Below are 144,179 nucleotides of genomic sequence, written 5' to 3' on the forward strand. Positions count from 1 at the left end.
CCATCTCCTACCTGCCAAAAGACAGAAGAAATGAGACAACAGGTTCCTTAGTGTGGGAGTGTCAGCTCTGCGCAGGCCCGGAGAAGGAGCAAGGCTTGGAGGAGAAACAGGCCTTGGAAGAAAGATAAGAAGCTGCCAGACTGTGCTAAGGTGTATGGAACTGTTTGTGAGAGAGAGGGTTCAGGACTGTCTAGTTGCTGATTTGCTTATTATGAAGTAAGAGTTTGAATGAGAGCATAAGTATGTATTATTGTATAAGTATGTATTATTGTAAGAAGAAAAAGAGAGAGTTAAAGAAAATAAATGGCCCCTGTCCTGCAGAAAGAAAGAAGAACACTGTGACTCGAATTATTTTGGCCGCTACAACTTACTACAACTGATTATAACTTATTACAACCTAATACAACTGGTGACCCCGACATGCGAATCCCAACTCGATTTGGGACAGAGCGAGGACCGTGGAAGCCGAGCAGTGGTAGTGGAGCCCAGCTGAACTTTACGATCGGCAGAGGTGAGCCAACTAGTCCGGACAGTAACTGAAGGCACCTGGATAGAAGGTGAGCAGCTGGGGACTAAAGATGGGGGCGAAAATTTCTGTAGAGAAAAAGTCCATTTTACATATTTTGATAAGAACTCTGGAGAAGATGGGAATTAAATATGAGGAAAAGGTGATATGTACTTTGTTTATTTGGTGCAAAAGGAATGGGATCCCTGCTGCATCATCTTTAACTACATGGCAACTGGTAAATGATTCCCTGAAAGAGTTAAAAAGTGATTGGACTGCTGCGGCAGCTGCAGCCGAGGCCAGGTCACCTAGTGGATCCGAGTCTTGGACGGATCCTGTAGAGCTGTGGTTGAGACACCCCCAGAAGTTGCTGTTGTAATTTATGAACTAGGACGTCAGCCACATTGGGAAGAACTTTATTTTTCTGTTAGAGAACTACAGAGGAGCACTGATGAGGATGGACTTGGGGATTCATCTCCCCCCACCTGCAAGCGCGGAGTAGGCCGCGGCAGCCCCGGGCCTCCCCGAGCCCCCGCCGCAGCATGACTGCCTGCGGCCGAGGCACGCGCTCCTCCGTCCCGGCTTCCCCTGAACACTAAAGGTGACAGTTGTCACAGAAGGTGCTGACGCTGTGATGGGGTGTCCCTTGTCTATTCTAAATGGGCTAACTTGTACACTAAGGTCTTGATTTAAAACCATAGAAGGGGGAATTTTCTGGATACACCACATAATCAACAAGCAATGGTTTTATATATTCTTAATGGTGTTTTGATGTTTAAAAGTCTTGAAGCTTATAATGCAGATTGTAGTATTTGTCATTTTATGTTGTGTGGGTAATAAGTGTAAGGGGCTTCTTTGTGTGGTTGTGTGATTGTTTTGCATGTGTGAGACGCAGCCCAGCTGCAGCTGCGGAGTGTGAAGTTCTCTATATCTGTGGTAAATGATAACCTGTGTGGTGGAGAAAATGGCAGCCCTGAGACTGCCTGTGCGGTGAAGAAAATGGCAGCCCTGAGACTGCCTGTGTGGTGGAGACGTGTGCTGAATCTGATTTTGTGTGTATTAGTGGTCAGTGTGTTGGAGGTGTAATGCAGCTCAGGTGAATGTATCCACAAACAGTGGTGATGGCAGTGATGATGGTGTGAGAGACTGGCTGAATGGCTCGGATGAAGCAAGCTGTAACAGTGTTATTCAGTGCTTTGGACCTGGCAAATTCAAGTACAGAAGTGGAGAATGCATAGATATCAATAAAGTGTGTAACCAGCAGGGAGACTACTTGTGTGACTGGAGTGATGAGCCCCTCAAGGAGTTATTTTCCTTATTTTGTAATTATTTTATGTATATTGTGTTTTCTGAAGTTTGTCTATGTATATTGTGTTTTCTGAAGTTTCTCTAAGCCGTAATTGACAAAGCCTTTGCAGGTGCAGTTGTAAAACAAAGAAGGGGGAGATGTGGGAGTGTCAGCTCTGCGCAGCTGTGGGAGATTCAATGTGTCACTGGTAAATAAATGTCACTGGTAAAAGAGGCAAGTCGGCATTGGCCTGTTAGCCCTGCACAGCTGTGGGAGATTCAATATAATAAGAGGTAAATGGATAGCAGCCGGTGGAGCTTTGTGCAGGCTCAGAGAAGTGCTGGTCAGTCCTGTGCTGGCTCAGAGAAGCATCAGCTCTGTTCTGTGCTGCACAGGCCTGGAGAAGGAGCAAGGCTTGGAGGAGAAACAGGCCTTGGAAGAAAGATAAGAAGCTGTCAGGCTGTGCTAAGGTGTATGGAACTGTTTGTGAGAGAGAGGGTTCAGGACTGTCTAGTTGCTGATTTGCTTATTATGAAGTAAGAGTTTGAATGAGAGCATAAGTATGTATTATTGTATAAGTATGTATTATTGTAAGAAGAAAAAGAGAGAGTTAAAGAAAATAAATGGTCCCTGTCCTGCAGAAAGAAAGAAGAACACTGTGACTCGAATTATTTTGGCCGCTACAGCTTACTACAACTGATTATAACTTATTACAACTTAATACACCTTAGTCTTCTCTGATTAATTTAAAATATTTAGGGTGAGGAACTGTATCCCCAGGCATATGTCCAATTCTTTTAACTCCTAGAGCACCTTTAACTTCCAAATGCAACAGCACCATGTCTCCCAGGGACCACAGAAACACTGTTTTGAACAGATTCTATCTGTACAGTGTTGCTTTATTTATATTTGTATCGAAACATCTCCACGGGCTTTCAGGTCTTTTTGAAGGCTTGCTATGAAGCCAAAGGCAGATGTCATGGACACCTGCAGTGCCGGTCTGGCTGTCACTGCTGTGGATGTGCCCATGGGTGCAGGCTTACAAGTGCCTTCAGGACCTGAGGACCAGAGGCAGCTGTGTAGAAATCCTAAAAAAAAAAACCAAACAAACAAACAAAAAAAAACCCAAACCACCAAAAAAACCCAAACAACAACAAAAAAACACAACCAAAAAAAAACCCAAAACCCAACCCACTGGTTTGGAGGTTTTCCTCTCATAATCAAAAGCAAGAAGTACATTTTTGTCAGAAATAAATCCTTTTTCTCAAGAGATTTCCAGACTATTTTGGCAGACTCAGGTGTTTGATAATTCAAATAATCTTTGATAAACAACAAGGAGGCATTTTCCAGAAGAGACTATAACCAGGCTGACTTTGCTCTGCCGAAGTCAATGAGAGCATCTGCCATTGGTTTTCAGGACATCCCTGCTAGGCTGAACATACACGTTTAAAAACACTTTTCCTTGCGTTTCTGTTGACTGTCAAAATCCTACCTGCCTATTCCACATTCCTGACAGTTGTTGATATCTAAGAAAAGGAGCTGCAAAAAAACCCTACTTTAAATTATATCTGGGAGCTTTACATGTGAATAAAAGGCAACTGATATTTACTACTGTAAAGTGAAATATGTGCATTTTAATGGCTTGAGAACTAGCTGAAGACCTCTGATTTGGTTTAGGACATGCTTACTGAAAAAGCTAATTTTATTTCACCTTTATGAATTCCCATTCCCCTTCACACCCAAATCAGTAATTTAACTTAAATGTTCTAGATTAACTTCATAAAATGCTTCTGAATATGCATAACTTTCCTGCACTTTGAATATTTTTATTGCCAACTGTAATGCAGCCTCAAGTATTTAACCACTTGAGGAGTAACTTTTGACAGTCAGCAATAGCAGTACATTTATTAACATTTATATTTTAATAAAATTGGATGCATTAATATTGCATTTACTGAGAACAATGTAGCCAAGAATAATAACATTTTTATTCCTTCTATGTGGCTCGGGAGTGTATATTTAACAGCACTCTGTTTTCTGATGTTTTTTGAAAGCCAAGCTTGCAAAACCATAAGTAATTTTTTCATACTATGGTAAAAAATATTATGTCATTTAATCTCACTGAAAATAACTCAATAATAGCAATTGATTATTTCTGCTGATACTGCATCTTGTGACACTGACTGTGGTTAAGTAGAGGGTTACAATTTCACAGAATACCACAGCAGAAACCCAGCTCACCCCAGCCAAAGATATTCACCTGCTACTCTTACAGACCTGGTGAAGACATAGGAGGGTTTTCTAGATTTCCAGGCAACACCCACAAAACAAATTTCACACCCTAAAATACTCTTTCTTTATGTCAACAATATGGATATTTAGTCTAAAATAAAGGAGATCTATATAAAGCTGCAGAGTGATAATCATATTCAAACAATTTTTACATGCCCATCCCTCCATCCCTCCATCATCTGTTAACTCATTTTCTTCTCTACCGTACATCTGTTACCAGTGGCTAAGAGAAATAAAATTCCCAGCTATTGACAAGTTTTTCAGGAAGGATGATCAGCACATCTGAAACACGTTTACTATTTGGTGACTTTTTTCATGTTAAAAAGACAACAGATGAGGTAATCTGGAATGACTCTAATGTTTGAAATTAAGAAAAAGCTATGAAAATTATTTTTTGCTGCAGGAGTTAAAGTAAAAGCATTGACTTGGAAATAAAGCACTACTGTGAGCCTTGTTATGGGGCATTTTATAGTTTACACTGAGGGCTGATGCTGAAAAGCACAGGTTTGGTGATTCATGTCTACCTGCAAGGTGTAAAACAATGAACATGGAAAAATGATAATGAAAGCAAATGTTGTTTTATGGTCAATCTCCTGCCAGATGCCTGAGGTTGATATTAGCAATGAAATGTAGCACTAGATCTCGACTCCAGTCTCCCAGACACATGCATGTCACCTACTCTTTGTTCTTACCCAAATCCATGGTCACTCTGCCCACCACTGAGTGATGAAAACAACCAATCAAAACCCCCTCAATATTTAGCCATGTATAATGTTAGGTTGAAACAAGATTTTTTAAAAAAGGGCTTTCCCAACTGCTTGCACCAAAAACAGGAGCTCCATGTGCATCAGTCTAGGACAAAAACACAAACTCTAGTTCCAGGTCTTTGGGGTTTTAATGGGTCTGTTTAAGAAATGCAGAATCCCTTCTTTCCTTCTCCTGCTCAGACTTTCTTTCTCGTTTGAGAGAAGGAGGGCTGGCTGTTTGGGGAAAGTATTTCCTGTATTAGGTGGCCTCAAGTCCCCTACCTTCAGCCCTCAGGCCCTGAGAGCCAGACAGCTGGGTACTCCCCGTGCTCAGCATCCCATCACTCGTTCCCATGCCTGCTCTCCATCTGCGTTCATCCACTTTGTTTTATAATACATAAAAGAGACCAAGTCTTTCTCATCCTTATAATGCAATACTGCATTTCTCATTTTGAAAGCTTTTCCCTTAAACCCAGGATTTACAGGCTTTTGTAAATTAGCAAGAAGGAGGCAGCTGTTTCTGCACATTTTCTCTGAAGCTGAAATTTTTAAGAATCTTTTTCTATATGTCAAAAAGGTTCCAGAAAAGTCTAACTTAATGCAAGCAATTTCTAATTAAAGTGCAGTGGGTTAACTTCAAGTAATTCCTGGTCTAATAGTGCCTATGAGCACTGCTGAGAAATTACAGTGGGTTTTTTTCAGTAGAAATGTGAAATAATAGCTGCTCTATAAAACCCCCTCATATCAACATCTTCCCACCTCATTTGTTTAAAACCTGGTAGTTTTATGGCTTGTCTGCATCTCTCCTGAAATGGGACTAATAAGAGGAAATGATATGACTTGTCCACTGTTTCAACATAAAAAAATCTCTTATCTCTGCTACAGCCATCTACAACCAGCACATGCCTTTAAAAGATACAGCAGCAAATTAATCAAGAGCAAACACATGTCTCTTCTGCCTAAAGGTTCTGTGTAAAAGGGTAAATAATCAAAAGGAATGCTACAGCTGATTTATATTTCTTTATGATGATCAAAGGCAAATGGACTCCAATTCAGCAAGAAATATAAATGTTATGTGAAAACTCACTTTTTCTGCTGCAGATAGAATTGAAAAGCCTTCTCCACTGAGCTATATCTAGTTTATGTATCCTCCAAATTTTATATATCCTTCCTGTCTCCTAGCTGGAGACGAATAGATTTGGAGATATCTGACTTTTTTAAATAATTGTTGTTGTTGCAAAGTTTCTCATAAATGATCAGCTAATGAAGTGTGTCTCTCTATTATAAATAAAAAAAAAATCAAAAAAAAACCCCAATCACCAACCAACCCTACCCTGAAATGTGTGATTGCTTTGGTCTCATGGTGGGAGAGAAGACAGGAGCCCTTCGGCTCTGTGGGGCCCCAGCTGAGCCCCCAGTTGCAGCAGCTCTGGGATGGATCCACGGGCAGAGTGATGGGGTCCTACTCATGTACCCCCCTGTGGCACGCATGGGTTGTTCACTGTGGTGGGGGTTTGGATTGCGGATTAAGCAGGCTAGAAAACAGAAAGCAAATAATCAGGCAGCATAGCTCCAGAGAAGCTGCAGAGCTTCTTTTTTAGAACTCAGTGATTTTTATGATTTTTACATTTCGGGGGCAGTGGAAGGATGCTACTAAACCTGATGATTAGAGGAAAATAAAACTGGTGAAATGGAAAGGTACATACTCCTCCAGTGCTGTGTGTTGAGTAGTTTTAAAACTTTTATTACCAGGAAAACAAAGCCAAAATATTCCACAAAATTTTCTACAAGTCTCAAAACTGTTTCAAAACGTAAAACAGTATACTAAATCTTTCACTATCTTAATATCTTAAACTTCGACGCCATGTGCTATTAAATTTATTTATACTTTCTGTATTCTTTTCTGCTCTATTTAATCTTAAGTATCCAGAACCCAAAATTTTGTATCAACATTTTCTTCTAAGATCTCAAAGTCGGCTCTTCCTCGCAAGCTTTACATCCTGCAGTACCCTGCAGCATCTTGCAAGGCAATGTTCTACTCTAAAATCTTTCCACAGGTTTTGAATAATATTATTTTTAAATAGTAAAAAACTATTTGAAGGAGGATAGAAATCATAGAAATACTTTTATTTAGTTTTTAAGCTCTTTGGCAAAGGAATTGCTTTTCTCTGATTTTGTATCACCACTAGAAAAGGGACTACTTTAGTTTAGAAAGGGTGGGTTGTGAGGTTGTATGAACCCACCTGGCTGATATGGATTCAAATCTTGATGGTTTTCAGCTACACACTGAAAATAGTGTATTTTATAATTAATAGTGTTGTCTTATTTTGCCAGGAAGGAAAAATATTGTCATTCTGGAAAAAGAAAATCTTTCCTTGATTTCCAGATGAGCACAAACAGGGAACTTTACTAAAAATTAATGGATGTTCACATCAGATCAAGGGAAAGAATTACACTGATGACAATGATGGAGAAAAATAAAGCTATATGTTCTGTGTAAAAAAATTACAGAAGGGTCTCCATGTTCCCTCAATCTCCATTATCAAGCTAGGTGTTCATCTACATAAAAAGCTCAATTAGTTGTTTTATGACTAAAATCCCAGTATCTTCACAGGACAAGAAATGATCATGAATAAGGTCAAGTGACCTTCAAAATTAGGGCTTCATATTCTGACATGTAATTTTTTTTGTCATAAAACAGTCCTCACCACAAGGCTTGACTGTCCACTCACCCTTTTTTAAGATGGTGACATTTTCAGAAGTCACTGCACTGCCCTAATTCTACTCCCATCTGAATCAATAGGCGATTCATTTGAGATGGAATGACACCAAGGCAAATGCTGGGTGGATTTCTGAAAAATCTCATCTGCAATGTGTATGGAGGTTACCACGAATTTATCAGTGGATCAGAGACTTAATTTGGTTTGAAACCTTCAAGCAAAGCATTATGCAAGTGAAATTTATGTGCATATATGTATTACATGTTTATAATTCCTGCATGCACAGGAAAGTATGGAAGCTGTCTGGGTTGGACTACCGTGGACTACCATGGACTACCACAGTGTTCAACTGCCAGTTTCTCTGTACATATTTCATCAAGTGCACTATTGTTTAAAGTGCTTCATTTAAATTCTTCAATTAATTAAAAAGAAAAATCATAAAAAATTCTTGTAGAATTATTCTGTCTTTGTCAAGAATAATTAAAACAATTTAGCAGAAAGAGCCTACTAATTCTCCATATTCAGCATTCTTAATTCACCATAAAGCTGTATGTTCCTATATGAAGCAAATCACTGATATATCTATTTTATTTTTTGATGGATGAAATCAGAACACTTTATTCACATCATCTCTGGCCTTTTTGAATTTTTCTCACATGCTTACTCTTTCTCTCCTTCTTAAGTAGAACACCATCAAAGACCTCATTTTGCTCAGTATGTATTTTTTAACAGATCAATTTCTCCATCAGATGTTAGTTGATTCATCTTTTCTCTCTTTCATTTTTGCTGTTTTAAGAATAATGAAAATGGGAAGAGTGACTGGACGTGGAAGAATACACTCTTTTAGGCAATGTGTTACCTTAGCAGATACAAATATACAACAAATGTAGATATTACATATTGATGGTCTCACTTTCAAACTGCAAAATGTATTCTAATTTCCCGTGGGAGCTCTGAAATGCAGATCTGTGTCTGCCTGGGATACGCTAAGGGTCGAAGATGGTATCTGCTAATCCCTTGAAGGAGCAATACCTGCAGAAATGGTGACCAGTATTCAGGAGAGAATTTCCCATAAGAGAGGAGTTACTTTAGCTTGCTTTTAGTCTGTGCCTTCTCAAATGATTCCTGACATGTTTGCAACTATATCTTTAAATAATACATAAACTACCTAAAATCAATATGAAGACTCCTATTGATTGCAAGGACCTTGTGTCTAATCTGCATCCTGCTTTCTTTCAAGCCCCTTTCCAAAAATGTCTCATGCCACAAATCTCAGGATCATGAACTGCAATCAGCAAAGGGATGCCACGTCATTCACTAAAAAAGAAAAGTGCTATAGAACTAATCATCCTCTGAGACTTTTGGACATATTGCCACCGTGTTTACCTACCCAGGGCAAAACTGTCTTCATCGACAATAATTCCGCAATTATAAAATAAAATCAAACTTTTAAAAATAACAAGCATCTAAAACACATTTCGAAAGAACATAGGACCTCATTCATGTAAAAACTTGTGTTGCTTATAGACAACTATTTATTGGATACCTAAGATTTAATTTTTTTTTTTATTTCTGACCTATTATATCTTCTTTTAGTCGGACATCTTAGCAGGTTTTATCAGTCCAATCTTTCAACAATTTACAGATAGTTCAATAGAGTCCCTTAGCAAAATTATAAGAAAAAACCCCAACTCTTTATTTTATATCTAGTCAAACTCTTAAAAACCAGTTTTTCTTGGGTTTAACTTTTTAGTTCCCAGTTCTTTTTGAAGAGAGTGGACATTTCTGCCAACAAACCTTTCAGCTTCCTTGAGGTAATTTGGCATCACATACTAGAACTGGAAGATAGAAAAAAGAAACTGAGTTCATGGGTATCATTTAAGAATGATCTAGTCCATGTCTCTTCCCTAAGACCTGATCAACTACACATCCTTCCTTGTTTACCTAGCTTTTTCGTATCATGTGGAAGACCTACAGCCTCCTCCTACTTCAGAAAAATTCTGTAATGCCTGAGCAGAACCACCCTCCCTACAATTTAAGCTCATTGCTTCTTGTCCTACTCTCCATGGATAGAGCAAACAGGGTTTTCCCTTCTTTTCATGAGCATTAAAAAGTAGTAATTCAGCACGGTTGTGCAATTTTTTAAAGTATTTTTTTGACCACTTTAGGAAAGGGTAATGCATATGATGAATAGGAACAGTCAGTGGTAGAAAATAAATTATTTACACTTAGTGCTTTAAATGTCCAAGTCCTAGCACTGTATAAACACACACAAAAATGTAGCTGATATATAAAACACTGAGCCAGTGTTGCTGCCTTAACGTTTGTCAAACATCCTCTATATTTTGTACTACTTATGAAACTTTGCAAGCAAGTTTTCTGTACCTGCTAAACAAGCAGGTTTAGACCACCTTTGTCTTAAACCCTATATTAAGAATTAATTAATTTAGGGAAAAAAACAACCTTTTGACTTGTATGTGTCATCTCATGTTGAGAATATCAGTGTTTGAGGAGCTTTAAATTACTTGCTTATTTTTTAATTCTGAAGTCAATCCTAAAGGTTAAACAAACCTTTAACTTTGACCTGATTGTTCTATACCAGGCTTCAGCTCAGGAATGAGGATGTAAATATGCTGCACACTCAACAAAATGGAAATGCCGTGTGTCTTTTTCTAGAGACACTACCTACCAAACAGCAATTACAGCAAAGTAACCTAAGGCAGATTTTATGGAGGTATGTTATGAGTGAGAAACATCTCCAGAGACTGAATGCACGTGCTTTATCATTGTGCTTGGGAAAATATAACGATCCTGGAGCCTATTTCCTCTGGCTGCAGACAAACACTTTTAGCCCTTGCCACAATACCCCGGGCATTAATCCTTTAATTTATTCGCTGCTAAAATATAACTGGCTTGTCCCCTTCTATCACAAATCCCTCCCTGTCTTAGTATATTTTGAGGCGCCATGAAATTTCTTGTGGTGTTTATTTTTTTATTTATGTAGCTTTTGGTAATATCATTTATTGCATGTTTGTGAGAAACAGCCACCTGCTCCCACTGGGGAATAGACTGATGCATGGATGACAGATCCTAGAGAAAATCTTGCAGAAGATAAAAGTAGCAATAGCTTCCAATGTATTGCCTGCTACTTGTTCATAATAAGATGCTGTGACTCTGGGGCCAGGACTCAGAAATTCACAGAGAGGAGGTGTAATCTTTTAGCATACAAAACATCAAGTTGTTAAACAGAAAAATTCTGCTTACAAATATTTACATGTTGGGAAAAATGAGTTTGCGGTTAATGTATTGAGGCTAGGGGACTGGGATTTAATTCTCCATGCCATAGACTTGCAGTATAGTTTTAAGTAAATCATTTATGTCCCTATACATAAATTTTACACCTTCAGCATAGGTGATAGTAGCCATTCCATAACCACACCCTCCCTGCCCCTATTTCTGGACATTTTGTAGATGCTTTTTTCCTATGTGTTTGCATACTGTCAGCCCAAATATTAATCTCTAGGTGCTGTGATGAGCAACATGCAGAAATTTGTTTTGAGATGAAACACAGCAATGATAGAGGCCCATTCTCTTTAAAGCCATTATATGGTAAAAATGAATAAAGCCAAATAACATTAAAAATTACCAGAGGGAGGGGAAGATTGTTGAGTATATTCACATCAAGTATCTTAAGACGAGTAGTTTACGTGTCGGAGGAGACTGCAATGTCGTCTGGAGGTCTTGCTGGAGGACATTCAGATACTCTTGAGTAGGGCAGTGCCTGGCTCTCGCAATGTGACCCTAAGTGCTTAAAACAAGTTAGAAAGTGGTGTGTTCAGTTCAGCCAAGGCATTCTGTAATCTACATAACAATAAATACAATATACCAGAATTGCAAAATTTTAGCCCCTGTCAGCATCTACTGCAAAAATTGAACTGTAATATGATGACTGAGATTTCTCTTTAGACAAGCTAACAATTCACAGTGCGGATGCTTTCCCCGCATGGGACCTTGAAGCGTGCCACCCTCACCGATCAGCGTTGAGAGCAGCCTCCTTTCAGAAAGGCGGTGTCAAACTAATTTGTGGGATACAAAGGTATATCATGACATGGCAACGCGGCCAAGGCTGACTGAAGCTCTTGTATGGCAGGAAACATTGGCAAAGGCAGCTTGTGTAAGAGGGGGAGTGAGAGCCTGTTCAGGAGGGGAATTTCATCCCCGGGGACTCGGGTCGCTCTGCAGAGCCAAATAGTTTGAATCCAGTGGGTCGCTGAGGGCTGTCAAACCACCGAGCAGCCATCACAGCAGAGTGGGTGATCTCCAATCAGTTTCCGCTGCTCTGTGGCTGGAGATGTCCCCACAGCAGCCTTCCTACGAGCTCCAGAGAGAGCTGAGTCCTGGCCAGCTTGGCAAAACAACAGTATCCAGCTGGGATAAAAATAGAGGGAGAAGGGGCAGCACAAAAGGTTACAGCAGACTGATGCGGTCACAAGTCTCAAAGGAAACAGCCGTGCCTATTTACAGTCAGATCAGGGAGTGCTGTGGCACAGCAGTGTTTTTCTGGGTTGTTGTGGTTTGAGCTCAGAAGGAAACTGAGCACCATGCAGCCGTTCATGTCCCTCTATCCCCCCAGTGCTGGCAAGGAGAGTGTAAAGCAAAAGGCTTGGGAATGGAGTTAAGGATAGGGAGGGATGATTCACCCATTACAGTCATGGGCAAAAGATGGACTCATTAGGGGAAGGAAAAAAGAACATAAATTTAATACACATACTAACAACAACAACACGTAACAGACAGAGTAGGGCCATGAGAAGCATTACCGCATCTTGAAAACACCTTCCCCACCCCTCCCTTCCTCCCAGGCTCAGCTTTGCTCCCAATATCTCTACCTCCTTCCTCCCAACGGCATGGCAGGTAGGGAATGGGGGATGCAGTCAGTCCTGCTGCTTCTTCCACCTCAGAGGTGGAACGTCTTGGCATTCCTCCCCTGCCCCAGTGCGGTCCACCTCTCACAGGAGACAGTCCTCCACAAACCAACTCCAACATGAGTCTCTCCCACGGGCATGTGGGTCACCCCTGTGTGTTGCAATCCTCCCAGTGCCGAACTACCACCGTGGGGCCTTCCTCCCACAGAGTCCTGGCCTTCTTCGGGTGCAGCCACCTGCTCCTGTGTGGGGTCCTCCACAGGCCTCAGGCAAATCTCTGCTTCACTGGTGACCTCCATGGGTGACAAGGAGGCTCACCACGGGATACAGGGGGGCTCTGCTCTGGTACTCCTCCCCCTCCTCTCCTCCTTCCTTCCACTGACCTTAGTGTTGGCACAGGTGTTCTCCTTGCAACTTCCCCTCACAAAGCTCCCAACTCCTCCCAGGTTCCCATTCTTAAAAACATTATTGCAGGGGTGCAGCTAATTGGCCCGGCCTTGGTTCAAAGGCAGGTCCAACTTGGAGCTGGGGGAGCTTCGAGAAGCTTCTCACAGGGGCCACCACTGCAGCCCCCTCCCCTGCTACCAAAACCCCTGGACATTCACTCAAACCCAGGACCTCACACTCTGCATGCTGGCAGTCACGGGGGACCTGCAAGCACCCATGGCCATGGGCTACCAACACCTTGAATTTGGAGGAAGGCTGAGGCATCAACACATTACACATTCCCCCAGATGCAGCCCCGTTTGGCAGATTTTTCTCCATATCCATAATCTGGATTTGCTCGAAGGCTTTAGCAGAATAGATCTGCCTGGGGAAACGTTGTAGGGGGAGGATTTAATCACTTAGCCTTCAAACGAGGCTGCTTTTGTGTTTGGAGAGGGAGATGCATATCTGCACACAGATATAGTTCGGGTTTTGCAGAGAGACGTAATCATTATTCTTAACAGGAGAACTGGTAATATATCTAACAAAACAGTTTTGTCTGTGGATCAGCTTTACTATCAATGAGCTGAATATTTGTTAACTGTACGTGTTATGTTAAATTCCCGAAATGCTTAAAAGGGTTTTTTTTCCACCTTCTTTTTTTTTATTTTATTTGAAAATGGGCCTCTAATACTTGCAAATTCTTAAACATTTATGGATAAATTTATGAATCTGCAAGCACTTGCAGATTTCCCATGACAGCTAGAATCCCTATATTAAACCTCATCTGGTAACTGCAAGTGTCAAAATTATTTCTACTCTGCTGAATCAGCCTAAGCTTGTCATTGCATCCAAGAAAAGTGGAAAATTAAAGTGAATTTCATTGCTTCATAGCTTGCTACATGAAAAAGCATGTAGAAATGAACAGCACATACAAAATTAAAATTTTAAATTAGATTAATATATGTTCTCTGGAGAGTTTCCTGTGCCACCAGGCAGGCAGATACAGTCTGCCTCAGTAACTACTATTATTTATTGATAATTCTTTTTTAAATACTTTGGAAAGCAAAGAAAATAAATATTTTCTCAGGTTGTGATGGCATTTCCAGTACTCCAGTTGAATGTCTTCTTAATGTTTCTAATGAGAAACTATCACATTTAACATGGATGGGAAGGAGGCAATGGTACACCCAATGCCATAGTGAAAAGAGAATCTTAATCCCTGCAGGTATGATGAGATCCAGCACTGAAACTCTCATCCCACAAAAATTATTTGTTAGGTGAATTAGACCTTTTGTCTGTGCACTGCTATTTTCCAGAGAGTGTTGTGAGAAATAGTGACATGTCAGAAAAGAGTGAAAGATTGGGAAGTTCTTTTTCATGCTACCTTGTAATTGGTGATTCCTCTCTCCCAAGTTGGTAAAATGCCTTAAGATCTTATGTGAGTGAAAGGAAAGATATTAATGTAAATTTAATTCATTCATTCAAAAATACATGCACCTAGAAGTGCTTTTGGGGAATCACAAAGCTTGAAAGAGTCAAAATATCAAATATTCAATTATTTGTGCTTATGACATTTTGTGTGTATGTTAATATTTTATTCCTCATACCATATTCTCTTCTCATCTCTTTTTTCCAGTCTCTCAGATGAATGTGGGTGAAACAAAATGCATTTTAAAGTGTTGTGAAGTTTCCACAATGATTTCTTTCTCTGACCATCCCTTGGGAGGTTTTTTTTTTTTGGTATGTTCAGTAGTAAAGATAGGAATGGAAAAAACATTTTTCAGTGTTGTTTTGGAGCTTCTTTTCCCCTCTCTGCTCCCTGGAGCCAGCTTGTACTTTGCCCTCTCTTTTCTTTCTCACTTGGCCTGATTCTCCTGACATTTATGTTGGGTTTGCAACAGTGCAAGGAGTCTGATTTTAGTGTGCTTACTCTGATTTCAGCGTATTTGCCTTATATCCATGGGTGTGTGAAAAGCTCTGCACTATAAATCAGAGCTTGATTAGATTTAAGTAGATTATTTATGTCAGTCCACATTCTTCTGTTGTAGAAAAGGTATTAGTCTCTCATGCTAAGAGTATTCTTGTACTTTCAGGGGAAAAAAGAGTCTTCAGTGCTCCTTTTTTATCTTTTGTTGCCTGGATATTTGTATGAAAAATGGTTTGGGAAAGACGCTGATCATTCCATCTTTTCTCTTTTTGACTCATATAATAATCTCTGTTCTTTCTGTGTTGAGCCCTGGTCTGAGAGAGACCCTGAAGGCCTGACTGAAGGATCCCAGGTTCCCCCTGGGGCAGGTTCCTTCCTCACAGCATTTCCAACAAGGAATATGGCTGAAACACCAAACAGCACTGAGGCACTTGCTTACCTAACGTAAACCATTCTGCACTAGCTCCTGCTAGAAATGAATTGTGGTTTGGGTTCCCTGTCAAAATGACATTGTTAACTTTGACTCGATCATATGCTCTTATGTATTGTTCCTACAGCTCTAATAATGAGTAAACTTTACAGAGAGGTCTGGTTCCACTAAGCAATCAAAGCTTTTGAACAAACTTTTCGAAAAATGATTGCCTTAATTTATACTCCTTAGTTGCACTGAGGCATCTCATTCAATGGTCTCATTAAGGCCAAAAGAGGACACTGGTTACTCAGCATGACACTAAATTAGACCTTTTATTTAGGTGTTTGAATGTAGACGTGAAGGTCTGACTGAATGAATCACTTTTCCAAACCCTGGTTTCACTGGTCCTGGGGATGATTTGGTTCTGGCAATTTGAAGACAAAATTTCTCAAGAATACCTTTTACACTCCTGCTGCACTCTCAATTCCCAGGACTCACCAGCTGAGGTTGGAGGGAGGCTTGATTTCCAGCCTGACTTTTTACTCAAGAAAAAAACATTTTTCAAGTATTAAAAGAAAAAGGGCAGTAAAGAGACAACATTAACATGTTTTAGAAGACCAATTCATCCTGCTTTATACTTCTCTCATTTTAATGCAGGCACACAGAGAACATATTTCTACCCATCTGGCTGATAGCCTCCTTTCTTTAAATTGGTCTTTTTTTTTTGCTTGTCTTGACTGGAAGTTTAGAAGAGAAGACTACATTCACTTGAAAATGCCATTTAAATATGTAAGAGTTTTATCAGCAGAAAGCCTTCATTATTGGAAACACATGAATATGAGCTACTGAAGACACTCAGAGAAAATGCAGGAGACAGAAGGTGAGGATTACTGTTACACTGCCTATCAGTGATGCTTAAAGGATGGGGAGGCTAGAGGAAATTTAAATAATGTTCTATCTTTGGCAGCATGCATGCTGTGTAGGGATTGAGCAAAGGTATGCAACTTAAAAGCTCTACAAATTGGTGCAGAAATGAAACCACCTTTCCTACTTAGTGTTTTATGGCTGCTTCTTTCCACTTCATTTTATAGCCTGGCAAGGTAGATAATTCCTTGGATCTTCTCTGTCATCTCATATGAACATTTTCTTGTTTAAACCCACTCATATAATACTTCTTACTCCCACTTTTGCCTTAGGGTTTTAGAGGTGTTTAGCTTTTATTGTCATCCTTTTGTAACCAAAAGCACAACCACTTCTTATATCATGGTATGTGTTGTGTTGGACATACCTGCACGTATATATTAATTAGTTTACAGCATAGCAAAGAGAAAGGTGAGATTTAGGGCAAAGGGACAGGCGGTGACTTTCTGACTCCTCACTCTGCAAGAGGTAGGATTGCTAACCTCAAACAATTCTTTTAAAATCTGCAACTGATTTTCCCCTTATGTGAACTAAGGCAATGTGAAGGCAAAACAATGATGCCTGCAGATTATGAAGGGTCTATATTCTGTTATTATCAATATTTATATATGGTGTGGAATTAAATTTACAAATATCAAATGGGATTTTTTCATAAAGTATAAATAATTAGCATGCTTTATTTCAACTACAACATCTGTTACTTCTCTTTTGCTAGTATTTTCTTCCTACTTTTTATGCTACAGAGTCAGGGAAGAGAGCAATTAAGTGACATAAGATGCTTAATTTCATAACCTGGGGTAATTTAATGAAAAGTAAGAAAAAGAAAAATGAAGATTGAACATCAGGGCAGCAGGTAAAGATGTATCATAAAAAAATCCCCCAGGGTATCTCATCACTTGGGAGTCTTAAAACTAGTCTGGAAAATTGACTTCAGTGTCTATTCTAGGAAACAACCCTGCTAGCTTACACAGGATGGGCTGGAAAAACCTCATCACTTTGTTTTCCCGTTGTTTGCTGTGTTGTTCTCTGAGACATGACCATGCAAGTTCTTTCTGTTTGCAACTGAGGTCCAGATAAGCAACATGGAAAATAGCTTTCCTTTTTTACAAGCATTATTTCCAGCTGCCATCAAGCCTGTTACAGCTTCTGTGAAGACCCCAAAGCATGAACAAGCTCAAGGGGTGGCTTAGAGCCAGCAGAGAGCAGAGAAATCCCTCCCTGTCTCTGTACCAGGGAGAATATATTTCCTGATGCTCTCTCACTAGAGCTTGCTGACTTCCAAAGTTATCAGAATTTGTCTTGAGAGCATTTATCACAAAAAGCTTTGTAACCACGTCTCTGTCTTGGTCATAGTAAATGATACAGCAACAGCTGTTTCCTCCCAATTAGTTGCATTTAATGGTGCCCAGAATGGAATGCAGAGAGAGTTCCTTAAAATTAAGATGTCAGAACTAATGGAGTGAACTATAGCAAGGTGTGATTAATTCTTTGGCAAACATTTTTCTTTATTAGGGTGCTAATTAGATTACGTTTTGAATTCTCGGTTAATAAAAATATTAATATTTGATATTTATCTACTGCCAGATACTAATAGCTGGCATGTTAAATAGAAGTTTTCTAGAACTGTATTTTATCTGTTTTTATTAGCTCTGAGCTTTGCCAGTCAGAGGGGGCTCAGACAGGCTTTATGCTGATTTCAGCATTGCACTGTATAGTAGTCATAACACTACATATTAGTACACCAGGGTGCCAAGAAAATCAGAGAACTATTATGCTAGGTATGCTTTTACAGAGAAGTGTAGAGCCCTAAAGAGCTAGTATCTAAATTGAAGCCAGAAAAAAAAAAAAAAAAAAGAGAGATAATGTATAAAAGTCCACCCTTTGTAGAGTTAAAGCAACAAAGAAAGTAAGGCAGCAATAAAGGCAGGCGTCAAAATACAGGTAGCAAGGTTTTGAGTTCAGGTCAACTGTCCTGTGTCCTAAACTTATACCGTGAGGAAAATTATAACATAGCAGTTTACTCAGGGGTTTTATTTACAATGAACTTTCTAATACTATTTGATGGTGGAGAATTGCCTGGGTGCAAATAGAAACACGTAGACAAACTCCAACCAGTGAGGCATCAGCTGGACATCGGTATCTCCACTGAGATGCCTGAAGTGGGCTTGCATAAGTAAGGGCAGAGTCAGGTTCTTAAATCCGTTTTTAGTAGTAATACTAATAAAAACTGTTAATTATTGATGAAAAAGAAAGAAAAATAAAAAAATGGATTTATGGCACTTGCTTCTTTTACTTGTAAAATGCTATCGCAGAATTCTTAAATCTTTAGATGAAAAGCTTCTGCCCTTTATGCCTGAAAGCTGCAATATAATAGTTTCTTGTCATCTGTGTCACAAGTTATATCAATAAAACGTTTTCAAAAAAATCCTTATTCCAGTGTTGTCACATCTGAGGAGCCTGTAAGTCCACAGAGATGTCAGCAGAAAGTGCATGCTTGTATCTGATCTCCTGCAGGCTTACTACAAGCAAACACAATATTGGAATAATCTGTTCCATTGCTCCCATAATATACTTTTTTTCTGAATGTGGCACATGTGCCATACACCTTATATCACATTGGTAATGCATTTAGAAGAACTATTACCACAGAGAAATAGCTCGAGTTTGACATTTACACTGCAACTGTTGTAAAAGCTCGTGCAGGTATGATTGATTTATTATTTTTTTTTTAAAGGCAAGTATTTAGACATGGTTTGGAAACTGCTAGGAATCCTGAACAAGACCTTTTGATACGTTGCTCATGAACAAGACAAAAAAAGTTTGATATTTCCCATACTTCCTGGGACTACCTTCATTAAGTAGACACACATCAGAGCTGAACAGCAAAAGTGAAATAGAGGAGAACAGCAACATTGGGAGATTACAAGTGCTAACAGTGTTTTATAATTATCACTGTCCTATTCAAATTTTGTCTGGTAAAACTTTAACCTAAAAAAATGGTTCTCTGAACTGTCACTAGAGTCAATTTTTTTGTATTGCTTACAAATTTCAGAAGTAGCAATGCATTCTCCAGTGTCAGCAGCTAATAAATGCTGAATTACAGATACTGTTATTCATCTCTGCATATTGTTTATGTTGGGTTTTTCTGAGAAAAGTCTATTTTGGATGGAAACTTCTTCTCCTACCTATCTAGTACTCTCCTGGTCACATGGATCTTTTTCACAAAGACATCAATTTTTGTCTAATCCACAGCTTGTGTAGGTCACTATATTTTAATTTTCTTTTATTTATTGATGATCTGATTTATCTGTGAACTTCCAATACAATACATGCCATTATAGTTCATTATTCACATTGCTAATAATGTTGAGGAGATGTTAATTCTTTAGTAATTATTGTTATAGTACTAATTAATGTAATACCACCAGCTGTATCTGAGCACATTTATTTTTATCTAGAAAGAAGAGAATCTGGGTGAGAATTTTCCTGTTATAAGGAGTGGGGATATAAATATTTTCACAAAAATAGTTTTTTCACAAAGATTTGCCATGTTTGATCTAAACCAGGCTGTCCTCATTGCCTTGTCTGGTGTCAGTGGAGGTATGCAAATATATCCCGGGCAAAGAAAGAGCTCATTATTTCTGAAAGCGAGAAAAGGAAAGGGATTTACTAATTTCAGGTCAAGCCAAGCCAAGGCTGAGAATGCGTGTAGGTTTTCCTAGGTCATCTGATGGCCCTGTGGGACATATTAAAGTGCCACTTTGTGAGAAATTGAAAAGCCATATATATATATATATCTTGTGTTATTGATTCCCAAAATGGAGTGAGCCATTTCAAAAGAGACTGTGAAGCTGCAGCAATGATGGAAAATGCTAGTTGAATCTCCCATCATGGCTGGGAGTTAAATGCCATTATTACAGTGTTACTAAATGGAAGAGGGCTGAAGTGCAAAAAATCCAAAGTACGTGTCAGTCCAGAATAATTAGGAGGATGAAAGCTGATGCCTTGATGTAGGAAGCTGTGGTGAAACTAAAATCAGATTTTACTTGTCAGATGACAGACAATGAAAATAGTTCGGAGAACAATTTAATGATAAACATTTGGGCCAGAAAAAATGTGGTTGATTGATGGCTCTACAACCAACTCTGCTCACAGACCGCTGAAAACTTCAAGTAATTACAGCAGGGTGTAAGGAGCTAGTCTATCTCCATTCTTGTGTCAGAGCGCAGAAACTGTGGGCCAGCGTCTGTAGTGTAAATATAATCTGTTATGTGATGTATGATACACACATGGTGAAACAGATGTTAAATATGATAACCTTAAATGGCTACAGACAGGACTCATAAACCCATAAACCTTGCCTTAGACCTCAAATCTGTAAAAGCTGCGTTCGCTGAGCAGTGAAACTCAAGCCCGGCAAGATCTACTGTAAAGGACCAGGGATTGGAGAGCCAGAAGCCCACGAGTGGCTTAGAAGTGATCAGGACTGGTCTGAAACAGGAGAAAATTAAATAAAGTTGAAATCTGGAGAGGAGTTAGCAATGGAGTGGGACAGGGAAGTCCTGATACAGAAACTCCAAGAAGGAGGAAAGCAAAAACTTTTGGGGGGTGAAGGAAATTAAGGTCTTTCTCAAGGGTTTCAGGTAGTTTATTTTTGTTGAGGAGAGAGAGAATAACTAAGGCAGAATATTCACAGGCAAATGTGTTGTTTCAGCTATAAAAATTACAGATCCTCAAAAAGCTCACTTTGCTTATACAGTACCTAATGCGAGGAGATACTGTTCCAGCCATGCGTCCAGTTGATGCTGTCACTGTGTAATGAAAGGAATAAGTAACAGTAACAAAAAGATCAGCTATGCTCTTGAATATAAAGCTTTATTAATTTTTGTTATTAAATAATACCAAGATAAAATGGTGTTACAAAATTCCGATGAATTTTGAAACTCCTCTTTGGAAGAAAATTTCAGCTGCTATTTTCTTTTTGAATCCAAGCAAAACATTGATAATTTCAACAAAATCAGACCATAATATTAAAATATAAAAAATCAAGATCAATTTCTTTTAGGAACATACTTCATCTTTTATTCTCTCATGACATTTGTACCAGGTTACACAATATAGTGTCCACTACCATGGGCCATCCTTTTATTTGTTATAAAACATGATAACCTTTGTTCTGTTATTAAATTCATTAAAATGTCCAGCTTAGCATTTTTAAACATTGTGTTTTCTATATCAAATTATTTTCTGGCTGTTGTAATGAAACTGTGACACTCTGATTATGGAAAAAAAAAAACTTTCAGTGTACTAATTAAAGGAACAGCTGCATTACTATGAAATTATTTTTTCCTCGATATTGAAAGCAGCTGCTGCTGCTCAGCTCTCACATTATGTCATAACGTGGCATGTTATGTCATACTGTACCCATCACTGAGGTTTTAACTAACGCTTTTCATATCACATTTACGGCAGACAACTGCACACAGTCATTTACAGTGGTTCTGTTGTTAAACTTTGGTAACCTGCTGACATTTGAGCCCTGATTTATACAGCTGAGGACTTGGCCTTTTCTATTCATATGCAATAACCTCATTATTACTCTCTTAAATCACCCAGAGAAAAAGGTAATTCAAGGAACACATTTGCCGATATAGCAGCATTCTTTATGCTGAGTTTTTAAATGATTCGATTTTGCACAAAGCTATATCCTCTTTGCACATATTCATAATTAATGACAGTCAATTGCTCTTTTTTTTATGCCAAGGTTATTTTGAACAGCACATCGGTTCAAAAAGTTTCAGCAGAGAACTTTTATAAACACTCTTGGGTCACCGATGACAAGATCGCTATATAATTCTAATACATTATCTTACAAGCAGTCCCTTGATGTCTCCACTATAGTCTAAACACTGTCTGCTTTGATTGCTTCTATTTACAAATGGTCTCCACTGTTCCAAAGTTTAAATACGTTCTACATGTCTGGATTTAATTTATTCCAATAAATGAAACTTTTCAATAAAAGCTGCCCTTTGAGTTATAAACATACCAGGATAATCCAAAGTCAAATGAAGTTTTATGTGCGTGTTTCTGAGCACGGAACATCATCCATCAAACACAGCGTAAGCTTTTAGCCCATGGGATGGTGGATCACCATCCCTGGGAGATATCAAGACCTGGCAGAGTAATTAGCCTCCCTTAGCAGGAGGGCTCAGAGGCCCTTTCTGCACAAGATTTGCAGCCGTCCTGTAAAAGGGAGAAGCGTGCAGACACCCAGGAGAGTTCGGAGTGGTTTGATGGCTCAGCAGCTGCCGGGTGACTGATAGCCAACCCTTGAGTTCTCAGCAGCACCACCAACCCCGCTCCTGCTCCACCTCCCCTGCCCAAGTGCCTTTTCCCTCAGCTTTTATTATTCCCATGCTGCAGGAGCCCTAATTCCTCAGCCCAAACCTGGGTGGTATTTTCTTTGTTGCTTGGTGATGGTAGAAATTTGAATGACTGAGCATTTTTTTATCTACTGCATGCCCAGTGTGTTGGATACAGCCATGCCCTTTGCAGGGTGGGGCTGGAGAAATTGCATTAGGAATAAAATGGTTTGAGGCTAATTTTTTGAGCAAAGTGTTTTGTGTTGCCTGGATAAAATAATCCCAAAGGGATCTCATTAGGACAATCTTTCAGTTTTCTAGCAGTAAGGATGGCTAAAAGGTTGAGTAGATTGCAGAAAATATAGATTTTCTGTGAAGTAAAGGCTTCCAAATACGATTAAATAAATATCTACCAGTAATGTTTTTGGGTCAGGTGACCCTGGCTTGTGTTAGTGATGGACTGAATAGACGTGTTACATCTTTTCTTCCTTTTCCTTTGACAGTATTTTCTATTTTTCTAACACCATTTTTGACACTTAAATTAATTTCAGTGGGTTATATTTTGAGACTTTTTGGTAAGATAAAAAAAATACACCTGAGTTTCCCAAAGTCTGTTGAAGTTGACTTGCAGGACATAAGCTCAAGGGTACCTTTACAATAGAAGCAGAAAAATTTTCTGAGTCTTCAACACTTTTAAAAAGTAAGTCAACAAATGTAGCAAGTATTATTAGATTTTCAGTAGGACCAATTAAGAACTTGTCCATGCAATAGAAAAAGTGCAACAGCCAAACTTACTTGATGGTTTGGAAGGTAGTTATGAGCTTTTGGTTAAAACACCTTTGTGCAGTAAAGACCTATTTGCTATGACATAACTTCAAATGTTATTGACTTCGAGGGTTAAAATTTATGGACTTTGCCTTTTCTTGAGTGACCCATACCATGATGTAACTATGGAGATTTAATGGTCAACTTCTTGCAACTGCTGTCATGGTAATGTGGCACCTTATTGCAAGCTGCAGTGCTGTTGGCATCTACATGGTTTCTTAGGGGACAGATATGGTTATACAAAAGACAAATTTTTAAAATATTATCATTTTGCCTGATGCACTTGCACAGTGAATCATTGCAGATGGCTTCACCTGGATTGTATTTCTAGGTGACTGTTTTACTCCTGTTTTCTTGGGCTGCAATATCACATAGTATATCACATAACCTTTACATTACAAATCATATGTAAATAGAGATGAATGAGTTCAGGGGATTTTGAACTCACTACTTTTCTACTTGCATGTTTCAGTAACTGAGCTCTAGGTCATAACAAAAACAACATTAGAAATATTTTTTTGGCCTGGGTGAAGTGAAAGAATTGTCCTTTCCATAGTTTTCATAAAAACAACATTGAAAATTTTTTTTTGGCCAGGTGAAGTGAAAGACTTGTCCTTTCCACAGTTTTCATAAAAACGGTCCCTTTGAATGGCAGATGCCAGTTGCTGCATCACTGTCCATCACACCGAGCACTGCAGTACACGATGTAAGGGGGATGGCACACAAAGCCAGCCGTGCACCAAGCCAGAGGTGTTCAAAAGAGACAGGGTGTGCTAGGAATTGCCTCTTCAGCATTTGTCCAACACTCTTTTCTTCTCCAAGTAAAAAATTATTTTACCTTTATGAAATCATTACAATTAATTCCTATGCTAACTGCTTCATCTGAGGGAATTGTGTTCTCTGTTCCTTAGTGCATCCCAACAAAGAGAAGTGGATATGCACAGTCCTGTACCAACCCTTTCAGCTAAAGAAAAAATTGTTTCTCTTCTGTTTCACAGTCCACACATACATGATTTTCAGGGACAACATTATTAAACATATGTCGCTTATTGTTATCTGTGGGCAAGGGAGAGGCCTAATAGCTCCTAATGAAAAACAATGAGGTTTTTTTTCACTTGCACATACTGTCATTGCTTTTCTGGTCTGTCAATCAGACTCATCCTTAGGAAAATCTTTTGCCTATAGTTTTTCTAAAAATAGAGAGACAATTCATATTGCTAATATAAGACTTTGTCAGTTCCATTAAGTTTTTTAATCAGAAAAAGGATGATAAAATTTGGGGAAAAAATCCCAAGCTAATAATTTCAAAGTTTTACTAATGAAATGCATTTATCTTTTTAAAAATTTAATTTAAAAGAATCTCAAACTTTTTAACAGCCCAGAACAAGTGGAGGTTTAATTTCACAAGAAAACCTTTAGTTTTACTTTTTAGTTCAAAAGGTTTTAAAATGCTTTTGTTAAAGCCAATCAAAAATTATTTCCCCTGATTTTTCAGAACTGGTAGCTAAACAAAAAATCAGTTCATACTATTCCTAGGTTATTTAGGGAGCTCTTTGTTGCTACTCTTACGCTTCCAGTTTCATTCTCCTGTTTTGAGTAACAGTTAATTATTTTATCAAAAATCGAAACAGACCTTAGCAACATGAATGTAATAAAGAAATTCAATGGATTGTATTCACTCAACAGGGTAAAATTTCTGAAGCCTGAAAAGTTCCTGCACTGGAGAGTGAAAGGCCACTAATAACCTATTGTCCTTGAGAGCAACACTGAAAAAAAGAGAAAAAAACCACTTTCTTTGCTTCAAAGTGGTGTTTCATTTTCCCTCTCTCATATATACTGCAGCAGACACATGCAAAAAAAAAAAAAACACCAAGAAGTGCTCCATAACAAGTTAACAAGATCTTTGAAGAAGAAAGCATACATCTTTCATTATGATCCTGTTGTGATAAACCTTTAGTACTATTCTTCTTCAAGGGCTTGCAAGTGATACTTGAAGTCCAATAAAAGTGAAGACTTGCTGATGTGGTTGGAGTTTAAAAGGAAAAGAAAGAGCTGGTGTCAGTTGTATTGCCTCATTGTCAAGGTTTACATCCTTTTCTGTAAATATTGAAATATTTAGCTAAAGTCTAGTCATGTGGGGTTTTTTCCCATATATCTAGTGAGCAAAAGATTATCTTTATTTTGAAAAATTTTTAATTCATTCTTAAGGAAGGTACTGCTTTCCTTGGCACACATCCTAGGACGAGGACTAGGAAATGATTTTGAGAGTGTGTAAGTCACATTCAACATTTCACAAACTTATAACATCCTTCTTGATCTGTTGCCTTTTGTCATCTGGGGTCTCATCCTGAAGCCCTTACTAAGGCAAAAGTCTCTCTGACCTAAAAGCTAAGCAGAGCCTTTATGAATAAATCACCAGAGCTTTTGGTGTCATTGGTCGCTGAACTAAACTTTCCACTCATTGCAGACTGTTTGGTAACGGGAGTGTGTCACCAAGCTTTGCCGCTTGGCATCACTACTGCAATATATTCCAAGCCCTACTCCTGTTTGCTGTGTCTTTAGTAATTCCCTTTCTCATTTCACTGCTTGGCTTTTCCACATTAAGTAAGTTTATAGCAACTGGTTTAATCTCTATATTTAAATATTTAAACCATTTGTCCTACCCAGGATTTTCCTCTTATTATAAAAATTACAATCAGAAAGAAAGAATGTTGGAAGCTAAAGAGAAAATAAAATAATTTAAGGGGTATTTGACTTTTATTGAAGCAGCTTTAACAAATGCAGCATCTTGCTGTTACTGACTTAAATGGTTTGTATTGTTTAAAGTAGGAGCGAGATTCTCGTGGGGGTAATCAAGGGGCTGTGAGCCCAGGCAGCTTTCCCATTCACAGCAGCTGAGGAAGTTGTCCTCAATTTTTAAGTAATGTGAAATACTATTAGTGTCTGATGAAAATAACAAAGGAGATAATCAGATGGATTGTATAAATGGGTAGAAAAGTCCAATAAGCTTTTATGAAAGCTATGCTGAGATTTCTTCAAATGTATTAATAGCAAAACCAAATAATTTCATTATAAGCAGTATTATTGCAGGAATTATCACACATCCTTCTTTAGCTGTTACAATTATTTGAAGGCAAAAGAGCTGCAAAATAACAATCTTCAATTATTGTTTTTAAACCTCAAGACTTTTTCCTTTCTTGTCAGAGAGACATAGCAAATTTTAGAGAAGCTGACAGATAATTTTGTCTACCCTCTAAAATCAAAGCCGCTTTCATTTAAAATATTTAGAAAATGTGATATACAGCAATGTTTGTGATGTTACTCCTAATGACAGTAACTTTCAAATTTAGAGTTTAACAGAGTATTGTTTTCTCTCCTTGATTCATTCTAACTTCTCCCAAAAGATTTGTCATTATTTCTTTGAAAATGTAAGTCTGAGGACGGATGTGTGTGTACCTGGGGTTGAGATGAAGAACCCGACATCAAAGTTCAGGACCTGACCATGCCACAGCCTATTTTACATGAACTTGAACAAGTCTTCCCACTTTTCAGTTCTGTGTCTGTGAAAGAGGCTTGTGCTAATTTTTCTTCCACATGTTTTATCTCTTTCATTCAGTCCATGAGATCGAGTGTCAGTATATGTCCCATTAAGAAGCAGGGCACTTAGCACAGGAGAGCCTAAATTGCCATTCACTCTTTCAAAAGCAGTAATACAAAGAGATTCAGCATTAGATTAATAAATATAATGTGTCCCAAAATGAGGGAAGTAATTTCTAGAGTAAGCATCTTTATTTTCCTTGGAAAACTTTACAGGGACATTCAGAGTCACTGATGAGCAATAGAAGCAACGTTAAAAGACCAATAAAATACATGAAAGTCAACGTAGACAGATGCCAGCAGGTCTCTTTAGATGGTTTTGTTTAAAATAAAAAGAAAGATGAAACAATTTAAAACTGCCCTTTCTGCTAGATAATTCTTTAGAAAATTGATTAGTGATCTCACAGGCTACCCTTTTCTTTGTCTTAGTAATTTACAACTCGTATTATCCATCTACCACCAAAACATATAAGATCAGCAGCTACCACAAATCAGTAGCTAGATAAGATCACAGTGTACTTGCTTATTTTTTAAAAAATGCACAAAAGTTGACAAATTCGAGGTTCTGGGATAGTGCTGGGGTCGAGGACAGACTGCACAAGGACTGAGATGCTTTTCAGAGGTACAACATTCTTACGCAGTGATGTTCAAAGTTCTGAGAACTCAATACAGATAACTTATATTTTAAAAATTACCCAGTTCCAGTTCCAAGAAAAAAATAAAATGTAATAGAGGCAATTTCCACTGTGAAATGTGAGTGAGCGGGTGTAAGCAGTTATAGAAGTGCAGGCTTTGGTTTCTCTGAAATGAGATTCTTGAGGGCTTAGTCCTGACCTTTCCTGTTTAAACATATACTATCCTGACCATATTTATAAATATATTTATGGCATATATATTCATACTGCTTATGTACTCAGAGAATTATCTTCCAGTCTCAAAGACTGATCATCTGGCAGTGTTATCATTCTTCTTCCTAGCCAAAAAAAAACCAACTGAGCTGTCAGAGTACAGAAGTTAGCAGTTACAAAACATCAATACCTTCTTTTAAAACTAATTGCTAATTAAAAAAAAAAAAAAAAGTATCCATGGCCTGGCATATACTTTAAATGCTCTTAATGCCTGAGTATGCAGAGTGACAGACTTTGCAGCTTGTTGTAATATTAAGCCGTGTTCTGCAGCACTGCCTACCCAGAATTTGCACACGATGAGGCTGAGATGTAGCTGCATGCTGCCATGTTCGCAGTTAAATCCTAATCTTAAATTTTGCTGAACAACCTCCTGCAGCCTTCAATTACCACTGCAGAACTTTGAAATTGGATCGGCGATGGCTTTTCTGATGAGGAGAACATGATGTGATTTTTATTGTACACAGCCAGCTAGAGTGTCAGGTTATACTGTAACCAGTTTTAATACTGATTTTTAATTATAACTTTGCAGTAAGGAGTAGTGATCAATAAAGTAGTCTGTTTTCTCTGAGTTCCACAAGAGACAATTACTATCATTCCTCTAGGGAGCACTTCACTAAAAAAAAAAAAAAAAAAAAGTGGAAACCTATGATTCCCCCTTGAAAAGAGGATGCAATGTATTTTCTCACTGCTCAGCAAATTCACCTAATTTTTTAGGTAACAGAAGTCCTATCATCATCTTTTATTTTCTGTCATGAGCAACATGGTTTACCTAGTCTCTTCAAAACAGCCCTTTTCTTGTTTGCTTGTGATGTGTCTGTGGGTAGGTCTTGATTTGTATCGCCATTTGCCATTTGTCACGTTCATTCAATGAAAATCCCTTGGTGCCACAATTCAGGCCATTGTAGCAACTAATCTTCATTCCACATAGACTCCTTGGAGTTTCCTTTTTTCATTTGATTGGACATTTTCTACATTATTGTCAGTGTTTTATGAATCCAGCCAGTTATAAACGTTAGAAGAAGGTGGGCAGCAGAGTCACGAAGTGGAGGGGTGGTGGGAGATGCTCCTTCCCCAGCTGTGCCCCCTTTCTCAAGGGTCTGAAAATGCACTTGAAATTACCCAGTAATTATACATACCTGCTTCTTTCACAGAAAAAGCAGGTGCTGCTACCAATCTGTGGAGAAAAATCCCTTTACTTCTGAGAGCTCTTAAATGGTTTGCTGAATTGCAACTTCTAATGCTATAGATCTGTGAGGGGGGCAAGGTAGCCCAGACCCACGTGGGTCACACTTCACAGTACTGACTACTTACCTAAAACAGGAAACACTCCTGGAAAATTAGTAGTGGCTATTTTTTTTTCTAATTATTAATCACCTGATTTATATTTTAAGGAACTGAAGTGAATTACTGGAATATATGAAGGAAAAATGCTGTTTTGGATGTGCAGGTGAACTTCATTTAAAAGACAGAAGAAAAATAAAATCCTTTGTACTGCATCATCATCATACAGTGGTATTTGTCCACTGTGTCATTAATCTTTTGTGATAAATATTAACGTACTACAGAAAGTACTTTAAGCCAAACACTGTATTTTCCCTTAAAGCTCTGCTTAGACTTGTGAGTTTAGAGGACTTTGCTCAGGGGACATTACCTGATAGTCAGCTTTTCCTCACCCTTCTAGCTTAAGCCAAAACTCTGCATGGATTTCAGCTTCCTTTTTGCTTGTCTCCTCTTTGGATGGCCATTGCTGATCTTTAGGACTTAATGTCATATTAAGCATGAGGCACGGTTTACCTGAGAAATATTTTATAAGAAATATGCCTAAAGAACAATTATAAAGGTATCATAATACTATATACAGTTACCAAACTTGGAAATACCTCTTTCAGAATGAATTTTAGAATGCTTCATATACTAATGTTGTATATGAATGTTTTAATTTCTATATTAATTTTTTAAGGATTCCCAGGCATTTTTCTTATTCTTTTCTACATGAGTTGTGCTAAATGCATAATATGCTTTTCATTAAAAGAGTAAACTTTTATTCTCCAAAACAAAGTCATAATGTTCAGCTTATCAGGATTTTCACCTGCATTTCTGGAACAGGAAAATCTATATTCTAAATGCTGTATGCCCCATAGGGACAACCAAAAGAGCCTAAATAGGCAGTGATTTCTTAGTTTATGCCAGCAGCTATGTTTGTTATCGTCCCTTGAAGTGACAGCTGTTCATCATGCATTCTTTGTCTCTGTTTCACAGATTTAACCAAAACTGTCTTTTGCCTCGGTTAAATGGATTGTTAGAAAATTGATGTTATAAAAAATCCATCTCTGATAAGATTATCTCAAGAATATGGCACCCAAATGAACAGGTCCTTTGTCAGTAAACCAGCAGAACCGTAGGCAGTGTAGACATCTCCAGCAAAACTACTTCAGATTTATATTGCCATCAGTCTTGCACAAAAAGACTAAGGCATAATTACAGTTTAAAAAAAACCCCACCACACTTAATCTTTCAAATTAGTGTATAATTGGAATAAAAATGTTGATTAAGATTGCTAAAGAAAGATATATTGTCCAAAGAAAAGAGCATTTCTTTTGCAATATTCCAGGTTCGGGGATTTTGAGTTTTTTATAGTGAACATAACTCATTGCATTCAAAAGACTGTTTTCTTAGGCCAAGGTAATACTGGAAGATGCAGCTCAACAGCACAAGGATGAAAAAAATATGCTTTTTCTGGGATAAGCAAGGTTTCTCTCTTTTCTTTTTCCTTCTTCCTTTTTCAGATGAGAGAGACTAGAAAATTGATCCAAATGATCCAAATGAAAGTTTCATGTTTCATGTAAGACTACAGCAGACATTAGTTTTTCCAAAGGTTAATAAATCAAGGGCTACCGAAAATAAAAGGAGGCAAACAAACAAACAAAAGCTCTGTTGGACAAGCTCACTTCACAGGAAATATAATAAACATGCGAAATCTGATATACCACAAGCAAAATAAAGACTCATATTTTATTCATGGATTCATCAACGGTTTCAAGAGACTACCAGCACACGCAGATTTCTTATGCCACATTAATATATTTTTTTTTTTTTATGGAAGGAAAAAAAAGGAACAGTGAGGATAAAATGGTACAAATAACATTTAAAAGACAAAGGAAGAGGATTTTAGAATTAATAAGACTAAACAGAAATGAGAGGGAAATGGTCAAAATATACTGGGCGGGTCTGTGTGTCACACACACCCAGGGTCTTCACACAGAGCTCACAAGGCTTCGCTTTCCTTGTTTCCATGTGTAAGAAACTCATCAGACTCGGCTCTCACAGTGGCCAAATTTGTATTCAGAGAAGTGGCTTTCTCCTTGCTTGGGAAAAATGAATGGTCAGAGAGAAAAAAAAAAAAAAAGTGTATCTGAACCTAATTAAACTTTTTTCAAGAGAAATAGCAAGTGAGCAAATGGATGGGCATGCCAAAGCCCAAGAAAGTGCCTGCCCCGGTGCCTTCCCTCTCCCTGCACCATTTCAAACTGTATTTTTACTGAAAAGGGGGAATTTTCCCTCAAAACATACTCCAGTGCATGGAGCTCAAGGATCCCTATCTCATTAAGGCAGTATCTGTCCTGCTCTCACTGCCTCACAGCTGCTGCACTTTCAGCTCATCTGTTGAGAGCGGTGTAGCCAGAGCAGCGCAAATTTTTCCAAAGTGGAAGATACCTTTCCTCCTTACCACAGCCTCTTCCAACTTTGAACCAACTTTTGTTGTTTGGTTAGTTTTTTTTTCTATGGCAGAGCTATTACAGCTGAAAAATGATAGAATGTTATTTCTTATTTGTTATTGGAAAGTCCATGCCACAGCCAAAACTCGCTGGAGAAATAAGTAATTTCTTCTAAGTGGCAGAAAGTATATTGTTAAAGTGATAAGAATATGAGGAGACAAAATTAAAGTGCTTTGTCCAAGCTCATATAGCTGTTCTACCAGCGGCCGGAGAGCTGAGCTGGGATGTGAGACGCGGCGTGCGCTGTGCAGAGGCAGAGGCATCGCTGGCTTCACTGCCTATGCATGGACTGCCTGCGAGATGCTCTGCTCCCACCCGGCACCATCTCTGGCTGGAAACTAGGAAAATCCTGAGAAATGGAGGTTTGACAGACTTAACTTCAGCTTTAGTCCTCATTTCTAGAGGCTGGATTTGTTCCCGATATATACTCACATAAAGATGGCTGCACAGAAGATTTTTCCAGACTTCTGAGTTCATTATCCCCCAAGCACAAAGCCAGGTAAGATGGTTTGCACACAACATTTGTGTTCAGCATCCTGCATCCTTCATCCTTTACATCACAAAATGATTAAGAAGGTTACAATGTACTCTGTTATATACTCTATCAAATTACAGTTTTTAAAAATATTATCTCTGGCTGTGCATAACATGTCCTGTATAGAAAGAAAATATATTCCTGAGAATGTTTGATCTACAAAACTTCACTGCATGGGTGAATAAGCCCCACCTGCAATACAGAAATGTCCTATACTCTGCCCTTACATCTCAGGCTCTCAGACTATATTTCTGCAAAAAGATATTGTACAAGCACAGTCTACCATTGTGGAGTGAGAAAACAATTTGGAGGTATTCATGGACATTGTCCATTTAAATTTATTTCTCTAAATATATAAAGAAAATTGATCCTGGAAGAATGACATAGTAGTGTAATTAGCCAAATAATTACATCATAGCACTTGATGATTCTGTTTCTTTAAAAGGGCTCTCCCAAAGCTACTTGAGTCAAAACCTATCCAGTGTGAACAGAAATAAGATTAATCTAAACTCCGTTTGTGTTTAAATTGGTTTTATCTGGCAGTCTGTTGATACAGCTACTCCAAACTTACACTGAGGCAACTGTTGGCACAATTTCTCCCACAGTTAAAGCATTTTAAACATTTTCCATAAATGATTTAAATGTTTTCATTTCCATAAACATAAATCCACCAGCAGAATTTTAAAATTTTTCATATTTTTAATGAAATGTTCAAGACTTAATTTATATTTAAAAAATGTAAAACCCTCTAAAAAAATTGAAAATGCCAGCTGTTTCTCCATAATTTTACAGGAGAATAACAAGATAAACTGAGATCAAGAAAAGCTAAGAAAACATATTATATTTTAAATAATTTAAGGATTGTGGCACCCAATTTAACTATAAAAGCATCTTGTTAATCTAATAACATGATAACTATACAGTGTTCTGTAACAGTATCTTTGCAATGAAAAGAACATTTCATTCTGAATGTAAAATTTAAAAAATATACCTGTCATTTATCATCTATTCTTTGGTGGTAATTGTTAGTATCTATTATTTGTGCTACAGCCCTAATTGCCTCTGGGAATGTGAGTTTAGCATTATAAAAACACATAGGAAGATAGAAATCTTCCCCTGAGGAGTTTACAACCTACTTTTTTACCATAAGGTCTGGGAAATAGACTGTATTTCTCCTTAGAAACTTGTTTTGGGTTTATTTTGGTTTGGTTTATTAGCCCCTAGTTTAACAGCACTGACTTTAATGAAGTTTGAGAGGATGACTATGAGCCTGGGTGTCCTACAGGCAGGAGGCTGTATGTGTTTTACGTGGACACCAGAAGCCTTGTTCCATGTTAGAAAACAAGCCACGTTTGACAACACCATTCTTCCCCATGCACATTTTCTTTTAAGCCATCCTTACATGCACTTTGGCTCTACTGGGAACCACTTCAGTCCCAGGATTTTCATATCACATGCACCTTACACAAGCACCATATATTGCTCGTTGAGCATGGTTCATTGTCCAAGGAGAAAAGGCAGCCAGTCTATTTCCGATGATGGATCAAACATAGACTAACTCCTAGATTGGACGTGGGGCCCAGATACACCATGCCCAGTTCCCTCGCAACTGAAAGGGAGAGTCTGAGAGTGCCTCTGTGGAGTGGAGACAGGAAAAGGGTGCCTCATTCCATTAAAGATGTGATTTTCCTTCTGAAGACTGTTATTTCTGCTATTTCTGTGCCACTCTAAAGTCATACGGGATTCATCCAGGCTTAGGGAGACGAGGGTAACTGCATTAATTTTGAAAAGAAGATGGGTTTGTTTTCTATTTTGGGAAACTTAATGTAAGCCGGTTTGGACAGAAGCCATTTTTGTCATGCGTTTGTAAAGCACTTTAATTGTGTGCCTCGTCCATGACCAGGCACTACAGCAACAAGATAAGAAAAACTGATGTGTGAATTCTCCTTTTCTTCCATCTACTCTATCTAGTCCCCTGTTGTTTCCTCTGCCACCATACCCTACTTGACACAAAGGATTAATGCCAGTACTGTGAGATCCTCTGACATTATGATACTATCTCAGAGACTGACCTCCAGGGTTGCTCAAGAAATAATATGAATAGTACCAACAAATGTGGCTGTTGTCTGTACTGCAGTCATAAGGTGCTCAGTATAGTTCAATACCTAAACATAAAGGTTCTTGTTCTTTTATATAGTTTTGTATAGTCTGCATATACAGTCTGTGTATATAATTGTATAATTCTAATGTTAGGAATGGAACACATCCTTTTATTTGAAGATCTTGGAATGGATAGTGATTTTATCAGTGTTGGTTCCTGATGTTTTCAGCTCACTGCACCAGAACTTCTCTCTCCAGTGGGTTCACAGATCTCATCATGTCTCAGATGAGTTTTCTGTCCTACCTAGTCCTGGATAACCATCATATTTTCTGACTGCAGTTATTGTTCCTTGCTCCTAGCATTTTTTTGAAAATGGGAACCAAAAATCTGATCGATTTCAATATGGAATCCACTTTAAAAAAAAAAACAGTGTTGACGAATGCCCAAAGCTGAGCACTTTGGGATTCAGATTCCACATTTTTTCCTTTTTTTTTTTTTAAATTTCATTTTTGTTTTTCCTTTTTCCTTCTTTTCACAGAATCATATCATAGTAGAAGTATTGACTGGAAGGGACCTCTGGAGAACACCTAACACAATCTCCTGCCTGATGCAGAACTGTCACCAGCATAAGATCAGGTCAGCAGTGGCTTTCTGGGTGGGCCTTGAAATCCCCAAGTCTGGAGATATCACAATTACTCTGGGTGACCTGATCCAGTCCTGCCTAGTCAGGAAGTCTTTATAATGTCCAGCCACTTCCCAGCTGCCAACATCAACACAAATTTGGCTCCACAGTTTTATAATTTCCTTTCCAGAGAACCTCTCAGGAGAGGTTGGGCCACACTAAGGGGCTGATCATCTGACCCAACCTGTTTGGCCTACAGAGGAGGAGGCTGGGGAAATTCCATATAGGCTCTCATCTCACCACAGAGACAAGTCAGGTTACCCAGGCATGGGTTGCTCTTGGTAGACCCTTGCTGTCTGAAGGACTTCTCATCCTGCTCACATTAGGCAACGAATTCAAGGAGAATGTGTTCTAGGACCTTTTCAGGGACTGCAAGGAAGCAGACCAGCCTCCATCAGCTCTGCTACAACTGGATATTACCACTGAATACCAAGCACATCAGCCGACCTACCCCTACAGAAAAGACACCAAGACAAATGGAGCTCAATTTCTTTGGGTTCTCTGAGATATCATAACCATCTCATATATTGCTGCGCTACTTTACTAATTATAACAGCAGCTATATATCTCTTCCTTCTTTCGGGAGTTTCTAAACGAGTTCTTAGCTTCCCAGCCAAAGCTTTACAGTTCAATCTCTCCTGGAGCACTAGGGAAAAAAAAAAAAAAAAAAAAAAAGAGCAGTCATTTGCTGGAATCATGAGCAACTAATTTGCTGAGTTTAGTGGCAGGAAGCCTGAAGATAATCAATCCAGCTCTTCTCTACATATATGAATGCAATACAGCATGCTGACTATGGTAAATTATGCTGTTCAAAACAAGATGAAAAATCTTATCAGGTGAAACTGTAGATAAATCTTCACTGGCAGAATGTTATGCTTCAGAATATCTCCAGGCTCTTAAAAGACTTTCCCAGTGTCTCGCATAGTCAAAATCCAGGAACAATTGGATAATTACACTGGATTAGGATACATTTATGTTTTTATCTAGAATAGCAGTTTCATTTGCAGCACAACCTTCCAGATTGCTGCGGTTTTTCCTCCTCCAAGTTATCCAAGTTCAAGGAGGAATTTGGACATAACTAAGTTCACATAGAAGTGTTTAACTTTTTAAAAAAAAAATCCTCACTCTTTACCGATTCTTTGGTTTTTTCCATGTACAATTTTTTTTTTGAGCATTATCTAGTTCTTTCTTACATGAAATATATTATAGCAAAGTTTGTCTTCTGTGCAGCTAGCAACCCTCTTCTGTGTTTCATCCAGCCATATCGAAGCCAGATTTTTTAGATACATCAGTCAGTAGAGGTATTTTTCTCTATCAAGCACCTAGCTTAGTTCATTTCAGGCACTGAGACAGATGATATAAATGTGAACTGAGCTGGGCAATATAAAACTGCCTAAAATCCTTCTGAGGCTGTATAACTTCATAATTCTCCTGAGGTTCACCGAACAGTCATTTTTCTCTTTCTTTCTCCTTCTTTTAGGTGGGTTTAACTGACGTGACCAAAACTTATTGCTGGAAGTAAAAAGGAAAAAAACCTACTGTATATTTTACAGCTAGGTTGTAATTGGAGAACTGCACTTTACTAGACCTGCCGTAAAACCCCTTCATTGACTTCCGAGCAGTGAAATATATACAGACTTCAGATAAAAAAAAAAACCTCAAAACAAACAAATAGAGGAACCATTTCCACATAGTTGACATTTAGGGCTGTACTGGGTCTTTAAAGTAAAATCCTGAGTAGGGAATTGATTCACAACATCCCTCAAAATGCCAAAGAGTTATGACTCTTCAAGGTCTGGAAAAGGAAGATTTGGGGCAGTTTGTACCTCTCTGGTATTAATAGCTTGCTGCATGATGAGACTTCTTCATAGTTGTCCAGAAACTTTTTGGGAACCCAGAAATGTTCCATATTTTGTTCTTATCAAGTTCAGGTTTTATACTCTGCTATGAATAGCATTTCTTTTGAAAACAGACAAAGCAACAAGCAATATCTTTTCCAAAGTTAAATTCCCTTGGTCACGTTTTAGGCACCTACAAAGCAATGGCTTCATTCTTCAGTCCCCTGTGGTAGTTCCATGTTAGCATACAAAGCCAGGTTACCTACAGGAGACCACAAAAGGGTGAGGTAAGTTCCTGAATTCAGGTACTTGAGTTTGAACATTTTTGCATGCATTGATATTTGTTGCTTTTTTCACTTAATGGGTGTGTATACTTTTAGGAATAAAACCTGAAATAAGCTTTCGTTGCAAAGTTTCAGATAAGCTCTTTTACACAGAAAAACAAATGAACAGATTGTTCAGTCTCACCATTTCTTTCCAAGTGCATATGTAAGGTCACAGGATTAGAGCAGACTCATATTAAAACATCGTGGCCCACTGGCCTCTGTACAGAAAAACCGAAAAGGAAAAGGAGTATTATTCAACCTTATTGCACTAATACACCTTCTCATGGCATTTGTAATGACTGTGTGCATCCGAATCGAAGAGTAAAAACTAGCGTAACAGTGTTGTGCTCTCTAATTAGAGAATTGTGAATAATGCTGGTAATAAAAATAGAGTCATAAAAGAGTAAGAAAATTGCTTCCCCATAATAAAAAATGTCTCCACTGGGGTCACATTTAGTTTTTATGTACTGACAAGGAAATCAGTCTCAGTAATATATTGTTAACTGACTTTTCCTCTGATCCTGAAATGTCTTCTCCACTCACATACATATTTCTAGCTTGTTAGGGTGGCAGCATGACAGTACAAAGAACTGGGATGTATGTCTGTGCATTGTAAGCATAACTTTTCGATGCTCTGAGTCAGGATTTTATAATCAGATAGCAAAGCTAAGTAAATGGTTATGTTCTACATCTTCCCAAAAAATAATAAAAGGAATGTCTGAAGCAGCTCTGGATACAGGGAGAGCCTGCAAAGCTCTTTTGAGTTTTTAAAATGTATGATTGGAAATATCTGCTGCTTTTTTGTCTCACGTTCCTCAAAATCTGATCAAATGTTAAAGATGATCTGAATTTACATGGGGAAAAAAAGCACATACTTCCGCCATTATCTCCTTTTCTGCTTCCTTATAAATCCAAACTGGATAGCATCCAATTTCTCATCGCAACTGCCTCTGGAAATGAAAGAGAGACTGAATAGAGGAGGAGATGAGCTGCTCTAAATGCTTTTTCATAGTTCTTCTCACTGCTATGAAAGCTTCATTAAAGGCTGCAGCTTGCTTGTTTTCTAACTCTTCCAAAGTAATAAGCATATAATTGTGCTGAAAACTTGGGAGGAGTGTATCACTGAAAGCCATTATGGCATCATTTTATTTCAAGGTCCTTTTGCATTTTCTTGGGAATCAGAGACCTCTGTCATTCACATCTGAAAAAAATTCAGAACAGTGTCTTTTTAAAGAGGACATTGAAAATTTGCAATGTCAATATGTCTACATAAATTACTTCTTCATGGACTATTGACTGTGAGTTCATGTTGTTTAGCATAACAATTATTTTGCTTTTTTTGTCTTAAACTACATTCAAAATATGTCAGATACAGTGCTCACTGCTAACATACTAGGAGTCCTTTTGCATTTATTTCAATTTGTTGAGATGGAGAACATGAATAACGATGAAGAAGATTTGTGATCCCAGAATTTATTACAGCCTATTCTAAAAAATTCAGCTACAGTGCTAAGATCCACACGTGCTGTAAATGATTACATAGGCTTCCTTCTAATATCTGCTGTGGTGCAAAACAATCTTGCCTGAAGATGATAATAACTGCTCTTTTGAAACAGCTGGAAGGGATCTCAGGCAGCACGGCTAGATGCATACTTTTCATAACACTGAGGATGACAACAATATTCAAAGCTCTTAAATCACCTTTCAAAATGATAGTCCTTCAGTATCGAAAATCCACTTCATGGACTCACCAAATTCAATCCAATCTCGTATTTACTTATGAAATTCCACTGTTGAAGTCCTGGGACATAGTCTGTATGAATGACAGAAGAAAACAGAGACTTTTGCATTGTTCAAGGCTGAAGCTCTGTGTTATTTCTTTTCTGATTTGCCCCACAAATGACAGCCCCAAGCATCCCTGTGTGCAAGGCAGTGTGGAAGGAACGTAGTATTTACAAGATTTTAGATAGCTCCCACCTAAGTTGTAAGGGTAATTTTGGGGGTGAACTTATATTAGCTAAGTAAGCCTAATGGGAACTCTGACAAAGATATTTAGAAAGTCAGATGTGGGTTCTGCTAAAGTGAATGTACATTTCTGCAGAATATATTTTCTGTGGAATATGTTTCCTAGCCATGTTTCCTTGTCTTCTTTCAGTCTGCAGCATTAATTAACCTATGTAAAGATCACAGCCCCCAAATAGTCATGCTGAATCTCGGTTCCATCTTCTCATTTCTAGTTTACTTCTGGGATCCCAATGAAAAATCCCTTCTAGTTTATAATGAAACAGAATGGATTCATGTATCATAAAAAACTGAAACTGTGAATTTTAAATGTTTTTTTTCCACAGAATCTTGATAGCATCAGTTTGCAAGCTTTCCCCAAGCTAACTCCACACCAGCATTCAGAAATAAGAAAGTATATTTACATGTGTTAATTTTCTTTCACCAGTTGAGAAAAATAAATGGGTATTCCAGAATAATAACGGTAAAACCCATAGTGAGGCCAAATATATCTCCTGCTCCCATGGAACCAGAGGAAATTTCCTGGCACATTAAATAAAGATGGGCAAAGCTGGTGGAAAGTCATTGCTTTACTTTATTCTTCTCCTTTTTATCAATAAAAATTTTGCCACACAAAAACTGGCTTTAGGATTTTATTCTTTGATTGAGGGGCTTTCCTGATAGAAAGAATATTCACAGCAAGTGAAACAATGACTTCTACACTACAAGCTTTACCTTAACTCAGAGAAAAATGTCCGCAGAAGCCAAATCTCATTGCAGAATTGAGGATAGAGGGTGTTCCTAGAAGAAACTATTGAGCTACTTTCCCTTCCTCCTTTTTTTTTTTTTTCCTGAATTCCTGATTTTCAAACAAGAAATGCCCCAAGAGGTATAAGCACTTGAGGTTCTAGAAGTAAACCCCAAATTTATGACCTACTCTATTCAATCAAAAGACTGTCCAGCCATGAAAGACAACACAGTTGGACAGGGAGTTTTGAAATGGACTCCTGAACACAGATGTGGCTCTTTTTTTTTTTTTTTTTTTTTAAATACAGGTTGCATTTTTCTTCCCTTTGTGCTTAATTTCAAAAGCCAGAGAGGAAATGAGTGAAATGTTTGCTTTGCTGTCTGTGTGCCACAATATATGAGTTTTCATCAAAAACCTCAAATATTTTCAGGTAGAGTAATCTCTAGACACTCCTGGAAGCAATTAACATTGTCTGGTTTTGTAAATGCATTCTGCCCATGCCTGTTTGTCATGTGAACTATACAAATATTATTTTCAGGGTTTCTGGTAAAGTTGTGATTGCTTATCCCAGAGTCATGGAACTGCCTAGGCAAGGTGAGCTTGTGAAATGGTTTGGCATTACCATTTGGAGCCAGGACATTTTTCTGATGAGCATCACTGGGGTCTGAGATAGGTAAGTCTCTCACTTGACACTCAATGGGGGAAGAGGGGAGAAGGATGCTCCAACCCTGAATGGCTGACATGCTTTTCTTCCCCTTCCTAGACAAAACTGCATGAAGAAAAGAACCTTGAAGTGTGGTGGGTGGGCAATTTTTTCACCATACTCTCATGGTTGACCTATACGTAGAGGGACAGAGTTGGCTATTAGAAATTATAAATAAAATAAAATGTTTGTGGAGTTTTACTGAGAAACAAAAATCAATTTAAAAAAATATGACCCATTATCATAAGCTGATCAACATCCTTTTTCTGTATTTTCTGTTATGGATTGCAATTTGCAAGTTCTTTTTTGCCAGTTGCAACAGAGAAGGATCTGATGCTGAAGAAGAAGTACTTAGGCTTTATCCTTAAATATTTATTAGTACAAGAAGCAATGTACCGCAATGTTCTGGCTTTGTGTCACATTCGATTCGCTTGTGTAGGTACAACCTGTAGGCAGCTGTTACACCTAAGAAACAAATCAGTCAAAGGACTGAGAGGCACTAATGTAAACCAGCCTTTGCCAATGATATGCACAGCTTTCTAAAGAGGCTGGCACATTTTCTCTTCGTGCTTTGCATTTTTACTGTGTTTCATAGGCTTAGCAGCTTGCAGTGCAGGAATTGAATGTGGCTACATGTCACTTTAGGTGTTTGAGACGCTTATTTGATTTATATGTATTTTTATGTAATGTCAGTGTTTCCAAGGTATGTGAGCAGAAGCTTCTTTGTTCCATTTCTTGCCTTGCAAATGTCTATGAATTAGGCAATTATATAAGTTAGTATTTCAACAAGAAAGAAAAAGAAATCTGATAGGATAGAGCAGTACAGAAAACCAGAGCTTATAAGTGTCCTCAGGCCCAGCTAAAGTCTTAACCTTTTAGATGTTCTCATAACCCTTCCTGCAATGACAGTAGCATCCACTATTTCAATATAAAATACTCTGAAAAAAAGAAAACCAAGTGCTCCAAATCTCTCTGCCTCAGACCTGTCAGTTGTGGCCCATTTTCAGAATTATTTAATGAAAAAAGAAATTATTCTGTCCAGTATTTTTTTCTTGTAAAGCTGCCGCATTCTGGGAGTTGTAGGAGTGCATAAGGCAGCGCTGAAGTCTGACGTTAAGACTGATATGATGAAATCATTGTCTATAGGCAAGGAAGGCCTTGTGGTACCTCCATCACTGAGGCTTTCATTCTCAGCAACTTAAAACCCTTAAATAAATGGAGCTGAATGAGGTGACCCAGCGGCAATTCAGCCACCGCTCCTCTAGAGCCAAGCAAGAAGAGGATATAGCTCAGTGGAAGGAGGGCGATGCTCCTTCATTAGCAGCAAACTCCTCCAAGCTCAGAAACAGTTGCCACGGTGGTAATGAGGAGACCCGTAACTACAAGGCACTTTCTGAGCAGCTGCCTTGTCCACAGGTCCAGCTTCCAGATGGTGTGTCTCAGCCCCAGGACCTAAAAGCATACATTGGAGAGGAGGGAAAGTCAGACAGTCCTACTAGCTGTCAAGTAGAGAAAGTGTCCCCAGGAGATGACTGGCAGTTTTGCAGAGCAGACGAGACAGTATAAACGTAAAAATGGAGACAAACAGAGCAGATGCAGGGAAGCCAGCTCATCATTTTCCTCTTGTGAAATATCTCTGCTCTAGTTCCAATTAGCTAGAAGAGGAGCAAATTGTCATTTCAAATCAGACTTCCAGGACTGGGGAGAGAACTGCGCCGAAGATTAAGGAAAATATCTTACAAGCATATGAAAAAAGAAAAGAGCATCTTTACGACACACCTGCAGGTGATACATATTATCCTCTTAATTCCTACCAACACTTTAATTCAAAGATAACAAATTACCAGTTGTGTCTGCATAGTCTCCACAGTTTCGCATTAGCCTTTAGCATTGCCTCTGGGCCCAGGCCTTCGCCTCACTGCAAGTGGTCTGAGCAACAGCATGGGGTGTGTTGTGAGACCTACACAGCCAGCTCTCTTGCCCAAGTCTGGGGAGGTTTTGCTCTGGGCCTGCTTGCACTTGGCTCGATGGCCAACCTACCTGGCACTGACAATGCCAAAGTACGGGTTTCCATCGAGTGTGCAAGCAAAAAGTAGTGCTAACTGTCCTCTAGTACTTATCCAGAATTTCACCATGAATGCTGAAAGAAAGAAATACCTGCTCATGGGCATGCAGGTATATGAAAATGCTTGGCCAGTGATATAATTTTTAGAGGTTACTTCTCTGAGAGAAGTAATGCCACTGGTTACCCTTACACAACATGTGCTGAATACCTGCTAACACGTTCACGGGCTTCAGAACTCCAGCTCTGGTCACCTAGAAATGTCCAAAGCCAATCTTAACAACCGAGCTCCAAATTACTCCTATTTGCAAACACACAATTCTTGGGGAACGTCTTTGGATGCTTGTAACCAGCAAAGCAGCACTGTCAGGCTGCCTCTTCACTAATCCTTCATGTCTCAGTCCAATATAATCCAATCTAATGGCTTCTTTTCTGGCCACAGGAAGCCTTTTTTATCTGTAGTTAGCTTCACATTACCAGATAATATTAGCTGAGCACCTCTTTTCTTCCCATCTTGAGGCTAGAGCCTGCATCCAAGATTTTGTCACTAAATGTAGGGGGGTTGATTCCAGTGTGTGACTCCCAATCTCCCTTGTGTGCCTTGTCTGGGACAATTTCCAAGCTGCAGCGATTCCAGGATTTACCATGTGCAATGGCAAAAGGAATCTGTGTACAGAAAGCAGGCGCTTCCAGGGTCTCTCTGCTGCAGTGGTGACGGCATCTGCTGGAATTTGTGTATGCAACCACATACCCCATCATGGTAAAAGTAGCTAAAACAAAGTACAGAGTAAAACAAGCTGTAATTTAATGATTTTATGGTGACTGTTTCGTACCCAGACACAGGTCGTTGCACAGAGGTTGGTGACAATTATAAATGCAGGGAAATGGAAGTGTGTGGAAAACACCAGAAGAAACAGCAAAACAGGGGTTAAAGGAATGACATTTTTAATTGCTGCAGAAGATGGAGACAAAATGATGTAAAGATAAGGTGACAGGACAATTAAGAACAGAACTGGAACCATAAAATAATGAGGCAAAATATCCTGGCCAACATCAATTTCCAAAAGCACATCCAGAATTAGTTCACTGCCTTCACTCAAGAAGAACCCAGAAGATGAAGTGAGGATATCAGCAATGTTCCTGTCCTCTGTCACACACAACTGATCCTGATCAGACAACTTGGGCTCACACATCTCAGTTCTTAGGAGCAAGCAAGGGTAAGACTGAGCAGGTCAAACCAATTGTTTGAGAGATTTGGCCAAATCTTTCCCTTTCTTAAGATTTTGCATTTTTGTATTAAGTTTGTTTCACTGATTCCCTACAGCTGTGCTACTTCTATCTGGGTCTTCTTATATCATATTTCAGCTTAGTTAGGAAGCATGCTCTGTTTTTTAATTGGTTCATCTGAGACATTTCCATCAAAACCAGCTCTTTAAAAGAAAGAATGCCTTTGCACATTCGAACCTCTTCACCAGGGAGAGCAGGAGACATAAAGCTCAGAGCAGTGCTGGTCACAATCCTCCCCAAAGAAAGCAGAGTACAAGCCACAGAAATGACTGTAACAGAGATTGCAAAATCAGTTTTAATTTAATAAGGTAGGATATTTTTAGTATCACAGATATTTGCTATCATTGGCAACCTATGATTTAAATGAATTGTCGATATTTTTATATGCTTTTAGAGAATTACAAAAGCAGTTTATGGTTTAGTGTAAAATAAAAAAATTTATGCCATATGAGTTCAGATGTTCATCATCTTCATACAGTTGATTATGATGCCCACTGTGAGTTCTGTTTTATAATTTCACTAATACATCAGAATTGTTTTATTTCCCTTAGTTTTCAGTGTTAATTTTGAAGCAAAGCTTGAACCTTTACTGGATTATTGCAAAAATCAGAGCACCTAAACCGCACTATATATGAAGTGATTTTTATACCTCTATGAAGAATTTAACATTGGGTGGAAAGCCTGCATCTATGCTTCAACACTCAATGCTTTTAAAAGAAAAGTCTGATAAAAAGTGTGTCACTGACAACTGCATTACCCAATGTATCTATTTAGTAAAAAAAATCTGTGCATGCTTTTCAACAAGAAAAGTTTGCTTTTCCCCTACTTTCTAATTTTTGGGTTAAATCTGTACAGGGGATTGAGAGGAGGAGGCTCATGTGATTTGGATTTAGTAGGTGTTGTAAATTGGAAATCAGCTTTTTGTTGATGAGCCACACACAATAAAAGACAGGTTTGTAGGGGGGAAGAAGTCGTCTTTGCAAATTGTTGTGTCAGCTGGGTAGAAATCTTGCAAGGAACCTTTCTTTACTGCTGGATGATTTTTTGGGGTGCTGAAAAGAAAATGAATAGGAGGTTATTTGCCCCAACTGAGAATATTTTACAATAGTTTCTAGTATAACAATGGGTAGAAAAATAGACTGATCAGGGAACAAGGGATATATAATTGGCAAAAATTGCTCTGTGGTGACCCAGCTGGGGCAACTGATAGCTTTAGGTAGCTGGTATTCAAGACTTTTGGAGTTTTATAGCTATTTGCATATCAAAAGCTTTAATTTTCCTTGAAAATGAATGGCAGTTTCTCTGTCTGAGCCCACCTGTTTTTTATTTTCTCTAGTTACACTCTGCAACCATTGGCATTTTGTATTAACTCCTCTTTGGTGTGGGCTTTTTCCCTAATTAGAGCCACTGTTTTGAAAAAAAAGGCAAACCTGTTGCTCTGTTCTCCACTTCAGGCTTAAAGCTTTGGCTGCTTACTGTCTTATATACCTCCCTGACTTTTAAAAATTGTGTTCTGTTGTATGATGACAGTTCAGCAAGCATTTCTGTGCAAGATCAGGAGAAGGTATGTTAAACAGCTCTTTTACTCATTCTAGAGTAAGAGCCCCAGTAGCAGAAGTTTCCCAAAGAAGAGTCTCTGATAAGCTTGGCTTTTAAGTAGGTTTTCTGTTAAACAGCCCTTAATCTTCTTTATCCAGCCCTTTTTAGAACAGAGAGCACATGAATTATATGCCTAGCATGAAGACTTCTTTTCTAATTCAAATACAGTTTGAATCTTTGTAGATCCAGTGGGAACTAACTAAAGGGACCATGTCCAGCTAAGTACTTCCTCAGAAGGAACAATGTGGTCACCAGAGGGTCAAAGCTTGCCCTAGTAAATAGGTAGATGTGATTGCATGATGCAAGATAGAACTTTTATCAATGCTAGAAAGCTGATGTCTTTAGGACGTATGAAGTATGTCCAGATGAAGGCTGTCTCAGATCATGGAAGACCTTGAAACAGTAGCTATTATTAATCAGTAGCTACAGATTCTAAGGGAGAAAATTATTTTCCTTTACTTTGCTGGCTTCATAGAATCATACAATAGTTTAGATTGGAAGGGACCTTCAAAGGTCATCTAGTTCAACCCTCCTGCAATGAGCAGGATCATCTTCAGCTAGATCAGGTTGCTCACAGCCCCATCCAACCTGGCCATGAATGTTCCCAGGGATGGGACATCTACCACCTCTCTGAGCAACCTGCTCCAGGGTTTCACCACCCTCATCTTCCTGAATCTACCTTCTTTTACTTTAAAACCATTACCCCTTGTCCTATTGCAAGAGGCCCTACAGGCTTCTTGTGTAGAAGTTTAGAGGATGGTTCACTGTTTTAAAAAATGATAATTACATCCAAATTCCATTAGTTGAGTCTGTAAGTATGCTGTTTTGTGGCTCTGTCTTTCTACCTCTGTAAAATTAATCTCTCTAGAAAGTGGAAAAAGTAGTCATGCAACCTTTCAGATGCTGATGATCTATCTCTTTTTTTACTACCTTGATGAAGCAACTAGGATACCAGAGCCTCTGATAAATGTCTTGCTCATCTTGCAGTGCCTTAATGTTTTTTTCCCCAGCTGCACACATATTTTTCCATTGAGGTTATTAAATGATTTTTCGGGAAACTGCAATATTCTTTACGGTTGTCATGTTCATACATATGGATAAACTGACTAGCTAATCCACTCTTTGTCAATTAAACTGAGTGGAAGGGGTGGGGATGAGGAGAGGATCAGCAGTAACCAGAAAACAGAAATTAAGTAAGAGTAGGTCATTTTTGATAGAGCAGCCTTTATGGGAGCTTGGCTGCCCAAGAGTTTTCCTACAGAGCTGCATTTGAAATGAAAGTGTCCTCTTTGGTTGAATACAAATTATCTACTGAGCAAGGGGAGGACTCAGTCCCTTGAGTGTGTTTGATTACATATATCAGGTGATGTATGCACGTGTATCAGCAGTAGGTGGTCTAAAACTTATAGAACATCCTAATTAGATATCCCTTTTCCTGTTGTCTTTGGCAAATAAATTGCTATCATCATTTTCACAGATTATTAAAAAAACCCTACAAATAGAACATCTGCTTTTGATTAAACACACGCAGAGATATTTCAACACATACCGATTAATCAAACTTAAACTTTGCTTTTCACATCTTTTAGTTAGTCAAACAATTGTTATAAAGATCTACTTTTTCTTCTATATAGCAGTGGTTAAAAATTTACAGGGACCTGGAAACATTAAAGACTTTTTTCCCTATATATTCCCTCACTTGTACAATTCACTTTGGTCTAATTTTCAAACTGGGTGACCAGCTACTGGAGATAATGCAGCTAGGGCTGAATGCCTCTAAAACCAACACTTCTAGAGGTTCATCACTGCCAGCATTACTAAGCTCATTGCCAAGGAAAGAATGATTTGCTGCCTGCAGAAGCAACTGCAAAGCTGATTTGGGAGCCTTGGGAAGAGTCATATGAGGGAAGGGCTGAAGGAACTTTTTCTGTCTCCAGCTCTTCTGAGTTTTGTCAGAATTAGCTGAAGAGTCAAAGTGGACAATGCCTTAAATATGAATGTAGAATGTCCTAAAATGTAGGGTCAAAATCTGCTAATTAGGTAACAATTAATTTTGAGTGACCTCTAGTGGTGCTTTCCCACAGTTTACCTTCAAACAGTTAACTGAGATCCCTAATAGTAACCGAAGTTCAGGCTCTATATTTAATAGCGCTCCCACAGCAACAGGGTGGTCTGTGGCTAAATGGGGAGGCCACATCACAGGTTTGTTTTTCTAAGAAAAGTTCTGATAACTTGATAAAGAATATCAAAGTATTCTTTATGTATACCTTTATGCTAAAATCATTTGTTAGTACACCAAGTAGAGCAGTACACTGGAACCCAGCCCGTGATACAAGATTTCACTGCATGAACAAGGACGACTATGCCTGTGCAGCAAGAGGAAGACATGATATTTTCCAGATGCAGGCACACTGTTATTAGCTTTAACCAGACCTGTATGAGCAATAAGATCTGTGATGATGGTTAAATCCATCTCCCATGGTATTCCTACCTGCAGCTGCTATAGCAAAGCCAGAGTGGGACTGCTGTCAGGGCTGTGCATTATGACTTGTAGACATGCACACAACAAAGCTGTGCAGGTTGCAAGTTGGACACCAGAAGAGAGCTTTGCATAGCAAAAAATGAGGGATTTGCCATCTTCGAAGGAGGCATTTAACTCTAACAGTTATTTGGCGATATAAAACGATTTTTTTATTACCCTGACATTTGAGAATGCATCATCTATCAGTGGGTCAGCTGTGAGTGCTTTGCAGAGATTGCATTTACCACATTCCCTATCCCATGGGAAGGCAGGAGAGTTAGCTAGTTGGCCATCATGTACTCAGAGATCTGTATGATTATCAGTGGCTTTGCTTCTTTTCTGAGTCTCTGTCTCAGCACTCCCACACACCTGGGATTCTTCCTTTGACATGTGTGCAATCCAGATATCTCATTCCAAAAACATAGCCAATACCAAGAGAAGTGCCAAAAGGTCACCTGGAGGTGACCTCTTCTGATGAGACATAAGACCAGGTTCCTGACTACTTATGATTGCAAAAAAATCCTTTGAGGTGGTTTATAAACGTGGCAGAATGAGCCCAGGTGTCCAGATTAAAAGGGTCAAGTCTCCCTCTCCAAGTGAGATGTGCATATGCATATTAATAGTTATACATCTCAAAGTGTGTTGGGAGAGGCTGCAGACAGACAGACTGCTCCTGGGGCCACCCTTGCTCTCCCAGGAGATTGCCTTATAGGCCAGCAGCTTCCCTGCAGACAAACCTGCTCCCCAAAGAAGAGATAAAAAGATATTACATCACAGGAAAGTCAAAGTATTTGCTCGGGATAATACTGTGCAACGATGGAGATGATGGGAGCGATCTGACGCTCAGGCTCCCTGTGTGGCAGTATCTAATTGCAGGAGGCAAGGCTTTATGCTAAGTGCAAGTTTCAGTTAAATGAGGCAAATCTTATTTTTCCAAATGCTGCAGAACACCAGTCGGGTAATAAATTAATCCCCTTAACTTCTCCTAAATTCTTACCTTGGGGTGAATTTTGAAGCACATCCCAAGCAGAAATGTTCAGTGCTTGCTCTGTAAAAGTAAGGGGCAGTAAAGTATGTCTCATGTGGGCCGAGGACTACAAAATCAACAAGCAAGTAATCATAGACCGTGAAGATTTACTGTCTTCACAATTACAATCCCACAACGCCATGAAAAGTCACAGCAAAATATATGAGTTAGTTCTGATGTACAGATTTGCAGACTTTAGATTTGCACAGGTACTGATGCTGGCTTCAAAATAGAGAAATAAATATTCAAATGCCTTCCTCAAAATGCAACAGACCTGAACAATGACATGTGACCTGACATTTCGACGTTAATTTTTATGAATGGTCTTGAATTATTGTGGTACATAGAAAAGTCACTTTTTATTTACATTCCCTATATGCAGCGGCTTTTGATCAAGATTTTTGATCAGATTGTAGCTGACTGACAGTTTCCTTCACTAAAAAGATTTAAGTCCAAAGACACTGTTAGAATATATGACATAATTATTTTGCCTAATGGAAAAACATTCATTTTGATAGCAGTCTTAAATTACTGCTGCCTTAAAGGCAAATGCTTTAGTATATTAAGGATTTGAAAATTGGCTGATTAGTGGTGTAAATCTTGAGCAGGAAGGGCAAGGAAAGCTTGTATTTGGTCCATTATTTAATTCATCATTGAACGACTTGCAAGTGTTTAATCCTCTCTTCATTTATTGGGGTTTTTTTCATGTATATATGTCCTGCTTGTCTTATGGGTTGAATTTATTTATTTTGCACTTAATTAAAAATCTTTTAGATCTTTTATTCCATGAATAGCAGAGATATGCCGATAGTACTCTGTGGACGATGCAGTAAGTTTTACTAAATACTAAAAAATTGGTATTTTGAATCTTCTTAAGGTGAAAGTGTGTCTATAATTAAACCTGGTTCTAAAAAGTAAAAGGTCACAGTAATTTATTTTAAAAATACATTTATTAATTCTCAATTATTTCCTAATAATAGTCAAGTTTGGTTTTAATAACAGTGGGAGATTGCTATTAACTGATTTGGCCCTGCGACAAAGATGTGATCCTTTCAAAACGCACAGAGAAAAAAATGTCTCTGTTGCTTTATGGCAACATAAAAGTAAATAATTTGATCTCTTCCTCTAGAATCTTACCACTCTGAAAAGACTTTTAAATCTATTTTACTTATAGTCAATGGTTAACTTTGGTGTGACACATGAGTTAGCACTTAATCAGTTTTGTGACAATCTGCTCCTTTTTTTTGCTCTCTATGGCAGAGTGGGAGAAACACAGTTAAACACAGGAGCTGATGGAAACTCTTCAAATGGAATTTCATTTTTCAGAGCAAGGCAGGGCAGCTCTGAGAGCCAGATTTGCCTGTCAAAGGAAACTAAGTTGTTATCTGGTGGTACTGACTACAGGCAGAAATAGGCAGGAGAAACTTAGGCAATGGTTTAGCTTTAAAAAAAAAAAAAGACCTAAAATAAGCAAGAAAGAACAATTCATATTTCTGGGCTGTAGGAAACTTCTACAAAACCATGGAAATACAGAAAATGTATTTGTACATCTCCTGCTGGCTAGCACAGCCTTTGTAGTGTGATGGACTTGCATTTTGGGGAACAAATGAGACCTTCTAGAAGAAGATTGTGTCCAGAAGCAAAAATCCCATGGACTTCCATAAAAATTACACGCCATTACTGACCATAGTCCTCAGTCCACCAGGTGCTGGGGGACAAGCTCTGTGAGCAGGCTGTCAGGCCTCCCTGCCTGCAAAACCTATCCTCTGGGCATAAAGCCAATTAAGAGTAGTTATGATTTTTGTGCATCCCTTAAAACAAGTCTTCCTTATCAGCGTAAATCAGAAGTGACCGCACAGGAGTCATATTAGAGGTTATATTAGAGCACAATGAAAATGTAGGAATTTTCAGTGATTCTGCACTAATCTGCTACTTGGGTAATGTAGAGGTGAAGAAGGAAATCCAGCAAATACATTGAGGGGATGAAAAGCTGTTCTCACTCATAAGTGTGTTTATTTACTCTTTTTAGGGGAATTACATAATCTGAATTTCTTGCGTTAAGTTTGCAAGGGTATGGCAGGCTCAGCTGAAACTCTGTTTTGTATTAGGATCCAGGATGATAGCTTTCCAGTAAACAAAGTGCAGCTTTGAAGCTGCTTCTTCACAACAATTGCCACTGTCTTCTGTATCTGTTTTGTTAGGATTTGGGGTTTTTTAATTCATCAGAAAAATAGCAATGAAAGGATTTTAAAAAATTTCATAGATAAAAAAGCCATATATGACAAACTTTTCATATAAATGAAAAGAGGGAAAGAGTTCAAAACCTCCTTCTTCTTAAATAGTACTTTATGCAACTGCTGTCAAAAACAGAACTATGCAAAGGAATTTTTGCTTACCAGTAAACCTACAGTTTAAAGATTTATGCTGCAGTTGCAATGCTCAAAGTCTCAGGCTTTCCGCAAGGCAGCGAGATGGATTCTGAAGTCCTTATAAAGCCTCTGCAAAACATTGTGTGTCTACCACAAATTCCTGAATAGAACAATTTAAGTCACATCTCAGAAACCAGCTAGAAACTCTGAATGTTTGGCATGCTTTAAATGACTGTGCTTGTTGTTATGGTAATTCTATGAAAAAGACTCTCAGAAATCAATTTGTTGTTTGCGTATAATTCCCTGAACTGAGAGAGAAGCTACTGGATGTTGGGTAGATGAAGGAACTGTCACTAGAGAAGCTGTTGAGCTCAGTTTAAGCCTACAAAATGTGCCAGCATTTAAAAATCGATAGGCTTGATTGCACCATGTTCGGAGGGTGGGATGGAGCGAAGGTGCTAATAGCACAGCTTGGATGATCTCAAAGGTTGTCTCACAGCACTTTTTTTCATAAACTGGGATGCCCTAAGTCCAGTAAGGGCAGGACCACTGCCTGCATTTATTGTAGGATATATAGAGAGGAGGCTCCCTGTGCCTACAGATGTGAGCTGTTAAACTATAAAAACTAGACAAAACTTTGAGCTAGGTTGGAAAGTAGCATTATAATGCCAATGGGAAATGAAAGAGTCAAAGTTGAATTTACCAAGCCAAAAGCTGTGCTGAAGGAAAAGTGGTAAGAACATTTATATTTGTTAAAGGCATAATTGTACTGAATACAGGCAAAGAAACCGTGGAAAAGCAATAGCAAGGGTTGGAAGAGTGGGAATGATTTTACATGTGGAAGTCAGGGTGTGAGCTGCATTCGGTGTGCCCATTAAAAATCCCCAAACCACAGGATTTACTTATAAAACTGGCAGAAGGAATAGAGTTTTCCAAACTGCTCTTGTCCAAAGCCTGGCAGCAACATAGGAATCAGAATTTTTTAAAAACACTAATTCTCACTGAACTCACACATACGTGCCTATTGAAGTATGAAAGATTACCCTGGGGGGGAGCCAGTTACCTGCAGGATTTCAAAGAAGAATGGATTGAGTCCTGCAGAGAATAAATAGTATTTTCTGGGTTTTGGATGACATACTAATACCTGGGAGGAATTCAGACGAGTATTTACAAAACCTTGAGGAAATTTCAACATGTTATAAAGCTATGCTTTAAAGCGAACAAAAATAAGATAGCAGGTGTAGGATTTTTTTTTTCATCTTTCTAAAACCAAGTTCCTTGCCTAAATTTCAGGAATCAAGGCTTTAAAAGAGGAGATAAAAACTATGGAATATGCATAAATACCTCAGTGTTCCACAATTTCTGTTGTTTTTATCCATGTTAAATATTTCTTATGGAAGTTCCAAATTATCATTGCTAATTAGGTTGACTTCTTTCCTGATATAGGAAACATAAAATATATGTGGATGGAACGTTAAAATAAGTTTTCTGGAGGAAGACAACAAGAAAATCCAATAGCCCTAGCATATTGTCACCCTTTAGTTTGAGGTCATCCAGGACAACCTTAAAATGTAATTTTCTGAAGGAAAAAGGACTGTTGCTTCATAAGATTGTAGGAGCAGTAAGTTCCCAGTCATTTGTCTTTTAGATCATTATCAAAATATGAAACTAGATTTAAATTTTTAAAAGAGACTTACTGTCTCATTTAGGAATTAATAAATTCTATGAGCACCTATTTTAAAAACTACTCTTGATGCAGATAGTAAACTATTGATAAAAAAGAGGGGTGGTTAATTGACATATTTTGGGAGGCAGCCAGTTTTTGGGGCTCAATCTCTTTATTGGTGGCTTACTATTGTAAAATTCCTTGTAGACCATCAGAAACGTGTCAGTCACATCCCTCTTTCCAGTCACCAATAAATTCAGCTGGAGACAGAAGTAACATGGTTTTCTGAAAAGAAGTCTGACTTTCTGTGTGGTTTTGGAACAGCCACATCACGGGAGCCATTCAAGCTCCAGAGCTTCACAGGGCAGCCTTGCCTGGGCAGGAGAGGCTGTTCTCCAGAAGGGACTTTTAGTAGTAGCACCAAGGAGCTTATGAAATTTTTTACTACCAGAACTATACAAGTAGCACTGGGGACAAATAAAAAAGGATAGTAAGGAGTTCTTCTTGGTGGCAAGCTTTGACCGAGGCATCTGAGCCCTCTGTGGCCTGCAGGAACAGGGGGAGGAGGTGTTTCTGCCAGTGCCTTGTTGCCTGGACGTGCAGCAGCCTCCTCTGCCAGCAGTGTTTGTTACAGAGGACTTTCCCAAAAATCTCTGCAAGACTCTCCTGGGGAACATGATGCCCTCAGGGACACTTGTGTGCACTTCTGCCTTGGCCTCATCCAAGTCTTGGTTATGTCCATTCGTTCCCCAGACTCAAGAGAAAGAGGGTTCTGCATATTTTAGTACAATCTTGTGGCCTGTGCGTTCAGCTTAGTAACAGGGAGAAAAAAAACAAAAAAACAAACCACATTATTGTCCTCGGTTAATTGCTTCTTTGTGACAGAACGCACTTCAAAGACACTTAAGTCTCAAGTGCATCTTAGCAGAAAAAAACCCATATTACTGATATTAAACCCCCCTATTTCCAGCAACACAGATGAGTGAATTCCATATAATAGAATATTCTCCACCCGGCATCTTCACATGCAAAAGTGGAATGTGAAATTAGTTTGGGGTTTGGTTGGGGGGGTTTTGTTTTGTTTTTTAAAAGAACTGTTTTAATGAGGTGTTTAGTTTAGCACATTTGGCTCCTCCAAATTACCTCAAGGGGATTCATATGTTAACGAACTACACAGCTGTTGTTTGTGAAACCAGCCTAGCACTAGCAGAGCATGTTGTGCAAAGATTTAAATGCTCTGTTGGAGAGGTCACTGTATTCTTTTGTCTGCTGTCAGTTATTAATAATGAGCCTACTACTTAATTTTATACATTAAGTTAATATTTTCAGTGTCAAATACATTCCAGATTGGTCCAGTTTGGTATTGAATGCCTGGGTTGAGATAGGAAAGTTGCAATCAAAGGATGACCTGATTTTATGCAAGTGATGAAACATTTCGGGGTGGGGAAGATTGGCAATGAAGTTTCAGGCTTTGGTGGTGGCCTGAAGAGGCTGTATTGAGCAGAGATAATGTTTGCAATGATAATTGTTTTATAAACATGCCCTGATATTCTTCAAAAGCTTTAATTCTGAATTTCTTAAATTTGCAGGCTTTGCTCCTGGCAAGCAATAAACTGTTTTCATTTTAGAGATGTCACTTTACATTTAAGAAAATTAATAACTGGGAAAGGAAAAAAAAAATCCTGTTTGGTAAATAAGGGGAAAAAGTCTGTTTCTTTTATTTCAATTCAAGTATCCAATTCAAATTACAGAACTCCTCATTGAACAAAACCTTGATTTTTAAAGGCAAGAGTGACAGAATTTATATACTAAAACAGGAATCCCAGTTCTCACCATCTCATGGGAAGCAGGACTGGCCAAGTGATGTGCTGGCAATGCCCTACTGTCCCTGGAGCCTGCCTGGCCACCGTGGCTGCAGCATGGCATTGGAAAACCCCACAGGCAGCAGGTTGTCCAGAAGACGTAGGCTAGGGACTGCTGCTTCACAAGCTACTCACACATAGCACATTTCAGATCATTCTGGCTCGTAGATCATTTAATCATTTAAATATTTGTGTTTGATTTCTTTCATGTGCTTTATTACTGGAAATAAGTTCCATGATTAATCATTAACATCAGAGCAACCTCTGCTGGCTGGTGGAGACAGAGCTCTTTTCTTTAGTGGCATAGCACGTTACAGGATTTGATTTCGATATATCTGCTGCTCAATCCAGGTTTTTTTTTCTCCCTCAGAGGCATTAGTATTTAAGTCAAAGAAATTATATTTTGCCTAGAATTTAGGTAGAATGTAAAATAGATGTACAACTGGAGCTGCACCAACTTTAAGCTCTCCATATTGGCACTGTAGTACTGAGAACAGTGGTTTCTGTCAAAGCAAATGAAAAAGTGGAGTGGCTTTCTTGAACACGAAGCAGGAATTTCATCTAGGCCTCCATGATATAGTTCCAGAAACATAATTAAGCTCAGACTGGAGAATAAAGACTTTGCCTTGCTGAAGACAGAGAGGTTACCAACTATTGTCAAGGTTTTTTTGTAAATCAAGTTTTTGGAAAGATTTGATGTTCCTAAAAGAGTCCTTCTAAAAAAGAAAACAATCCATGTTAGGGGAAAATACAATAATGTTTTACCAATGTCCTTGTATTGCTGTTTTACAGATGGGGAACTGAGGCACAGAGTGTCCCTGAGACCTGGCTCTCCCACGTTAATTAGCTGGGAAATAACATTGGGGATCAGCGCAAGTTTCACAGCCGTTCAGAGCACAGTTAGTTTTTAAGATTGTGGGACACCTTCCATCCTATGCCAATGCAAACTACTGAGAAGGCTGGTAGGGATGACAGTTAATGTCACCTACACTGTCTGTGCATCAAATGGTCATCTGTCCCCAAGGAAGTGGGCTAAAATCAGCCACTCATTTAACACAGGCTATTGAAAACCATCCATGCACAAGCTTTTTACTTAAGCAGATGAGCTGGATGCAAACTGATAGACTGGATTGCTAAAATTATATCAGCCTTTCCAGTTTGCAAGACCCTCTTCTGAATGTTCACTGAATGGGGGTATATGGAAAGTGGTGGGGGATTTTTGCTTTATTTTTTGTTGCTAACTCTGTATAATGGATGTATACCAAATGCAGCATGCAGGCTGTTATTTGGACATTACAAGTACTCAGAGCAAAGATATTTGTAATATAGTGAATAATAGGCTGTTCCCTTGCTCAGCATGGAACTAGAATGCCTGCCAATTGGGAGTGAAGTCACCTTCCATTTCAGGCTATTTTATCGAAAAAGGATGAGTTTTCCTGTGGATCTGGATCTGCCATGTATGTTGCCTAGGAAATGGTTGAGAAACCCAACATTTGTGGAAGGTGGGGAGCTCAGCCCAGCCACTTGTGTTCAGCTGATGAGCAACCCTCTCCTCCAGAGGACAGCTCTTGTCCCCACCGTGACTTTGCAGCTCTGATAGATTTATGGCTATCTCCTAGGACATGACAGGCTTTTCCAGAGAGAGCTAGGATTGGTGATGGGTAAGCAGAAACCACTCATGATTTCAGGACCTCCAAATACTTCACTTTGTTCATTTATGGATTCCCCAAAATATATATGTTAACAGAGATTAGAGGTTCTGGAGGAGATGGATGACTGGGGGGGTTCACTAATATTCCTAAAAGTAGAAACCCCTTGCCAAGAGGCAATTTCCTATAAATATTCAAGTAAAAAATTAGAGGTTCTTTCAATAAGTAATTACAATTTTCTAGATATTTCTACTGACAAATGTAGCAAAAAGCTAATGACATCTGAAGGCGTAAGAAATCCTGTAGAAAGGAACTTTATCAAGTCCTTCAGAAGAGAACATATCTAGTGATGAAGGTGCAGAGTCATCTTACTTGTGGCCATTCTACATAGCAGCTAACATACACAAACATTTTTCCATTTATATGAACAAGCACTGACTTTCTGAGATGCTTGTTAGACCCTTGTATTTAAATGCTAATAGCTCACTGATGCATCACCACTGATGCAGGGTGTCATTTCTGATAAAAACCCAACTCTTTTCCTGTACCAAAATGCACTTATTGTGCAGTAATTCAATGACATAGCTCTTCCTTTTTATGAGCTCTGAAAATATCTCATTAAGAGTTTCACAAATTACCACAATAACTTATGCTGACACGCTCATTTGTTCTCATCTCTGAATAAATCTGGTTGACAACTTTAATAGAATAAAGCAGGGATTTCCCAGACTGTGATTCAGCATTGAGCTTCACTCAAACACCTTGATGTTATCTTGAGCTCGAACGTTTGATTAAGCCAAGGTGTGAGATGCCACTTCAGACAAGCTCAGCTGAGACCTGTGCGTGCTGTATGGCGCTAGCGTGAGAAAACTGTTGAAATGTTTTTCCTTCTCTCTCAGATCTACTATTTCAGCACTCTTCACCATCTGGTGAAACACTTCAGAGAAGAAAACAGTCTTGCAATGTCTAATTTTGCCATGTTTTTGGAACATTATTTTAATGATCTTTGTGTCATTTAAGTATGATTACTTGTCCTCCAAGGCTTTTCCTGTTTACACTTAAATAGTATTGGAGCATAGCCAGATTCACTTTAAATGAAATGGTACAAAATACTACATTTTTATCATAAAAGCTTAAAAGCAACATTTACAATTAGGGGACATAGCTGGCACTTTGCATTCTGGTAGGTTTTTTTGTTTTGATCTTATTGTAGTAGTAGATAAATAAAATTAATTAAGCAAGCATAATTACCAGTTAAATTTTACAAAATACTGAAGAAATGGAGGGCCTAATTCAAAGGGGTGGTAATGGTGTAAATAATTAAGTCAAATTGTTTTCATTTTCATGCTGCATATTGTTTCCTTCAGCCTGTAATGGTACAAGGCAAAGTATACACAGTGCTAAAACTAGAGAAATAATAGATAAATTTATTCATAAACACTTTGTGGATTGTAATTAGAAGTTCACTGCAGCAGATTTCACTAGTCTTTATTTTTTTTCTCTAGTTTCTGTAAATATTTGCCTGAGTAAATTTTTGCTCTGAAGAATGTAGACAGAAGCAGAATACACCACAAAAGTGTTGTGAAACCATCTTTGCTTCTCAGCTCGAATGGCAACCAGGTCCCCAGCAGTCTCCACGCCGAGGTCGGTGTCCTCAGCAGAGGCCGGGCAAGCAGGGCCCTCTGCCCTGCCTTATGCCTACTGGAGGCTGTGGGTTGGAGGGGTTTTTTGTGGCGGTGTGAGTGGAGTTTCCTTTCTTTCATTGCTTAATTCCCTAAATAGAGCTTTTCCAACCAGGAGATACAAATTACCTGGCAGATACTGCCAATAAACCCACTGAACCTCAGGGCTTTTAACAGTGATCGCTGCTAGAAAATGGAGCCTGGCAAATGAAATGATTGTGCAGGGTAAATACAGCGCTGAATACAAGAGGAGAATGCGATCGCTTCAGTTCAGTGCCGGTGTACTTTTCTTCAAGGAGCTCATTTTAGTGCAGAGCTGTGATAACACCGGGAGGATGCAAGCTCGGGAGATCCTTTGGGGGCCGGCGCTTACCACGGCAAGGCTTTGAACGCTGGGTACTGATCCTGAAAGGAGCATTCAGAGCAAATACCACCTATGCAGATCCTGGGCTGGAACCTGTTTGTGTAACTACCTCTCGGCTTATTTTGAGCATAGAACAGATTTATTCAAATTATAGTTTTGAAAACTCAGGGACACGGAAGCAGGTGAAACCTACTGAATAAAATCTGCCATTCAGCATGCTCTAAACGCATTCACATTTAATGAAATCAGAGATAACATTGGGATTACCTGTACTTCCTCAGGTTAGGGGGACCTTATTCTGCCCCAGTGCGTCCACCTAGATCCTATTAGTGTTGTTAAGCCATAATGTGAGCGGCAGAGAAGACTGTAGTACTGCTTGCAGCTCTGGCCCACAGGTAGCCCGCACGTGTCGATACCTCGATCATCTCATGAGCATCGGCGCGCAGCACTAGGCAACGCAAACCACTCCCTAAAAACCTCTGGGTGAGGGTCAAAACGACAGACTCCTCGGGTCTGCTAATTCGTCGCATGTTCTTCCAGCAGCCCGAGGGAGAGCCGCAAAATAACGTGGTGCTTTCGTTCACCCCTCGCTGCAGTGGAGCACAGCTTCTGCATAGCACTACTGGCCTCTGCTGCCAGCATGGGAGAGGAGGCGAGGAGAGAGACTGCACGGGGACTTACCACATTTCTGCTTCTCCAGAGGGCCTCCTGATCCCTGCATATGAGCTGGAGGAAAAGCAATCTTTCATCTTTACCTTATTTTCATGCTTACAAATAAAGGTCAAGGCTCCTGTGCTGTAGTCAGCGCTGTATGAGCTTTAAACAACCACCCTGAAATGTGATTGTAATTAGTTTCCTTTCAATCTTGATGTGAACAGTGATCTTAAAATGCCAGGACTGTAGCAGTGCATATGATTAACAAGCACACAGAAACGCAGTCTATGGAAAAATATGGATAGAAATGAACAAAATGCAAATGTTGCACTGCTGTAAATTTTATTATCCTCCCAGCTCTTCATAAAATACTGTAGACATCGTTTGATTATATTTTTAGTCTAGGGAATTAATTTTTAACTAGGGAACTCGTTTCTGTCTTATGATTACTCTTCTCTGCAATGGCCTGTAGGTCTGAACTAAAAAATCACAGTTTTAATTGAGCTAATGATGCCCAGAACTCAAATTAATCTCACTTATGTGTGTGTCATGCCATGCAATATGTGCTATAGCTGCAGGCAACGTGTGCATCTTTTCATATCAATGATTTCTCCAGGAGACCAAGGGTGTAAATCCTGGTCAGGGGTAAGTCTGCGTCCTGCTATTGTCACTGCCTGGGAGACTCCTTGGAGGTAGCTAATGTCTGTGCAACCAGCGGAGGGGAAGGAAAAACAACAAGACCAGTGATATTTCATGATCAGTTCTCTGATTTCACCCCAGTTCTTTCAAGGGCATGACTGTAACTCACAGCAGAGCCAAGAAGGGGGTGAAGACAAGCACTGAGTGGTGTGCTCTAGCCACATCTGCTCGCAGCCCCTGGTCCTGCTCCCCTCTGCACCCACGGATCGGTGGGAACCGCTCCGAGAGGCAGCGATTCCCTTACCCAGCTGAGGAAGGACAGCAGGGCTGCTCCTCCACTTGTAGCTGAAGAAATGGGAAGGGGAGAGAAAAAGAAGACATTGCATGGGGACTATTTGCTTGTGCAGCATCAGGCTGTATTTTCTGTCCAGGAAAACAGTATTTTTTCCCCAACTGCCAAGAAAATTCACTTTATCAAGATAGAGGTCTTTAAAAAAAATTTCAGAGAAAGACTAGAACTAGAAGACCGAGGTAGAGGCACAGAAGGTTTGTTTCTATCCTGAGATAAAACACAGGAGGAACATGGTTTAACAGTCTGCAGGTAGCTGTTGCTTGCATGCCCAGCAGGCTAGCTCACCCTACAGCACCCTGACCCAGACCGGTATCTTAACCCTGATGTCATTGACTGAGCCAAAACTGCACACCAATACCTACCCAAACATTATTTATTCTCTTCTCCAAATAATTTGAACTTAGATACCACTGTTTTAGGATAGCATCACATCCTGATACAGCTGAGACAGCCTTCTTACTCAGAGTATGTGGTACCCAACATCTAGAGAGCACGGCTCTGCTTGTTTATCTAATCCCACTACCTTGGGCTTTCACTCTCCACACTGAAATCCCGTTTAAACAGAACGGTGAAATTCCAATTGTTTGTAGTCAAAAAGTTTCAGTGTTGTGATGAAAGATGTGACCTTTCTTGCCAGCAAGAGTCTTTTTTGATTGATTAGTAAACATGAGGTAAAATGCAGGAACACACCAGTGTTAACTTGATACTGCCACAGGCTCTGTGCATCAAATATTTTTGCTTTATTTTGAACATCCTGTTAATGAGAAAAATATTCTAATCAAAGAAATGTGTTTCCTTCGATTCTCTTCGGAGTGTTATTTGCAGCTTCAGAATAGCATGCTCAATTATATCTGGTTTATTCCTAAATTAGGTAAAAAAACTTCAGAAAATTATTAAGCCTCTTAGCAACTGTTAAGCAACATCCAACATTAATTATTTAATCACTTTTTTACTATTTTTCATCAGGTAAGAAGAGAATAGCACACTTTCCCAAATGATTTCTTTTCACAAAACACCTTCAAACACCAGACCAAGCTCAACGCAAGTGCAAGGTACGACGACTTTGCCTAGGCAGATAGGCAGAAACATTTTCTTAAAAGCCACTGGAGAGGCTGGTGTGACCGAGAGCAAAAAGCAGTGATTCTTTATGCTTTCTGGCACTTCCATAAATGGCTGGTAAAGGATCACATCCAAAAGGAGCATAAGAGGGATGTGCAAATGCTGCAGAGACAGCAGCTGGTGGGGGCTCCTTGGTGCTTAGCAGCTTCTCTGGGTAGACGCGGGCTCTTTGGGTATTGGTTTTGTTTCACCGAGAGCAGTTACCTACCCTTTGGATGAGGTTTCATTCATCTCAGCTCTCCTCAGCTGTTGGAAGATGCCTCCCACCCCGCTATCTCATTGCATTTTGGGGAAACCCAACCATGCCGGGGCTTCCCCCCCCATGCTCCCCGCTCTGCGTCCCCACGGAGGCACCAGCCCACGCTCAGCTTACGGACAAGGCAGCAGAAACTGCTGATCACTGATGCAAGAGCCCAGCCCATCACCACATCTTCAGGAGACTGCCCGAGGCAAGAAGGCTCCTGAGGTTTCCTGAGAAGAGTGAACAACGTCAGCACAAAATACAGCGGTATCGGCTGCTCGCAGAGCAAGCATCGGCAGGGGATCCACCCAGCATTTTGGGGGCTCACGCAAAATGCTTCTGTTTCCCAAATTTCCTATGAGCCAGGCTGAATTAATTTCTCAAATATAATATATTCTATCAATATTGGCTAAGATGGCACAGACCAAAGTAAACTTACAGTTAGTGCTTTTCCTTTTTTCTTCTTCTTTTGCAATTATACCTGTTTTCCTCAGCTCCTTTTTGGTTGTGTGCTGATATCTGCATGAATATGCAGGGAGGTTGTGCGCATTTCAGCCACGAAATGGGCACACGTATTTCTTAGGTACACCTTCCAATCATTAGCATTGTTGCTAGCATTTATGGCTATTTTTATAAAATGCATCTGGACAAATGTTGTGAGGTGCTGACTGAGACTGAACAGCAAATGGCTGAATGAGAAGAGTCTTGAAAATTCCCTCGCAAGGGCTGAGAAGGCAAAGGACTGTGGATCCTATGAATTACCGTCATAATACAAACTTGTAGCTTTCTTTTCAGAATCCTGCAAATTGTGGACTGTCTTGTTCTTTTCTCTAGAGTTGCATCTATGCACTTACCACTACAATTCCGTATTGGTGGGATACAGAAATCCCTTGGCAGCTTGCTCTATCTCTCTGGCTCCATCACCAGAGAAAGGATAGTCTTTAAGTCCACTTGCAAATGTTTTCACAATTCAGCAGCCAGGCCTTGTGCCATTAAGTCACCTTCACCAGCATCACTGAAACCCTCTTTGATACCTGGAACGAGGTTCCCTCATCCTACTTTCTGCTAGGACAGATTGTACCAAAGCATGTCATGGTTCTGTAGCTGTCCAAGACCTGCCCCATGGGTTGCAAGTCATCATCTAAGTCAGGACTGATGTTTATAAAAATCCTTGTATGGCAAAGCCTGCACCACAGTTGCCTGGCTTATATTTGATTACTTGATTTACTTACTTATCTTCACAAACATGCACTTCTTTCCTAAATATTTTTGAGAAGTATTACCATGAAACAGTTTCTCCAAGAGCAGTAAAGAAGTCTCAATATTTTTAAGTCCATCAAAAAGACTTTGCCACACTATAAAATATAGGTGCATTCAGGGATAAGCTCCTTGCTACCTAAAATAGTCTCTCTATATACATAAACAGAGTCCCGACACTCTTTTTTGCGTAGTTCACAATTTCACTCATATAAAAACTGTTTATAGCAATTCCATCAACTCTAATTTAACAGCACTTCTATACCATGTATACCAAGATGTGATCAGGCCCTCATGTAAAAGTCATGAGTTACGTCAAAATAAATGACAACCAACTAGTCGAACTTCTTACAGAAGGGAAGAAAATACTGAGAAAAAGGAGCTGAGGACAGTAGTAACCATCAACAGGACAAGTACCAGGTACATGACAAGAAACGTTCAGATTTATGTTGGATGCTGTTCCTTGGTGAGTTCATGTCCCTCTGTCAGCTTCACTTGGGACCACGCTCCCTGATTCAAACTGATAGCAAGTATCTGAGTCAAATAAGTGAATATTTTTGCTAAATGTTGTCTGTCACATCATGTTACTCCACTTAGGTTTCTTCACCATATGTACTAACATGATGTAGTGTAACATAGCATGATGCAGCGTAAATGATTTAATGTGACATGACAGAAAAATATTGCTTCAGCTTTTGGAATAAACACCTGCTTTTAGCAGTTATTTTATGTGCTGGAAGCAGTTTCTTAAAATATGGAACCTGGGTCCTGCTGAAGTGCATTGTACTTTGCTGTTTGTATATCTCTAATACTTTCTATAATATGTACTTTGTCTATTTTCTGTTATTCCAGAAGCCACGTTCCCTTACAGGGTTGGGTTTTTTGTTGTTTTTCTTTTTATTAGAAGGAAGAAATTGTCTTACAAAAACTAGGGGGAAAGGAACTAATCTAAACCATGAATGGAGACACATATGGGAAAAGTTCTTATTATGGAATGAAAACACTGGCTCTATTAACAGCAAAGAACATATTTACCCACAGGTAATAATAACAACAGTAACAAAGTTTAGAAGATTTGTTTTTCCTTCAAAAACTTCAGCAGCATGTTATAAGTGAAAACTGGGTAAAAATCATATCTCTCCTTGGAGAAATATGGACATAGATAAGGCAAACATTTAACTGTTGATTTTGTATTTGCAGATGTAGGTTTTATGAATGGAAACATTTTCAGTACGAAAAGCCAAGTTTTGGGTGAGCCTTCCTAGAATTTTGGTTCATTATCCTTGACCTGACCGACAGAAATATTAGCAGTGGGAAATAAAACTGCTGGTTTAGTTATTTAATAAATAAAGTTGGTTATTCGTACTGAATACATTCTTTCCTTCCAAAAATCCTTCCATCTGTGTGTGAATGCATGAAAGCTAATTAAATTGGCAGCCATAGCTCTGTACTTCTCATCTGGAGGACCTCCATCTCAAGCTAGAAGAGCTTCATCCTCCAGGTCTTCATTACAGAAGAGGAAAAGGGAATGAAACGCAAGTGACCTTCATCTAATCAGATCACAAAGTTCAAATCAGAGATGGATTTCAGAAAAAATACAATAAATAAATTTGGATCACCACAATCTCTTCAAAATGAATAAAACTGATCTCACGAAGCCAGATACATGGTTTCTGCAAGTTGAAGCTCGCAGAGACGTGTTCTTCATACAGCTGGCACCTTCTGAAGAAAAACCTGCAACTGTCACCGGGTACCTGTAAGGTTTCCCCCAGCTGTCCTGGGCCCTTGCCCAGAAACAGTCACCACCTTGATACACGGCATGCAAACTTAATGTTAAATTTCAAAGAGGTATCACAAATGGGGGGCTGGGGTTCAGTGAGGAGGAAAGGGTCTTCGGCGCTGCAGGGAGCAGGGAAACAGGCTGATGGTGGCACAAAATGTGTCCTCCCATGGGGACTGTGCTGTTGTCCCAGCACTGTGGTGGCCCTGGGGACCCCCCGGGGTCCTCCCCTGGCCTCAGGTGCCCGCCCCGGCGGAGCAGTGGGAGTGCGGTGCGGTGCTCCTCACCGGGAAGGGCACTTGTACGGGGCTGCAGGGTTGATAGCACAGAGAGCCAAATCCTGCAGTTTTTCCAAACTTAAAGCACCTTTTGACCTTTGATAAAAATTAAACACTCGGAGGGATTGGCCAAAGAAGATTTTAATTTATAATAAAAGTGAGGACAACGTTGCCTGTATTTTTACAAAGGCCCTGAAGAGCTCCCTTGCTATGTGAGCTCAGCAAGTTGGCAATGTATTTTAATGTATTTATTTGATTATGCATTCATTCTTTCATTCATTCATCTATTCAGTCATTCATTCAGACACTTGTTCATTCATCCCTGTCCTTTTGCAGGAAGAGAACATAAGCCAGCAGTGGCATACTTCTTCACTGTCCTGATTTACAGTGATGTCTCTGAGTTTGTATCAATAAATCTCTTTGGCCCTCTTCAATCCAGCATTATCCCTCATTAGTGACTGGGATTTAAAAAAAGGATTAAAAATAATATCAGATTATAGATAGATAGATAGATATGTATATTGGTTGCAGTGCTTTGATTAAAGTGCTGGGTTGTTGGTGGCTTTATTTCTTTTATTTAAGACATCTCATATTCACAGTTCTCTAGATCTTGCAATTATTTTCACAGCCAATCCCTGACTTTTTATTAACTGGCCCAGTAATTTTGCTCTCAGTACTGAACGATAAGGTTCCCATCGCCCTCCCGATGCCTGCCCAGCGGCTCTCAATGTAGAGGGGAGCTCCGGTGAGCCTGGCTCTCGCATCTGTCTCTAGTTGCCTCTGTGGAACCTTTTGGTGTTTTCTGGCCCAGGGAAATATTTATTTAAAAATAACCTTTCTGGAGGGGCCATCCCTGCTCTGGTTGCTAGCAAGTAGTGACTGCACGGATTGTGTCTAGATTTGCCTCACCATCACTGTGCGTCTCAGCCCAAACGTACATTTTACCTGTTTCTGAGTATGCCTTAAACATGGGAAAATTTTCTCTCAAGAGGACTGAAATGAAGGGGAACTACTCTTTGAGTTGGGATTACTCACACTCTAATAGCTACTGGAACATTTTTTCTCCCATAACTCTGAAATATCCTTAATTAATCTTGCAGACAACTTGCAACATAATTGTGTCCCTAAACCGTTAACCTTGAAAAATATTTGACAGTGTACTAACATCTCAGAAACTTGTTATCACAGGGAATATAATAAATCCATAAATATCGTAGTTTCTCTGAAAAGTCCCAGAATAATTCTTTGTTGTCAGTCTTTTTTTTTTTCCCCTTGGTTTTCTTTTTGACCTGGTGGCAGGAGATGCAGGAGAGGAAGAGGGCATGTGAAAATAAAGGGGCGGTCTGGAAGAAAAGCTAGTTATATATCATATATAACTTAGTAATTTTTGTAAAAAGGAGACATCCCTTACATTTCTCACTCATTTGCATACTTTCAGGGCACCAGAGGACAGAGACACTGGATGACACAACCTGCCATCTGCAGTCAGGTCAGAACTGGTCCCTGGTAAACAAAAACGACAAGGCATTTCATGTAGTGCAGAGCCACAGTTGGCCTATAGTTGCAATTGCTTCTTCCTAAATAAACACCTCCTATTTTAAAAGAATTAGGTGCCATATAGGTTGACAATGTGCATAAGTGCCATGTTCACTTTGGCTGAGAAAATAAGAAATTTAAAATACAGGCTTTCCTCTGACATCAGTGACTTTAATAAAGTCATGAAAATCCTGAATAACTGAATAACTTTAATTAAAGTTATTAAAATGTCTTCTATTGGTTAGTCCTTAGATATAACAGGGCTCAGAAGCTCTGTTATATTTAACAGTCTGGCATCAATTGCTGTTGATAACAGAGACAGTCCTCTTCCAGGCCTGTCTGCTGTTCTTACTATGCTGCTATTTGAAATCATCAGGAAAAAATAATCATAAGCTTAAAAAAGCTAAAGCAGACAGGCTGTTTCAGATTATTTCAGTATGTGTGTTTGCTACAACAACCGAATGTTCCTGTTAAAATCAGAGTCTGATTTTCCTTCTGAAAATCAGGTTATAAACAAAAGGATTATCAAAGACAGACCCAGGGAGAGAATTTAGATCTGGATTCAAATGTTCATTGGAAATTGTGGAAATGCTTTGGTTTGGGGCCTTCTCTTTTTTAATAATAATTGTTTTCATAAATATTTGTATTCTTTATGTATTTCTGTATCAGGGATTAACTATGTAGCTTAGTAGAAAACAGAAAAGGAGATCATTATTTTACAATTTAATTTAGAGGAATTTGAAGGCTGGGGATCAGTAGGAAAAGCAAGCACAGCTGCATTTCTTACAATTTTCCCATTAGAATATACTAATTTCCACACTGCTGCTCCCTCATTTTCGGTGTGTTTGTAGGTATTATTCTCAAATTTGGATCCAGCAGCCCAGAAAGCTTAAAAAGCGTGAGCCTCATTTTTGCTAACAGACATGCTTTCAGCTTTTCTTTGCTAATATTCATATAAAATGGTAAAACCAGGCTGCTAAAATGACATTATTCCACGTTTGTGAACTTGTAATGTGTATTCCAAAAAAGACACTCGATATATCATGTACCTGTAAAACCCAGCCATCCTAGAGGTGCTGCACAGTCTGGATCATGTTTTGCCTTATAACAAATCTTTAAGGTAAGGAACAACTTTCACCCCCACTGGACAAAGAGCTGGAGCTCAGAGGGGCTGACTGTCTTCAAGGTGCCTCAGGAAATGTGTGACACCGCAGGGAGATGAACCTGAATCTTCAAAGCCTGGAAACACCAACTCCAACAGCATCCTCCTTTGTGTATGACTTTTCTTCCTAGATGCAACTGCCTTCTCCTCAATCCCCTTTAATGCAGGTTTTCAAGCCAGCAGCCAAAACTTTTAAATGGCTTAAACTTTTAAACTATCCAGCGTGTTAAAACATTTACTGGGAAAATATCAGGGCTGTTGTGTATACACTAAGCATTTCCTCACCTGTGGTATTACATTTTGAAATGCTGGATTTCCTCTTCAAGAGTAAGATTTATCCAACTCACTCCTTTTCACATACTAGAACTCCTAAAAGAAGCTTTTTTACTTCTCACTAAACATAGTCACTAAACATAGCAGATGGCTGAAAAGTTAAAAAAACCCAAAGCTTTATAAAGATTTGAATTAACACGGACAGAACACATTTGATCTGGACATACTTCTAAGGTTATAATCTGAACTATCACCAAATATCTGAAAGCTCACAAAAGGGGTATTTATGAAATCTTTGTAGAAAATCAGACATTTTATAGTAAGTGCAATTATCGTTTAGTACCCTACTGTTCAATATTATCACCTGGCCAGTCATAGCTATGGTATCCAGGTGTGATATCTGGTGATATTTTTTCAAGATGATATTGCTTTGACCAGAAATAAAATCAGGTGACCTGAATGCATATATTCCCCACCTGACTGCCAGTTATCTAAGTTCATAGGTCATTACCTGTTCATTCAGGCTTTTGTATTTTCAAATACACTTTTAAAGCATGACATTTGTTTCCAAAGATTAGCAACCCCCCTTCAACCTCTTACTGGCTTTTTTACTTCTTTAAATCAGCTAGCTCTAATGATAGCAATTTCATCGTCAGTACAATATCAGTCCTATCAATATATTTACACCAGGAATGCCTTTGGCCCAGTGACATGTTAGGCTGTATTACCAGCTCCTTTGTTGGAGACTTATTTTTTTCACAACACTGTTTGTCCTACGTATGCCACAGCTGCCTATTGAAGCAGCACAGCAAGGCTTCGGGGATTTCCCAACAATAAAGTTGAAATCTCTTTCCTGGTTAGTATTCAGCAACGCTATAACATTTAGCAGACATTTTCCCTTCTCCTAGCTTTCAATAGGATACATTTATCAGCATGGAGTAGCAATCAACATGTATTTGCTCATGTATTTATATAAGTCAGCTGTATGCTTCCTCATTATTTGCAATTCTTCCTTTAAGAAACGTTGTTTTCTTTGTCTTCAGCAAGGAAATTCTGGGTATATTTTATGTGTATATGGTTGTGTGTGGAAAGTACTTTTTGATGTACAATAAATACATCAATATTATCACAGGTATTTCATTAATAGCTAAGTGAATTATTTATGTAGCCTCTTATTTCATCCTCAGATGTATTTCATATTGGCATTGTAGTATTAGATAAATTATCTTAAAAAAACCCAAAGAATTGTTGTTTGTATCTCTGCACTCAAAATGCCAGTTTCCTACCGGAAGGTAAATTCTAATCTTACTGGATTCTTGAGAAAATAACGTATATTCTGCAAATCTCAGAATGTGATCGAAGATAGCTGTCCTACATATAATTAAGCTATGCATGGACATCATGGCCTTCCTGAGAATGTAAGGAATGACCCTTCTTATTGAACAGAAGAACAACCAGGGTCTACTTTGAGTGGCCAAAGGTGCTCGATTTCAGAGCCCACAGAGTTTCTATATTTTGCCAGAACTAAATATTACCCATCCTGTGAAAGAGGCACTTATTCTTAAAGCAGTTGGGTGAAAATGAAGGAACACTTTTTGCTGGACTGGTTGTTTTTAAAGAAGGGAAGGTCCTTGAAAATTGCTTGAGGGTTTGGAAGAGAAGTCATTCCAATGAAAAGACACTGGTGAGCAGAGTGCTGATAAATATTCAATGTTTTATCACACCTGAAGGACACAGGCACTGTTGCAGGTGCTCTCACAAGGCCAGCACATACATGAGGACAAGAGGCCACAGCAAGGCCTCGAAGGTGCTGGTACAACAAGGTGCTCCTTGCTGCAGTGCACCCGCAGTCGCTCTCTCCTCTCTCAGCTCCATCTGGATTCATCACACATGGTTTTATTGTCACAACGGAGGTGCTGAACAAGCAGCCAAAAAATGGGGGGATGAGGAGGAGTGGGAGCAAAGGCTGCTTACAAAACGACGGTGACCCCAATCTGCCCACTTCAAAGGGGCAAGATTTCACTTCCATCACTGATGTGTACTGGTTTGCCCCTCTAGTAATGTTTTTCCAGGGTAAAAGATGCAAAAATGCACTATCCTTGAGAAAAGCCTTGATAATTTAATTTTAATAAGTCACAATTCAATTTATTTAGTGCAGCTTTTCTCAACCAGTTGGTTGCAACTCCGAAGGGTCATGAAAGACAATTAGAAGACACAAGGCACTTAAAATCTTATTACTGCCTGAAATAAAAGTCTAAATCCTACTCCCTCATCCCACTTAGACCATAATCCCCCAAGGTCATACCCACAACCTTCTGAAATACACACAACTACACTACAGAATTTAGAATTACGGTCACAGATTGGGGGAGGTTTAATTTCACTGTAAAGGGAAGCGGGTCTTAAATATGTTATACATGAAATAAAGGCCCACTTGACTGGAAAGAATGAAAAATATTGAATTAGTCATTCAATAAATGTGCAAATTATGCATTAATTTATCTTCTGTCCTTATCTCATTGACTTGTCTCACCAAATACTTAAATGCAGTGCTTCCATACTTTTATATCAAACCACAAAATTATTTTTTAAATAATATCCAAATCAGAAAAGCACTTTGGCACCTGTCTGGCTCTCACTGTCTTCAATGTAATGGTCATTACCTGTCCCAGCTAAGTTTCTGAAATAAAATCCATTGATCTGTGTCAGTCAAGATCCTGAAAACTGAAGACCTGAGGTTTAAGAACCTAGTCTGCTACTATGCATTAAAATGAGCTAGGAACCTTCACTGGGCTGTGGTTCAGGCTCTGACAACACCAACTCCAGCTAAAATTCATCTAATCAAACATCAAAATAAAACTAAGTTATTTGCCTCAGCAAAATAAAAGAATCTATTATTATTATTATTACTATTATTATTATTGTTGTTATTACTAATATTGCTATTAAGGAATAATCCTTTCTCTCTGTTCAGTGAGATATCCCTCCTGGGGTTGCAGTTTGGGATTTCTATATTACAGACCAAACACCAAATGCAGTGAAATAGAGATGAGCTGGTGAAAGCTCAGTAAAATGATTCAGAGTTGAATGGATTCATTCATGATGTTTTCCTTGTTTGCTCGTACATATGGAATACATGTAGCTCAGCTGAGCTATAATTATAGGACAACATCAGGAGTGGTCTAAAAGTACCCGAGGCAAACAGAGGAAGGATCCTTTGGGGAGGTACATGGGGCTACAAGTAGGATGAATGGGATTAGAAGGGAAATGGAGTTGCATATTAAGAAGAAATTATTTGCAGCAGCAAGATCAGCTAAACTAAAACAGTCTCCCAAGGGAAGCAATAGAAACGGTGCCATTTGACATCTCTAATGCTAGATTTGGTAAACTGTTAGAAATACAGTGTGGAGAACAATTTTACATCTGCAGAGAGGTGACAAGGACAACCTAAACCAACCTCACCGAATCCCTGACCTTTCGAACTGCGTGTGCTTATTTGCAAGTAGTATGGCTAAGGTCCCCACAATCCAACACCCTGTTAGCTCCATATGCACACGGTAGATCACAGTGGGTATGCAGATTTAATGAAACACTGTAATTAAATTGAAATGATATATATATTTTTTTTTAATATGTGGAAAATTCCCCCCCCCCCCCCCCCCCAAAGAGTATATTTGTTTAACATTTCTCAAGATTAGCTTCTCTGGAGAGGCCAGCACTATAATTAAAACTACTTAATCTGATCCCTTGAGATCTTTCCACACATATTTCCTATCCCAAGGCAATCTGAATATAAACTTATTCAAAGTAAACCAGTCAGGAGGAAAACTGGAATGGTTTTCCCAATCAGATCCCAGCGGGACAGGCTGAGTCTGACTCCAGCTGTGTCAGCTCCATGGCATTACTGAGAACAGGGCTGCAAAAGAGGAGGTTTGGTGTTGTAGGGGTTAGCAGCAGCTGGGCAATCTGGAGGAAGCATCTCACACTCTGGTGAGATGTCCAGAGCCTAAGGAATGGGAGAATTAAGCCTGGCCTTTATTAAATCCCCAATCCTGGCCTTTTAATATGATCAGTCTGTTTCCTCGATTATGTAAATCTTAGTTAGCCTCATCACATTGTATTTCTGTGCTAATAGAAAAATTGTAAGACACAACAGAAGCTTTGCAGTCTTCTTTCTCTTGCCATTGCTGACAACTCAGACAATATTTCTTAGTGGTTCTAACAATGCAATACTTTCTCCAATTCATTTGTTTTAGACTGACTTCATTAGCGACTTCCCAACGCAACATTTTTCTTATTGAAGCCAATAATTGCATTTCCACTGTACCGGGCCGTGGCAAGACAAGCCTTCAAAAGCCTCGGGATGTGGCTGGTGACAGTCTCACCACCCCAACCTGCATGTCCAGAAGGCAGAAGCAAAATGCCTGCAGCTCTTTGTCATGAACCATGCACCAACCTCTGTAGAAGCCTGGCTGGCTCACCAGCATGTGGTGCTCCAGGGAGGTGAAAATTTAACTTGGTCATCTTCCAGAAGAGATGCCTTTCTCAATCTCCAGGTAGACCAACTACAGAGGATCTCCAATGACAGGAACAACACAGAGCTGCAGGGAAGAGCGGATCTGATGTGGCATATGGACAGACTAGTCATGAGGCAAAGGTTAATGGGAGCAGTCTAAAATTCAGATAAGAATAAGGGAAACCAAAGGCAGCAGAGAATTGCACAAAAGACTACAGAGTGACAATATGAATCTTGCAAGGAGGTGCCCTCACCAGCAGGCACAGCCAACAGAAGCCTTGAAGCTTTTCCTGATCGAATCAAAACTCCCACTGTCTTCAAGTGAGACTACGGGCAGTAAATTACATTACTTTTCTTCATATGAACTTTTAAGAAGTTTGGAATGTCTGAAGACCCAATCCACATAGGTGTTTGTTTATATGTATGAATAATAAATGTTAGACAATGTAAATTATATATATGTCACCAATCCTTTCCAGACAAAATGAATTACTGAGATTTGGTACCAGATTGTATATCAGACTTGCTGATGTCAACAGTGGCTATGTCTTGTCCTTGCACTGGAGGATGTTCCATGAGAACAGAGCAACTCAGCTGGTCCAAAAGGATTAGGAAAACTGATGGAGTAAAAAGAAATTTCAAAAAAACTTGAAACTGGCTGGAGATTTACTGCAGTGCTGTATACAAAGGAAAGTAAACAAACATGGCTTCATTACACAGCTCACTACACTCAGCAACTGATATGCAATCCCTATTCCCTGGCCACATACAGTATCTCATCAGCGATTTCTGTCCAGGAAAGCCAATAAAATAAAAATGTATGTTGCCAAGGTGAAGTTTTAAGAGTTACAATTTTAAATTTCCTATTAGGGATAAGGTAAGATTTATGGATGATATACTGATTTATAAATATGTTTAGACAGTAAGTATTTTTGGCTTTAGGCTGGAATCAGAAAGCTTGGTGTAAAGAAAGATTTTTAAAGGTTTTGTGGTACATAAAATAAATCCAACTTATACTTTCAAAGAGCCGTCTGGCTGTATAAAAGATGATGACAGTGACAGTGAAAAAAAAATTTGCTTATATCTACAATGCTCCATTATTTTCTCATTAACTTGAGTTTTAAAGGGAATCATATTAGTGCCTCTAGAGGATGAGCTATATAAACAAGAGCTACAAATTTATCTGTGCATTAAAATGAATGCTATGGTAACAGGTTTGATTGCTTTGGCTGCAATTTAAAAACCTAAAGGGTGTATTATCCTGAGATAATCTCACCCTTGGGTCCTTATATATATTATATCTCATACCTCTAATCCTGTGAGACAGTGCCTAGCTAATAATATCCCCTCTGCCTTTGTCTGCCTTGTCATACTGCAACTGAAACGTGCCTCTTCCAACTTCAGATAACACATTAGTTAAGTAATTTTATTTTGATCACTCTGAATCATTAGTTTATGTCTGGAGAATGTGTGAAGATTTATTTGCTTGGACAGTAGGAAAAATTTTCTTAGCAAAGGCATAGTGCAGCATACAGCACTCAGTGGAGCAGTAAAATTGCCATCCTTTGAGGAGCCCAGGACTTGGCAAGGCAGAGCCATGGTGGAGCCATCTGCTGCAAAGCTGTGCAGCCTTGGAGGCCAGTTTTGTACCAGTGATGGATAGGCAGTGCCTTGGGTATCGCTGCCTCACAGGCTGGATTCGCTGGTCTTCACAAGGGAGACCTCAACAGCTGCAAACCACCCCAACATGTTTGCTCCTTTGGCCATGTCCTGGCATACCTTGTCCTGCTGAGGTCCCCCCAAACCCACCAGGGCACGGGTGAAACTCAGGGCTGCTCAGGTCTACACTGTCTTGCCAACCATATGGGAGCAACTGAAGTGGACATGGTCTTCCATCAGGCTGTGGAGTTGTTTCTTTAAAATCCTTCTTTCAAAGTCCTATGGGTGTAGATTTACTGGAAAGATTAGGAAGACTTTAGCTTACATCAACAATTTTCAGGTCCTCACAGCAATCTCCTCCCATTGAAATCCGACCTGCATGTGACGAGAGATCCTCTGTGCATTGACTGGTGGGTGACTGTGTTGCACCAGTGTTTGGGCATGGCCATGGCACACTGGAAGACCACGCAGATGAGGAGACAGGATCCAGTTCTTCGTACTGCAGATGAGGTAGTGCCTGAAAGGCTGATATCTCATTATCCATAAAACAACAAGCTTGGAAGCTGAAGGCATTTTCCATGCTCCAGACCTGAGCCTTTCAGTAGCCAAACCCTTCTTAGAAGAATCTCAAATCTCACAAAAGTTGAAGTAAATCAGCATCTCAGTACATTCACTTCATGCCTTGAATTAGTGAAGTGGCAACAGCCAGTTTTCCTGTCTTTTTCATTCAATCACAGCTCTCCTCAGACTGTTTATTGCAACACTATTATTCACTATTAGTCATCTTCCTATAAAAACGGCAACACGCTGACACTGCAGTGTGACTTACAGATGGAGACAGTGATACCTTATTAAAAGAAAATGACCTTGCTTTTCAAAGTCTAAGTCAAATCCTAAGGGTTAACAAAAACTCCTCAAAGTCCCAGTCAGCTGTTGCATGGCTTTTATATGCTGTTCCTGGCATAAATTACATCTGAACATGCCTTCACCTGTCAGTTCTGTTGAGATATTTTTGAATGTCATAAACTCCTACATCTTAAAGCCAGGTGTTAAAAGAATCCCTGTTATTATCACTACATTGTCAGTGACAATAACAACAGTTAATAAGTGATGATAGGGATATAAATGTCTGGTTCCTGTGTACAGCTTGTCATTTGCAGTCAAATCTAACAGTGCTAGAGGAGTCTTTGGGACCAAATGCTGAAAAAATTGATGTCTTCTGGGGCCTGGCTCTGTAAAAAAGGCATCCATGTTTAATTCCGCTTAATCTTTTCTAACTTAAATGTGCTCTGCTCATAAAAAAATAAGTGTAAGCCAGTGAACACCTACACGTGTGTATTATGGACTTTTTAACTTAAAAGGGTGGCCCAGCCTTCAGCAGAATGAGAACAGGGGCTTGGCCACGCTGGCTTGGACAGTGTTACCAAAATCTTGTTTAGGGAGGGAGTCAGTAGCTTGGACTCACAATCCAGAGACAAATTAAAAAAAAAAACAAAGGAGGGAGCCTGTATACATGTTGCCACTGCTCTGAACACGGTATCACATTATTCCAGTGCCTTGTTGCATTGTGGTTTATTTTTTTTCTATTTTGTATAGGTTAAAATTGGGGACTCACTGATATTTGTCTCAGAAAAGTGTTTCTAGCAGTTGTTTTTGCACCTCTCATGCAAAAAATTAAAAATGGGCATGAAAGGGAATTCTGTATCACGCCTGGGTGAGACATGCCCTTGTGCTTTGCCTTATCCATGTTCCTAGGCTTTACTGGTCTGTTAAATATCTTTTACAGGAAATCTCTTTCCCTTATACATACTGTGTATATTTTGCCTCTTACAACATATTAAATAGCCCATGTAAAAAGAGCACATGAATTATTGATACTGTACCAGGAGAGAAAGTGTAGGGGGAACAGAGAGAATATTACATGACGTGGTAAAGCAACCACATATTTCAGTTAGATGCCTGGGTAAATAGCTCTGTAAGAAACCCTGTGGTTTGTTGCTTGGTGCATATCCAGTTGATCTTAGGTGCTTTCTTTCTCACTGTGGTTCTCTCTTCCAGTTTTCATGTTTTGAGCATAAGCTGATACAAAAGCTTCTACAAATTATTTAAGTGAGAAGTTCAGCTCTGTCTTTCAGTGGGAGATGTAACTCCCTGCCTGTTGTAAATCCAAGGGACAGGGAGATCCAGGCTTCCCTACTTCATTTTGATCTCTCTGCAGGATTCATTGGCTGAATTTTCAACATTTCTTTTTCCTGATGAGTTATTCCTTTTGGCTGGTAGGGGAATCCTTTGTTTTCCACATCACTCTCTATTTTCCCACCTCAGCTAATTTCATTAGCTTGCATAAACATGAACTCATTCCAGCATGACTTGAGGGTCTTGTAACTAAATATTGCCTCCAACTGACCACAGGTAAATTACCAAGCAAGGCACAAAGTCAAGGAAAGCAATAATTCTGCCCACTGGAAAAATGGCAAGTGTAAGATATGGATCTCCCACTTCCAAAATATACCTTTTTCTACCTTTTTAGTGTTTCTTTTTTTGTGTGTGGATGAGTGTCAGACCCCATTTTGTCCTACGGTGCAGGCTTTGTGCTTTGTTTTGTGTCAACTTCATGTTATCAGTTCTTTTCCTCTGACTGAAGTCAAACATCAAACTGAAAATCACTCCTTCATCTATTATAGTGTGAGTCAGGAAAAAAACCTTTACACTTTTTAGGCAATAATTGGGTAATGCTATAACAGGACCTCCTAAGAAAATCCTGGTAACAGGCTGTCATGGACTTTCAGAGCAGAAAGGAGAAAATTGTTTCAGGAGAGCCTTTAAACAGTTGTATCTGCAGACTTCAGGTGAAAAAATTGCACGTGGGCAGCAAGGAATAAATCAAGCACTTACATAAATTTTTTAGTCTGTATTGTTCCTGTCCCAAGCTCTACAATTTTGCATATCATTTTGAGCATTTCAAAATTTGAAGTTATTTTTGTCCTCTAAGAAGTAGCTTCTACATAAAGGATGGTTGCTAATGTATTATAAACTAGGATTAGCTTAATTAGGGACTTCACAAGAAAGTAATGACTATTTAAGCCCTGAAAACAAGCTAATTATTTTCTATCACATTGTTGCTAATGCTGTCCTCAGTTCTATTAAGGTGAATGTTCAAAAAGATGTATGGCAGACATGCTAATTAGCAGATTTCTTGCAATCACATTGCCAATTTTTTATAATCTATTAAAATTCCTCTTTTATGCAACACTTCATATATATATATATATATACACACATTCCTACTCAGGTTAGTTGACAGCCTGATTCAGTGCTTTTTGTAAGATTACATCATTATCAAAGTTGCTGGTAGAGCTACACAAGATACAACAGTGATTTTACCCTAGTGCTCTGCTGAAAAATCCAGTAGTTTCATTTTTTGTGCCACATGTTTTCATAAATTCCTTCTATTTATATTACTTCATCACCATTCATTTGAAACAGTTAAATAAATCCAAATTAATAAGTAGAATCTGAGGATCTGAACTCCCAAGAGGCAGGGCCCCTTCAACAACATCTGAAACCCCTTCTGAAGCATCTCTTCCCAATAGTCCTTATCCTGCCATTCCACCACTGCACGCTGTAGTTACATACCAGGAGTTAGGAGTGGAAAGCACATAAAATCTGCACATTTCGTATAATGCAGTGGAATGTAAACTTATGGCAGTTTTCTCTAATTAATGTCTTTAAAAGCATACGGGATATCTAGCATTTAATTCTTATCTAAGCTTTCCCCTTTTCTGTATACGATAGTTGCCTTTTCTTTAAAATCACCTTTTACTTTTAAATTCCTCTGTTCTTACTCTTCATATTCAATATTTCTTCATTGTTACAGTGTCTCACATTATCTGTACTTCCCATTCCTTCAACATTTTTCACATGCATATATACATCATATACATATCCCAAGATCTTCCTCGTGTATTTGCAATTAATGACTCAATTTATCCTGACACACAAACTCTTACAAAGTGACGATAAATGATTCCTGATTAGATAGCTGATTTCCATAAAAGAGCACTGGAACTGAAGCAGATGAATTCTCAGCCCTACTTTTTAACTGGCACATTGGCTCTGGTTCGTCCTAAATTTCCCATGGTGTTAGTCAATTTAAATCCCTGCAACCCTGCCTTAAAAAAAAAAAAAATTAAAAATTGATAAATTTAGAGATATATAATAGAAAAGTACATAATTTTGTAAATATAAATATATCTTAAATGGAATAATGCAGGCATTCTGCTGCAAATCAAATGGCTGACAGAAAATGATTACACTATTATTAAGCATCTACGCAGTTTCTGCTGCTAGGTATTGTCAAATCAAAATTATTAAGCTTCATTAGCGAGCTGGTGCTTTTAAAAGAATTCCTCTGAATGTCCTAGATGAAGGCCCCTTCAATAAGGACTGATAGCGCTTCAGCTCTGCAGCATACCCGTTCTGGCTTTTTTTCCATCTTGAATTTCCCATGGTGTCATCTTATCTAATCATTGCTTGGTAATGCTGGCTCCATAAGAAATCTTCCATAGAAAATGAGAGTTCATACATCTGTCTCCTGCTGAAAATGCTCATGAATAATGACATGTCGCAGCACCAGTCACTAAGAGAGCAAAGAGCGGTTCCAACTCTGTGTGAAAGGCAGAAGGCTCTGAAGGAAGAGAAATTCGATTCTTATTTTAATTTTGTATCAGGGGCTTCCTCAGGTCTAGATTGTCCCAAGCCCTTGAAGGAATATTAAGGGTGAAGTCACAAAGAAATTTTTTTTTTCTTCTCAGAGCAACAGCCAGGAAACAGTTATACCTTTTGTGGCTGGTTAAGTAGAGTGACAGCCCTTTTTTTACATCCTTAAAGGAAAGCTCTGAAGGTGAGAGCCCCTCAGCACTCCTTGGTGAAATTCATACCAGCCTGCAAGGGCTCAGCAGGGGCAAGGAAACCTGTGTATGTGTGTGAGCGTGTGCGTGTGTGCACATGCGTGTGTGTGTGCAAGCAGGCAACTCCAGGCACACGCATATCATTTGTATTTTCTTCTGACATTCTCACCAACTGAATGTCGTTGACATTTATTACTGTCATAACTGGATGCTTATTAATTTTATGTTCAATATTTTGATCATAAAATGGATCCCAGCCTTCAATTATAAGTATAATCATCACCTTCCTCATAAACCCAGCTCTGCACACTGGGGATCCCTGGCAGACCACCTTGGCTATGGACCCTTCTCAGATGCTCCTGGCTGATGAAACAATTAATTTTTTTTAAGCCTCTTATTGACATTATGATCCCAAGAGGATAGTATGAGTTAAATATTTGCTTATTATAATTGCATATTTCACATGCTAGAAGCAATTTCTGTATTATATTACTGGTACAATATTCTGCACTGTGGAAGTCTCTCTAATAAGGAATCAGATTCAATCAGACTCGAGAACTATTCATGTGAATGACTACCATTACTTGATATCATCTGTAATGCAATAAACTGAGTGTTTGATATAATGCTGTTATATTAGGGATATGCATAACCTATTTGTTATCCACCATTTGAATCGCAGAAATGGTGTGATCAAAATTAATTACATTTTAGGGTATGTCAGAATTACAGCTAATGAAAAAAATTCAGTTTAAATGTGTTTTTCTGAGAAAAAACAGATGTGATCGTGTGATCTCATTTGCAGAATAGTTTTTCTTAAGAAGCTATCCATGTCACCAAGAAAGTTTGTTCACCACCTAAATGTCTTGCATTGCAAGCTGCAGTGGTGCTGGCTACAGAATATGACCTTTCAAAGAAATATTACATGATATGAAAAATATTACATCAGCTTTCAAAATAGAAAACTGAAAAGAACTTATAAAAATAAAAGCATTTCCAAGTCAAATATTTTATATGAAGTGTTACCCATGGGAGCTTTTTTCATAAATACATAAATGCAGCTTTTGGCGAATGCCCATAATTGCTGTATTAGATATTCTTACACTTGGCAAACTGATTCCTGGATTTGAAAATAAATCAATCTGGGTTTTTTTCAAGTAATAGGGATAGGCAGAAAATATGTTTTCATTTGATTACAGCAATTACTTACATATATAAGTAACTTTTAGGTCTTTAATAAGTTCACTGAGAATGGCTTTTATCTTAAAGCACAACTGTAGCCCAGCCAACGGGACAGCTGTAGCACACAAAGAAGGCAATCCCCCAGGATGCGGGTCGGATACTGAGCTACATCTTTATCTGATATATATAGATAGATATCTAAGGGATGCAGTCTGAGGTATCACAAGGTGAGTCAGGGAGTGGAAGCAGAGCTGATGCTCAGCCTTGAAGGGAACATGTAGTGAGCACATTGCGGTCTTATGGGAGGGGAAGAAAAAGAAAACAAAGGAGAAAGCAGAAATGGAGGTCAAGTCCTCTGGCCCCCAAGGAGGAGCAGGTATAGCCCGGGCAGTATTGAAAGAGCACCTGAATAAAAGATGGGGAACACATCACGAACAGAACAGGAGTTACTTTAAAGGAAACCCTCTCTTCTCCTCAGTGAAAAAGGTTTCATGTGTGCAGCTATATCAGACCTCCAAAGACAAGCTGTGTGAGCTGACGGAGGGGGCCGGGGGTCCCGGGCAGGAGGTGACTTCCAGCGGCAGCTTCTGGCTGACCTGCCCACCGCGGTGGTCCCTTCCATGTCAGCCCTGCGCCCCCATCCGCGCTGCAAATGCCCAGAGAATGCTTGGAGTCTGCACCTCGAAAGCTCACTTGGGGTGCTCTAATTCAACACAAGAAATATCTACCTGGTAATGAGAAGTGTTACGGTTGTATCAACCCTGATGCTACGTTGTTCTAGAAGCTACGAATAACATTAGTCATGTATGGGAAGTACTTTGGCATTTGTGAACTAATCCTAATATCTTTGAAATGTCCATAGGATCTACTAAATGGTTTCTAACCTGTTTTGTGAAAGGCTCTTTGAGTAGTTAGCATTTTCTCCCATTATTCCTGCACATCTAAGACACGTGGCTCCTTTTAAACTAGTTTTCAGAAAAAAATTATCTTCCTTCTATTTCTTTATTGAGTTATCTTAGGCAAATTCAACACCAAAAAAAAAAAAAAATTAGTTTACTGTTTTTATTGACATCTTATAGGAGTTTAAAATCTGGTGAAATAGTTTTGCTGAATTCTGTCTTGCTAGACTTTGTAATAATTCTACCTCCTTCTTTTAAACCTTCACAGTTTTGCTAATTACCTTCCAGGTTTGTGTGGATAATCCTAGTGCAGATGCCAGGATGCTCTGATCATATGAAATGTTAAGGTTTCCTATTAAATCTTCAAAAAATTATATCCAGTGTCATACATTAGTGAGAATTCTGGAAATGCTAAAAAGAAATTTTAAAAGCTACTGAAAAAATAATAATTGACAATCAGCACAATTCATCCTATATTTGCTTACAGTTCTGTTTTATACATTTATATGAACTTTCAAACTCATTTATTCGCTTTACTGACATGCATAACCAAGGGCATGATTTATAATGATTTGTCATCCAGTATTAGATTAAAAAAAGTTTAATTAATTTTTCATTAGCCACAGTTAATGATGGGCTTGTTAACCATCTTGAGGTGAAGCCAAGAGCTATTAGCTATATTAAGGACCAGTTTCAAGAAAATTACTCCTTTTATAATCCCCAAAATGAGTTATAATGTTTTTTTTCCCCTTTCAGAAAACTGTTTTAAGGTATATAGATATATTAAAATCGATAAAGAAGACAGGCTTTGAGGGAAACTGATCATGCAATAAAAATTATCAACCAATTTTTGCACCAATTAAAATTATATCAAACTTCTTGAGGATTATTCTAAAGAAATAGCCTTGTGAAATTAGTTAATAGTTCTTGTACTTAAAAATCAACATATCAGTTTATTGTATAGCAAAGGACTGAACTAAAGTGGGTGACTATGTGGAGGAACTTCTTCACTGCCACTAGACTTCTGCCAGGTGTCTCAACTGTGTATCTTACTGAAACAGAAATTAGGGTTTGCACTGAAAATAAAATTTAATTTAAAAATTAGTTTGTCCTGATCTGTGGCCCCTGCTGGGTGGGAAGGCTGAGTGTGAGAGTGGTCTTTGTGCCGTGATTTATGACTCTGAGAACTTCCAAAATAAGAAAAATGTATGAGTAATTAACGTGTAAAAATGTGGGGGGAAAAAAAGAAATTGAAATTATTTTTCTAGCAAACCTCCTTCTGATTTTCAGAAAGAAGGATTACATTGAAAATAAAATTAAAATCTTAAAAATAAGTGTCTAAACATAGAGTGCTGCAAGATGAATAGTCTTAAAGCTTATTTTGAATGGGTGGGAGGAACAGGCCTATTGAAATCACCAAGAAACGTGACTGCTCGGTAACTCTAAATGCTCTGGGTTTGAACAGGAATTTAGAAACCTAAATTTTATCCTCAATCTTAGCAAATCCTGACCAGAATCTACATTCAATAAAAATGTACTTAGCTTATGTAAACAGCTGTATGAGAATGAAAACACTGTTTCATAAAAGATTTTAAATTCGGTTCCATTCCAAACCGCAATAGATTTTCAGCATTTCTCCACAGCAAATATGGGAAAAAGTGGGAAAGACATTTCCATGGCTTCAGATGTTTTCATTAGGTTTTCTTCCACTTCTATTGTCACTATAACATATATAATATAACACCAAAATGTTAGAAACTCAAACTGAAAGTTGTTTCAAAATTTAAATATTAAAAAAATAAAATAATTATTTCTATCTTATGAGACCCTTTTACCCCTTTTTTCCTAAATGAAATCGGCATTAATTTGACATGGCACCAAGAGCTTCTGTATGAATTTCAGCAGAAATTCAGGCCAGAGCAAGCCCCAATGCAATGACCAACATGAGGAAGGAAGAGAGAACAGAGCAGAGTTATCCCCCAAGGACAGATCATGTCCCCTAACATTTTAAAAGGTGTTTGGCCTCAAGCTGACAAACTTGGGCACAACTAACCACATTCCTACAGTATGGTGCTCCCCAAATAAAAAAGCCTCTGTGGTTCCGCGCTTGTCCTGTGGACATAGCATGGATCTATGGTTGTCTTTAACCACCTCTGAAATTTAACTGATTGTCAGCAGTTTCATGAACACAGATCCCACCTCCTGTTCCCCGTTCACTGGGATTGTGGCTGTAATACCACTGTAAACCCAAACCCAACCATGTTGCAGCAGGACTTCCCCGCACGCACAACTGACTCCAGCTGTGCATGCCTGCAGGTGAGATGCTGGACTTCCAGCTCCGCGTGGCGCCGAGGTTCTCCGTGAGCACTGCAGACACATCTGTGTAGGCAACACCAACTGGAAAAAGACATCATCCAACCTTGGGAAATGCAAACATGAGTATGGGGGATCTTCAACCTGACCCAGAAAGGAATTGTGGATAATAAAGATCTGCAGCAGTACCTGGATGCACGGTGACCTTCCTGTCCATATGAACTTCTCTGTATGAGGATGACCTAAAGAAGCACTTACAGCTCAATGTAACACATGGCAGGTGTGTGCAACACACAGCGTCTCCCTGTCCAAGTCCATTCTGGAAAGGCAATATTTCATTGAGAGCAAGAACATACACTTTAAAAACATGAAGAGAAGTGTTAAGACCCTCTAGATGTCTTGCCTGAGGCAATCTCTTTCCTTTCACAGGATTGCTCGTGAAACAGGTCTACATGGACTGTTCTTGGCACTTCCCATCGCCGTTGCAGCGCCGAGGGCACAATTCTCACCCCAGATCCATGCAGAGACCCTGGAAACACTGGTGGCTGCCGTGGCCCCATCACAGCCATGTCTCCTGCACATCCCTGCCTCTCTCCCCTGCACATGGGACCATGCAACCACCCACCCCGACCCTGCGCAGGAGGCTCCTGCCAACCCAACCATGAGCTCTTCTCACCGCACAATGCAGATCCTACGCCTCTCCAGCAGCTACGCTACCAAATCCCACCCCAAAACTAAGGTTGGGAGCTGTGCCTGCGTCCCTGCCGACGCACTGCAGGGGTAGGACACAGGGGTGCAGGACCTGGAGCACCAGGTGTGGGGTCCCCTCCGTTGGCTGGGCGTCCCTCCACCTCACCGCCTCCAGGAGGCCGCCTGCAAGGACACACCGTTCACCCACTTTGGGAAAGCTGCTGAACCAAATCTGTACATTCTAAAACGGGATGCTAAAATCAAGCCATATACAAGGAGGAAGAAGGGCTTATGTAAGTAAGCACAAAAAATGTATTCGTATTCTTAATATAAACCCATTTAAGCCAACGTAACTTAACTGGTGCTTAGATTTGCTACCAAAACACCCTGCTAGCCACCTTCAAATTCTATTGAAATAATTAAATATATTTCTCCATCTTCCCTTTGAATTTTTGACCTAATAAAATCAATATATATGTTTGGTCAACACAAATATTTAGTCAATCTAAATAAGAAGGCACAAAGCATATGAGTAGAAAATATATAATTTCCTTCTCATAGCTCTTCAGTACACAGTTACTTTTACATACATGTGACCGTGCAGCTGAAGAGGATGCATGAAAGGAGCAGAAGTAAAGGTGCACCAGTTACCACAACCCTGGCCTGTCTCACCATCTCTGTGCTTGATGTTACAGCCTTAACAATGCCATTTTAACACAGGACTTTGGCAGGAGTAGAGGTATTAATAAAACTGTCCAATATTAGAGCAAAGTCTTGGTGATGTCTTATGAAAATTATAGGCTTTATTCCTCCCGTCAGCAATAGTAGGTGTCTGTCTATCATTTGTTAATCAGTCTTTACTGGATACTATAGTGGAAAGAAAGAAATTGCAGATTTCATGGCTAAGGGGGAAACAAGTGCAGATGGAGCCTCCTGGGTCTAAACTGTGCTCTGACAGACCTGGGAAGGGGAATGTAAGGCATATCACCTGCAAGAGCAACAGATCTTCACCCTCTAGGTATCCTCTCAGGTCACTTTCTCCAAATTTCCCCTTATCTCTGCGACCCACAGCTTACACGATCTAGCGTGAGGTTTTTTCCGTACAGACAAGTAAATCCCAACAACTCTGGAAAATCGGGGGTTTGGCTTCTTAAAACAGAGATTGCTAAAGTTCTGGTGAAAATAAATTCCAGCTGGTTCTAATGAAGTGATGTTCTGTCCAACAACGGCTGGGCAGAAGCCGCGCCTATATGCCCATTTGGAGAACATAAGGATACTACACTAAAGCTTAGGACTTACTAGATTGTACAGATGTTGGACATGAACTAGTACAATATCCTCAGGGGTGGGGGAAATCATTTTATGACCTATAAACCACATAAAGGAGCAAAATCAGAGACAATTTTAGATGAATATGGAGGAGAAAATGTGCACTGCTAAACTCCCAGCTTAATGTGCAGTACGCATATTCTGAACTAGACAACTAAATTTAGCATCCCTGCCAAATTATAGGAAAGAGATTAGAAACATGTCCCCCAGTGTTGGTACCGTTGTGTTTGGCACCATCCCCCTCCCACGACCCATTAGCTGTTCTGCCCAGGGCTGGCGCCGAGGACAGGGCCATGGTGTACCACATCCCACACCTCCCAGAACCTGTCAGACAGTGAAGGATGGGAGGAAAAACCCTAGCAGCAACACTAACACTGATGTGGGAATTTGTCATGGTGACACCGATGGTACTGAGAGTCCTACACTGTAATGATTGGTTTACAATAAAAATTACTCCAAATGCTGCATCAGAAAAAGGACGGTTCAGTCCATCAAATCACTGTCAGCTGCAAATTAGGTTGCCCATCCCTAGGCAATGGGGAACATAATTGGCTTTGTCCATCGGCGGTTTTATTTTTATCTGTTCTGTTAAAGTCAGGCTCTTTCCTCACTCGCACTGGTACAAACAGAGAAAAAAGGGCTTAGTGCAGAAAGGCTCTTTCACTCCTTACACTGCAATAAATGGGGCAAGTTAGCCCTGAACTTCTAAAATTAGACAAAGATTCTTTGAGGGACTGCTCTCTGTCAGAGATAGGTTACCTTCATGGAAGAAAGTAAGAACAAATGTGTATTTTAGCATATGGACTTCCAGGAGCCTTAGACTGAAACAATCCTTAAACCACAAGTGGCCAGCACTCTAGTTCGGTCCCCAGAATTACACAGGAGGGGCTGGGGGAGTATGGAAACTTGCTCTTCTCTTTTCTAATCCTGTAAGTATCACAGTAACTTTAGAATCTGCCATAATTTGCTGAAGACAGGATGGAAATACACACATCTAACGCCTCCCTTCCTGGGGACTGATCATTTTGACACCATCAGTTGCAAGGCAGTCGTTGCAATGTGATGTCTTGGCGTTGCTACAAAAATGTGATAATGTAAGATGAGGTTATGAAGTTGTGATGGACTGAAATAACCACCAATAGACTTTACTGGGAGCATATGAGCAACTCGAAACCATTACTACCCCCAAAGTGTCAGAATATGTTGCTTTTGTTGCCAGGAACACCTGTGCTACAAACTTGAAGCGGAAGTAGTCTCCATGCCTGGCATGACATACAACTGTCAGACAGTCAAGAATCTCTCTCCAACCCTCCTCAAATTCATATAGGCTAGTATCCAGCTGTCTGTAAGTTCCAAATATTCCTGTTTTCCTCCCTGTGCACGAGTTTTAAGACTATGTCCTTCCCTGAGTAGTGGAGCTTTCCTAACACATTTCCCTGACATTGCAGGGTACAGTGAGACTCAGAAAAGGAGAAAATCCCCTGAAAAAATAAATACAGCTGACTAAGTAGTAGTAGGAACAATGTCTGTCATCTTAACCTGTCTGTCATCTTAACCTGGAGAATTTACTGCTCTACTTACTTGGCTCTCCCTTTCTCTCCCTTTACCTGATTTAGGGCAATTTAGCAGTCACATGTGCACCTGGGAAATCCACTGCTCTGCTTAAAAGTCTGTCTGAGCCCCAGCTGGCTCTGCGTGGAGAAATAAGGGCATACAACAAGCCAAGGGAGAGGGAAGACTTAACTCACCTTCATGTTGCATCCAGTGTGAAAGAACTATGTCTATGAATAACTACTCATCAGGTTATGTTCATCAGCAAAGGTGTGTCCTCAGAGCGAGGACAAATTGGAGACCACCATAAGGTACAAGTGGCTATAAAGAAGTAACAATTATTTATTGTCCACCTACTCCTGTAGGTTTGTGTCCCGTTTGTATCACCCTTGCCTTGCTGCATGTGTGCACGTAAGGCAGAAATTATGCTGTGGCACTGCCTCAGTGTTACACAGCTGGACGATGATACAACCTGAAGTGCGAAGAGAAGGATTAAAAAAAAAAAAGTTTGGAAAGATACATATAATAATTATCAAGGCTTATGAAGAACTAGTGAAAGGTTGTCATTGTTGTGATTGTTAATATTATTACTGTTGTTGTTCATTATTATTACTATTATTATTATTACTACTACTACTATTATTATTATGCTATGGTAGGTGAAAATCACAGAGAAAAAGAGGTTTGCTTTGAAGATACCTACTTGTCCCCTGTCTCATCCTGGGCTGGGAGGCAGCTCTGCCACTAACCTGGTGCCCCAATTTCTTCTCCTGGAAATAATAGAAATAACAGGAATAATCCTGGCATTCCAAAACCCTTGCATCTAACCTCAGTAAATAAAACACCCTGTGCTGCGGTATCACATGGCTCAGGACTGTGCTGCTGTTGCAGATGGGCTTTGGGTGGGTTTGCTGTGATAAGGTTTTCATGTGACATTGTGCTTAGGTTGTCAGTGAAAGTCCTGCAGATTAGTGTCCCCTGAAATCTTGCTAAGCAGCTTGCCCTAAGATGTGCTTTATGTGGATCACTCGGAAAACTGCACAAGACAAAACATTAATTATTGCTATAAAAATAGAGATTATTTTTATGATTCTGTTTAACATGTACTTCTACACTTGGGATGCCTTGTTGAGAACTTTACTCATTTTTAAAAAGACTAAAGAAATTCAAAATGTGACCCTGCTCTAAATTGTAAAATGAAAATCAGAAGCAAAAGCCTTTTACCTTTCTCTTTAATTGAATCCAGCTGGCCTCCTTCTACCCTGCCTTGCAGTCATTTACAGATATGCAAATGGATTGAAAAAAATGTTGCCGTTTTCATCTGCATTGCACACCAGAAAATCAGACAATGAGTGTCTTTTCATAGTTTTTTTTTGTCAGTTTTGCCATTCTGCTGCTTTCATGTCTTAATCCAGTTTAACAGGACAATATGTTTTAGTCATATATTTAGAAAAATTTATAAAAAATAGATTCAGTCTCTACCTGGACAATATTGATGATGTCCCTTTGACAACCTGAAAACTTTAACAACTACAGGGTAATTTTTAGAAACCCTGTCAACACAAGAAGCAAAACTGAGAGGCCCGTGATTGCGGGGAGCAGCAGTGGAAAGGGACAGGAGCTCTGAAGCCCAAGAGGAGACGCACGGCGCTGCCACTCGCGGTGGTTCCTGCGGCTGTGGGCGGATGAGATGCCTCGACGGCATCTCCCCCCGTCCCTGTGCTCTCTGCTCGCTTAGATATCTTACATCAGCAGCAAAAATCTGATTTTTCAAGATGCTGCAGAGCAAAGAGCATCGGGAATGGAACCGTTTTGCTACCTGTGTGCGTTGGGCAATTGCCTGCTTTCCTGTGCCCAGTGCTGGCCCTGGCAGGACCCGTGTGAGCTACGGGTCAGGAGTAAGAAGACCGTGGCAGGGATGCACCTCTGGCAGGGAGTTACAAAGCACCTCGTCCAGCTTGTGTGTTTAAGTTGGAAATCGTTAAAGTCTGAGGGACTCTTCTTACTTGTGTAAGGCTGGCCCCAAATGGCTTCAGCAGGAAGGGATTCTCCTCAGCTGACTTAAATGGTAAAATATAAGGCTGCATTTTAAGCAGTGGAATTAACAACTTAATAATACTATCTTTAAAAAAATAAATAAGCAAGAAAACAAACAAAAATATTTTGTGCTGAAAAACACATAAAGTCACTAAGCCGGTGGGCTCCCCTAAGCAGTTGCTGAAAGAAGTGCCTGGTTTAGCAGGATGGGATACACCCTTGAAACCAGTTAGGTGATTATTTGGGACCTTTTGTAGAGAGACATCAAATCTCAGATCTTCCTCTGGCTTATTTAGAAAAATCATGAAAACCACCTGTTAAAATTAGTAACCTTTCGAAGAACTATACTAGGAATTTAGCTGAATTAATTCTGCACTGAGACAGGGTTGTAAGTATGAAAAGGAATAATCACAAGTAGATTCTCAGGCATTGGTCACCGGTTGGAAACCTTTCTGTGTATAGCTTTTTGTTCATACAGTACCTTGCATGGCACGAATCCTGGGCACTCCCACGGTGTAAATTATTATTATTATTAATCCCTATGTTAGACTATTCCACAGTCACAGTAACCTCTGTGGGAAAGTGCAGAAGCTTGCTGGGTGCTGAAAACAGTTGCTGTAAACCTACTTTCACTGATTTTTTTTTTCTAAAAGGTTTAACACAGTAAAACATAATTAGCCTCAAATTTTCATGGGTCTGTTGTATATTTAGCTTGATATATTGATGTCACCTTGGCTATAGCCTTTGCAATGGCACCATATCACTTAGGTCTTTCACTTTATTCCTTGATTTTGCTCAGCAAGGAAGGAGGGACAAATTAGACAGCATCAGCTTGAAAATATGTTCAAAATATAACAGCCTGATTGCTGCTGACCACCCAGAGGACAGGTGTGACACATATTTATGGGCTTGATTTTAAACCAATATCTGTTCAATTCATTTATAAGTCCATTACATGTTTTATTTTGACAGTTCCACAGTGGTGTTCCTGCAGTCTTTTGGCCATAAACTGTTCACAGTGGGATGTGTAGCTTATTATTTGGTGTGTAGGCACTGTGCACCCCACAAGCTGATGAACTATATACAATTTATTCATTGGATTTTAAGCCTAGTTAAATCAACAGCTAAAAGGAAGCCTTCCTTGCACTCTTTGCAACTGCTAACGTTTAATACTATAAAAGTAGTTAGGAAATGCTGAGTATTGTTACTGATTTTACACTACAACATGGTGCTGTCCTTCTTACACTAATATGCAAGATCATTACCTATATTCAGGAGTCCCAGAGCTTTTTGTAAATGTGCTTATATTGAGGTTTTTCCTAAAATTCCAGTTGCTGGAAGGTGACTACCCAAGAAGCTGGTATTTCTAGCTAGGTAGCCAGCTGGAGATAGATGGATGGTACAGTAAAATAGAAAATTAATAGAAAATAAAAACTCTAAACAGAAGAACCTTGAAAAATTAAAGATACATAAAATCATCCAAGGATGTAGGTTTGCATGCATGCGTGTGTGTATACATAGATATATATACTTTCAAGAGTATGATTTTAGCCAATTGCATGAGTTCAGAGCTTGGAAATACAAAGCTTAGTATCTGACTTAGCCATGCATATGCTGTGGGCCTAGAAACCTTCAGTTCTTTTACGTTCATATTTTTACATCACTATATTGGAATATGGTTGCAAATTGTTTTTTATTAAATTTCCCTACTGTATTTAATAAGGATAATATATTTTAAGGGGTATAGTATAGGATCACAATTTGTCTCTCAACATGAACAATCACAGAAATGTAGGGTTTGGAGGATGCTCAGGGGGTCACCTAATCCATCACTGGGCCACAGGAATTGCTCTCGGACATTCCTGACATGGAACCTCACTCGCCGTTTTACACGCCTCTTATGCCAGAGGCTCTGCAACCTCCTTAGCCACTCTTTGCCACCCTCACCATCAGAAACACCTTCTTAATATTTCATGTAAATCTTTCTAGCTACAAATTAAGACCAATTCCTTGTTGTCCCTCTGATGCTATTTGTAGAGATCAAAGTATTCCCTTTATTTTTCAGCATATTTTTGTATAATTCAAAAGTATTACCACGTTCCTCCTACTCTTCTGTTTAGAACAGTCCTAATTTACTCTTTCCTCACAGGTCTTACTTTCTATAGCCCTCTGATCCTCCTCATACATCTACATGTATTGACTATCTGGATGTAGTGATCAAAAATGGTGGTTCCCACTGTTCCTTGTAAAAGAAAATCGATATTATATGAAATAGCGAAAAACTCAACAGAGAAGACTTATCTCGGTATTTGAAAAATGAAAAGCAGCAATTTTCCTCAGCGTTTCCCTCTTGTATAAAATGATACCAGACAAGGAAACAGGCACCTACTGCATCTAAGGGACAGCTGCACTCAATTTTTGATGCCGATTTCCATTGCCTAAGTCAAAAGGACAGCCGCCTCCTTCCCTGACTGGTGGAAAAGGTGGAGAGCAACGCTCCTCCAGAGGTCAGTTTGGAGCTGAAGACTGAGGAAGACACACTTGGGTAATTTAGCTGATTCTGTCTCTCACCATTTAATAATTTTAGCATAATAAAAGCAGTATCTTAAGTGCATGCTAATGTGTTAATGCATCATGCACTACAAAACCAAGTATTACAGTATTACATGTTACAACTAAGATCCACGAGTTTAAGACTCTATTCTCTTTCACCATGTTTACAGACACTCATTAGTCCACAACTTCCATAACAGGCAACTGAAACTGGAGTGAGTCAGCTCATCTTGAACTTCATAGCTGAGGCCATCTAGGATGAAAGATCACCTCTTACTCATAACTAGGGGCTACTATAAGACTTGTGTCATCAGTAGCAAAAAGAAAGGAGGGCAAGACTTGCAAGAGCAGAGAAGACATCGTTCTCAGCATCTCTTCCTTGACTGTTGAACTATTTTTTCTAAGAGATTAAAATGACTATCCATCTTGCTGCCTCCGAGCTGAACGATAAGGTCTATCTCTGTGTCTTAACTGTCCTCAGAGAGGAACTGCGAGGAGCGTTGCTGACAGGGAGCTTAGGAAAGGGAGGAGAGGGGGAAGAGGAGAAGTAGTTAACAGTAAATGGAAAATTCTGGCACCACCGGACTGAACGGAAGTGTCACCATTGACATCACTGAAAGTAGGATCAAGACTGATCTAAAAAGCAATTTAGAATATGAGCTTTTCTTTCCAAATGAGCAGTAAGTGCCTTCTTTCACACAGAATTCAGCGCAGTAATAGTGCCTTCTATTACATTTTAAATTGATTGGCTTTATGGCCCAGTACTGGGGAATTGCCCTAGCATGATCTCGTCGGGCTCATGTTTCTAACTCTGGCAACTCTAAATCCAGATGCCCTGAAATTCCATGCTGTTGCTTACAGCTCATGCTGTAGGGTAATCTCCATTTTCATGTGCCCAGACAAAATAAATGAACGAGGATGTATGTAAGATTAACCCACAAAGTGAAAACCAAGCGAAGCAAACTAGAAATTGCAGAAAAAAAACTGTACACGCAGAGTGCATATGTGTAAAAATAAACCACAACAACTATTCTGCAACAAGTGTTTCAGCGAAGAGAATTCAAACACTATTTTTGCATTATCTAAGTTTTTTCTTCTGGAAGCAATGAAGCAGTTATCATCTGAAGGCCTGTGTCCTGCCCCTGGCGTCTTTGGGCAGTGGATGGAGAGATTTAGAAAACACAGATTCGAGTTCATGTTCTTCCTTTGCGTGATCCATGTTCAGCCTCATATAAGACATGAGAACCTGTAGTTGTGCTACTAGGTAAAAATAAGTGTCTCCACTGAAAAAAAAAGTTTAAAAAAGATGCAGTGCGTTGTCATGATGGAGGATGTAGCTGTAGGACTGCCGAACTGCCGATGTGAAGTATGGGAAGAGATGAAGAAGCCCCTCTCTGCACGGGAGCACAGCTCATAACTCCGTAGTTCGGATGGGAAGCGATCACCTTAAGGGAATTATTCTACCTTTGATCCACCCATGAAATCCTGGCTGCTGTCAAAGGAAGTTGTGCATGCCTAACCATGGCTGTATATCATTCTAATAAAGGCCAAAGAGAAGCTCATATATAAGTAGAGTGCGAAGTTTTTTGACACTGGCTGTAATAAATATCAGCACACTTAGAAAAAAATGCAGGCTTACGTGCCTGAGGTGGGAAAAAAGCTATAGCTGTGTCTGATTTACTAGAAGGAAATATTTAAGGCTGTTGAATCATTAGATAAAAATCTGATCTTGAAATGCCAGGAATCGGTGAGGATAACAGAACTGTCAGTTTTGTCAATTAAAAACTCCCTTTTATTTTGCCTTCTTTTCTCTTTTATTTTTAATAACAATCCATTAAAAATACCGCACTCAAGATTTGCTGGTATTTGCTGTTCTATTTTAATACCATCTATTAGTTCTTTCCTCTTTTCTTTTTAATATTTACACATATCATCAAATATTGGGCAAAATTTCTCTGCTGAAAAAAATCCCATGAGTAAAAACCAATTACACACAGCTTGTTACTGAGGGCATGGCTGGGGTTTCTGTACAGCTGCAGTGTCCTATTGCGTTTAAAGTAGCTGAGGACTTTTACGTTAGAAGTAGTCCATGATAATATAATTTGGCGCATTGCTATTCCTTAACTTCATCTAAAAATAATGCATCAGTTACAGTGGATATAACTGCCCTGGGAAAAATCAACAGCTATCCCACAGGATAATAAATAACCGATAATGAGGTGACTAACAGTAAAAATTGTGGCCAGGAGCAGCAGTTTGACATAAGAAGCTCTCCAGCCTAAAGGATTCCAGCTGGAAAAGCCCAGTTTAAAATTCTTACATTTCCTCCATTTCATGGGTATTCACCAATGCTTATGCAGTTCAAATAATCTGCGCCTGTATTTATATACGGTGTGTTGAATACCAGGACTGTATGGAGAAAAGGATACCAGCCTTCAGCTGAGCAACCAGTAGTGGGCTGAAGGTACCTTAGGGCCTCCTTGAAGTTGGAAGAAGGACTGAGCCTTGGCCTGAGTTCTCACAGTCCGCAGGTGATCCTCCAGCAGTCAATGAATCCTTTGCATTGACTGGAGGGGGACAGGACAGCCCTCTGCATCAAATTCAGATCCCCTGAAAAGGAGTCTGAACTGTTGGTACAATAGCAAGAGAGGTCGTGGTCCCTAAAACAATAATTGAGACAATATGACATAGATTTTAATAGAAATATTCTCTTCCAAAGAAGGACTGTAGGTAAAATCCACCTGATGATTTTGTTTCTCCGTCTGTCTGTTTGATAAATGAAGTAAGTAACAGACAGGGAAAAAGAAAAGTTAAGCCTCAACAACTGCTTCACTAACTGCTATGCAGAGAAGATTCTCTATCCTGATTTTCCTCTATCAACATTTTCAAAACCACTAAAATTTCTCAGTTTGAACAATTTGTAATATACAAACCCAAGAATATTTGAAAGGTTCTTTAAAAAAAAAAAAAAAAAGGAGGGGGAGGGATCTCAATTTTGAATATACCTGAACACACCAGACAAACAGAAACCTCATGGGAGCGCAAGAGGGGTCACCAGAACAGTGAAGGAATTTTAAGCCCTTGCTCTGCAAGGCTCAGCTTTAAACCCAGCCCAGGCAGACTAATGGTGATATCAGATGTCTGCCTCTTGCAGCCGTTGCAGCTCCGACTGTTTCTGCCCAGGACCACTCTCTGCGTGCTGGAGACTTCCAGCACTGTATTTTCCACAGCCCAGAGCTCCGGCCTTTCCTCCTAGTTCCAGGATTTCCACGTTACATCGACGAGGCCCCCAGAGGCAGGGTGGCCGGCGGAAAGCCCCCTCCCAGCCGCGGGCCTCACCCTGCACCCCGGCGGGGGCACACGAGCATCTCTCCCCGGAGCCCCCGGCTGGCAGCTCTCCCAAGCAAGTGCATGTGGGCTTTGCGTCACAGATTAATCAGCATCACAGCCCGCTCGTGCCTCTCCTCTCCCCCTCCCACGTTTGGGTTCCCACATGTTCACCTGCCCCGATAAACAGCAGCTCGAGGCGATGCCCGTTCCTCGCCGCCGGCAGGCGGTCAGCGGGGTGAGAGCACACGGCAGGAGCTTGGCTTTGCCGGGGCTTTTAGGCAGAAACACAACTGGAGCCCTGGCACTGGCTGTATCTAAAACCTTTCAACACTCGGATCCAGAACCTCTAAACTACTCCCTAGCTTTAACAAGATATAGAGAGCCAGGAAGCAGCTCCCATCTATAATAATTACAAGAGAGTTTCCCTTGCCCTTGCACTATTTATTGCTTCTGCCCTTACCATAGATTGCTCGAGACAGAAGAGACTATTAAAGATCAGAATATTTCTTTCTGGACAGGCAGGGCGAGCTTTGGTAGCAAACTCCCTCTTTCCCTCAACCTTCTGCTGGGAAAGGAAGGGAAGGGGCTGGTTCACACTGCAGGCTGAACGAGGCATTAAATGTCTGCGTTGCAATGACTGCAGTGGGGGGAATGGTCGCCTCCAGTGGGAACGTAACGCCGTAATGATACTTTCGGAAAGGCATAATAATTGTTCAAGTACCCTTTTTGAGTTTGTCACAAAAGTTAGCCGTGGCTTCCCTCTCCCTTATTTCCACAAGGCTGTCGGGGGGGAAAAGGTGCATTTCAGTCATTACAACTGAGGCTGGAAAGAGGCAGCCAGGAGGGCCCCTGCCAGCCTCCCACCCAGACGACATGCATCTCCACTGACTCCACAGCTCCGGGACAGGGTTTTGCAAGGAAATAGCTCACTTGCCAATAATAATAATAATAATTATTATTATTAATAACCGAGTGACGTCCTAATCTTGGTTACATCAGTCTGCCGTCCCCTTAGCCAGAGCTCCTGCCAATCACACTCACACTGATCCTGCTCTCAGCGGGTTGTGTCGACAAAAGGAGCAGAGACAGAAAAGCTGTGAGCTGCTTTGGCTGGAGGGAGGTGTGGGGGAGTGGCCCGCGGGGATTTCTGCCTCCTGGCTTGGAGAGGAGGGGGGGCGGACACACACAAGGGGGGGCACAGGTCTTTCAACCCGGCGAGCTGAGATCTGCCCCTCATCCCTCCGCGGAACTGCACAAGGATGGCGACAGGACGTGAGGGGCGACATCCCCCCCCCCCCCCCCCCCCCGCCCCGAGGGCATCCCGCGGGGGCCGCCCTGGCTGTCAGGCGAGGCCACAGCCATGGGGGGCTAGCACAGCCCCCCCCCCGCCCCGGGCCGGACGGGAGCCGGCGGGTGTCCCTGGGACCTGCCTGCGAGCGGGGGACCCGGCGGGGACACTGCCATCCCCGAGGAGCCCTGCAGCGCTCGCTGATTTGCATTCAAGGGCCATCCCCCCCGCCCCCCCCCCCCCCCGCCGCCCTCCCTCCGCTCTTCCCCCAGTCCATCTGCAAAACTTGAAGGCAGAAGCCCTGAAAAAGATGAGGAGCGTTATTCGGGGGCTTTTCGGAAAGTTGCGGCTGGGGGAAGCGGCGCTGCAAGGGCAGGGCAGGATGGCTGCAGCCCCCTAGCACATCGCCCGCCCCCCCCCCCCCCCCCAAACACAGCGGGGTGCAAGGGGGGGGAGCGTGCACAGATCGTTCCCCTGAGTTGGTGTTAAAGCCGCTTGGCGAGCTTGTTCCAAGAACAAACTGTTGTGATTTCCCCTTTCGCCCTTTTTTCTCCGCCCCCCCCCCTCTTTTTTTAAAGGGGGGGTGTCAGGTGCATGTTGCCTGCTGGTACCCCATGTTGCTCCCGCGTCAGAAAATGAATGATGCAGCAATTTAATTAGGAGGGAGCGGTGCGTCCATATTGCACCGGCGAAGGAGAGCTTCGGAGGCTGGGAAAGATGGTGCGTGTCCGCGGGCGCGGAGGCAGCGCCCCTACCCGCGGAGAGCGCCGTCGGGGCGGCAGGAGGCCGCGGCCCCCCCCGGGCTCTCCCTCCCGCACCTGCAGCTTTGCCCGTCAACTTTTTGCCACCGAGCCGCGGTTCCAGTTAAGTCTCCTCCCGGCCGGGTTACCCCGCGGGTGCGGAAGGGGAGCGCGGGTTTAGGGCGAGAGCGGGGAGCGGAGGCAGCCGGGGGGGGCGGGGGGGGGGGGGCTGCGGGATGCTCCGGGGAGTTACGCGGCTCCCGCGGGGCGCGCAGCCTCTCCGCCCTGCTGTGCGTGGAGATACGCGCATATGTGCGCCCGGGGATGGGTGTGAGTGCCTGCGGGGTGGGTGTGCGCGGGTGTGGGCGTCGGGGATGCAAGAGGCATCGCGGGGGCCACCCCTCTGCCCTGCCCGCAGCCCTTCCCTCCCTGGGGGAGGCAGAGCCCCCCCCCCCGCCGCGCCCCGATCCCCACAACGCTCCCCCCCCCCCCCCCCCGGCGCATCTCGCCCGCCAACTTTCAGCCACGGGCGAACCCGCGCAAGCCTCCCGCTGCGCGCCCCCCTCCGCGGATCCACCGCTCCCCGCGGGCCACTTCCCCCCCCCCCCGCTTCTCCCCGCGCAGCCCCGTTACCTGCCTGCGGTTCCCGGGGCGGGCAGATACCGGCCGGCGGCGCTGCCCTCCGCGAGTGCGGCCCTCCGCCTTCCGCGCACACTCCGCGGTGGCGGCCGCGCCGGGCGGAAGGATGCGAGAGGTGCCCGGGTGTCTCCCCCGAGGTTTTTGGCTTTGCCTCCGAAGGCTGCCGGATCCGGGAGAGGCTGCGGGCTGGAGCGGCGGCACGGCCCCGGGACCGGAGGGGAGAGGGAGAGGAGAAGGAACGGGGGACGGAGCGAGGAGGCGGTGGCAGCGCCGGGGGAAGCCGGGCCGGGACCCCGCTACCCCCTCCGGGGCCCACCGGGCTGCTCTCCGCCGCAGCCCCGGCAGCTCAGCTGGCGCTTGCAGTCAGAGCATCTTTGATTTCCCCCAGAGTTGGGCTTTCTTTTTTCTTTTTTTCTTTCTTTCTTTTTTTTTTTTTTTCTTTTTAGGAAGGTCGGAGGGGTGTGCAAATTGTGACCCATCCCGGCGGTATTTTCCTCTCTGATTCTTCTTGGGTTTTTTTCCTCCCCCATCTGCTCGTTTCCCACTTCCCTTCCTCTCCACCAACCAGCCCCCTCCTTCCCTCTTAAAAAAAAAAAAAAAAAAATTAAAAAAGGCAGGGGGAAGAAAAAAAAATGTATAGTCAGGGCTTCCCAAATGCGCGCCCCCGACCTGGTGCCAAGCGCGCCCCCTTCATTTGTTCCCCTTCTTGAAGCTCATTTTCATGACGTGGAAAAGCCTGATCCAGGGCAACAACCCCACCACACACACACACACACACACACACACACACGCGCGCGCACACACGCGCACACACACGCACACGCGGGGAAGGAGCGGAGCCCGCGTTCCGCCGCCGCGCCCCGGCGCTCCCGCTCCGCGCTGCCGGTGCCCGGGGAAGGCGGCGGCGGCGGCGCTGGAGCCTGCAGCAGCCCCTCTCCTCCCTCCTCCATTGAGTGTGCCAAACAGCAGCTCTGCATCCTAAAGAAGATCATTGAGGGGCTCATTGCATTCCCAGCACGTCTCAGGCTTGCTTTTTTTTTTTTTTTCCCCTTCTTTTTTTTTTTTTTTTTTCCTTTCGCCTCAGCTTCAGCAGGAGTAGAGAGAGAGGGAGAGAGAGAGACACAGAGGGAGAGACAGAGAGAAACCAGCAATCTTTAAACTCGAGCTTTTTTTCCCCCTTCCCCTCTTTTTTTTGTAACGATGTGCTAAAATCTCTCCTGCAAACCGGTAAGTACAACCTTTCTGGATCCTTTTGTTTCCGCCTAGGGTCAAAGACACCCCCTCTTCCAAAAAGAAGATCTAATAATCCTCTTGATTTATTTTTTTATTTTTTATTACAGCCCTTGCAGAAGAGAAAGAACTTAAGTGGCTAATATTTTGCAAAGGAGACAGAGAGACTGATACTGCAATATAGCTCTCATCTCTCTCCCTTCTTCCCAATTAGATGCTGGTTTTAATTGCAGAGGGTATTTCTCTTTTCATGCTTTCAACCATCTCCTCTTTCCCACAGGGGAGGGTTTCATTTGCAAGTTGATCCTAAGGATTTCTGTTCCTCTGGCATTTCTCTCCCCTAAATGCATCTTTCTGCTCTTAAGTTTGTGGATGGGGGGCAAAATTTTCTAGTTCTTACACGAGGAAGGCAAAAAGGACCTTTTCTATTGAAAGATTAAGACTAAAAGCAACGATCGCTCCGAATAATTCTAATGGGCATTTCAGTGATTCAAGGAAGGCTGCATCACCGCCGTTATTATTACCATCCTTAGCATTTCTCTGTGCCCATACATTTAAAATATCTGGTGAAAGGAAGGGTGAAACCATATGTTGAAGGAGCTGCATCTCATTAGTACAGTATTATTTTCATCTGATTGGAGAAGAATGGTGTCTTCATTCGGAAACGTATATAGTAGGATAGATAATTTATCGGCTGGTAAGTGTCAAGGTATTTTTTTCTTCCACTTTCAGCTTTTTAACCGGGTCTCCTGCTTGGTCCTGGGGGCGCAAAATACCCTAATCCAAGGCAGGCTGAGCGTTTCAATCCGAGGTGCCTCTTTAGCTGTCACTTCCCTTTAGATCTGCTGATCGCATGGGCATGTGCTTTAGAAAGATTAATCATCTCTAAATGCTTTAATCAGCTAAAATGACTAATATGTGGTATGTATTTATCTGATAATATACCAGTTGCATTAATTCATTGGCGCGTTTGGAAGGGGGAGATTTTCTTTTAAATCAGGGTTGTCAACCACTTACTATTTTAAAGACGTTGTGGGGATTTCTGAAGGGAACCGTTTCGCCAGGGACATCAGCAAACCTTGCACATTCCTTTGAACTTACGTATGGAATATATTGAGCCGGGAGGGAGAGAGATTCAGGGATTGAGACTGAATAACTTTGGGAGTTTGCATGTATGAAGGATGTAGTGCGACACCGGAGAAATCTACCCACTGGTGTTTCCCCCTGTAGTCAGTGCGGGGCTGCGATGGCTACAAAGCTGAAATTGCAAACAAGTATGAAATACGTGTGGCTCTAAACACTGGTCCTACGGCGGAAAACATGTAAAGACGCAACACGTTCAGCCTGTGTGCTCATGTTGCTGTGTGGGTCTGCATGTGCTGTCCTCTTTATAGGTGGCATTTGCCAGAGGGGGGGATAAGGGAGGCTGGTATCGCGTGATTAAACCTTCTACCATCTCTTAAGTATAAATCAGGGCAAGGCTCGCCCATCCGACACCCCTAGAGTTGGTTGTGAACGTCTGCCCAACAACTGCTGAACTTTCCAGGAGCCTAACACGAGTCTAGCAGGTAGGGGCTTAGTGAAAGCAGCGGGGCGGGACAGAAATACTGAAATCTGCGTTTCTCTTCCCGTTGCAGTTTTGTAAACATCAACAAATGATGAAACCTTCCACGGCAGAGACGCTTCATAAAGGAAGGATGTTGTGGATAATTCTTCTAAGCACAATTGCTCTAGCATGGACTACACCAATTCCCTTGATAGAGGACTCGGAGGAACTCGATGAGCCCTGCTTTGATCCATGTTACTGTGAAGTGAAGGAGAGCCTTTTCCATATACATTGCGACAACAAGGGATTTATAAATATTAGTCAGATAACAGAGTCGTGGTCGAGACCTTTTAAACTTTATCTGCAGAGGAATTCCATGAGGAAATTGTACACCAACAGTTTTCTTCACTTGAACAATGCTGTGTCTATTAACCTTGGGAACAATGCACTGCAGGACATTCAGACGGGGGCTTTTAACGGGCTCCGAGTTCTGAAGAGGTTGTATTTGCACGAAAACAAGTTGGACATTTTCAGAAACGACACTTTCCTGGGTTTGGAAAGTCTGGAATATCTGCAGGCAGATTACAATGTCATTAAACGGATTGAAAGCGGGGCGTTTCGAAACCTAAGTAAATTGAGGGTCCTTATCCTAAATGACAATCTTATCCCCATGCTTCCCACCAACTTATTTAAGTCCGTGTCCTTAACCCACTTGGACTTGCGTGGGAACCGGCTAAAAGTCCTTTCGTACCGCGGGATGTTGGACCATATTGGCAGGAGCCTGATGGAGATCCAGCTGGAGGAGAACCCGTGGAACTGTACGTGTGAGATTGTGCAGCTGAAGAGCTGGCTGGAGCGCATCCCCTACACCGCCCTGGTGGGGGACATCACCTGCGAGACCCCCTTCCACTTCCACGGGAAGGACCTGCGGGAAATCAAAAGAAGTAAGCTCTGTCCCATGCTGTCCGACTCCGAGGTGGAAGCCAGCCTGGGCATCCCTCAGCTGTCGTCCAGCAAGGAGAACGCGTGGCCTACGAAGCCCTCATCCATGCTGTCCTCCTTCCATTTCACCGCTTCCTCTGTTGAGTACAAAACATCCAATAAACAGCCCAAACCCACCAAGCAGCCCCGGGCGCCCCGGCCTCCCCCGACACCCCGCGGCCTGTACCCCGGGCCAAACCAACCACCCGTGGCTGCCTACCAGACCCGGCCCCCCATCCCCATCATCTGCCCCACCGGGTGCTCTTGCAGTTTGCACATCAACGACCTGGGCCTGACGGTCAACTGCAAGGAGCGAGGGTTTCACAACATCTCCGAGCTCCTGCCCAGGCCCTTGAACGCCAAGAAGCTGTACCTGAGCGGGAATTTGATCCAGAAAATCTACCGCTCCGATTTCTGGAATTTTTCCTCCTTGGATCTCTTACATCTGGGGAACAACCGGATCTCCTACGTGCAGGACGGGGCTTTTATCAACCTGCCCAATCTCAAGAGCCTGTACCTGAACGGCAACGACATCGAGCGGCTCACCCCGGGCATGTTCCGGGGCCTGCAGAGTTTGCATTACCTGTACTTTGAGTACAACCTGATCAGGGAAATCCAGCCGGCGGCCTTCAGCCTCATGCCCAACCTGAAGCTCCTCTTCCTCAACGACAACTTGCTCCGCACCCTGCCCACCGACGCCTTCGCCGGCACCTCCCTGGCCCGCCTCAACCTGCGCAACAACCACTTCTTGGCGTTGCCGGTGGCCGGGGTGTTGGAGCACCTTCACGCCATCGTCCAGATCGACCTGAAGCTCAACCCTTGGGACTGCACCTGCGAGCTGGTGCCGCTGAAGCAGTGGCTGGAAGCGCTCAGCTCCGTCAGCGTGGTGGGCGAGGTGCTGTGCGCCAGCCCCGAGCGCTTGGCCCGACGTGACCTCCGCGCCCTGGAGCTGGCGGCCCTCTGCCCCGCCGCCCTCCGCCCCGCCGCCGCCGCCGCCGCCGCCTCGCCCCCCGCCGCCCCTCCGCCCCCCGCCGCCACCGGGGCCGCCGCCTACGAGCTACCGCCGGCCTCCGCCGCCGTCCCGCTCTCCGTCCTCATCCTCAGCCTCCTCGTTCTCTTCTTCTCCGCCGTCTTGGTGGCCGCCGGGCTTTTCGCTTTCGTCTTGCGCCGGCGGAGGAGGAAGATGCCGTTCCGCGGGCCGCGGGGGGAGGCGGCCGACCTGGGCGGCGTCGCGCTGCGCTGCCCGCGGATCTTCGAGGAGGGCGGCGGCGGCGGCGGCGGTGGCGGCGGGGGGGGGGGCGGCGGGGGGTGTGGGGAGCGTTCCCCGGAGAAGGCTCCCCCGGCGGGTCACGTCTACGATTACATCCCGCACCCGGTGACCCAGATGTGCAACAACCCCATCTACAAGCCGCGGGAGGAGGAGGAGGAGGAGGAGGCGGCGGGCGGCGGCGGCGGCGGGGAGGCGGCGGAGCTGCTGCGGGGCGGCGGCGAGCGCTTCGCCCCCGCCGCCCCCGCCGCCGCGCAGGAACCGGGCAGCAACTACCGCACCTTGCTGGAGAAGGAGCAGGAGTGGAGCCTGGCCGTGTCCAGCTCGCAGCTCAACACCATCGTCGCCGTTCACCCCCAGCACCCCGCGGGCGGAGGGCTCGGGGGGGGCGGCGGCGGCGGGCTCGGGGGGGCGGCGGCGGCGGCGGCGGGTGGCCCCACGCGGGACCGCGACCGCCCGCCGCCCTGCGCCGTGGGCTTCGTGGACTGCCTGTACGGCACCGTGCCCAAGCTGAAGGAACTGCACGTCCACCCCCCTGGCATGCAATACCCGGACCTGCAGCAGGACGCCAGGCTCAAAGAAACCCTCCTCTTCGCGGCCGGCAAGGGCTTCTCAGACCACCAAACCCCCACAAGCGAATACCTCGAGTTAAGGGCCAAACTCCAAACCAAGCCGGATTACCTCGAAGTCCTGGAGAAGACCACGTACCGGTTCTGACCGCCGCCCGCCGCCCGCCCCGGCACCGCCGCATGCGAGTAGAGGATACAGCTGTGTGCTCTCCCCCGCCAGATGTGCGCGCTGCGGGGAAGGGCCGTTCTCAGATCATTAATCGATGAAGTGCCTTCGCAGACTTTTGCCAGCAGATGTTAATCAATCATTATTTTTTATACTGAAACTGAGACTTTGACTGTGCCATGTCTAAGGTATATTATTATTATTATTATTACCGGGGATCTTTGTATTGATCCTGACTAAGTAAATTCTATGTGTGTCTCTCTCTCTTTTTACTTTTTTTGTTCCTTTTTTTTTTATTTTCTTTATAGTTTTGTTTTCTTTTTTTTTTTTTTCCGTTGCAGTAAACTCCCTTTATATTTTCCCTTGGAGGGGAGGGGGAGGGAAGATGGCATTTTGTGGCTTGCTTTCTTCTTGCCCATCATGGCACAGATTCTGTACATTTATTTAAAAAAAAAAAAATGCAAAGAAGCAAACGAGCGCAGTTTGCTGCATGCCTGGAAACTGCAAGAGGGAAGGGAGGGGAGGGTCTTGCTCGAATGTCTCACTCTTGTCTCTCTCCCTCCCTCGCACCCACCCCCCACCCTCACCGCCAGCCCGGCCCCTCCGCGCAGCGCCCGCCGCCGCGCAGCGCCGGGTCCCGCTGGCCGCGGAGGGGAATCCCGTGGGCTGGGGGAAGCCACCGGGAGCCGAGCAGCCCAAAGGATGTAACCACGTGGCGCACACACCTAGGGGATGCTCAGCGACACTTCGTCATGACGCCATGGTTTTTTGGAGGACATCCGCACTTTCCTAATAAAAGCAACATGCAAATATACAGAAAAAGGAAAAAAAAAAAAAAAGGAAAAAAAGCTACTGGGCACCTATCACTAACAGCTTTGTAGGAAGCATTTTTAATGTTTTCTCTCATACACACATACACGCACACACGCACACACAAAGGTACAACAATGTGCATATATTTATTCTGTAATTTCAAGTGAATATAAATTGTAAAGGTAATGTTTAATCATTGTACAGTGATGCGTCTGGTATAGCTTTCCTAATAAAACGTTTTGAAAAAAATGCATATATATATATATATACCCATATATATATATATAGGAATACAAAGCTTGAACCTGAAACTTCAGCTTTCCCCTACTGAGATTTCCTTCCCCCACCCTAACCTTGAAAGCTATTTTATTAATAACAGTTCAGTGCACTGTGATGTTAACGGAGAAAAACCCTGTACAGCTTCTCTTGCCAAGATACCACCCGAGACTTTTAAAAATCCGGTTTTACAATCTGTACCCCCCCGCCGCGCGGGACTGATGGCGGTTCCCCGTGTACTTAAGAACAGGCGGCGAAGTGCAGGCCGCGGCCCCGCCCGCCGCTTCTGGCCGGACCGGGGGCTGGAGGAGCGCGGCCGGGGCGCTCCCGGCGCGCAGCCGGTGCCGAGGAGAGCGGTCCCGGCGGGCTGGGAAGGGGGAGCCCGAGCGCGTTGCAATTTTGGGCGAGGGCGAAGCGATGTGGGAGAGGATCCCCGCGGCCTCAGCCCGCCCGGCCTCCCGGCCCGCTCCTGCCGCCCCGGCGCGGCCGTTTGCTCCCCGCTGAAACCGGAGCGAGACCAAAGACGATCGGATTTCCCTTCCCGGGAAGGTCCCGGTTGGTATCTTGGCCCCCGCTGGTACTTTTTTGGCCCTTTTGGCCCCGTTGGTCCCTTGGCCCCGGCGGCCTCGGGCCGGGCCGGCGGCAGCGAGCGGCTGCGCGGGGCCGCCAGGTGGCGCCGCCGTTCCAGCGCTGGCGGCCGCGGCGCGGCGGGAGCGCGGGGAGGGCCCGCGCCAGGGCCCGCTCCCGGTACCGGCCCCGCTCCCGGCTGGTCCCCGCTCCCGCTCCCGGCCCCGCTCCCGGCCCCCGCCCGCCCCGCTGAATGTACCCCCACAGGGCGCCTTATACCGGGGCAGGCCGGGCCGCCAAGGGGAGAGCCCGTAGGCGGGCGCCTGTGTCGCCGAGGCACTACCCTCAAGTTCTTCAGAGTTTTCTACAGAAATATCAAATACTTCTATAAATAAGTTGTTTTAACGGAACGGCGGTAATTAATCCAGATGAATTGCGATGATCCCCCCCTCAGCGTTAAAAGGGGTATCCCCAGGGCATCTCTCCTGGCTGAGGGCCCGGCCCCTGGCCGAGTGGGGCAGCGCCCCCTCAGACCCAGGCACCCTCCTCCCGGGGAACAACTCGGTTCCACCCAGCACAAGGCATTGGAATGGAGATAAAACCACCACTGCTTGTTTTCACCCCAAGTGTCGCTATTTATAGCTTTGGCGAGTATGCTTATTGCAGGCTTTTTTTGTCAATCTGTCTTGGAGAGGCATCTGGGTGCGACAGAAGTAATTTCCTGAGCCTTGGTAGTAGCTGTATGCGTTTTGAGATGGAGGGACAGCTCCAAATGTCTGTAACTCTAGCATCAGCTCCATCATATTAGTAAAAATATTATGCATTTGAATTGCCCAGATTCCTCTGTTGAGTTGATAGTGCTTTATTACTACTGCCTTCAGCTCTAATCCCTCGGGGTTTTGTTCATTTGTTGTTTTATTTTTAACGGATAGTAGAAGAGCATGCACGTGTTATAAGTAATAAACATCAAAGCGCAAAGGCCAGATTCTCCTTAGGATAATCATAATAATTGCATTGATAAGACTACATGCAAGTAATGCGTGGAGCTATATAAATCAGGTTAAAGTACAACCCCTAGTGAGAGTGGTGCTGTATACATTTGGCAATGTCATCAAACCCCCAAGTGTTCATACTTGTATCCAAATATAGTAAAGCCAGTTGCAAATAATGTTTATATTTTAATTAAACTGCAGAAAGGCAAGAGAATTTCAACATAACTATAGGTAGTAATCTCACCCGCGAATGGTGAGGAAATCTATTTATTCAGTGGAAATAAATTTGTTCTATGAGAATGGAATTTTGTATTAAAAGAGATAATTTTTGGCTTACGTCGAGTTACTTTTCTTTCCTTGTGTAGGAAACTTCCTTTTCCTTGTGTACTGGGATCGCTTGGGGATGATTTGCTCTGGAAGTGTTGATGACATTTAACTGTGATATCTAATGGGTGTTCTCATGACTTCTGTTTTGCTATTTCATTGTGTTGAGCTGAGGCTGAGTGGGTGGCAGCACTACTTTCCACTGCAGCAAACAAAAGTGGATCCACCATCTCTGATCCGTGGTGGGTGACTCTTTACATGCTTCAACTTGGATTACTCCTAAGCAATAGGGAGTATTAATGATAATTATATCATTATCAGCAGTATTATTGGTAGCATTAATAATATTGGGAAGGAATCGAATAAAGTAAAATGATCTGCCTTTACACTGGAGCTGTTTGATGGGTTACTATTTTAAATAAATACGTATTTTTTTTAGCTTATTTCATTATTGTACAACAAGTAGCTGGTATCGACTTCAGCAGTTCAGCTTGTGGCAGTGCTCGGAACCTGGCAGTAAATTTTTCATCGTGTGTTTGTTTTACTCACTTATTGATTATATTGAAATTCTTCCTACAGGTGGAAAAGCAAAAAAGGCCAGGTAAGTCCCAGTCATAGCTGATAACGACTGCATACAGGAAAATAGGAGGATAATCATGGTGCTCAATTATCAGTGCTCTTTCATATTTCCTGGATATTGTCATTGATGTCACCGCCATGTTCTACCTGGGTTAAAAGATTTGTTTGAGACTTGGAAATTGCTTCATGGATCTCTTGGCTGTATCAATAGTGAGAGAAAGATGTTTATTTTTATGGTATGAATAATAATCTGACTTCTGGAAAGCGATCCATCTCTGAATGTCTGTCGCAGCAAGCCAGGACCCGTGCTGCTCTAATTAGGCGAATATTACAGGCAGGTCATTTAACGACGAGGTTCAGTGGACATGTGTTAAGCTGTGGTAACTCAAGGGGTTAAACTGTGGTAACTAACTCCAGATTTTGTCAGAGACCTTTCCAGATGAAGCCACTTTTGAGCATGTCAGCAGAGCTGATCTGGTTTTAAACTAGAAATGTGCAGTTATGGTCAACTTGTGTTCTCTGCTGTGAACTTGCACAGCCACAGGACAGAAAGGTCTCTACAAAACATCAATATGCAATGCTCTGTGTTTCTAAAACACTAAGGTGTGCAAGCAGTAGTTTGTGAGTGCTATGCTACTTCTTTCTTCAAGAACCTGCTTCACATGAAATATTCACACGAATAAGATGTGATGAATTGGCTTTAGGTATAACAGAAATGTTCACGTGAATAAAGTGTGTAGAATTTGGCCGTAAGTTTGGAAGTTCATTGCTTGGCTCCATTACTCAACCAAAGAGTATGACTCCTGGCAATGCTCCAGCCACTTAGGTGTGAACTTGTTCCAGAATTGCACTTCTTCCAAAGGCATTTGCTTTTACAACGTGGATTTATGTACACTCGGAAATCAGGCTGCTGCGCGTTGTATATTCCTATTTTCTGAGTTTTCCAAGACTTGATTCTAAATCTGACTTCCTTGTAACTGAGCTTTACAGTGGATCTATGTATAGGTTGTACAGCACAACGCAGCTTTTTCCATGGGAGAAATGTAGAGAAAATTCACCCAATATGTCATTTCACAACTTCTTCGTACTAACCACAACTCTTTGTACAAAAAATATGCTATTTTTTAATACTTTGCAATGCTGATGTGAGTGGAAATACATCTTTTTTCCCCAATTCTTGAAAAAAATCTGTTTTATTTGAGCAAGTGTAGCTATGCCCCTGTTTGAAGCTTGTTCGAGCTAGTGGAAGAAGTGGAATGCACTTGGAACAAACCCTTGTGTGGGTACAGACGAGAGGCCTAATTCTGCTCCCTTGAAGCCAGAGGTGAAATACCACATTACTGCTCAGTTTTAGTCAATGAACTTGAATGAAGAGCAGAGTCTGATCTCAGAAAATTACAACATCTATTAAGTGGATTCAGGTATTTTGAGACAAGTACTCCACAAGACTATTTCAGAACAAGATGAGTAATGCTAGAGAGAAAAAGGTCTTGCTGTCGATTTAGTAATTTTTCTGATTGACCTCATTCAAAAATTAACCAAACCATCTTCAGTGCTTCTCATGTTAAAATAAGAGCATTCGCATAAAGACAAATACGAGTGCGTCTCAACAGGTTCAAGAAACATGGAAATCTGTCCCAGAGTTTAGACTTAATGTCATAACTAACCAACTAGCCGACGAGTTTCATTAATGTAATAATTACAAATTATTTGGAAATACTTTATTAGTATTATCTTTTTCTTTAAAAGCAAGAATATTAACAGGCGCTGACCGCTGTGTTTCATACCATTTTTTTTAAATGTCTTTTGCTTGATCCTTGTAGTTTCCCACTTTTAAAATGATGTACTTCTATTTTTATTTTTGCTTAGGTTGTTGGAGGAGTTAGGGAGTTACCGATGAAGGCATTAGCTTTGCTACACATGGTGTTCCCCAGAGGGCTACTGGGGTGAAACTTGTGGGCTCTCTTTGATCACTGTGAAAGTATTTGGAAACACTCTCCTCTGGTGGCCTTTTCTCTGTTAGATTGGTCGATATTGTGGTGGTTTTCAGGACAGTGTCAGATGGCTCATTTTTGTGGAAAAATGATGGGAGGAGGCTTGAAGGAACGGAGCCCCTGGCATTGCTTTAGGAATCCCCTGTCCCACAGACGTACTGGGGAGTCTCTGTAGAGTGCATGTTGCATCAGTCTTTATATTTTTGAATGCTAAGGATGTTGATCTTAAGTGTGGGGTTATTTTTAGACATTATGAAGATTTATGTATGTACAATACTAAGATGTTGGGTGCCTTAAAAAGAGTAGATAATAATAGAGGGCATAGCACAATATAAAATATTAATAACTCAGTCATATGTCATATACTGAATCTTTAATGACCATTTACTTTTTATAACATCTTTATTTTTCTACTAGAGTTTTCTAAATGTCTCAAGAATATCCTGTATATTCTATGAATTCTGAAGAAATATTTCAGGTTAGCCAAGGGTTGAATCTCTCCATATTTGGGAATTCAGACAAATACCACTAACTGTGGAGGAATATTCCTGTCCATGGCATGTAGCGTGGCAGTTTGGCGTGCTGTTGTAGCACTGTGCCAATAAAGGTGGTTCTCTGTAGCGATGAGACTTTGCAGTAGGGCTTGAATAATTTCAAGCAGGAGTTCCTGAACTGTGATAAATCACTATTGGACTGGCCTATGCCACCTGAGATGTGCTGCTGCTTGTGATGGCACTGCCATCCCTTCTGCTGATGGTGGGACCTGGCACCATTGCCCGTGGGGGCTTCCGTAACAGGAATCCTAAACAAACAAACAAACAAAAAAGCAGAATAAAGGTTTGGGAGTCTTCATCCTACATCTCATCTGAAGTTAATGACTTTCCTCAAATGTTGAAGTGGCAATTATGGGAAAATGTTTTTTTATGGGATTATGGGATTTTTTTTTTTTTTTCTTGCTTTCCTCAGCTTTACTCTGCTTTCTGGAGACAGTAGCTGTTTTACTGTTAAAGAACTGTAAGAATGTATTTGTTAATATATTTTCAGAGCATACTTGTTTAAAACTAAGTCAGACTATCACAACAGTAACTGTCCTAAACTGAGTTTTCTAGAAAGCTTCATAAACTTTTGGTTTTGTACTTGGTCTCTAAGTTATTATATGTCTCTCTCTATATATATAATGTCCATTATCTGAATCATCCTTCAGCTGAAGTCTGTCATTGAACTTTGGAGGCTTTGGCTTTGCAAATCAAGGCCGATTAATGGTTGTTTTTTGTTTTATTCTTTGATTGTTTGGTTTGATTTTATTCAGAGTCTGACTGGAGAGAGGAGAACATTGCAGTGTTAAAATTCTCATCAAACAATACTTTTTAGTAGGACTTTCAAATTTAATTCTTTCTCTTATTTTCTTTGGAGAATGAAGGAGCTATGCTCAAAAGAGCGTAGGAATTGCTGCTCAGGCTTAGAGTTGAAATGTGTTCACTCTGCTGTGTCCTCTCATTCCTGAGAGTACCCAGGACAGTCTGACTCAAAGGAAGATGTAAGAAATTCCCATTAGTGAGATTACAGGGTCAGATGTGGCCAGCTAACCAGCTCCGCCACCAGCTCTCAGCCTGAGCAATCAGGTACATGGGGTACTGCACCACTGGAGGTACCAGTCCTGTGTGCACAGGGAGCAGGGGAGTGCTGAGCACTTAGAAAAATCATGTTGTAGTGTTTTGGTGAAAAACTGACTTTAAAAAAAACTGGACATCGGTAATGGGTGCTGGCCATTTAAAAGTTGGTGTCTGTGTTCTTTAGAAAATTCATCCAGAGTTTTTCTGGTGCTGTTAAACCACCATGCAAGGGCATATCTGATGGGTCTTCATCAAAGCACTGCTGAAAAAATGTATCGTTAATGCATTCTTCTTAATTAGAGAGCATCGTTTCTTGTGGCATCACTTCTGTTATGTTTTCTTGCAGTGACCCAAAAACCTGGCTGCTTTGGAAAGTGGATAGTATTGGCAAGCAAAGAAATATGGCAAGTAAAGGTATTTTTTAGATCCAGTTTATGCTAGTGTTTTCTTCAAAGAAAGGGCAAGTCATAGCTATTGGCTCCTTGTTCTGCAGCCCTCACTGAGAATAACTGAAGGCACTGATTAAGGCAAACTGTCAGTCATCGTTCAGTCCATGTTTAATTGTCCCCTTTGGTTTTAAACCAACAAAGTAAGAAATGTGGATGTATCCAATTTATATATATATAAGTATATATATATTCGTCCTCTGAGCAATGAGGGGCCATGGTACTACAGCCAGCGATGCTGATGGAAGGAGTGGCATTGGCATCGCTGGGAGGTGGCTGAAATTGTGATGAGTGGGAACCGGGCCGAGGCTAACAAGGCAAACGGCACCTGAAAGTCAAGCCTCTCGCTGGGTTAGACAGTAACAACATGCAATTCTTGTTGAAACCTCTCTTTTAAGAGCAGGTAAACAAATCTCTCACAGAATCCCATTTTTCCTGCATTTGGCCCAAGTTCTCAACCAGCCTCCAGGTTGTTGGCATTCTCAGCGTTGCTTTTACCTATCTGCATGCACAGCTATTCATTTGGCTGACAATAAGTTTTAACACCTCGGTTTGCACATTGACCACGTGCGTGAAATGGAGACCAATTGAAAATATGGTTATCTTTGTTGGGTTTTTCTGTAGAGTGGTGTTTTGCACCTCAAGACTTCATTCTGTAAGATGTATCGACTGGATTGCCTACCTGTAACTCAGCTTTGTAAGCAGCCTCCCGAGGTTAGCCGTGGTGGTATTACATGCCTTGTGCTTTGCCAGCCCCTACAAGCCAGCCAAAGTCTGTTAAAGCCTTCAGAGCACAAAACACTGATAAGATGGATCTCTTAACAGGTATGCGTCAGGGATAAAGTGGAGATGTTCCATTTGCAACAACCTAAAATTAGTTGCTGTTCACTCAAAAGCAGTAGTAACTGCCTCCTATGTCGTTACTTCTACTTGGAACAGGGTGGCTAATGTATGGAATGGAAATAGTGTTACTAAGTATGTGCAGTATATACATATATACTGTGTGTGTATGTATGTGTGTGTACATGTATATGCTAGCATGATGAAGTGTGGCAGTCGATTTTTGGGAAGTTCTGGGGGATTCAGGTATATGGCTTGCTTTGGACTGTTACTAAAAATACGGGCTTTTTGGTAACGAAGCTAAAAATAGATACATTAAGACCTACATTCTCAATGTAGGTCAGTGGAGGCACTTCTCAGATGTATTAGCATTTTGGACAGTTAATCTTAGCAGCATATTGCATCTCCTAGAATAGGTTAGTCGAGGCAGTGCAGAAGAAATTGCTGCATCTCAAGTCATTCAGAAAGGTTGCCAAGTTTCTCAGGAACCAGAATGGCAGAATAATGAGTATTATATTTAATTCAGGATGGAAAGGCAACCGTGGGGAGTTCAGCAGAGGCAACTCAGATCGTCTTGGCTCCATGGGGGAGGGAGACTCTATAACTATAGTTAGCTAAAAAGAAGCAAGCTGTGTGTGCATTTGTGTGTATATATATATTTATATATATGTATATACAAATCTGTGTATGTGTATATAACACTGTGTGTACATATGTATGTATGTATATGCCTATAATGTAAAATATGTGTATCTATAGATATGTATACATTTATATAAATTTATATTTCTCTATATAAATATTCATGCAACTATGGGAAATAACATTTCAACAATGTGTCCTTTTCCTTACAACCCAACAAAAAGCTGCTTCTGTTAATACCATATTGGCACAAATGTCTTAAGTTATCTTTTCTTTGTAGAAAGGAGTGTTGCTTAGTGGTTGAGCACAAGCCTGGAAGGTTTTTACTATTCCAGAGGACTCCGAGTAAGTCATTAGCTGCTCCACAGCTGTTCTAAATTTGTGAAACGAAGTGGTGGCCAAAATGACTCAGGGCTGGTTTGAAAAGCAAAGGAAGGGGGTTGTTGACTGTTTGTGCTTTGGAAGTCTCTGTTATGCTCACAGAGCTGTGATGGTGAAATAGCTGCAGCAGTATTCTGGTTGCTGTTAATGTCTCAGCTAATGCCAGCGGCTTCTGAACAGAGGGAAAAAAGATGAATTTCCTGCTTTAGAGTAAGTTATCTGAAATCTGATTACTTTGACTCAGTGATGTATGGATTTTCATTTAGGGTTAGGATGTTAGGCTGTAAATCAAGAATCTTAGCTCAGTGAACGTCTAGTTCAGGATGTGTCTTTTATGTTATAATTGATTTTAAATAATTTCACTTCATCATCAGAACAAGCTATACCTTAATTCATGATAAGCTCAAAGAATTTCTCAGCTGGAAACTCATTCATATCAGGGTGAATTTTGCACTTGACTTCAGTGGGGTTGAATCAGATCAGAGTGTTTCATTAACCGCTGACATTAAAACAATCTTGTAGTTGTGCAACTATTAACGAAAATTGTAATTTTGTAATAAAAGTGAGCCTAAAAATGACTTACTAGTTATGTATTTTATGATTGTAGCATCTTTCTATCGATAAGACCTTTGTACAATTGCTGGCTATTGGCAAGGGTTTTGATTTTGTGTTGCTGCTTGTTATTCTGAGTTTTGCCCCTGCTTTGAGCTGGAACCAGCTCAGCCCCTAGAATAATGCACCATAATATGCTGCAGCTCAAAGGAGAAGCTGCAAAGTAATGATCTCCATCAGCACCCCCTAAGCTGCCTGCCCTGAATGATTGCTGATGGCTGAATTGCCACGTGTGTTGTGCTGGAATAAACGTAGGTCATGGGAACATGGATTTGTCATGATGGTTTTGGCTCCCTTGTGGCAGAGCCCGTGGCCCTCTGACTGCGTGCGGGGATGGGCACAACGTGCTCGGGGTTGGTGCTGCTGCAGAGAAATGTCTTTCTGCCTCCAACACCGAACGGGCCTACGTATTCATGGTTATTAGAGCAGTGTGGATCTGTCATGCTGCCAGTCTGCCATCGTTTGCAAACTGTAACGTGATTAGAAAAGGAAAGGGGGAGAACGGATTATTTATTTCTAAATCCTTTGCTTCCTGTAAGTCAGAAGAGAAACAAACACAAAGTAATCACAGAAATCAAATACCCAGTGGCTTAAAACATACAATATTGAGTGAAATTTTTTTTTTTGAGCTTCTTGATTATACTTTGCCTTATTATTTCATCTGGAGGAAATAAGCACCTTATGGTAAAGTGTTTCCCAATCTCTTTTGCATAAATGTTACAGTGAAACTTTGTGTGATATATAGCTGCCTGTTCAAGAAAATAGGTCATTTCCATACAAATGTCATATTTTTATGCAGAAAATATGCTGAATTCATATACTATCTTCTGGTTAAAGCAATGCTTTTGCTTTTTTTGTGATTTCAGCATATTTGTCTGAATGAAGAGAACTGGAAGGGGAGCAGAAAAAAATTATTTTTTAATTAACTCATGCAGGCCTAATGTCAGGCTAACCACTTGAATACAGTGTCTCTGGGGCATGCACAGGAACATCATCTTCAAATGGCTAATTTTTTTCAGCAAGAAGCATTAGAATTTGAGCACAGTATATCACAAAGCTGAGAGGGCCGCTGCTTTGCTGAGCATCTGGAGACTCTGGGAAATAAGTTTTTCTGATGTCACTTGTTAAAGGAGATGCCTAGATGTCCGTATCCTCAGGGAAGCAGCCGTTCACACAAGGAGCCCACAAACTGGAGCCAGTAAAGGCATGATGAAGTTTGCAAATCTCATACTCTGTAGCAATCTCTTCCTCACAGGATGAATTTAATCTATAATGAACCCAGGCTACATGCACTATTGCTCTAAAGAAACAGTAAACCAGCCCTGCCTTCTATACAGTCGATTTTTGCCTTGCCACTTTATATTTAGGAAAGGAACAGTGTGGTTTGAGGATCAGACATACAAAATCATGTTGCTATAGAGAGACATCCAAATGAATTCCATGACCTAAAGCACGTAGGTGCCCAAGGCTCCGCTGGCGTAAATCACTGCCGCTCCATTGCTCTCAGCACCAGCAGTGCTTGTATCCCTGCGCTGGGGAGATGATTCAAAGATGTTTGGTACCTGCTAGTGTAACAGTTTCTCTGCAGAGCTTTCCATGCAGCCATTAGTATTTTGTTAAATGAGTTTAAAATTGAAGAGGAATAAACGCAGCTTCTCAGCTAGTGTGAGCTGGCACCAGCTCAGTGCAGTGCTTGGGCTGCTCGGTGCTGGTGGGGAGCTTGACCCTGTATGTGCCCATCTTCTCCCTTTTTACCCAGATGGTGATTTTCGTCCCATGGGAATGCAAAGAACTGAAGCCGTTGCTATGTGATGATCTTTGGCAGTGCCTGTATCGCTTGGCCTATGGATGGGCTGTTAACTCACAAGGTCAGGGGTTCCCCATGCTCCTGTCCGACTTCTGCACAAGCTTCTGCACTCACCTAAAATCTGTTCCTGTCCTTGTGTGTTGAAAAAAATCCCAAAGCAGGCAAATGCAAATTCCCTAAGAAAATCTCCCTTTACCAAATCTGGCTTAAACCGATCCTTAGTAATCGTTAAGTGAAAAGGACAGTGGCACTCTACTCGAATAGACTATGAATTTACAGGAATTAGGCTCCTACAATTCATGTGAAAACACAGTCTCAAAGGCTGGTTCCAATGAATAATTATCTGTTGTAAAGCACTTAATGACTGAGCAGCTTTGGAGCTGGGTACTTATGTTAACAAAAAAGGACCAGGAAAAAAAGAAAAAGAAAAAAAAAAAACCCAAAACGAAAAAGATGGCATAATGTTAGATGTGGCTCTTTGGACCCAGCGGCTGAGCTTGCAAAGCTGCAGGTGTGGTGGTTATAAAGGAAGGCAACAAACAGAGGCAGCAGCCGTCAGGGAAGCCGTGGCACTTTTATGGCCAGGACAGAGCACAGAGATACTCTTGTCATGACTGTTGCTGGCATTTAGATGGGAATGTCTGCTTATTCTTTTGTGGTGTCTCTCCCAAGTCATGAGGCACCCTCTTGCTGCTCGGCCTCTCCCCAAATTTTGCACTGCCTGTCCATGGAGGTCATGTTTACAGGAGGTGACTAATCCTGGAGAGCAGCAGCCTTTGGTTTGAAACACCGTCCTGAATCAGCAAAGCTCAACTCAGCCAGCAGCGGCCTATGGTTCATGGGTAAGCAGGTGAGAAGTGCTTCCCTGAACAGGGACCTGAAATCTCACTGCTTTATTGCTAAAGATGCAGTAAACTCGTATAAAAGAAAGTAGTATAAAAATAAAATAGAGATATTTTCACACTAATAATAATGATAAAGCTCTATATAATACATTTTACTAACGAATGAGCAGCTAATGACCACCACGGTCTCATCTGGAATATAAGAGACACCTACCAATCTTTCCTCTGACAAAGTCATTATTTTTTTTCCTCTTCCCTCTGTGAATCATTCTGGTACAGACTCATCCTGCTTTAATGAGATGCCATTTGTTCCCCAAGTAGCATATGGGAAAGGAAAGTGATCTTAAGAGGTTCATGTCTTAAGCAGAGCAAAACATTCCTGGGGAGAGGTCTACCCCACCCATTAATCTTACCTGGAGCTTTGGGTGATTGTTGTATCTAAATGTTTAGATATTTAAAATTAATTAGAAATTAAGTGGAACTAAGTTTCTGTTCCCAATTTCCTATCTCCATGGGGAAGACAGCAAAAATTTCCTATCATCTCATAAAAATATTATGAGTATAATGTGTGTTATTAGATGTCCAGATACTCCACTTAATGGAACATTGCATATGTGTAAAAACTGGAAAAAGTATGTCACTAGTATTTATTTCTGTAGTGAAGGTACTTTAAGAATCATGTAAAAATTAAACAAGAAATTAAATTATTATTAACAAAGTAATTATTAACTTATCAAAATATGGAGCTATGGTAATAAATCACCAATAACTCTGGATATTCAGGTGACGCTGTTAGGCCCTGATGGAAAAGGATTAAGTTCTGAACAGTTAAGACAGTGATTTAGTTGCTGAAGATTTTTCATCTGCAAAAAGTTTCCACGGAAAAATGTCTGCTTTTAGTTGGAAAACAAAATCTTCAAACTGATTTTTTTTATGATTATTTGGTAGCTGAAAAAAAATCTCGACTCCCTGAATGTTGCTGCAAACCAAAATCTTGTCAACATTGTTTTCATCTTAAGAAAACGCATTTTTCAGCTTAAGAAAACTCCTTCTGGAAGCAGAGAAGCTTTCTAAAAATAATACTAATTTAGAAGAAAAAAACATTTTTTTAACAAGACTTTCTACTAATAGAAGTAGAGCAGGTTTTTTTCCTCTTTTATTCCAAAAAACAAGCTAACTTTATGTGCTTTGGTTCATAAAAATTTTGTTTGTAGGGAAGAATAATATCTTTAATCTTGGTAGTATTATGGAGGAAAAAACCACTTGGGCTTGTGAAGGTTTTGGTGTCTGTACTCAAAAACTTTATCTGTATTAATTTTTCTAATGAAAGATATTACATATTCTATAACTTCAGTAACTGACTACCTTAAGGAAGAAAGAAAGGATGGATAATAAAGGAATGAAGTATTGAAGGAAGGAATAACAGAAATATTGCTGGCAAAGGGCTTGAAATTCCAAAACTGGGCTTCCATTGCCAAGAAGTGTGGGCGTAATCAACTGCAGCTTGTGAATGCATAATCCTTCTGAGTGAATATCAGACAATTTACTCACGTCTGTTATTACATTATTCCAAATGCAAATTGCAACTGAGTTCATAATCTTTGTTGCTGTTCACCTTGTCACTACTAAAAGTAATAGTTCTGGGAAAATGAAAGAGTGGGAATAGTAGAACCTTGAGAAAATTGCAGTTACTTTGTTTTTCCAGTCATGTGCAACACTAAAACTGAAAGTTGTACTATGTGTATCCAAATTAATGAGTAGTAGTAAAATTGAATGACCAGTCACTGAGAGAGAGGGGAAAAAAGTCCAAACATGTTTGTTTAGTTAGCAGGCTAGCATTCACCTGTGTGTGGGCAGGTCCTTGGCTGCTGGGTCTGGTTAACACCAGAAATAAGATTTTTTTGAAATTTGACTCTTTTACAGATCCTTTTTTTTCCACAGGAAGAGTGTCACTGCAATATCAGAATGGTCTCAGTGAGCTATTTTTTTTTTTTTTAAGTTTTATGCAGCACCTATAGTCCTGAATAATATAACGGTCCTTGAAGGAGTGCATACGAACAGATTTTCATCTGTTCATTTGTGCATGAAACATAAAATGTGTGTGCAGGCTGAAAATCTGCATGTGCATAGGGCAGGTATGGCAGCATAATATAGCTATAAAAATGAACACTTGCTGGCAAAGTCAGGGTCTTGGTATGCTCAAATTAGCCACTGTGAAGACAAAGGGTGTGCTGTACACACTCGCAGGTGTGGGTAAACGTTAAAAGAATGAACACTGTTAAGCTGTTAATGCATTGAATTCCTTTCTTACCTTCATTAATGGCTGATTTTCAGTACCTATAATTAATGTGCTTGGAGTGGGTGGATCTCTTTATATTTGCCTGTTTCTTTTCACAGCTAAATCAGGGAACTAGAAAAACTCAAAATTACAATTCTCTGCAAAATGTTTTCCAAGTTTCCTGGTGCCGTGGTGGGCTGGGCAGAGAGAGCCCAAACAGGGAAATGCACTGCTGGAGATAAATAGATGCTTTAAAAAAAGCTGCAGTCCTGAAACCTTCCAGATGAAAAAGTGCTGGCATTTTGGACTAGTTTCCAATTCTTAGCTTTGCAAATCCTTGTAATAAGTAAATAAAACTCAAATATTCAGGAAGTCTCAAACTCCAGGGCTCTGCAGCTGATACCCAGTAAGTTTGGTACCTCTCAAGTTGGATATAACCTTCTAGTTCTATAATGCTTAGAACTAACATTTGAAACAGATATTGTGTGAGCATGATAACATTTAAAGGTTTAAAGTATATCGCTTTTCTGTGATGATTCACACATGAGCGTTGGCATTTGCAGATGATAGGGAGTCAGTGCTCAAGCGTGAATTGGGTGTATGTATTTATTTACAGGTAAGTAATAGTAAAGGCAATTTTAACTTCAGGTGTATCCTTCCTAAAAGCAACATCCATTACTGTATGGACCTGTCTACTCTGCAGTGCTGGGTCTAGCTTGGGGGGCACCAACATCAGAAGGACACGGACCTGCTTGAGCGGGGCCAGAGGAGGCCACAAGGTTGCTCGGGGGGCTGGAGCACCTCCCCTGTGAGGACAGGCTGAGACAGTTGGGGGGGTTCAGCTGGAGAAGAGAAGGCTCTGGGGAGACCTTAGAGCGGCCTCCCAGGACTGAAAGGGGCTACAGGAAAGGGGGGAGGGACTCTTGATCAGGGGGGTAGGGATAGGATGAGGGGTAATGGTTTTAAACTGACAGAGGGGAGATTTAGATTAGATCTAAGGAAGAAATTCTTCCCTGTGAGGGTGGTGAGGCCCTGGCACAGGTTGCCCAGAGAAGCTGTGGCTGCCCCCCCCACCCCGGAAGGGTTCAAGGCCAGGTTGGATGGGGCTTTGGGCAACCTGGGCTAGTGGAAGGTGTCCCTGCCTGTGGCAGGGGGGCGGGACTGGATGAGTTTTAAGGTTCCTTCCAACCTAAACCAGTCTGTAAGTCTATAATTCTATAACAGATAGAATAAGTCCCCATTATCCCTCATAGAAAAGTAGCAGTATTAATTTTTACAGTGACTGTTTTAAATAACAGTGCATTTTTAGTAGCCTAAGCTCAAAAAAGCTTAGAAAGCCAATTCATGGGCCCATGGATTCATAGCAGGTATCTATCCATCCAGTTTTTGAATAAATACATGTACCACTCGCCATGAAGTTAATCCTTTGTCATCATATTTCTCATGTAGAAAATATTCTCAGTGTTTGAAATTGTTGGCTTTTGTGATTGTGCTTGAAGAATATTGCTTCTGATGGAGTATAGATGTTTCTGTTTAGTTTTGTGTGAATATCTTGACATTGTTCATTTAAACAATATCCCAAACCTCCTGCAGCTGGTTACTGTTCACTGTGGTGGACTTGGACTCAGGTGCTCACTGATTGCTGTGGTGCGTCACTCCTGGGCACAGAATGCATTTGATAGAGGTGTAAATTCACTGGTTATCTTGAAATGAAACTGCTGAGCTTAAGATGCAATCTGCATTTGTAAAGTGAAATTTCCATCAGATGAGGAATGGAGGAAAAAACATCCATGCCTGTGGCCTGACATACGAGGAAGTCACTGGAAGTTTTCCCATGTTCTCAAGGACTTCAGAGGATCAGGCCCCTGCTAAATCAACCACAGCATTAATTTAGAAATTTCTATCTTTATAGCCTTAGTTTATTACAATGTAAACATCACAAAAATCCTTAAATCTAGTGAATGGAAGTGACAAAAGCATAAATCAGTAGAGAAGAGTCTGGCGCTGGGAACAGAAAGCTGGACAGAGGATGACAGTCACTGATTAAACAATATACTGCAGAGTCTAGGCAGACAGACATGAGGTGAGTAGTGAAGACAGAGCCCTGTTTGGATGATTTGTTGAATTCTGGAAGAGTGAGATACTCGTAAAATGTAGAGTCGTTGCAGACAGTAGCTGGAGCTGGTCCAAAGCATAGAAGAGCTCTCTGGGTCAGTCAGGGTCACCTAAATTGAGCGCAGTGTCTTGATTACAAAATATTTAAACTGTAATTCAGATTTTGAGGCTAAACAAGTAAGTGTTGTATTTTTGTCAGGAGGCAGCATCGAGCTTCTTCAAGGAGAAGATAGTAATATTTGAAGCCTTTTGAGTTCTCTTCTGCTTGAGTGACTGATGAGCAACTGAAAGCTGAAAGCCAAGTGGTGGCCTATGCAATGCTGGTGGCAAGTTTAATTTAATTTCTAGATCGTCAAAAATCTAGCTCTGAAATCACTAGATGTCTTCATTGCTTCTTAAGCAGAGTGGCCCAAATCAGATATTTTTGAAAAATATGAACCAAAGTTTCTATTCCTTTTTTTGAATAAATACACTAGAAAACATTTTTATAATTGGAACTGAAAAAAACAAGCTTGAGTAGAAAAGTGGGAGCCAAGTTCGGGCTCTTAAAGACAATTCCCTCTTGTATGCAATTATTAAAAAAAAAAAAAAGTGTTTACTGTCTGCTCCAGAACCCTCACAGTAGCCTGGATATGTATGTAGCAGAGCAGGAAGAGAAGATTGCAGTTTTTTGTGTTTGGAAGAAAGGATACATCCAAAATCCTCAAGCAAGCTTTTCAGAGGAGGCTATCAATTCCTTTTGACATCAATAACAAGTTGTTTTTTGAAGAAAAAATGTTTAGTTTGAGAAAAGTACTAAAGTGGAATAAATACAGGCTCAGGAAGGGCAGGAAAAGAGAAACTGCTACTAGACAGAGAAGTTCTGAAAAAAATGCATTAATTTCTGTTAATTTTATGGGTTTTTTTAAACTCAGAAGAGATGTATATCTTCAGTAATGAACCTGGCTTGTGGCCTCATTTTGGAGGATTGCAGAGAAAATAAAAAATATATTGAAGTGATGTGCATAGATCGGATTTGATACCTGTAGGTTATTGACACATGCCTTGCAAAGAAAGCTAAAGTAATAAGCCAACAACATAAAACTAAGATCAGAAGCCAAGATCTTTAAATATAACTATGTTTTGGGGGGGAGGGGATGACTAGGTTTTTTGCTGGATAACTTGGTACACGTTTCTGTTTATCCATCTTCTAAAGATCTTGTGAAATGGGATATACCATTACAAGTTATTACAGTCAGTTTTGAAAACCGTGGTCAGAAGTTATATCTAATTTTGTCAGGTATTATGGCTGAAATATGGATGAGTGGGGCTGGGTGTATTAAGGAGAGGTGTTACTTGTAGATCATATTCCTTTCTTGGTGGATAGTGTTACCAGAATAGCAAGTGTAGACAATGTCAAAAATTGCTGCAATGGTTTTTCCGTAATTACAAAAAAAAAGGAAAGACGAGAGCTTGCTGCTGAGCTGGTTAAGTAAGCAAGGAGCTGGCAACTGGGACCTCCTGCCTTCCTCCCAACCCTTGATACTGATTTACTGTTTGGATTTAGATAAATCCTTTAATATTGCGTTTGTAGCTTACCTCTCTGTAGAATGCTTATCTCCGTGCCATGGAGGCATGGTGGAAATATACAGTGCTGCTGTCTGTGTTGAGAAATATTTATAATATATTATAGACCAAGCTCAGTGTTTGCAGTGAAATCCCCAAATGCACAAACTCTAGAGTTGTTGTGCACTTGCTGAAAGGTTAGCACCAGGGAAGATCTGGGCAATACCTTTATCAAGTACTGATAAATATTGTAAACGGCACTGGAGAAGTCCCATACAGGTATTTTCACTTTCAGCTGACCTTTTAAACACATCTGGTGTGGTATGGGAAATAAATAGTACCATTGCTAGGTACTGGCACAGCTCTGTAAAGAGGAGATTCCCAATGGGCCGGGAAATATCAGAAACTGCAGGATCAGCCCTTGAGTTTCCATAGGTTCATGTGAGTGTAATTTAAAGCAGAATTTACCTACAGTGTTTTTCTGAAATTAAAAAGTAGCATTTTAGTTCTGGTGTAAGAGTGAAAATTGATTCCTGTGGTTGCTACAGTTCAGGCACCTGATGAGGCTCTTTGCTATGCTGGATGCCTTGTGGAGAGAGAGAATTTCATGCTGCGGTGATTGGTATCCCACATACCTCGATACACAAGTACACCCTAAAAGAAAAAGATTTGGCTCTTGCTTAGTGCTCCTGTTTGGGTTTTAGCTAGAGAGAATGCTGAGGCCGGTCTCTGAATCTAGTGAAAAATTGCCCTGGATGGAGACACTGTTCATATTTAGCAGTGTGTGAGATATGTCCACATTTTCATTGCATTAATTGGGTTGGATTACCTCGAGCTGCTTCTGAGTAGCTTTGATGAAGTAAAGACCCACTATTATTTTATCTAGACAGAGCTCTTAGAATTTATTGTAACAGAATTATCAAAACAATTGTAGTGTTTTACCTTAAGTGTCTTTTTAGCAATAGCAAATTTAGAGTGTGCAAAAAACCTGTGAACCCTGGTCCCCTGTCCTTGATGTAGCTTCTTATCAGTGCACCTCATTGCCAGTAGCCTCAGCATCCTCAGTATAAGTAACCTTAGCCCACTGTCGTGTTTATTATGACACTACATATTTCACATTAAACGTTATTTACTGTAACTGCACATAGACGACGAACAGCGTTATTGGGAACTGTCCTTTTCATGCCTTATGTCATGCAGATCACATTTATGACTCAAAACACACGTAATGTAGATTCATAAATTATATGAAAACCAACACAAAGTAATGAGAGACGTGTCATCTTTAGTTTCTCATTTCAGAGGCAGCAGTAAAGAATGGAAGATTTATTTACTATCCCAGCCACTGGCTTTCTTGTAGTCTATAGCTCATCACTTTGCTCTAAGCCTGCAAATAGGAATAAAGATGTTTTGCAAGAACGAAAACAGTAAGACAGCAGCTTGGCCCAAGCTGGGGTGGGGTACTTGAATTTTGGAGAGCTAGGTCTCAGCCTGCATCAGCCACTTGGGAAAATCCTGTAGCTTCTGCATGTGTCCCTCTCCTCATCTATAGAATGCTGTTAACACTTTTTTTAAAAAAACACAAATCAGTGTATGGGAAGCATAACATAAAAGCTGGGAATTAGTCACCTCTGTTCTAAAGGGGACACACTGGTCTCTAAGAGCCAGATAAATACTGTGGTCCTGAGTTCTGCCAAAGAGCAGAGGTACAGAAATGGGGAGTGGGGAGGGAGAAGCTCAAGTGGGGATTGGTGACACCATGGCCATGGCGGCTCTGCAGAAATGCTGGGAAATGTCCACTCATAAAGACAGTGCGAAAGAGAATGGGGGCTTCTGTTAAAACAGTGAGAAGAAATTGAAAAGGGAAGAATGTTTTGGATCTGATTAATAACTCAACCTATCTTTAGGGGTTTGAAATAATGTCTGCATTGTGTTCAAGTGCAGTAATCAGAGGTAAATAATCCCTGTTCTTCAGCCTAATATTAAATCAATGTGCAAATGATTCCCTCCCACCTTGGGTGAAATTTGTATTTGGGCCAGCATTTCTGCATTAGCTTCCCAGCCATGAGATACCCTGTGGGATATATCTGTGGAGCAACAGTACGTTCTCCAGGTGCCAAAGAGAAGGGTGAGGGCTAGTGCAAGCACCTGCAGGGCTGAGGGAGGGGGGAGCGTGGCTGGCAGGCATCAGCAGCGCTGAGCCTACAGACCCGTGCCGAGGCCTGGAGGTGCTGCCACAGATGATCTGCTTTGTGCCAGTATCGTAGAAACTGCATGGACATCTTAGGCAGATTGAACAGGTTACATCCCTCTAAGTCAAGGCAAATGCATGTCTGCAGGGAATACTGATAAAGCTGCGTGCAACATGCATGTTTGGAGGCTAAACTTAGTCCTCAGATACTGTGGATGTCAGCTTGCATCATCAGTAAACACTGAAGGAAATTAGGCTAGAAGGTATTATGGATAATCATGTTTTATGTTAAATATTTTGTACAAGCAAATTTGAACCGAAGATTGCGGAGTAATCCCTAAAAAGAGGAACAAAGATGTGATGCATTTCCTTCTTTTGTGTTTATTTGAGAAACAATAACCACTTAACGGTAGGGTTACAAGCAGAAGGACATTCTTTGGATTATGTTTTTTCTAGCAATGGTCTTTTGATGGTTCCTTACATGATTTTGTGTAGGCACATCCCTATGGACACACAAAGCCCCAGCAAAGTGACGTCTGACTACTGCATAGCAATTTGTAGAGATGGGATGTAAGAAGAGTCCTTTGAATGAAATAAGTTTCTTTACAGCCAGTAAAGCAGTTTGCAATATTCAGAAAAATCACTGAAATGATTTCCTGGTGGACTCACTTACCATTTTATCATAATGTGCCAGATTGTGCATGTTACTGATGAAAAAGTAAAATTTCACAAAAGTTATGTAGGCAAAAAATGCTCAAAATTGCTAGCTGTGTTTTTAAAGCTTGCAATCCTAAAGGTCAGGTTTCAGTTGGTTTTGTCTCTTTTGTAATAGTATTTAGTATTATTCAATAGAATTTCCCATCTGCAGGGTTGGAAAACCTCAGTAGATGATGTGGATTTGTGTGTGATCAGCATTTCCAATGAGGGTAACTAAGCAATCAGAGCGACTAAAAGATCGATGCTGTGTTGATCATGAAGGTTATACTTCAGTGACTAGAATAAAGAACGTACTGTAATGCAAAACATGTATTGCACAGAAAAATACATAGACATACACAAAATAGAGAAGAAAAAAACAAACTTTAGTTCATGCAAAGCTTACACATTTGTTAAATTTTTATCTGAGTTTATAGTAATAATTTGAGAGAACTTGATTGGGTGAAAATCCAGAATATTAAAGTTTTCAATAAAATAATGTTCATGTCAAACCTACAGAGTACTTTTGGAGCATTTGGATGCTCTAAGTAACTGTGTACAAGTTGTTGAATGTCACAATTTCTTGCATTATTAATAAAAGTAGTAGCTTTGCATCATCCCAGTTCTAATTATTTCTGTAAATATCTCCAGGAAATAGAAGCATAAAATAGCAAGCATTTAAAAATATCGGGTAAGCATCTTTTGGAGCATACACCTATAAAATGAGTCATTCTTAGGTTTACAGTTTTATATTGATTTTCAAATCATAAAATAAGTAGAAGTTACAAAATGGCCAAATCAAGGCTGTTACTGTGAGGTCACAATTATGAGTCAGTAGTATCTTTCTACATGAGAATCTCCACTAGTATCAATGGATAAATCTTGTGCTAGTTTATCAATGGACTTCTGAAACTAAACTGAAAAAATATGTAAAGATCACGTGATATTTCAGGAGAAGAAACCACACAACCCCCCAACCATTTCAGCAGCACTAAAGCAGTTTTCAATCAAATAAAAAGTTAGTAAGCTCTCAAAATTCACTCATTTTTGGATGTGAACTAGGTATAAAAAAACCTAACAATTTTATTTATATATACATAACTATAAATATATATATAAACCATACATATTACAATCATTTTGCAGATGTCCTCAGGACCTCAAAATATCTGTGGGTCTTGAACTCTTCTCCAGAAAGATCAAAATGTGTTAAAAATATAATCTGGCTCAGAGGAACCACAGAGACCCAAATTCCGTTTCTTACCCACACATTGTCATCTTATAAGATTTGTCACTGTTTCATGAAGTCCCTGACTGGGCATTTTGTGCAATTAAAGGAAATACTAAATAGTACTGATTAAGTCCTATGTTATCATCTTCAGGACCACACTGTGGACTCTACTTTCCTTAAAGTTCTGTACTTATGGTAGTTTCATTATTTGTTAAATATCATAATAGGAAAGTAAAACCAACTTTTTGTCTTTTTAAGACAGACATCTTTTGCATCTCCCTTAACATTTCTCTACATTGAATCACATATTTTACAATATAGTTGTAATACAGTCAATATAAAATTGATAAGTTATTCCATTTTAATTTATAGAGATGTAGCAGACTGTCTTCACTGAAACACGACCATAATGAGCTGAATTACTTTGCTGTTAATTTTCAGATGATGTGACTTGATGCAAAGCATTGAACTGTCAGGAGAAAATTCCCAACGTACAGTCTTGGTTTATAAACAAGCATTTGTACATCGAATGCTCACTACATTTACATCTTTGTATTGTTTCACATTTTTCCTTGGAAATAGACAATATGTTCCACTGTGTTTAGCCATAAATAGATATGAGTTAGAAGGAAATCTAATCCCCCACTTGAAAATTATACTGTATGCTTAATCTTCTACTGGTCATGTCTCTCTTAAGATAGTATTAGCATACCAAAAAAACTGAGCCTCTTCTCCACTCTGTTTTGCCAGTTTTATCCCTGGTGGAACTAAATGCAGATCTCAGGTTTTTAGTGGAGCTCACCTCCAGGTCTCCTCATCATTCCTTTTGTTGTTTGTTTGGGTTTTTTTTTGATGAAGACTTCATATATTTTCCAGAGTATGTGAGGTAGAGGTTTACTTTATTATGAACCAAATGTCAGGAACATGTGAAATTTTCCAACTACATTTTTTCCAAAGGACACGAAGGAGTTGTTTGTTGTAGCTGGTGAATCAAAAGTTACAATACCAGAGGCCCTTTTCCTTCAATCTTCAGACTGGAATTATTTGGGTATAATTTATTCTCAAATTATTTTTTTCCCTTTCCAGTTTTAAGCAAATGACACTCCAGAAGCTCCAGTTTTCATGTAAGATAAACATACATAGAACATAACAGAAAACAGATTTTTGAATTCAAAAGTGGTTTTAACACAAACTTAAAATGTGACAGGGATCTAGCCTTGAGTTTGGGCACATGGACTTCAATGCCCTTGTAGGAAATATCTTGGTTTTAATTATATGTTTAAAGGAGCATATTCTGTATTGAAGTACAAACAGTCCTTTCCTTAAGAACTCTTTGAATTTTGTGTAAATATTACACAAGCACAAAACTGAATGGAAATGAGATTCTAAAGCACAAACATCAAATATTTCACTCAGTAAAACACTCCAGTTGTGGAGAATCTGTGCAAGTACAGATGCATTGAGACTGGGGTCCATATGGGGCTTTTTCATTTGCAGTGATAACTATTTGGGTATCCCAAAAACACACAAGGAAGCACTGAGCTAAAAGATTTCTATGGTTTCCAGGCCACAACTTCAAAGTGAAGATCAGATTCTGGACAGGGAACTGTAAAACATCAAGACAGGCAGTGAAATTCTCCAAAAATGGAATCTCCAGTGTCTCAGTCAGGGTTGCTGTTGTCTGAAGGGCTTCCTGGCTTTATATAGCTTTTGTTGAAAGTGGGTCTGCTGTGTAGGAAGGAGACATGGTAGAGGTCCTTCTGACTTTGGGCAACAGATGACTGGTTCTTCCAAGACTCATGTTGCAAACATTTCAGTATGTTTCTTCTCTTTCCTTTCTAATCAGAAGATGGGATATATGTTTGTTTGAAAAGGAAGTAGCAACCTAATCCTCTTTGAACAGTCAATATTTTTGTACTAATACTAGATCCAACCATATGCATTTTGTATCAATTAATTTGTTCATTCTGGCAGGGGCAAACATCCCTAATAGACATTGAAGAGCTATGGTAATTAACGAAATAGATCTCCAGCAATGTTGTCAACTAAACTGCATATTCTTTTCTGAACAGTAAAAATGTATACCTGAAATTTGGAATGAGCTCATCAGTTATAGCAATAGCTGACCAAACAGCAACTTATTAAATCAACAGAAATAACTCTAAAAGCTTAGGCAATAGAGTGTGCTTATCTGTTTGCATCTGCTGTTTTTCTGTATTTTCAAATCCTTAAAATGCTAACCGAGAAGCAGACTTGATGTTCCTCCAAGTCTCTAAGCAAAGCTTAGTTATTCATCTTGCTACCAACAGCAACTCCTTCAAGGGAAGAAAAGGGATCCTGTTGCAAACCACATGCACAAGCCATCAGGGTGAGGAAACTCTGCCTTCTCCAGCAGTTGCTGCAATGCCACGAGACCTTCTGGTAGAGCCAGAAGATGTAGCTCCTGCACATCACAACAACCACCATCCTCAAGGAGGTTCTGCCAGCTCTCAGATAGGACAAACAATAGTCTTCAATCAACCATTCCTCATCAAGGAGCAGAGACCCAGCTGAAAGACAGTTAACAACAGAAAGGCAGGTACAGACCTCAAGGACAACAGTCCTATCACACTCTACATGGATGACCATGACTGCTCAGGTCAGACTACAACAACTTTAAGAACAAGGTGAAATAATAATTTCAATATCTGCAAGGCTTATTTGCAGCGTTATTTGTGCTTCAAACAAGTCTGAGCTTTCGTGCTGCTGCATGTCTGTCAGATCAACCAGTAACAGAGCTTTGGGCCTGTAAACTCCAAGTTGTCCCCTTGCTGCTGCCAGGAAAGAATGACAGGAAAAAACACATGAAGTTTATTTTTCCAGAGCTTGAACTCATTGACAACAACCTGAACAAGCACCTGTGGCCACACAGTCCTGGATTAAGCGCACATAAAAGACCAAACCCTACCAAGAGATTACCACTGTACAAGCTGAAACTGAGTTGGGCCAAGGGGAACACTCATGTAACAGAAAAGCAACTAAGGTGGGAGTTGCTGAGGAGAAGGTTTGTTGCTGTCTCCTGGATGTCATTTCACATGAGAAAAAAGAAGAGGTAGTTTTGTCCCATGACCCCACTGATTCTCCAGATCGACTGTTGGTACATGCAAGGTAAATTCAAGAAATGTGTATGGATCAGGCATGCTCTCTCTCCTCTCTGACAGTGCGTTTAACCAGATTTTAATTTCACTCTTGGGGTAGGATTTAGTTTAGAAAATTTGAAAAAAGTGTCTGTGTTAGTCTTCAGATAGGAAAAATTACATCTTAAGAACCAATTGTCTAAAAATAACTTACAATTACATAATGTTTTCCACTTTCAGAACAGTATTCATGTTAATTTAACACCTTTTTGGAGTTTAGATTTGGTTTAGGATTGGTCAAAAAGTTGTTCTGGTTCTTCCTCTATGTGACTAGAGTAGTTGGCCTTTGTCAAATTCCTCCTGTCCAAATACCTACAACGTCAGCGTCATTTGGTGCTAACTGATGCCTTTTGGCAGGGATCGCACAGACCAAAGGTGGAAACAGCACCTGAACTGTCCCTGCATTTTCAAACCAGCTTTCTCAAGGCAGAGTTCAGGTGTCTGGTCCCTCTGCTGTGCTTTCTGTCACGTGCAGATGCCAAATCTCAACCCTCTGCGCTACTGCAAAATAGCAATTAATTTGAATTTTTTTCTTTGTTTGTTTCATTAAAGTAGTTTCAAGAAAAACAATTGAGTATGCAATGTTTTAAAATGTTATCATTTCCCTTTGAATTGATTTGGTTGTGCGTTCCCCCCAGCAGCCACAGCATTTCAGGAGGGGTGCTGGCAGGACGGGCTACAAGCACGTTTTCTCCAAGCGCCATACACATTGCGGGGTTTCAACTGAGCAAGCCACCAGGAAATTCAATGTGCTGACTTCACCTCACTCTGAGGAAGCCAATTTTTCACTTGCTGCTTTTACTGTGGAAGGAGGAAAGGGACGAGCAAGCAGCAACTAAAGAAAAGATCCATCAATGTCACCAGTTCAGGGCCAGGTCACACAACTCCAGAGCAAGAGCCGTGCCTGCAGGTGTGATACTACAAAGTGTGGCTGCTCCCTGGGTGTGTGAAAAGCAGCTTTCTGAAAGCTGTTAGACACCTGAAAACTCCAATACGAACCGTGAGAGCTGAAGGTACGAGAAATGTCTGAATTCTTACCTGGAACAAATAGCAAATCTGAAGACAAGGCTAAGCCCTCTTTGTGCAAGAGGTAGGGATGATGACAGAGAGGAGGTTGGTGACATGTCTCATTTAGTCTAGCGTCACACCAGAATGTTTCTGACACCAGGTTGTTTCTGTACAGACTAAGCTGCAGCAGTAAGCCCTTGGCCACAGAAAGGAGCGACAGCAGCGCTGAAAATCAAGAAGCCTCGTGCAGTATCAGGAGCACCACGCATGAGCAAGGGCACCAGGGACTCATGGCATCACAGGTGACAGGATCTGCCTACCTTGTCATCTTTCTAGGAAGAGGGGATATATAAGCACAGGTCACCAGAGTGTCTCAGAAATAATCTCATTTGTGATTATATTGACAGCCTCTGGGGGCTGCTGCTTCTGGTTCCTGACTTGCAAAACAAGTGGTGAAACAAATCAGGAATTACAAGCGAATGGAATAATTTTTCCTCTCAATAGTCTTTTCAAATTTCAATTCAGTAAATAACAAGGTCAGATGAAATATTAAATATTTCCTTGTCCTTTCTCCTGTTTCTTGTTTAAACAATACACTTTAGAGGTAAAAGTTATCTAGTATGATTGTCTATATTTTTTTCTTTTTTTAAGCTTTCTTTCACAATTTGTACAACATGAGTCTTTTTTTTTATCCTCACTGCTTACTTCACCTTATTTCATGGCTACCCATATCCCTTAGGGGTTTGGAAAGCATCTCTAAATCTTTCTCCCCATTGCCTCGATAGCAAATCATGTGGATGTGCTTAAGCCTCTGTAGGTGCTGGATACGGACCTGCCTCTTCTCGGGTGAGCAGTTGTACCTAGCTCTATGATTCCCTAAAGCCACAAGCTTGACTGGATAACAACCAAACTCCCCAGACCTTGTGTCTGGGCTTCTGGTCTGTAATAGCTGCAGGTCACCAGCAAATTGAAACACTCCTGGTTCCCAGCCAATCAGATTTGTAAGGAACTGGAGGAAGGAATGCCTCAAACATTCATTGACACAGAAAACCTCAAGGACCAGCTGTGGCCTTTGTGATTAGTCTAAGGAATGTCACCTGAGCGAGTGGGAGTGTATCGAAGGATGCACCGCCCACGCCCTTGCAGTTGTATTGATAAACTCCTTAGATAAGCCTCAAAGGGGGGAAACTGGGCTGAGTGAAACCAAAGGTTTCTCATCAGGCACAAGTACCGCTAATCACTGGCTTCATTGAGTAAACCTGATACTTTGTAGCTGTATTGTGTAAACCAGACACCATGCTTGTCTTGCTAATGACTTCAAGTCTTCACCATTGAAGAGGTGACAAGAACTGATAAGAGGTGATCATTTCTGCCCCAAGAGCGGGATTACTGCTCAAGAAGCATGAAGTCAGCAAAATTCTGGGAACTAAGAAAAAAAATAAGGTATGTTAATCAGCTGATAAGATGAACTTAAAGGGCAACAGAAACTTTGCTGTGTGTGCACCCACCACCCAAGATTACTGGACCTGAGACAACACTGGATCCAGGGGTGGTGAACCAGATTTCTCTGACTCCCTTTCCCTTTCGTTTCAATTTGTTTCACTATAGCATCTCTCCTTGTATTCTGTGTTGTATTTCTGTGATGTATTTCTGTGTTACTAACATGTATAGGTACAACCAGTGGCTGTAGTTTCTATACCAAGTGGTATCTTAACAATCACAAGGGCTGAACAAACAGCCTACAGTTTGCTGTCACAGAAGTTTCATCTTAAAATACTGCATCTTTTTTCTTCTCTCTATACATGGACTTGAAAGAGTGACTTGGAGTGGAGGATGTGTTGTGTTTGGCTTTTCTTTTTCATGCAAAAGGAGTGCAATTACTGTTTTATTCCGAATAACCCATAAAACCCAATGAAAGAATTATTTTTTTCAAGTAAGGACTGGAATGTGTTTGCTCTGAAATAAGACAGGATCTCATTTTTGCATTTCCACTGAGGCCCAAAGCAGAATATTGCCCCCACAAAAACATCACATAGCTCTAGTGTTGCATGCCCTTCATCCTCCTCTTAGTAATCATGAGGAGACAAAGGAACTGATATTATGGATCCAATCCATGAAACTAAAAGTAGCAGATCTGATAGTATAGAAATAGCAGATAAATATAGAAAATATCCTTGTAGAGTGAAGCATATTTGAAATAGCCAGTGCCATTGGGCAAATATACTGATGACACATTTTCTGTCAAAAGTCAGTTGTTTTTACACTGCTAGTGCAAAACCTGCAGCTTAGTCAAAGGTTCAAATAATACAGAGGAGTCTTTCTTTTTTCCAGCCACCATCCTTTCAGAGAAAGAGCAAGTGCAGTACTGATGCTATGTAAAAATCTTCATTCCAATAAATGCATGCTTTAAATCTCCTTTATGTTTTTTTGCATCAAAGTTGGAAGAAGGATATCTGAGGATTGTTGTTCGAGGCTTGGTTCACAGGTTAGGTCCCGCTGGCTTAATATCAGTTTCAGTGCGAACTGAGTGAATGAAAATTTGGTCAATGTTTAGTTTTGATAAAACTATAAATAGGCTAATTAAAATGGTGATTTACTCATTTTTAATTATGATGATTTTTTTAAAAAAAAATCTTTGTGACCTGAAGGGCTTCTAGGATATTTTGGAAGTTCTGCTGAAGACAGATAGCAGTTCAAAGAAAAAAAATGAATGTATTGTCACACATTTCCTGAATATAGCCCATAAGGAATTTAAGCAACATTCTAGAACCATTTTACAGAAATATGTCTCTTCAGATATTAGCATAATATTTCATTGGGAATGGTGTGGTATCTAGCATAAAAAAAAAGCTTTTTGAGTAATGCCACAGCTGAAACAAGGGTATGGTAATATCTTCCTCTTTCTAAAGGGATCTTGGTTCATATGTTCAAGAGTAATTTATCTGATGGTAGCAAGAGTGTCTCCACAACAAGATTACACCAGTAGTAAAGCTATTCCTTCCTCAGAGCAAAGTTTTCTGTGAATGTGATGCATTGTTAAATCTGTAGAGTTAATAAAAGATTGAGCCACGTTTTTAAGGAAGTATTGATAAAGAAGTAGTATTAACTGTAAGGATCACCGAGTTCCCACAGAGCTGCTGCTGTTTTGGTAATTTAAAGCAGATTGCTTGGGGTGCTTCTTGTATGTTGGTCACTGTGAAAGTCATTGCCAACTCATCTGGGCTCTCACATAGTCCATAGTTTTCCTGTTCTCCCAAGGATGCTGCATCACTCCTTTCTTTTGCTGGCAGTGTAGCAACCTTGGCTCCTTAAGGGAGCTGCCTAAGCATCTATCATAACTGTTGCTTTTCCTCAGAGCAAGATAACTTCTTTAAACATATTCCTTGGCCAGTTTTGCTTCCTGTAGAGATACTGATTTTAAACTATGAACATGATGAGGTGTGGTTACAAACTCAAGGTGCAAGGTGCCCTGAGTTATTTTTTAACCGTCAGTATCCATAAACACCAGAAACTGTGGTAATGCCATATACATGTGCATTTCTTGATATTCTGTTGACATCCTCTTTCATGTAAGTAGTATTAACAAGTTTTTTCTTTGGAAACTCTTTAATTCCTCGTATCCTTTGTGCCAGCATAGAAGTATTGTTTAGAAAAGAAGGCAACCTTAAATAAGCTTATTTATATATATGTTTTCTGCTCTCTTGATGCCTGTATTATGAACACTGTTTTCAGCACAAATCCAGAACATAGCCCCATACCAGCTACTGTGAAGAAAATGAACCCTGTCCCAGACAAAACGAACACACTGCCTTTTTTTCTTTCACGAGCCATTGTCTACTGCTGATCTTATAGGACACATAAATTTCTGATTCTCCACAGATCGTGACGCTGTTCAGGCCCTCATGTGCACCATTGGGTCACTCAAGTGGCAAGATCATTTAGTTGCAGGCTACATGGGAACTTTGCTCTCCCATCACCCATCAAAGAGGAGAGAATTGCCTGGTCCTAGCAGCTTTATACCCCAGACTGAGTCACTAAGATATTTTCCTCCCTGTTTGATTATATTAAGTAATGGCAAAAGCTGGAGTCAAGGAATTGAGTCTTAAAATTATTTGCTACACAAATAGTGCAGTTTGAGCTCATGATTTTGTAGTGGTGTTTAAAAGAGAGGAGATTGTATGGGAGAGCATCTTAGAATGGAAATAAAGTGGTTGCAAGGTAATATGCATGTGCTGGGAGATTTGTCATGGGAGAGAGTAAACACATCTTAAGGACAAGGTAAAAAACAGAATATATTAATGGGATAGAGCAATGCAAAAATTTATGGTGCTGAGCCTTGCAGTGACAGTGATATTAAAGAACCTCAAATGAACTGCAAGATACATAAATCTTCTGGTTAATGAATGATGGTGTGAACACCTCAGGGTATAGCAGGAAGGGGTCCTTTTGTCTTCCTTGAACATGAAAAAGCTGTACCTGCTGATTTTGGAGCTGCTTCTACCAGTTTTCAGCTACTGCACCTTGACTGAGTTTTTGTGGTGTTTGCTGTACCCATGATGTGACTGGGGTGTCAAGAAATAAACATTATCGAGAGAGAACAGCAGCCCAGCAAATGCTCCGCACCATGTACCTTTGTATTGTTTGCTGCTTCTGTCTCTGAACCTGCTGAGGACTCAAGGAAGGAGAATTGTACCTATGAGCTCACAGAGGAAGATCCAAGGGGCCGAAGAAAAGCGTCACATTTTCTAATCTGGACATCTGGAAGAGGGAAAATGAGTAGTAACCTTCTACTGAACATACCAGATCTTCAGTGAGTAAAAATCATGTGGGTTTGTTGTGTTTTTTTTTTTTTTCAAAAAAAATTCCAGCTGTTGTGTTTATAGAGAAAACCTTGAAACCAGTATGATCAGAATCTTTAAGGACTTGTGAGGAATTTGTGTGTAAAACAGAAACATCTAAGGGGATTATTTAACATTTCAGGATTTTAATCCTTCACAGTAGCAATACAAACATTATCACTAGGTGTAAAGCTACAGTTTAGCAGTCTGTAGGTTAAATAACACGGAGGGGACTATGCTAATGGAGATGGCATATGTAGTTATTCCATATCTATGCTTTGGAAAACAAATATTTAATTTTAAGATTAGATATGTTGTGAAGAAAAGACAAAACCCAGTTACATATTAAGATTTCATATTTCAAGTATTACTGAAGCTTCTTCCCTGTAAACTCTTTTCCACAGTAATTTTTCATCTTTTTCGTATGTTTTTGACATTGATTTTTAGAATACCATTAATTGTTCATATATGTATGAAAATTAATAACTTATTGTTCATTCCTTTGTAATAAATTTGATTTTTTAACAATACTTTAATAGGTCTTTTCCTCATTTGGGAATGTTTAGTGACTCCTTGCAGCTGCCCCCTGATGAGGGAGGGTCTGGCACCCGTTAGGTGGGGCTTGCAGAGGTCTACACAGGAGCCAGGCCTGAGTGCAGCGGTTTGTGCCGATGGAGGCCTCAGCAGGCTTTCTACCACCAGTAACTGTCTTGGGTTTGGTGTCGACGTGCCACAGAGCAGTTTGCCATGAGGACAGCTTTAAACTGAGAGGGATGTGGAGGGAGGGAGTAGCCAGCAGCCCTGTGAGGGAGTGATAGACGGGGTGGGTCAACAGGCCACAGCCTGGGGTGATGTGACAGAAAGGGATCACAAAATCAACAAAATGGGCTCTGGCTTTGGAGATGTGCCTGAAGACTGGAGAAAAGCAAATGTCACTCCTAGCTTCAGAAAGGGCAAGAAGGAAGAAGCAGGGAATGACAAGCCAGTCAGCCTCCCCTCCATCTCTGGGAAGGCACCTGGCCTGTAATCATGTGTGTGCCTGCCATTGGTAGTTGGGTTAGCAAACAGTGCAATGACTTGATAACAACAAAGGATAAAACATCGCTGTTGATGTTGACCTTTACAATCAAGAGCAACAGATGAAGGAAGCAGAGGGGCTTGAATGTACATCATTCCTTCTGTTGCATCCAAGGTAGGTTTTAAGGCTCCTAGTCAATATGTATTCAGGCAATGTTAAAAGGACCTCAGGAGAGGAACTGCTGGAGTGTCATTTCCTCATTCTAATGAACAAATCTTAAAAATGTATGCTTTTCAATTTGCAGTGTAGTTGCAGACTTTAAATGCATTGTTCCCTGGGGGAGTAAAAATAATTCTAATATTAAAAATTGCTACAAATTTTGATATTAATGGAGAAAATATGAATAGCACTGTGCTATTTATAAAAGCTTCTTTATTAATCACCATACTGAAAAGCAGTTAGTTACCTTACTACTAGCTCTAGTAAGCTACTACTACTCTCTCTTCTGGAGACTGTTGATGGGCCAGTATAGCTTTTACTCTTCATTCATTCCTGTGGCTGTGGGATTTTCATGAGCAGTGGTGCAGGAGTGGTGATAGGATGTACTTCACTGACCTTGGTGTCTGCAGGGTGGTTTCTCTCCCATTTTTTCCTCACACCTCTTTCACAGCTGCTGTGCAGCATATTTTGTCCTTTCTTAAATGCTACCACAGAGATGCCACCAGAATTGCTGGTGGGTTCATCTTTGGACAATGGTGGGTCCATTTTGCAGCTGGCTGGAGCTGGCTCTGCCTGACATGGGGCACTCCCATGTCTCTTCCTACAAAAGATGCTGCTGCAACCTCCTGCTGCAAAAATTGCTACATAAACCCAAACCAAACACATGAACCTGTTTTGATATGTCAGTTCAATGCACATGTATTACTGCATTTTCTTTAACTAAAAAGAATCAGTTTCTCTGTATTTAAGGCTCTTTTATAAGGTTAAATGTTCTTAACCAAATGTTTAATGCAGTAGCAACTGCCAATGTATATTGATCTGGATGCTGGAGATTAGTTTTAATTAGTTTTATTACTGGTGCACAGTTCAGTGTTAATGGTACCGTGTTGCTCTTCACACAGGGCTGAGCACTGGCTCTGCAGCCAGCACAGCCCCCTTGGCGCAGCACGCCTTGCTCCACTGTGCCCCATAAAAAAAGCAATACTGGGAAAAACATGAGGTTTAAACAGCATTTTAAGGCACTGACTCCACCTACCTACTCTCCCTCATTTCAGTTGTGATTTCAGCAGCAACTAATGTACCTCCCGTAGCAGTTTCTTCTGCCTTCACTGAACTGCAGTCCCTGTGAAATCCCATGGGTTTATACACATTATTCTGCTGCTTTACAAATAACTAACTTACCCTGTTACCTATGTCTTGCCTTTCCCAAGTGTCACAAGCATGCAATCAGAGCTCATTAGTGATTTTCCAAATATGTTTTTAACAAATCAACATCCTCCTTTATAAAACAGGATATAGTTTGTGTTTGTTATAAAAAAGGAAAGAAAATTTAAAAAAAAAAAAAAACACAAAAAAATAAAGGGGATTTTGTTTGTTTTCATTTTTCATGAATTTCAGGACCATGTAAGAAACTCCATAGTTAATCGCAGGAGAAAATTGTTCTTTATGTATAAAGTGGTTTGCAGGGAAAGGAATACACTTGTCAGTGATTGCCCACTAGTGTAATAATACAGTAATCTGTGCTGTGTGACTTGTCCTGAATTGGAGATTTATTGCATGTAGTCCTTAAGTAGTGTGTTATTTAAACCCTGGGATTAGGGGAGGTGGTTTAAAACCTGAATAATTTCTACATTTTCTTAATTTAATAAATTAGTAATGTAATTTATAGAGATTTCAAAGCTGTTACTTATGCTTTCCTTACACCATTGGTGTTTCTCTGGGTCTAGATGGGCAAGAGGAAGTTCAGTGGGCTGGAGATCACCCTGATTGTCCTCTTGTGCCTGGTGGCGATCGTAGCCTGTGTCCTCATTGGGCTTTTAGCATCAGGACAATCCGGAATCAAAACTACAGGTAAGTACTTCCCACTGCTGCTGTAGGACCAGCGTGAAAACCCTGAGTGGGAACTGCTCAGCTCTGCTTGCTGAGACTATTGTAAATACCACAGAGCTTTAGGAACTAACTGTTGGCATCATTTCTGGCACTGTTGGATTCAGGCTTTTCATGAACGTGGACATTCAAGTGAAAAGAGAGGAAAAAGAAAAGGTGAAAACCAGAAGCATTTCTCTGCTGTCCTTTGTAAAATCAATGTTTTTCTGCTTTCGGTGTTACTGTTTTATTTTTGTTATTAACCAAAGGTGAATCATGGTCATTCCTTCCTACAGATAACATGAATAATGTTATCTGTTATATAACATGAATAACATTATCTGCTGTAAACATAAGAAATAAATAGTATGTCTGGGATTTTATGATTATAAAAAAAACTTTTCTCCCATATTCTAAAGACTGCTTTTTAGTCTACTGTCTATTTTATATGATTTCAATACTTTTTAAGATAAAGAGAACACTGAAAAAAAAGAAAACGGATCAGGGACACTGTGGGGAAAAAACCCCTATAGACATAAAAACCTGTATTGGTACACTAGAAAAGACTTGTCTTACAGGGATGTGATATAGAGCACCCCGCTTTACTTACAGTTTCATTTTGTGTGAGTAACCCCATTTACACACAGGGATTGAAGCAAAAAGTTTGGAGGTGAAAATGGCATAAAATAAAAATAATTGCTTATACAAAACACTTTGGTGTTTTAGTAAAACTGCCCAGACAGACTAATATCTGCATCTCTTCTGCCTGTTTCTGTTAGAAGATGAGTAGGAGTCTGCCTGAGCAAAAAGTACAAGTGCATATATTAGAGATAATGCAAACAGGGGAGGCTGTTTATTTGTGTTCATCTCAGCCTGAGACAAGGTTTCTACACTTCACAGTTCTCATTCCAAACATACACAGTGTTCCAGATATGTAAAGTAACTTTCAGTGTTGGGAGACACTGAAAACAACCACTGGGTAGCCGTTTGTCAGCTAAAGTTGCCAAGAGGTCACCTTAAATTTGGTCTGACAAACCTGAAATCTAATGGAGCATCTTGATGGAGCTTTAAGGTGCTTTTACCAGATGCTCTAATTCAGGCTGCTGTGGAAGACCAGTATTTGAGGGGAAGGAGCACCTGTGAGAGCAGCAGCACAGTACCATTTAGGAAGAAGAAATGTCCTTCCAATTTTAATTTGGCATGTCAGAACTTACATGTTAATGCTGGAAAATGTTTGAATTCGACATTAGTTTTTAAAGGCCCAACACTTCGGTTGTTTAAATGTGTGCAGATCACTGATCCTAAAAAACAAAGATTTGAAGTTCCTCATGAGCATGTGCAACCTTTCACTGGATCTGCAGCCTCCAATCTAAACTACAAAGTGGATGTGAAGCAGAACCCCTTCGGCATCGTGGTGACCAGAGTGAGCAACGGTAGAGTGCTGTAAGTAACGGTGGTGCTTCTACTGACTGACATGGATGCCGCTGGTTTTCTCTGAAAGGCCACGTTGCCACACAAGCAATGTATGTCCAAGACACCATGTGTGAGGTGCCCTCTTGGACATGTCAGCTGCTTCGTCTCTTCTTCTGACTGATGGATGTTCTGCAAGGTCTCTTGTGAGGCCTTTGGAAACAAATTCTGTGATATGGAGAGCTCTGTCTGAAAGGTTTTTAGGTCTGGCTCTCTGTTTGCTTTCCCCCCAATATTAGAGAAATCTTTACAGCTACTCTGTTCCATCAATTTGGGGAAATTTTATTATCCAAAGGAGTCCCTGCCAGTGCCTCAAATTGTATGGGAACACTCTTCATGCATCTTTTATCTTATTTGTGACAATCATGCAGAAGCTCTGAATCACCAAAACCAGGTTGCCCTTTAGACCTGTGATATCCAAGAGTAGGTGGTGCAGGCCACTGATAAGCTGGTCATGCAGTGCTGTAAGTAACATATTTGAGGGACTTGTAGATTGCATGCTATCATCCCGTTTAGGTTCTAAAACTAAATAAGTAGAACAAGCCTACAAACCTAACGGCATGGCTTTGAGACCCATTAGAAGGGGAAGTGTCAGGATGAAGCTGCTTATGAAATCAGTCCAAGAATGATTACCTGCCAGAGTGCTAGGCCAGTTGGATTATCAACGCTTCAAGTTTAATTAATTAGCGATTACTTTTGTGCTCTTATTAGTATTGTTTTCTTGCTTAGAATCCCCTACAGTGATTGATTTGCAATTATAGAGAGCACAAAAGATGGACTTGGTATTCAGTAGTGCATGACTGCTTAAACAGGTATACGGGGAGGGAATAAGAAACCTCATCCAATAGAACCACGTTGAGGCAGCACTCTGGAAGGTAGTTTGCCTTTTCCTTAGGCTGTTGTTTAATTTGATAAAAGTCGTTGCATTTCTGTCTGTAAAGGAAAAAATTACAATGATGCTTGACTCTGAGTACCTTAAGGGAAGCTGTTGTTAGCTTGGGATAGGTAGTCCCTCAGAGATAAATCCTTGGTAAGGGGATATGTTTTCAACAAGAGGCATGCTTTCTCCCAACTCTTAAACAACCAAGCAAACTGGGGGCCTCTTTGGAAAAGGAAGAGTGGGGACCAATATGTTATTGCAGTTCAATACAGAAATCCTAATTATCCAGATAATTATAAAGCTTGGGACCTTCCATCATCATCTGTTACACTTGAGCCCCTCAAAAGAGTTAGAGTTCTGATAGACCTATTAGCGTCATAATTTGCAAGAAAACCTGAAAGACTGCCATCATTTCATTGGAAAGACAGACTTCCCCCTGCCCAAGAAAGCAGGTTTCAGTACAGTTTGTGAGCAGATGGGCGAGATAGTCCTTGGAATCATTAAAACTGCACAGAAATACATCAGACCTATGAAGCCTCTCTCAAGTGTTAGTATTTTTAACTTTAAAGAAAAGGTAATATGAGCAGATAGAAATTGTAGCAAGGCCAAACTCCCCTGTTCTTGTCACTTGTTTGTGCAGTGTTTGTAATCGCTGGTGCACTGTGTATTTATTTCATAGTTTAAGGACCTCTTTATGCATAAAAGAATTTACTGATAATTACATACTCGTAGTGATAAATGTGGTTATAGTGTATAATACATCTGAAGTGATAAAGTCCTGTAAAATTAATGTGGCTGTGTTTGCATAAAGCAAAATTTACGTTCCTCTCCCCTATAGGAATATCATGACTGGTAAATGTCACAAATATTACAGGAAAGTACAGTTGTAAAAAGTGTTTCCAATTAAAGCTACAGAAAGCGAGTAAAGAAAAGCATATTCCTTTGAAATAGTGTACAATGTTACTACATATCGAGGTATTTTGCTGTCCCGCAGTCAGTCATTTTCTCTGCTTTTGGGGAAAGAGGGCGTTTGTGCAGATCCCTGTAAGCTCTTGGTTTAATGAAGTTGAAGATAACCTTCAAATCTGAGGAAGAGCTTCATTGCAATTGCTCTCTGCATCAAATCTGGTTTAACTCACAATTACATTCTATTTATGATTGTTTCATTTAAAAAGCGATGACTGATGGAAACTCCAGCTTCTTCCAGGTAGGGGTCAGTTTTGACACATTCACCAGTTGGATACATTCATTCGGCACGATGTTAACTGGAAAACCTGGCCCGTGTTCAGCAGGGATATTGGCCCCTCTGGAGTAAGGACTGGTTTTATTACACTTATTCTTTGCAGATGACTTCTGTAATCCCAGCCTGTTATGCAGTAGACACAGTAATAATGTCCATCAAGTTTTTCCCCAAAGACGTGTCAGGCACTGCATGTTATTACTAAAGGCTAGATGGTACTGATGGAAGTTCCCTGAGGAACAGCTTTTTATAAATATTTTTATTTTTGTGTTGACGTGCAGTTGAAAACCAGTTGATAAACATTAATATATGAGAGTCTTCAGTTTCTACTGATAAAGAAAGTAAATAACAACATGTGCTAATGCATTGCTGTGTGCAGCATTCAGTAGAGATGACACATGCTTCTTGAGTTAACGTCCCTGTAGCTCGGCAAATGACGGAAAAGTTCTCTTTAACAGCTGTCTCTTTACAAGGTAAAAGATGTCTGTCAGCAGTTATTTGTTTCTATAGTCTCTATGGCTGTCTCTTTCCAAAACGATTTCTAGGGCACCCATTTTTCGGTAATTATTAGAGAGGACTCTTACATCTGCATGGAGACTTCCTTAGGCTTTGATCCAAGTTTTCTTAACAGTTGTGCACACAGGTACATGGTGTTGCTCTGTCAGTTCCTCACTGCAGTGATTTGCTAACGAGATACACTGAGTATATGTGGGTTAAAGGCAGGTGAGGTGCTGACTCAAACAATGATACTCATTTCCTGCTTGTTGCTTTTTCTGACTTTGTATTCCCAGAGACAGTCTTCTGTACTTTGGGGATGTAAACAATCAAATCTTACTGCTATGTTCATGACTGTATTTTGCTTTGACTATGGAAGTATTTGCTAAATCTTGTAAGCATTCACTTCAGCTAATGCTATGCAAAACCCTTTGAAAGCCCTACATGTCTAGTACATAATCAACTCAGTATGGACATTTTGGAGAAAGAAATCATTGTAGAGCATGAATGAAAGAATATTTGTTAACATGAATATTTTTGGTTTGTTTTTTATTAGAGTTCCTAAAGTAATTTATTTATAACTAGCTAATGAGCCTCAAAGAAACACCATTTGTCACTATTACCTCATCTTCATAAAGCAACAATCCCTTTGCTTTACTTTGAGAGAGCATTTCAGTGTTTTGCTGAAATAGGAGTTATACCAACAGAAACTAGTGGGAGACACCACTATATGTAATTAAGTAATAATTTGGAATTCGTACCACTCACTTTGCAACAACTACTCTGTGAGTTCTTCTGAGAAGAGATCATAACATGGGGTTGATATGTGGCAAGGTGAGCACTGTCAGATTGAGCTCACTGGGGACGACAATGTTAGTGTTGGATATCATTATGAGCTAAATCGTTTAATTAGGCATCTAAAGATGCAAGTAGATACTTCTGCAAGTGAGCCACGGAGGTTTGTATCTCCTTAAGCTGTCCCTCTTGTATTTGTGGAACCTCTCTGTCCTCCCCCATTAGCTAGCAAGGAGGGGTCACAGGGAGGAAGGTCCCGGCTACGAAAGTGGGAACATTAGAGCACACCTGTAGGACAAGCATGAAAATTGCTGCTCCTCATCCTCCTCTGGCAGCATGACTGTTCCCAGTTTTGCTGGTGGGACACTCAGGGGCTCAACAGGACCTGAGCGTCCTGCTTCTTGTCTTGATCCAGCAGGAGTTATGACAACTGTCATTATATATTAGCAGCCCTATACACATACACAGAAATAAACACACACATCCCCACACCCCTGCTTCTATTTCTCGTGTCCTCTGAGTGTTCTACCATTTTCGTGTTTGAGTACGTTTTTTTTATTTTCTCTGAAAATTTGATAGCAGTGGGGGAATTTGACAGGAGAAACAAATTATACACTGTCAAGATATAATTACTAAAGAAGGTGATACAGAGTATGATTTGGCCTGGTGAAACATCCTGAAGCTCATTTTTGTTTTCGGGACCAAAATCTGAATTAGCTCACATTTGTCTCACTATAAACAGGCTCTATCGTAGAAATAATCCCATTTATTTTCTCTCTCTACTAAATATTCCTCTTATAAACTACCTCTTCTTAATAATTACTACATTGAGGTTTGAAGATAGTTCTTACCTCAATGGCTCTATTGAGTGTAGACTCATTAAGTTAAACCAACAGTGAACAGAATCGTTAAGCTAATTTCAAATTGCTCAAGATCTGTTCTTTGTCAATTTGTTCTGAGTTTGCTTTTGCAGGGGAAGAAGCACAACTATTACAACAATTGTTAAAATTTATAAGGTTTTGGTTGTTAATAATAACAACGGAGAA

The 144,179-nt window shown here is 40.7% G+C and overlaps 1 protein-coding gene and 1 long non-coding RNA gene across 8 annotated transcripts; one reads left to right on the forward strand and one right to left on the reverse strand.

Annotated features, from left to right (window-relative positions):
* Positions 1-30,757: 30,757 nt before the first annotated feature.
* On the reverse strand, positions 30,758-97,704 carry LOC141927242 (uncharacterized). The gene is made up of 5 exons (XR_012624341.1): positions 97,581-97,704; positions 38,867-38,928; positions 37,258-37,333; positions 36,987-37,051; positions 30,758-32,183 (listed from the first exon to the last, which is right to left on the reverse strand). It is a non-coding gene; the product is annotated as an uncharacterized LOC141927242 (long non-coding RNA).
* SLITRK3 (SLIT and NTRK like family member 3) lies at positions 96,911-113,386 on the forward strand. Of its 7 annotated transcripts, none has more exons than XR_012624338.1 (3): positions 97,619-103,529; positions 110,846-110,913; positions 111,570-113,386. XR_012624338.1 is itself a non-coding variant. In XM_074834329.1 (2 exons), exon 2 carries the CDS (start codon positions 100,468-100,470, stop codon positions 103,321-103,323), a length of 2,856 nt encoding a protein of 951 aa, XP_074690430.1. In that variant the 5' UTR covers positions 96,911-97,066; positions 100,450-100,467; the 3' UTR covers positions 103,324-106,699. The 7 variants fall into 7 exon arrangements, 4 of the variants coding, with proteins under 4 accessions (XP_074690430.1, XP_074690428.1, XP_074690427.1 ...); XR_012624340.1 differs by having other exon boundaries at positions 110,846-110,903; XM_074834329.1 differs by lacking the exons at positions 110,846-110,913; positions 111,570-113,386 and adding an exon at positions 96,911-97,066 and having other exon boundaries at positions 100,450-106,699.
* Positions 113,387-144,179: the final 30,793 nt, after the last annotated feature.

Source organism: Strix aluco, chromosome 9 (genome assembly GCF_031877795.1).
Source record: "Strix aluco isolate bStrAlu1 chromosome 9, bStrAlu1.hap1, whole genome shotgun sequence".
NCBI classification, from domain to species: domain Eukaryota; kingdom Metazoa; phylum Chordata; class Aves; order Strigiformes; family Strigidae; genus Strix; species Strix aluco.

Bases quoted from the DNA above. Each gene is read 5' to 3' on its own strand.
- SLITRK3 (XM_074834329.1), top strand. From the start codon at position 100,468: ATGATGAAACCTTCCACGGCAGAGACGCTTCATAAAGGAAGGATGTTG.